We start from the raw sequence: 138,702 nt of genomic DNA, 5'->3' as shown, positions 1-138,702 counted from the left end.
TTTCAGTATAGTTTGATGGATGTTGGAGTGTAGCGCATATATGCAGAAGTATAGAGGAGAGAGAGAAAAAGAAAGCAATCAAATTAAACGGTTTAATCTGACATCTTGTTTATATAAGAATTGATGAGCAGTGATTAGATGTCCAATGTTTGCTTGGAGAATTTCCGTCCAACTCTGATCCAATTGCTGTCCAACTCTGTCTAACTCTATATGTTGTACTTAAACTTTCTGTACTTTAACTTGCTGGACTTTAAGTTGTTACATCTGCCATAGCTCTCCTGCCATGCTCACCCCTGCCATTTTATTTTATTATCACAATAATAAAATACAGAATATGTTTTTGCGTTTTTATGTAACAAAACAATTTCACACACGAAGAAATTAGGTTTATTAAGAGACTGTAAACGAGTAATTAATAAATCATTTTAAAACCATTTAAAGGGGAACTAAAGTCTACCAGTAGCTCGTGAGTGACATGTTGCTCTCCAACCCCTTGGATGTTGCTCCCAGTGGCCTCAATGCATGTGTTTATTTTTGAATTTCTGGGTTGGGAGCAAGTTTTGTTTGCATAAAAACCAGGTGCACTGCCAAATAGAGTCTCAATGTAGGTTGACAATCCACAAAGGGGCTACCAAATGGCCAATCACAGCACTTATTTGACACCCCAAGAAGATTGTTCATGCTAGTGTTGCTCCCCAACTCCTTTTACATCTGTATGTTGCTCACGGTTCAAAAGGTTGGGGATCCCTGCTTTAAAGGGAAACAAAAAAAGCTGCTTCAGGTCAGGGAAGTACGGTGGGGGCTCCCCCCTGCCGTTTGAAAGTATGATAGTTTCCCTGCAGAACTGTTAGGGACCGTCTGAAGTTTCCTATCTGAAGTTTCCTATCAGCAGCTGTCAGAGCAAGTAAAACGAAGGAGGAATTTCACTGCATACAGTCAGGTTCATTATAAAAACGGCACCAAATATCTGGTGCCCAACGTAGGTTCTGTTTGCTTAGTTCCTGGGTGTGATTTCATTCTGATTCTCATGTGTGACCCCTTGCCTGCTTCTGACTCTGATATTTGCTGCCTGTTCTGACCTTTTTGCCTGCCTCTGACTACGACTTGGCTTTCGATTCTGTACTACGCTGCTGTGACGGCATTGACCTCAGTCTGTCCCCGACTAGGCACTGCTTGATCATCCGGTCATCTGTTCTTACACTCTGTTTCCCTTGCCTGCCCAGAACTCCTCCCTTTGGCCCTCTCACAAGCAAGACCTGGCGGCATCCGAGTAGCGGAGGGCTCCTCCCGAAGCAAGAGGCGGTTGTTAGTGGCAGAAGGGTGAGCCGAGACTGGGACATTGGGGGTTGTTCTGGGTTTTGGGAAACCGGGTGTGACAATGATGTTGTTATGGCAGATTTTATTAATGGTTTTAAGAGTAACTTGGATGATTTCTTGGACAAGCATAACATCAAAGGCTATTGCGATACTAATTAGTTTAGATATTGGTGTATATATAGTTGATATATGTGAGTGCATATTCAATTGATTGCAGGCATTCGCATAACTCACAGTTCTTTTTTAGATGCCTGGGTACAATACATGTAAATATTATACAGGAAAAACACTGGACCAAACTCATAGAAATGTTTTATTGTAGGCAAAAACCGAAATTCAGACTCATATAACGGCCTTTCTCTAATGTTACACAGTGAAGTAACAACCATTCTAATAAACAGTGTTTGACAGGAACTCAACTAAGTTACGTCAAAGCCTAAATGATGTAAAAAATCCAACCCCGAACATAAACATAGTATTGAGTGTATCTTCATGTAAGGTAAGATACTGCTCTGAACCTCAACACCTATCCTCGCCTAAACCCCCTTTTGTAAACATAATCTAATACTTCTCGAGTATGGAAACATATTTAGACAAGACCCACACAATGCCTCATGCAAGACCCATCAAAAAAATACAAGACAACAGTCCAATGGTAACTGAACTGAATCACCAATTGCACAGCCAACTATAGCTGCACCACCAGCCCCCATCCTTAAACTCTAGCCCTTTTACTGAACCAAAAAATCAGAAGTCAACCAATCTCAGTGGATATTACCAATGGAGGAAAGTTCACCTTTAGCAGAAAAATTACAATCAAATATTGACATACAACAGAAATAAATTATCATACTTGTAGACAAGGTAGAGGACTTGGAAACCACAATAGAAAGAATAATGTAAAGCTTTTAGGTGTTCCAGAGTCAATAAAATGGAAATATTTGGAACTGCTAAGAGGAACTGTCAAAAAGCTCTGAAGCTCTCAATGCCCACACCACAGCATCAGGGTTTGTGGGGGACATCATTGTACTGCAACTCACCATCCTTTTTAATAACATTATCCTAGGTGACCCCCTTCCAGCTACCTCCAAAATGGCCACTATTGCGTTGATTTTAAAAGAAGGCAACCCCCCCTAAGAATTGTGGGTCTTATAGAACAACCTCTCTCCTCAACTCTGACGTCAAAATATTGTCAAAAGTCCTAGAAAATCTCCTGAAATTAGTAATAGAGCACCTGGTACATCCAGACCAAACAGGCTTCATGCCCAATAAAGGAACAGATATTATGCGCCTATACAGTGATATTATGGCCAGGCATCAGAATTTGGGAGAGAGTAGTGGTATCCTTGCATTCCGAAAAGGCTTTCCGACACCATAGAGTGGCCCTACCTGTTGCAAATTCTATCCTGCTTTGCCATAGGTGACAACTACATAGCATGGTTAGGGCCCTCTACGACTCCCATAGGACCAGTATAAGAGTGAACTTGGGTCTGTCACAAGAGGTACTTCTGGCAAGAGGGACCTGTCAGCGATGCCCACTATCCCCTCTCCTCTTTGCACTTGCAATTGAGCCCCTCGCCATCAAAAGTAGGCGAGGGGCTCAATTGCAAATGCACAGTTGGGAGGAAAAAATCTCACTCTACGCAGACGACATGCTAGCCTACTTGGCAGACTCGAGGGACTCGGAAGGACCCTGGACATGGCCCACTCCTTCAGTGGGTGGACCACTTCAGATATTTTGAAATAGAGATACATAGGGATCTCACAGAATATGTAGATATTAACCTGACCTAAATTATTAGATCCCTGAAACTAAAAACACTTCACTGGGCCACCCTTCCACTACCACTACCTGGGTGTATAAATATACTAAAAATGATCTTTGAGCCCAAATTCTTGTATGCCTTGCATGTAAACGTGTATGGTCTTCCAAAGGGCAGTGGTGTTCCCCTACTGCAAAATAAATCAGTGGTCCAAATGGTCCCCTCTTTGGGGCAATGATGTTCTCCCTCACCTTTGATTGATACCTGATGCAGCCACCAGGGATTAAATTCCTAGGTGATGTAGTCAGACCTGGAGAGCTTAAGCAGGTTGCACAATTGCGGAAGACTTTGGCTTGCTTGCCAAATCGCATGCTCTTTATATTTCTACAATTGTGCCATGCATGAAAAATATCAGAGATGCCCAGAGTTCTTAAAACAATTACGTTTTTTGATTATATAAAAATATAATGTAGTGCTGTCCTGCACTGGTAAACCTGCTGTGTTTGCTTCAGGAACACTATTATGGTTTTTATATTATATATATATATATATATATATATATATATATATATATATATATATATATATATATATATATATATATATATATATCCTGATAGGTAGCAATGGGGGCAGCAATTCAAAGGAGAAAAAGCTCAAATTACACAGCAGATAAGCTCTGTAGAACATAATGGTCTTACCCGTTATCTACTATTTAACCTGTGCCATATAGCCTTTTTTCAATTTCCGCCATTGCTACACAAGCAGCTTGTTTATATGAACTATAGTAGTGTTTCTGAAGCAAACAGATCTTTTTGTACTAGTGCAGGACAACAGTACATGATATTTTCATTACATTAAAACACTTTCTTTTTTTGTTGTTACTGTTGCTTTAAAGCTGCTTAGCTGGTTCAATACCCTTCTCCTGCAGAACGATTTCGACCCACTCAGATATTACATCAAAAATGGCAATCCGAATTTCACCATCTAGACGAAAGGGCTCAGGAAAGAAGTTCTGAGCCAAATCCCGAGATTAATATCTCCAGTAGAGAAAAGGTACATATACACCAAGTTTCTTAACCATGTATACCTTACTCCTCAGACTGGCCCAAATTTATTCCGGCTGTATGCCCCAGATGTAATCTAGACCAAGGCAACTACATGCACATTTTTTGGGACTGCCTAAAAATTCAGCAATTCTGGGTGGGGGTTTTGACTTTAGGTGAAACGACATTGGGCTCCCCAACATATGCTCCCCAGAACTCTGCCTACTGGGAATAACTGAAGGACTACCTCTTAATTCCTATGAATGGACATGTCTGCTTCAACTTCTACACTTTGCTAAAAAAAAGGCATCCTGATGACCTGGAAGGGAACATCACTCCCAACTGTAAGCTTCTGGAAAAAGCTAATCAATGATGTACTCCCCAGTCAAAAGCTGACATACATAGCCAGAGGCGGTCTGGTGAAATTTAGGAAAATATGGAGTAATTGGCTGGGAGAAGACCAGGGCACTTAGACAGCCTCCACTCTCCCTCCACCACAGAAGACCATTGGGCTGCGACTGGGTGCTTCCACCCCTATAATGCCTTACTTACAAACCTCACCCCCATCCGCACCTGCTGCCACAAACCACTCCAATTTGATATGTCTAGTTTCTAGTTCTAGTTTTAAGTGGGACAGTCCCGCTTTTGACAGCTCAACCCGCTGTCACGGATTTGTACTGATAAATACTGAGTTTCTCTTTGATTTGCTGCACTGGACAGTCAGAAACAGATACAAAGTTTCTAATTTAATTGGGTCTTGGCAGACAGCCCAGCATAGATACTTTTGATTAGATTGATAAAATAAAAATGAAGACTCACAGCTTAAAGGGCAATTCACCTTCATTTGCAAAACTGTATTAACATATAAAAACCGCAGAAATGTGTTCAAACTTTCATACCCTGCCAAATTATGTAAAATGAACATGGTAATTAAGGGGTGTGGCCACAAAAATGGGTGTGGCCACAAACAGCACTACAAATCTTTTTGTCCCTCTTTCTGTTTCCAAAATGTTGGAAGGTACGAGGTATGCCAATAACCCCCTAATATTAGGAGCACGCACCCACAGAGACCGGCAAGTGCGTTATAGATCCGTAGTCTACACAGAACAGCAAGTGCCCCCGGTTAATGCACTGAATAAGGCGTCAAATGTCCCTATTGCCATTTAAAGAAGGCGCCGAATGTCACGTGATAGAGACGTTCCCTGAGGCTTAATGTCGCTTGTTGGTGACGTCACCAGCGGCCTCTTCTCACCCTGGAACTAACAGCGACCGACTACTGCAGCGTGTGTTATAATGCCGCCTAAGAAAGCGCCGGCAGCACCGCAAGGTGGTAAGAAAACAGAGCAAAAGAAAAAGGAGAAAATTATCGAGGTAATAATACATGTACAGTATTTGAAAGAAAAGCACAGCTGCTTCTTGGATATAGTTGCGAATTCACATGGCCTTTCACGCCGGATGAGTCTTTCAGTGTAATAATATAATAATTAAAATAAAACATTTTCCCAGACTCTATGACTTACCAAAGGTGGGGTTTTGTTGTCTGTATGTCTTACACTATCCATAGTTTTTTTTTTTTTTTTTTTTTTTTTTAAATGTCAAAACCCAAAAGATTCGTGCTAATAAAAAATTGCAAAGTTTAGCCAGCCCAGGAGGGGAGGGGCTACAGGGGAAGGGGTAGTGTTTGTTGTAGGAGAAAAGTTGATGATTGTTTAAATAGATTCATACAAATCTGCTGAATTAGAATCAGTATTGCTATTGCCTTTTGTAACTTCCATTCATATTATTGGTGACATTCACCAATGTTTACTCAGATACATAGGCTCCCACAGTGATATTTACTTTCCTTGCCCATTAAAGTATGACCCATTTATATAACATACATAGACATGACACCCAGTACAGACCATTACCTGGGGTTTGCACTTGTCTAGCTGCTTGACTTTCTCTCTCGTGCACTGTAAAAGTCAAGACTAGATTGGATTCAGCTAAACATGGGGGGAAATTTACTAAAGGGTGAAGTGGCTGACGATGACGTCATTTCGGCACTTCGCTGATTTACTGACGGTAGCTGGCGTAATTTCGCTGGCGTAAAAAGGCGCAACTTTTGCACTTTGCAACGCTAGGTGAATTTCCAGTCTGGCGTTACTACGCAAATTCACTAAGTTTTTGATTTTACTGACTGTTACCTCTATCGCCAGCCACCTCAGACCAGGCGAAGTGCAATAGAGTAGATAGGAGTTCCTCAAAAAAAAGTTGAACATTTTTCTAAATCCCAAAAAATGCTGGCGTTTTTTCCTATTTAAAGGGTGATAGACTGAAAAGGATTGTAAACCTTTTTTTGGAGTACCCTCCTTCCCCCTACATTTGCTAACATATGGCACCTAAACTATACTGTGGGCACTTGTGTATAACAATTTTATATAATTTTATTAAGGTTCCCTGGCCTTGTGTAGTGTAATGTATTTGCTGCAGTATAAACGCCCATTGTACTTTAACTGTATGCCGTATGCTAATTAGCCAACGCTAGCGTAACTTTGAACTGCTGAGTGTAATTTTGCCTGTGTTCGGTACCCTGTGAGTAACTTCGGATCTTTGTGAATTAGCGTTGTCCAGGCGAATTTACGTCTGGCGAAGTGTTGCGATGTGCTGGAAGCCAGCGCTAGCAAATTTTCACCGGTTAGTGTATTTGCCCCATGGTTGGCCTTAAGTCAGCAGGTATGGGGAGTGGAGCCATATTAAGGGTTCATTATACGGAAGAAATACTTTTGTGGGAGGCCTAAGTTCTATAAATGAGTTTGTTCTCTTTATATGAACCCTGAACAACAATTTCAGTTTTTTTTTAAACAGCAACATTTTTAATTGACTATTATGTCACATTTGGCTTGTTCAAGAACAGTCAAACCAAGTTACCAGTCTACCGCGAAATCTTAGATATAATCATCTCATCCATTGCTCAAAGTTTAACAGAGGCTGGGAAAGGGAAGAGTTGTTTGCACAGAGGACCACACAGTGGGCTACTGATATTTTTACTTCGCTTATAATAATCCAGAAAGTAGAATGTCATTTTACCTAAAGTTTTGATTTTTGCCCTGTTTAGTCTAAAAAGTAATATTTTTACTTTTTGCCTGTTCACAACATGCACTCTTTATTTAACTGATGCAGTTAATGTATTTTAAGCAGCCAGTGCCAGTCATTTTGCCTGGTCATGTGCTTTCAGAAAGAGCCAACACTTTAGGATGGAACTGCTTTCTAGCAGGCTGTTGTTTCTCCTACTCAATGTAATCAATGTGTCACAGTGGGACAGGCGGCGGTTATCCTGTGTTAGGGAGCTGTTATCTGGTTACCTTCCCATTGTTCTTCTGATGGGCTGCACAAGTCACATGACTGGGGGCAACTGGGAAACTGACACTATATCTAGCCCCATGTCAGATTTTAAAATAAAATATAAAAAAATCTGTTCGCTCTTTTGAGAAACGGATTCCAGTGCAGAATTCTGCTGGAGCAACACTATTAACTGATGCGTTTTGAAAAAGAAAAAAAAAATTCCCATGACAGTATCCCTTTAATGCCCTTAGCATATTGTTGGTTGCATAAGACATAATGTCCTGGTGTAAATGTTGTGGTCATAGTCTCATTTCTCACACTCCTAATGGTTTAAAATGTAGTGTTGAGCACAACTTTCCCCCTTCTTTTCGACCTTCATTGGTTGGTACATAAGGTCATGGGACTCTGCTCTTGGCGTGTCTTTCAAAGTTTTGGTTACAAATTGGGTTCTGACCCACAGTTTGGTGCTGACCATTTTTATGGACTTGAAGCCTCTAGATTGGCAGGTAGACAAGGGAGGCTTAGAGGATGTGCAAATAAGCACTGCTTAAAGGTAAGAAAGTAGAAGTTTTTTTTTTTTTATACTTTTAGGTATCTCTTATCATGGAGGGGGTTTGAGAAATTCAAATCTGTTAAATTAAGTATGTTTTTGATTTGGTACGTCAGGTCTTCTTTTCTTTGCAAATATGTTGCAGAGGTAATATATTTTAGCAAACAAGTTATTAAAGGGTCAGCATTACTTTTGTTCAACCTTAGTTTAGTGAATAGGGCTTGTGCTAAATATTTTGCCTATTGTATTTCTGAAAAATCTATGTTTTTTATTTGAACTAAACATGGCAAAGTGTAGATTACAAATAGTGGTTGCAAAGGGAGTATTTCCCAATTGCACTAGTGTTGTTAATGGAATATCCCAGTGGGTCTGTCCTAGGCCTTTTGCTTTTTAACTTGTTTTCAGTGACCTTGAGCTTGGCATTGAAAGTACTGTTTCTGCTATAGATACTGCATTTTGCAAAACTACTACTAAGTCCCATGCAGGATGCTGCCGCTTGGAAAACTGAGCTATTTGTTTGGTGAGGTCACCAAATAAGCCGATCCTTCCTCTGTATACCACCTTGAGATGGCCCAATGATCCAATCATAATTGGGAAGAAGAACACATTAAGACAGTGCAGTCCTTGCCTAACTGGAGTTTTAAACCTGCCCAATAAATATATAGCCAATTTTTGGGCCCCTCAGATGGGTCAATTAAGCTGCTGACTTTGGTCTGAAGGACCATATTGGCAGCTTTTAAAAGCGTATACATGGCCATTATTGAACTTTTATTTTTGAACCAGTTGTTGACGGCTTCCATTATAAAATATAACATTTTCTGTTAATTTACTATTGATGACTGATTTCAAGAGAAGTTGAAAAAAACTTATGAATGTAAACAAAGGACTAGGAAGTGATTGTATTATGGGTTAGTGAATGAGCCAGCCAGCCCTGTGTTGACTAATTATGCATGACCAGGACACCGGTATGCCTCTTGCCATTATTATATCATTTATGTTGCCTTTTCCGGGTTGGTTCCCATTTGCCTATAAATATTCAATTTAGCTTTGCCTCTTTGGCCAAACCTACTTCTGATATTACAGATGCATCTCTATCCTGTAATAGTGTGTTCATGTCTGTTTTTTTTACTAAATGTTTTTTGTTTTTTCTGATCTTTATATCAGTGGCCTACCCAGATTTTTAGCCTGTTTCCAACTCATGTTTTGCTTCACTTATTTAACCTTGTTAACAGTGGTCAAGTTTCCCTTTTAGTCCTGCCACAGGTTTGGGAGTCTCAAAAGGGCATCTCAGGTTCCTAGTTAACAGTCCTTTATACTGCTTCATTAGTTGGTAACAATGCCTGAACATGGAGACTCCCCCCAACCCCCCCCCCCCCCCCCCCCCCAGAACGTACACCTTATTGGACATAGAGGCCCATACTATAAATCATCATGATTGCCCATTTTCTGTCTGGTGAGAAGCACTGTGTTCCATTACACAACTTGGAGAAAAGGCTTTAATGGTAAACTAAATCCATTTTCTCCATCTTTCCCAGGCACCATGAGGAGGTCCTAAAGATGCCCCTCTGCACCATCAGTTGAACAACAGGAGAAATGAAAGAACTTAGCAAATTGAGGCCTGCAGCGCCATTCTGTAAAATCTGGCATTATGTGATATCAAAGCATCCACCTTATAAAAATGGGAAATTATATGGACCAAGACCACTATATAAGAGGCCCAGAGGATGTAAGACCTGTCAGATCTGTGCCTCTGAGCTTGGTTTGCAAATTTTTGCTCAACTGGTTTGCTTATTTTGGTAAATTGTGTGCTTAAAGCAGGAAAGCTACTGAAACAGATTATTGCCAATAGATTAGCCACAATGGTACAAGCTAGAACACTATATTTAGCCTATAGAATGCTTTACCATAGCTCAGTAAACAGCTCTAGAAGCTCTCTCTCTGTTTGTCCAGGATAGCAGCTGACATATTAGCTTGGTGTGACATCACTACCTGCCTGAGTCTATCCCTGCTCTTTCATAGCTCTGGGCTCAGATTACAGCAGGGAGGGGGAGAGAGGAGCAAACTGAGCATGCTCAAGCCCTGCCCTGGAGGTTTAAGCTGAAAGAAGGGAGTCTGATACAAAAGCCCATGTGTGCAAAATAGAGGGAAATAAATGTGGTATTTCTTTTGACTCAATCTACAGTTTTAATTTTTTTTGTGAAAAACACTTTTGTAAATGTGTCCATAAAGGAACAGTAACATCAAAGAAATGAAAGTTTTAGCACAAATAAAATGAATATACTGTTGCCCTGCAGTGATAAAGCTATTGTGTTTATCTCAGGAATTCTAGTAGTTTATACAAATAAGCTGCTGTGTGGGGCTCTGGCTCCTACAAGTAAGCTGAGAACAGCCAATAAATAAATAGAGCTGTGTCTTTTACTCAATGTTTTTTTTTCTTCCTGTTAGAACGCTTGACAAGAAAAACTTAGGCTTTAACTCTGTCAGTAAGCATGCAAACACCACAGAATTGTGACTCAAGGTAAAAACCTGCAAAAGGACAATATTTACTGATATTTGTATGTTTGATAGCTCACTTTTACAGTATAAATGTTTATAAACGGTATGTTTAAGTTTTCATTTATAATACATAGTTAAAAGCCAAATGTTTATGCTTGTGGCAATGTTTTTGCACCCCGCTAAGCTGCATCACCTCTGAGTTGACCAATTAATTGATAAAGATCTTCTTAGGTGGTATCTTAGTGAGACTTCCTGATTTAGTTGCTCTTACTATACTTTTGCCACAAATGCATATGTGACGGGAAACCTAATGAAAAGGCACTGCCTAGCTCCTGTTAAAGAAAAACATAATCAACAAAATTACTTCCATCTGTTTGTTCTTTTGGTACTATAAGTATGAGTGTTTTTGGAATCTGGATGGTAGTCACTAGCAGGCTAGTAGAAAATATATACATTGGTAAAAAGGGCAGACTTATCAAAATGTGAAATTGGAGTTCACCACAGGAAAAAAAAAACATTTTCTGTTCATTCCTATGGGATCTTTAGAATCATATTGATCAAATAACTAATGCCAATTTTAGAATTATACTTCTAAAAATCCCATAGGAATGAATAGAAAATAGTTTTCTATACGTTTTGATAAATCTGCCCCAAGGTGTTTGGTCTTCTTTGTCCTCTGATTAAAATGAACAATTTTGAGGTGAAAGCTTAGAGATTCTGTAGAAGCTGTTGCACAATAACTGGTTCCTGAGCAAAACTAACCCACTGTTATTGCTTGTTCCTGTTAAGGTGATGGTGGTTCCATTTTACTAAATGTCAGATATGTAGCTTGTTCAGGGGTGTTAGTGTCTTTAATTAGCATGTATGATTTTTGGTGTGCAAACCAGGAATATGTGGAGGCAAGTTTGTCTTTTACTTCATTAAAGGGACTTTCCTACCACTTTATGCTTAGAAAAAATACTTAAAAAAACGTAGGAAGGTTAGTCCGTTTAGGTTTTGATTCTTGCCGACCCCCTTACAGTCTCTCCACTGCCCATTGCATTTGGAGACCACTTTGTGCTTAGGTTGCACCACTTTCACTTGGTTCTGCTAATCTGCAGAGAGGATGGACATAAACACCATCATACAGGGTATCCATAGCAGTAAAGAGGTAGTTCACCTTTTAAATTAACTTTTAGTATGATGTAAACTGATATGAGGAAACCATTTTCAATTGATAATGTTTTTTTATTATTGTAGCTTTTTGTTCAGTGGCCTTCTTTTTTTCTTTTGCTTGCAATGGTCAGTGGCCCTCATTTGAATGCTTGAAAGAGGAAGATAAATGATCAAAAAGAAAAATAAATTTTATTGAAAAAATGTATATGGGGGGGAGAAGACCTATGAGCTTCCTCGATTCTATCAATGGAGAGGACACTAAAGCTAATGTTGCACCAGCATTTTTTCCTGTCATCTGAGAAAACACAGTGTGTGATTTAAGCCTTTAATACCGAGGCAAGACACATGCATATATTGGGGTAGGAGACTTTTTTTGTCTTTTGTACATCAGGTAAAAAAAAAAGAAAGAAATAAGATGAATGCCTTGTCACCTAGGAAAGATGGAGAAGGTGGCAATAGTGAATTTACATTTTTAAATTGAAGTATCAGAAATACAGATAAAGCAATTGTATCATACTATAAATGCAACGCTGTATTATGTCCATTTTTACTTGTAGCTGAACCGTCCTTGAAAATTGTAACCATAAACTGCAGGGAAATTTTAACTAATATAAACTATTTAAACAAGTTGCAAAAAGTGCACATGAATTGGTATACTGTAGCAAAATTGCTTCATTCTAAAAACATCTGACTAAAAATGTAAAGGAAAGATTGGGACAGGGGCAACTAAATACTAGAATTGCACAACCAACTAGATTACTTGGCAACAGATCAGTAACATGATTGGGTATAAAAAGAGCATCCTAGAGTGGCTGGGTGTACCGCATTTGAAACACTGCACAAAGTGGATAACTGGCCTGTTGTCTGACAAATCAGTCATCAATCAAAAACAACCTGTTTTTCTAAGCCTGTATATAATAACCAGGTGTACAGGTAATGCCAAGTTTGTAGGAAATCCGTTTTATTGCCAAAGCCCATAAAGTGACTCCCAACTTACATAATTGTGTAACTAGAGGGCTGTTTAAGTAAAGTATAAATCATGAAAATATGCTGGACTATACATAACACAGTAATGGTTAAACATCTAGTTGACTGAAGCACTTTGCCACACTCTTTACCAATAATTTACCATACATGCTTGTAAGATCACTTAAGAAATTTATGAGCACATTAATTATTGGCATGCCAATAAAATAAGGGCAGAAAATGGACAAGATATGCCTTAACCCCAGACATGTGAATACACTGGCTCACAAGGCGGTTACAAGCAGGGACAACCCTTGCATGTTTATTGCAGAAGTGCGAGTATGGATTCACATTAACCCCAGGCATGCCAGTAAGGCCACTGCAGAATTGTAGAGCATACTAACCCCAGACATGCCAATAAGATCAGTGCAGAAATGAATTATGGGCACATTTAGACATGCCAGTAAGATCACTGAACCTAATGGGCAGCAAGTAGGTTAACAATATGGTAAAATATGGGGGTGGAGGGAGGGCGGTCTATGTAGGGTAGGGTTTTTTTTTTTAACGTTACGGTTGAATTCTCCTTTAAAAGACAACTGGATAGGGGATTGTAATGATGCCTCCAACACTAAGATAATGAGGGGGGTAGCAACCCTTTATAATAAAAACTGTACAATATATCCTATAAAGGCAGACATGGTAGATTTCTTTAGCTGAAATGTCGGGTGTTGCTTTTGCAATAGTAAACTCTGTACTTCAGATGATGCCAATATCCTTTTCTTTACAGACCTGCTGCAGAGACTGGACTCATGGGGGGCAGTAAATCTCATCTTGGCAGGAGACATGAATACAACGTGGGATAGATACTTAGATAATTCAGGTACGACTGCTACACTAAGGGCAAGGCTAAACACCTTAACACTCTGCTCTTACTGAGAGATACATCTCACCATCAAAGAGTGTACATTTTTCACTGGAGCCCATAAAACATTTTCACGCATAGACTATAGTTTTAAAAGTATACCAGACAGGGATGCCCTCTAGCAACTTATTTTTTTTTTTAAATACAGCATTTGGTCCTATACCTACACATCTTCTGCAAAACTTAAACCTTAGTATTCAATATCCATCTTAAACAACATTAATTAGTGACATATGCAGATGATGATAATTTGTTTATGGGCAAGCCACATTTCCCACAAGATATTTCCACAATTCTAAAAATTTGCTACATTTTCATAATCTTTAATTAAATTAGTCAGTCACCTTCGCTCCAAAACATGCTTGAATCTGTCTAGGCACCACATTTCCTCTTAAGAGAGCTGCATGCTATGTTTACATAATTGGGTATAACATTTTATAGTCCTCATAAATATATCTGTTATATCTAACATGATTAAAGTAATGGGGAAACGCTAACCTTTCCTTCTTGGGAACTGAATGTCTTATTAAAATTATGTATTTTGCCAAATTATTTTAAAAACTTTAGATGCTGCCTTATTATATGAAATCTGAAGACTTCAGTCTGATAAACAATTTTCTGTTCATTCATGTGGGGAAAGAAAAGGCACTGAGTTCCAATGTTTAAGCTCCAGCAACTTACTATCAAAGCAGGAGTTGATTTTCCAAATATAAAGAGGCAGCACTTTTAATATATGCGACTGGATTTATAATAGGGCTACATACATTTTCCTAGACATGTTACTATTTGACTACAACATCAAACATCAATTTATTTCTCCATGTAACCTACTAATGAATTGATGGACACACCCAAAAAGGCCGTCCATACATTTAGAGCATTAGAGCAACATAGAAAAGAATCTCTCCACAATTTTCTAATATTACACATAATGCCATTATTTTATAAGTACACATTTAGAAATTAAAAAAGTGCCATAGGAAATGGAGCAAACACACTTCAAACATATCCCAACGCCATTCCCATGTCATGAAAATAATACCTGCAAGTCATTAACAGATTATGCAAATGAAATCCAAATCCTGTTAACACCACTGCGGAGCTTCAAAATGGGCCAACTAGAAACGCCTGCTTGTCTTGGATGCCACCCTTGCATAAAACCAATGGAACCTCCATAAACCAAGTTAAAAACAAACTACACTTTTTTCATATGGATTATCAGATAAAGGACTGTCACATTGTTTAGCCTCCCTTCAGAAATTTGGCAATTATCGATAAAAGCTTAACAACATACTGAATGGAATGCCTACAAGGAAACAGCCCCTTGATACTTGCTATGAGGGACCTTGCTTTAGCAGATGGAGTATGCCCCCCAGGATCCATTGCAGCAATAGTGATCAATTCACTACTTCTTATTATTCAGGTAACCTCTAACAGGGCTGGTAAAAGAAGATCTGGATTGTTAATTTTATTACTCTAACACAAATACAATTTATGTTTTAGTGTTATGCATAATGTTAAGTGGATTTTTATCATCTGGATGTATTTTGCTATGGATAAAAAAAATCTGATTTCTATCTATCTATCTATCTATCTTTAAAGCTACAATTTTTTTTTTTTGTTTTGCTACTTTTGATTACTCTATTCAGATTTCTTCTATTCATATTACAGTCTCCTATTCAAATCAATTCATGGTTGCTCAGGTAATTTGGACCCTCACAAACAGATGTAGACTGGAGAGCTGCTAAAGCTAAATAACCCAAAAACCACAAATAGTAAAAAAATGAAAACCAATTACAGATTGTGTCAGAATATCACTCTGCATTATACTAAACGTTAACGGAACAGCTCCTTTAACTTACAATTTTGGATAATGGATATTTAAATTTAGACTAACATTAACATCGAGGTGGTACACAGTGATGAAAAAAATAGATTTGCTACTCATTTTAAGCTAAAATGTGTGTGTATATATAATCTGTTTTTTTAATGCAGAAGTTGTCTTAAATTTATTTCTATTACTCTAAGGACAAGACCTTTGGATTGAAGAATAAGAAAGGTGCCAAACAACAAAAATTCATCAAAAATGTCACTCATCAAGTTAAATTTGGACAGCAAAACCCTAGATTGGTAAGAACCATGCTCAAATGTACTGATATGGACTATTTATGGCAATTCAAACACTGTTCAGCTGTGCAATAAAATGCATTGGTAATAGGGATGCACCGAATCCAGGATTCGGTTCGGGATTCAGACAGGATTTGGCCTTTTTCAGCAGGATTTGGATTCAGCCGAATCCTTCTGCCCGGCCGAACCAAATCCGAATCCTTATTTGCATATGCAAATTAGGGGTGGGGAGGGAAATTGCGTGACTTTTCATATGCAAATTCAGGTTCGGTATTAGCCGATTCTTTCACAAAGGATTCCGAGGTTTGGCCGAATCCAAAATACTGGATTCGGTGCATCCCTAATTGGTAATGGTAGCTCCTAAACTATGTTACCCATCTATCACACACATCTCAGTGACCGAGTGCAATGGAGTAATGAGTGTTCATTTAATTATGTAATACTTTTACTGTGTAAAAGGTTAATAGCATAAACACGTCTATGCTATGCTACATGTATAATACCAAGCCTATAGTAAAGTCTTAAATGGCTAACCTCTCAGTAGAGAGAATTTTTTTTGAACCATGCAGATACTACATATACATCTATTAGCGAATTATCCTTACTACAGCTATTTGGTATAATGCCAAACTTAAAGGGTTATGTAAAGTCATCATATAAAAACACCTGATTTTATTCTTACCATTAAAAAGGTAATGGGTCTGGTTAGTTCTTCTGCCGTTGATGCTTAAGAAATCTGTCTGGCTGCAGGGCAAACGCACACAACTCTGTTGCCTTGTGTTGGTGACACAACCTACCGCATTTAATAGCTGAAGCAGAACAAACACAGCTAAGGAATTTACATCTACTATTCTTGTATTTACCCAAAAATACTGATCTTGTTTTTGTGGTATCTAAGGGCTTGGTATGTCCCTAAGATTCCTTAGTATAAATAGATAGAAGGGGTGATTGCACAATGTATGAAATACAGTAACTATAAATGTAATTCTTACACTTACATTCTTAAACTGTTTCAAATATTTGCTTCTTTCAGATACACTGCTTCTGCAATAGGAAATTTAAACTCCTTTCTATACCATTGTCAATAAATCTGACTTTTTTTTGTACCCTTCTCCAGTGGATGAAATACTCTGTGTGAGCACAAACTGGTATAACAGTGTTATACTGCTGCTCTATCAAAATCTTTTACATTTTAAAAACTTATTTTATACCAGCCAGATACCTTTTGGGCAAGTCAGTTTGCATTACAAGCTACAGAGATTGCTTTTTATTGCTCCTAGAAACTATTCTTTACTTACACCTCCGTGCAGATTCTGTCCAGCGGAGTTCACAGGCTCCATCTTCAGCCTCTTCGGTAATCTTCGGAATGAGACCAGCACTTCAGCAATTTTCGTGAGTTTCGGCGCATGCACAGTTGTCGCGAAACAGAAAATTTCTTCAACTGCGCATGCGCCACTTTGCCAGGTCTCATCCTGAAGATTACTGAAGAGAAGATGGCTGCCATGAATGCCGCTGGACAGAATCTGCACGCTAGGAGTCGGGTCAATGTAGGGTAGGGTTTTTTTTTATTAAGGGGTTGTTTCTCCTTTAAAGGACAAGGAAGGGCAAAAAAGTAAAATCCCATTTTTACTTTCTTTAATTAAAAAATGTGTACCGTTTTTATAAGAAACATGACTGTATGCAGTGAAATTCTCCCTTCATTTACTGGTGTGGATAGGAATTGTCAGATGGTCCCTAACTGCTGAGCAGGGAAACAGTCATACTTATGAACAGCAGGGGGAGCCCCCGCCTTACTTCCCAGCCATGCAGAATCCAAGCAGCTTTGTTTATGACGATCCCTAAGCAGCCCAGACCACACTGAGCATGTGCAGGGTCAGGGTCAGGCAAAGATTTTTAACAAAGTTACAAGATGACAGCCCCCTGTGGCCAACTTTGAAAGCATTAATCATTTGTTTGATTAGGCTTTGTGGTGCAGTAAGTTCATGCTTTTGTTTAGTATACAAAAAAAAAGCAGTTCTAGCCTTATTTTATTTTAGACTTTCCTTGTCCTTTAAGGTATGTTCACCCTTCCCAAGGTCTCCTTTGAGTCTGGAGAAGTACTAGAGCTTCTTTCTTTCATTCTTTTTCTTTTCTTTCTCTCATTTATTTTGCTCTGTTTATTTTGCTCCATAGATTGCACAGGCTGAAGGTGAAAAGAAAAACAAAGATGATAAGAAGAAAGATTTGCTTGAATTGAATGAGCTGTTTAAACCAGTAGTTGCTGCACAAAAAGTCAGCAAAGGTAAAGGCTGCATATTATACTTTTTTATGGAGGGGATTGAAGCGATTAAAGGAATTGTTCAGTGTAAAAAAAAAAAAAAACTGGCAAAATAGGCTAGATAAAAGATGTTTTCAATATAGTTTACCAAAAATGTAATGTATAAAGGCTGTATGGACTAGATGTCTAACATAACAGAAGAAAACACTACTTCCTGCTTTGCAGCTCTTATGCTTTCCACTGATTGGTTACCAGGTAGTAAATAATCAGTGACTTGAGGGGGGGGCACATGGGTCATAATGGTTTGCTTTTGAATCTGACCATGTGGCCCCCTTAAAGGAAAACTATACCCCAAAATGAATACTTGAGCAACAGTTTTAATCAAATTACTGGCATATTAAAGAATCTTTCCAAACTGGAATATCTATTTAAGTAAATATTGCCCTTTTACATCTCTTGCCTTGAACCACCATTTCGTGATGGTCTGTGTGCTGCCGCAGAGATCACCTAACCAGAAATACTTCAACATTAAGGGGCATATCTATCAAGGGTCTAGTTTCAAATTGAAAAAAACTTCGAAATTCGATTTCCAAAAGACCAATCGAAGTGAAGTCAAAGTTTTTTTTGGGTCGAAGAGGTCCGGATTCGGCCGAATTTTAATCGTACGATCGAAGGAATATCGCATTAGATCGAATTCGATTCAAAGTTTTCCCCCCAAAAAACTTCGTCCACCAATTGACTCCATATATATTCTAGGAGGTCCCCCATAGGCTAAAACAGCACTTCTGCAGGTTTTAGATGGCGAATGGTCGAAGTTTTAAAGAGACAGTACATGATGAATTTCAAAGTTTTTTCAAATTCGAATCGAAGTTGGACTATTCCCTAGTCGAAGAACACAAAAATTAGCTCGAAATTCGAAGTTTTTAACTTTGAAAACTCACTTCGACCCTTGATAAATCTGCCCCTAACTGTAACAGGAAGATGTGTGGAAGCAAAATACAGAACTCTGTATTTTAATTGGCTCATGTGACCTAACTTGTATGATTTGTTTGTTTGTGTGCACTGTGAATCATACAATCCCAGGGGGCTGCCCTTATTTATTAAAATGGCTATTAGAAACATGATTTTTTCACATTCGCACATAGTTGTAAAGGTTACCTATAATAGCAATAGAAACACACTAGGGTCCAGTGGGACTGAGGAGCCCATAAAGTCTTGAAATAATTGGGTTATCTGTTATACGGGGAAAATAATTTTGAACATTAATTCATACCAGTATAAATGGAAATCAATTTTTTTTAATAATCTAGAATTTTATGTATTTTTTTTTTCAGGTGCTGATCCAAAATCTGTAGTATGTGCATTCTACAAGCAAGGACAGTGCACCAAAGGTGATAAATGCAAATTTTCCCATGATCTCTCATTGGAAAGAAAATGTGAAAAAAGAAGTGTCTATGTTGATGGAAGAGATGAGGAACTTGAAAAGGGTGAGTTGAATAATAAGCGGAGGGTGATTTTTGCATTTGGGGTGGTTAATTAAAATACAGTGACCATTTCATATTCCCTGAATACATGGTAGGATAAAGTTTCAGTTCCAATTAGTGTCAATTTTATGTTTCAGGATAAATGCATTCCAAACGTCATGTATTATACCTCTATCCTGCTTGCTGCAAGAAATTCACTGGTGTTGCAAGCCTTCATTAAAATTAGGGATGCACCGAATCCACTATTTTGGATTTGGCCGAATCCTTGGCGAACGATTCGGCTGAATACCGAACCAACCCCTAATTTGCATATGTAAATTAGGGGTGGGAAGTGGGAAAAATCGTTTGCTTCCATGTTTTGTAACAAAAAGTCACGCGATTTCCCTCCCCATCCCTAATTTGCATATGTAAATTAGGGTTTGGATTCGGTTCGGCCAGACAGAAGGATTCGGCCAAATCCGTATCCTGCTGAAAAAGGCTGAATCCTGGCCGAATCCCGAACCGAATCCTGGATTCGGTGCATCCCTAATTAAAATGCTTCAATATAACTAATTACCTGAACAAACTGCTGAAATGTAATTGCTTTTATTCAGATACTATGGAAAATTGGGATGAAAAGAAATTAGAAGAGGTGGTGAATAAGAAACATGGCGAGGCAGAAAAGAATAAAAACAAAACCCAGATTGTAAGTCCTTTATATTTTATCAGTTTACAAAAATAGTCTAATAATATTAAACACATCTCATGAACCTTTGTTAACGCTCCCAACTTTTGCATGCTGTCATCTCTGACCCTTTCCCTGCATATTACACTGGTCATTCACTGCCCAATTTATTTCTATTCCCCTTCATATCTCCTTGCAGCACATACATCTAAGATTACTAATGCAAATTGCACACTTGAAGATTACTTGCTTTTGATAAATCTTCAAAAGCATGGGAGACTAATCTCCTCCAAATGCTTTCCCACCAGCGATAATGTGAATAAGCGGCGCTCCGTTTTTTCCCGGTGTCATCCGCAGTTTCCTTGCTGGAATAGATAAAGAATGCTTTTTGATTACTACCTTGTGTAAGAGTTAAAATAGCTTTTTCCCCCTAAATATCCTCTATTATTTGTTTTACAGGTTTGCAAGTTTTTTCTTGAGGCTATAGAAAACAACAAGTATGGGTGGTTTTGGATTTGTCCTGGTGGAGGTGATACGTGCATGTATCGCCATGCCCTGCCTCCTGGATTTGTACTTAAAAAGGACAAAGTAAAAGAAGATAAAGATGAGGAAATTTCTTTGGAAGAATTAATAGAAAAAGAGGTTTGTGATCTCTATTTTGTATTTTAAATGTGATTCGTTCTTTCAACATTACGGTATATTTTAGACCCATGCTGCCTAATAGTGAACACTAAGCTCACTGTAGACTCAGTAAAATAGTATGACATTATAGACATAGTATATAAGCATCGATAGCAACCCGCTCAAAAAATAAATCTGAACCACTGGCAAAGTTCACTAGTGTGCCAGTGGTCCTGATTTAGTAAAACATACGTTTATATATTTATGCTCACCAAACAATGGCATATATGTGTATAACTATCAAGAGAGAAAAGTTGGGGCAATGTGTAAAATGTAAATAAAAAGAGAATGGGATGCTGATTTCAATTTGGGCAGCAACATTTTTGAAAAGTTGGGGCAGGGGCATTTTTCCCACTGTATTGCATCACTTCTCCTGTAACTCTTTGGGAACTGAGAAGACCAATTTCTGTATTTTTGAAAGTGAAATGTCTCATTCTTGGCTTATATATGTCAGCTGCTCAACAGTTCAGGTCTTCTTTATTGCATTTTTCATTTCAAAGTGCACCAAATGTTTTTCAGTGCTCTTTGGCACCCTGTATAGAAAACTATTCTCTATCTAATATTACGGAGCCTGCTGTTGTAATTTGTGTAGAATGAAGTTTGGCATTGTCTTGTGCTCTGATAACAAGCTGGATGGTCCTTCTATTCTTTAGCCAAAAGGATGTGTTGTCCATGATTTCTAATAAGAGTTTAAAATTTTAATTCATCAGACCACAGGACACCATCTTAAAGGGGTTGTTCACCTTTCATCACTGCTGCCCAAAAAACAAAAGATTATAGTCCCCTATTTTTCACAACAACTGTGTACCTATTTTTCCAACTGTACAGTTTAAAACTTACCCAGTTTAAAATTCACATAGGCTTAGGAGAACGTTTTTAAAGGAGAAGGAAATTCCCTGGGCGCAAAAACCTTCCCCCCTCCCCTGTGTTGCCCTCCCTGGCCTACCTGTCCTGCCGGGCAAATGCCCCTAACTTGTTACTCACCTCTCTGCGCAGGTCCAGTCCACGGAGTTCACAGGCGCCATCTTCTCACAAGCGGTCTTCTTCCTGCTTTGAGCGACATATATGGCGCATGTTATCCAGACTGCTCAGGACCTGGGGGTTTACCTATAAGGGTTATTTTTGTAATTTGAATGTCAATATGTTGAGTCTAAATACAAATTATTTAAATATTAAAAAAAATGGCTACCAGTAAGGATTCATTATATCTAAGTTGCAATTAATTAAAAGGTACTCTCTTATTACAGAGAAAAAGGAAATCCTTTATGAAAATGGTAATTTTTTGATCAAAATGGAAGTTATGGGAGATGGCATTTTTGTAATTCTGAGCTTTCTGGATAATGGGATTCCGAATAACTTATCCCATACCTGTATATGGTTTCTTCCTTGCATGGTAGAGTTTTACCTTGCATTTGTGGATGCAGCGACAAACTGCGTCCATAGACAATTGTTTTTGTGATTCTGAGTCCATGCATTGATTTCTACTACAGAGTAGTGTGTTTTTAATACAGTGCGGTCTGAGGGCCAGAATGACCATCAAATATTGGCTTTTACCCTTGCATGCAGATTTCTCCATTTTCTGAGAAATTTGCAATTTTACTTTAAAGAACGTTATTCTTAAATTATTGCAATATTTGCCTCCCATGCAGCGTCACACAGTGGTGTACCCCTCCCCATCTTAAATTCTAAGAGATCCAGATACTCTATTTAGCACTCCACAAATGTTCCCCTCTCCCAACTTTTTTGTTGCTGGCATCAGATTTAAAACAAGTATATATTTTTAAGGAAACAGTAACAATTCTAAGTTTCAACATCTGATAACATTTCTTTTTTTTTTACGATTTGCAATGTGAATATATATGGATTAAACGATTTACAAAGCATCCCATTCTCTCTTTATCTACATGTTACATTACAGTATTTACAAAAATTTGGCAGTATAAATAAAATACACAGGCCAAGGACAACACTCAAAGGATTAAAAGAATTGTCAAAGAAAAATTAAAATGCAGTAAAAGCGGTTTATTACTCAGTTTTTGTCTCACATTTTATGCTTTATTATCTTTATTTTAGGCATTAAAATTATTGTAGAAAATGCAGGCTAAATAAATTTACTTTTGTTTTCTTGCTAGCGTGCTGCACTTGGACCTAATGTTACTAGAATTACATTAGAATCCTTTCTTCAATGGAAAAAAAGAAAAAGACAAGATAGAATTGTGAAATTGGAAGAAGAAATGGAAAAAAGAAAAGCAGATTTCAAAGCAGGAAAATCTTTGGGGGTATTTTTTCATAAAATATTTAGTCCTAAAATCAGAATTTTTTTTCATTCTTATTGCTACCTTTCTTACTGTTATAGTTGCAGCTTCCACATTTATTTGTTGGTACCACAATCTAAAATCATTATAGAAAGTATGTGTATATGTGTATGGATTCAATTAAGTTTATACCCATTAAACAGGTACCTCAAACAGAGCAGCCAATCTGTAAGGAGCATATTTATTAAAGGTCAATTTAAATATTCAACATTTTTTTTTTAATGGTCTAAATTATCAAATTCAACTAGTGAATTGTCCAAACTCGATTTGAATGTTTTTAAAAAATTTGAATTCGATTTTTGAGATTTATTAAACTCTGGCCCTTTAATTCGAATTTGACTATTCGCCACCTAAAACCTGCCAAATTCATGTATAAGTGAATGGGGCTACCGCCAATCTGTCATAAATTGGGGCTCAGTGCTTTTGTTGTCTATATCTGTCTCCTAGCGTGAACTAGTATTGTTCCTACCTTGTAAATGGGGTCCCTCTTCCCTGACTCACTATACGGATGGACTTTTAGGGAACTGTTCTTTACTGGGGATTTCTGCTTTAGTCTTCCCAGTAGCATTAATCCTGTTTAGTAGGTGAAGGCTAAAGAGAGGAAGATGCCCTGTGGATGTGCGGTGTCAAGTTTTATATTCCGAAATTTACGTATACCCAAAAGCATACGAGAGAGAGCACTGTGAGATGCTACACACACAGTTAATCTTCTATTTAGATCAGTTAAATGATGCACTACACACCAACACAGATTTATCCTAAAAACAACAACTACTGAACAAGAAAACTGGAAAATTTTGAAGTAAACTTAACTTGCATTTCTATCCGTTTATTTCAATTCTAAATTAGCCTCTTAAGCTGTTTAACCCTCTCCTGCTTCTGTCTTTTTTTCTGTCGAAAACTTTTTTTGTAGATTAGTGGTCGTGAAGTGTTTGAGTTCCGACCTGAGCTTATCGATGATGATGATGAAGAAGCAGCAGATGACACAGATTATACAATTGACAAAGAAGACTGTGAGGTAATGTATTATTGTTGTTGTTATTTATATTCTAATTATTGTTATTAATAATATCACATTTATAAAGGAGATCATTGCTAGTAATGTTTGTAAACTGCCATTCTAGTTTGTGATGTAAAGCTTTTCTGTCACTGAACCTCGGAGACTGTGAGACAGAGTTGCCATCATTTGGTGATTTTTCTACAAAGATAATTTTCTACAATGGAAATCCTAGAAAACACAATGCAAAACAGGGCAAATAGGAAAGCCTGGTAATAATTCAAATATGTCCTATGCAATCCATTCAGCATCCAGTGCATACTTAAATAATTTTGGTGTATATTAGAATGTCACTACTACTTCGGCACTGTAATCTGATCAACTAGCCCACCGCCTGTGCAATAACAACATAATTTATTCTCTAAGGGTTTACTGGGAAACAACTTAATTTTGCCTTAACTTAAATAATCACATTATTACACCGTGAGATTGATGGTTAAAAGACTGTGAAGAAACTAGCCATTAACAAAAAAGCCGAATGGAATACACAATAGAATTACGCAAGTAAAGAAAGTTAATTACACGGTTGATTTTAGCTCGCACTATTCCCAGTGCTTAACAATTTGTTTTTTTTCCTTTTTCTTCAACATAGGTGGAAAATGTTGATGATGTTCAAGACATTGATCTAAGCCACTATGTTCTTAAAGATGTCGATGAAACTGGTATAACGATGGCAAGTTGTGAAAGATTTAGCTCCTATATTACCTCTACGCAAAAAGATGGTAAGTTTTTGATCAATAACTCATATTTGTAATAATCTATGCTGTGAAATATATAGCGGATATATCTGTAGTTGGCTTTCTAATAATAAACTTGGGTGTTTTCGGTGCCCTAACTGCACATCTTGTAGATATATGAACCCGGGGGTTAGCTTCACACACCCGCATATAGGTGAAAGGTTTTACATAAGACATCCATATCACGTGTTCTACAACACATGTGATCTACTTGGTTACCTGCCCCTGTGATCTCTCTTATGTGGGGAAAACAGATTTAACACTGAGGTTGAGAATGGACGGACATAGATCCGCAATAAGTGTAACTTTCAGAGATGGTAAGACGCAAAAACCTGTGGTCAAACATTTTCTTGAAATGGACCACAGACTTCCCACATTTAAAGGGATACTGTCATGGGAAAAAAAAAAATTTTCAAAATGAATCAGTTAATAGTGCTGCTCCAGCAGAATTCTGCACTGAAATCCATTTCTCAAAAGAGCAAACAGATTTTTTTATATTCAATTTTGAAATCTGACATGTGGCTAGACATTTTGTCAATTTCCCAGCTGCCCCTGGTCATGTGACTTATGCCTGCACTTTAGGAGAGAAATGCTTTCTGGCAGGCTGCTGTTTTTTCTTCTCAATATAACTGAATGTGTCTCAGTGGGACATGGGTTTTTACTATTGAGTGCTGTTCTTAGATCTACCAGGCAGCTGTTATCTTGTGTTAGGGAGCTGTTATCTGGTTACCTTTCCATTGTTCTTTTGTTTGGCTGCTGGGGGGGAAAGGGAGGGGGGTGATATCACTCCAACTTGCAGTACAGCAGTAAAGAGTGATTGAAGTTTATCAGAGCACAAGTCACTTGACTTGGGGCAGCTGGGAAATTGACAATATGTCTAGCCCCGTGTCAGATTTCAAAATTGAATATAAAAAAAATCTGTTTGCTCTTTTGAGAAATGGATTTCAGTGCAGAATTCTGCTGGAGCAGCACTATTAACTGATTCATTTTGAAAAAGATTTTTTTTCCCATGACAGTATCCCTTTAAATATATTGAGATCAACCATGTACCTCCCCTTTGAAGAGGTGGTGACAGATCAAGGGTACTACTACAAAGAGAAGTCTTTTGGATAAAAAAACTAAATACCCTTTCACCGTGTGTGTTAAATGAACATTGTTCTCTTAGTCAGAGATAAGGTACCTGGTTGCAACAAATTGAGTACATTATAAATGATTTGATACAATATGTGTTTCTTACTTTGTTGCATAGCTAGCTGATAACATCAGTTTAAATAACCTATTGAATGGTTGAGTTTTTTTCTGATGTCATGCACCAGAGTGAGGCTGTATACCTATTGGTTAATCAATATGTTTTTAACTATTTAGTGAGATTTTAAAATAGAATCTGGGTCTTGATAAAGGTCCAAGCAGGGGACCGAAACGTTGGCCTGTTTTCTTTTAATGTTTGATTAAATAAAGGTGAAGATTTTTACTACTAAATCCCAGTATGCATTCCTGTTCTCGAGAAGAAAAAAAAAAAAAAATATATATATATATATATATATATATATATATATATATATATATATATATATATAATATATGGAGATCGCACTCGCAGGTCTTAAGTGTAGTAATTAGCTTTTTATTGTGGACAATCGCTGACGTTTCGGCTGATACAACAGCCTTTCTCAAAGTGAAAAATGTGTCAAACAAACGGAAATAAATACAGTGTGGCGGGAACAGAATCACAAAAAAACAAAATGGCAAAACGAAGGCAGAGGAAGTGATGAGTGAATGACATCATAAATTAAAAAAACTAACGTACAAGACAGAAAAAAAGAACTAATGAATAGGAACAAAAATCAGGCAAAACAAATAAAAATATTTTAAAATCGGTTACTCAAACGCAGAGACTAGTATCAATGAGCATAGTTAATAAAACAAAATTCAGAGCCGCTCCATCGCATGGATGCGCTCAGAGTAGTTGGATACCTCTGCGCCAATGTGAAATTGAGCAGTGTCTGTGGAATATGATGTCATTCACTCGTCACTTCCTCTGCCTTCGTTTTGCTATTTGGTTTTTTTGATTCTGTTCCCGCCACACTGTGTATTTATTTCCGTTTGTTTGACACATTTTTCACTACACTTAAGACCTGCGAGTGCAATCTCCATTACTTCTATTGATTTAATATCGTGAGTGCCGGTTCCCTACTCTACATTATATATATATTATATATATATATTATATATATTATATATATATATATATATTACAGAGAGAACTTTTTTTAATAGATAACTTTTTTTTAACATTAATACAAAAAAAAAAATTTGACAAAAAGTAGGATAACCACAAGCTCTATTCTTTGAACTCTGCCCCTTTAAGAGTGACTGGAACAAGTTATGTGTAAATTAAATTTGTATCAATATTGTACATGCTGGATACCAAGTACTAATTGGTTATAAAAATATATAGAAATTCCCCTCGTTAACTAGAAGTCCTACCTGAGGTTTCACTGGATATGGTCACCTGCGATCACCACTGATCATTAACATGGGTTTCAACCACTGAAATTTAAAAGCTTGTATTTGTTGATTGCAGAACTATGGCCACAGATATCCTATTTTATATAATAAAATGTACAATACAATATAATGTTTAACAAATGTATAACTAAGTGAACATCAGTCTGCAAGAACATACTACAGAGTGGTGGTGGCCTGTTAATGGTTAGTAGAAATGTGCTCTAGTAGCCAAGAAACATTGCAGAAATAGACAGTTTCTTTAATTACATTAAAAATAACCCAGAAACACATTGGTCTATAAAATGAATTATAAACAAATCCACACAGTAGAATGACCGAGTGACCAGGTGTATTTAGCACACGTTGCTTAGTAACTCGGTGGTCATATAGAAATTTACTGGTAAACATTTAAAGGGCACCTATCACAGCCAAAATCAAACACATATAAACAATCTGACCAGTACAACCTAAACACATTTAATCAAACTACATATATAGTTTTTTGGAAAAAAAAACTGCAGGTTTAAAAAGTCCCTTACTTTGTCAAATGGGTTCTTTCACTGAGTGAGTCCATACTGTGACTATAACAGAGACTATAACATGCAAATTTCAGGAGCATGTTTAGATTTTAGCACTGTCTTGAGTATTCTACCCAGAATGCCTAGATACTAGACAGGGCCGGAACTAGGGGTAGGCAAAGTAGGCACGTGCCTAGGGCGCAAAGCTTGAATGGCGCCAGGCACTTACCTTTCACTTCTACCTACCCCTCATCCGACTGAGTGAGTGTCAATCGTCTCCAGACCATGCACCTGTTTGTGCGCATGCCTGGGGTGCCTGGCCAGCATGGCCCGGCCCTGATACTAGAAGTATCACTAGATTTCCCTATCTTGTCCCCTGCTGGTGATGTCATTATGCAAATGAAGGGCAAACACTAACTTCCAGAAGGTGGCAGCACTACTGTACAGCAGCTAACACAGGTTTGGCTGATTTGAAAATAGCTTAAAAGGAACCAAGGAATTTCAACTGAGCATGTAACTATTGTATAGTTACAATTGTAACTATTTAAGATTAAAGGAAAACTATACCCCCAAACAATGTAGGTCTCTATAAAAAGATATTGCATAAAACAGCTCATATGTAAAATCCTGCTTCATGTAAATAAAGCATTTTCATAATAATATACTTTTCTAGTAGTATGTGCCATTGGGTAATCATAAATAGAAAATTGCCATTTTAAAAAATAAGTGCCGCCCCCTGGGATCGTAGGATTCACGGTACTCTCAAACATACCAACAAACTATACATGTTAGGTCACATGAGCCAATTAACAGACAGAGTTGTGTCTTTTGCTTCCACACTTCTTCCTGTTACAGTTAGTGTTGTAGTATTTCTGGTCAGGTGATCTCTTGAGACAGCACACAGACCATCACAAATTGGTGGATCAAGAGATGTAAAAGGGCAATATTTACTAAAATATATATTCCAGTTTGGTAAGATCCTTTAATATGCCACTTAATATGATATGAACTATCTGTTGCTTTAGTGTTCATTTTGGGGGTATAGTTTTCCTTTAATTAACAAATCTCTTGGGAGAACTGAGACAGCTTAAAGGGCAATTTCACCTTCATTAGCAAAACTGTTACAACACATAAAACATGGCCAAAAAACTCCCAGAAATGTGATTAACGTTTCATAACCTGACAAATTTTGTAAAATGTGGTAATTAGGGGGCGTGACCATAAAACGATAGCAAATACTTTTATGTCAAAATTATAAATAGCATGCAAAGACAATGTTTTGATTGACCTAAAAAAAAAAAAAAAATTTCAATTCTGGTGTGAGAATCTTTTTAAAGAAATCTCATTCATTTTCAAAGCAATGTTTGGCATTTTTTCCCACAGAAAACAAGTTGTGTGTGGCATCAGGAGGAGTAATTGAAAATGAAAACCGAAGTGAGGAGGAGCAAGAGAATAATCTGGAAAATGGTTTTGTGGATGCCGTTCCTGTCGATGAAAATCTGTTTACAGGAGAGGATATGGATGAACTTGAGGAAGAACTGAGCACACTTGATTTAGAAAAATAATGTTTTTTTCAATTAAAAAAGAAAATCTTCAACAGTTTCCTAAGGATCAAATTTCAGTAATCTGCAAATAAATAAATATATATATATATATAATAAATATATATTTATTTATTTACAGCATCTTTTAAGGGTTACATGGGATTCCAAAATAAGAAATCCAGCGAGACCTGTTCATTCAGTTAAATTTATTGGTGATACATTTCTCAGAATTATGAGCATTTAAATTAAGCATCTATTTCTTTGCATTCTAAATATCACGGATTCCTGTAAGTTCTGCGGTTTTGAAAAGGTTTATTTAGTCTTGACACGATCTGCCTTGTTGCTGCAATTGTATAGAGTTAATAGCAGTTTCCTTTCTGGATCTATTTCAGATTCACTTCAGTTTTTTTTTATCAGTGAAATAAAGGCCATCAATTTAATATGGTTTTTAGAAATCTGTTTTGCCCATCTTGTAATTAATACACCTTATTTATTGCAATTGTTAATGGTGATTAACCTATGCATATTTCTATTCCAAATGTTTGGTAAGTCGTTCACCTATGTACAACATATGTTTGGTCCCTGTTGGGATGATTGGATCAAATGTAGTGTAATTGTTGAGTAGCAATATTCTATAGCAAATTGAGACATGCTTAGAAATCTTCCATAAATCTGACAAATAGAAATTATTACGTGGGATCTATAAAGGGCTGAATTGTGTGTTAACTTTGGAGTCAGAACTTTGAGATTAGCCTCATTATTGTATGCTAAATTGGCAATAAAATGTAGCTAAAGATAGTGCTGGGAGTGCTCAGTGTAGTCCTTGTTGACTATAGTAACTTCTCTCTTAGATACATCAACATTTTTTATTTTAACCCTGTACATTTTTATTTTCCATGTAACAAATCTCTTATACCAAAAAGTTTCCCCTCAAGAAATGTATCCATTTATGCCTTTAAATGTATCAATAACATACCCCTTCATTACTACTTTATTATCACCATGTACATTCTCCATTTGACCTTTCTTTTGAACTTCTCATTGTTTTTAATTATTTCTTCAAAAGGTTGTGTTTGTCAGATTTCCTACAGTGGTGCCTAAATATAATGTGCAAATTATTGTAGAATAATTGTGAGAACTGAACATATCCTTTAAGATCTGAGAAAAAGCGATAAGGACAAGACTGACAACTTTTGACTCCATGTTTGATAGCATGCACTTTAGAAAGAATAACTGAAAATGAGATTTTACATCTTTCTTTCGACTGTTTGGTCCATTTTTTTTTTTTTTTACATACTGCGTCAGGTCTCCCACAATCGAAGGATGCCTTGTTCTTGCAATTCGACAAGCTGCAGTTTTTCACAAGTGTGCATGGGATATAGAGCTGGACTTTTAGCCAGCTACTTCAGTCCAGCTCTTTGCTTTTAATGATTTCTGGGAGCTTTTTGAACTGTGTTTGAATCCTTGTACTGCTGTAAAACCTATGATCTGCAAGAGATACCTAACTCTTTCACACTGTGCCATGAGCTGAGTTAAAGCACCCATTTCTGCAAAACATCAGCAAACCACCTCCATGTTTGACATTAAAAATGGTCCTTTGCTTTGAAAACATCATTTTTTTTCTCCTGTAAACAAATAGATGTTGTGTTTTACTAAAAAGCTATAATTTTGTCATTGACATTGTATCATTTTTGTATCTTTAAATGTTCTCTTCTTTATTTCACCCTACCCATATCTTTGTGCCTTCGGTTATTTTTACTTTTCTCTGCCATTTTAGCACTTGTGCTCTTTCCACTTTCACCCTTTTTCTTTTGTGCCTCTATCTATTTACCTTTTTCTCTTTGTTCAGTTTCTCCTTGTCCAGGAATTCCAGCTATGACCAGTGCAACCTCAAACAACATCAAGCACAGCAATTGGCGAAACTTGAGTGATGATTACTTCTCTTGCCCCCCTTTGGTATTTTTTTGGTATTAATCTGTTGCTTGCTTATCTAAAGCATTATCACAACACATGGTTTAGGAGGGACCGGTGGTCTCAGTCTAGCAGTACACAAGCAACATCTCTGAAGCAGGGCTGTCTCAGGTTTGTGAAATAACCACCAAAGACTACAACTTTTCCACAGTTTCTCTAGTCATGCCATTCAGTGTGAGAATCTTAGAGGTGGTAGATATAAAAGTGATGAAGAAGTGGTAGGACACATGACACATGCACTTACAGCAATATTAGGAGCCCATTTAAATGCCACAGCTACTGTTGAATTGTCATTGGCCACGAGCAATCAATAGGTCACATTAGTCCCAACCCAGAAAACACTTTTTGGTTTGCCAACTGATATATGTGGGACCATATACCAAGGGGCATGCACTAAGATTTTTTCTATATTTTTTTAAATGTGGGAAAGCTAGATACTTGTACCATACAAGAATATTGGTACATTGTTGGCTAGGCATGATTAAAGCTGGCCATAGATGCAAAGATCCGATCGGACTTTCCCATCTCCCGACCCGCCACTAACCATTCAGATCAAAGTCTTACCAGTCAGATTAGTTAAAGAACAGATCAGCAATGTTCTGCCCCTGACAGCAATCGTACGATATCTATGTCCAACCAAAGATAGTGACAGTCTCCCACTGAAAATCGTATGATCGGCAATACACGCAGATATATTATCAGCAGCCGACAGAAATTTTCTAACCTGTCAGATCGACCAAACGACCGATCTCCGCCAGACGAAAAATGTCGGGACTCTCCACACGGTTCGAAAATTGTTTGAATCCTCGATTCGTATGATCAGATCTTTGCGTCTATGGCCAGCTTATGGGACATGCTCCTGTAACATTGCATCTCTCTTGAATAAACACACAGGTGTCTTCCCTCTTGCATAAGTTTGGTTGTGCTAGTATTACTTTGTGTCGTGCTTGCAGCCACTGTAGAAAATAAATAATAATCTGTGTTAACCCCCAGAAAACACTGCAGTAAATGGATAATAGGCATTAACCCCAGGCATACTAGTAAGAATATTGCCAGAACATGGCAGTGAAGACGCAAAAGGGAAAGACCCAAAAAAAAAAAAGATTCAGCACTTAAAGGACCAGTAACATCAAAAATTTATTTTACAGAATTCATTACAATACCACGAAAAAAAACACCAAGACAAAAAAATTTATATAAAATAGCAAAGCCTTTATTAAGAAATAACTTACAGAAACTCCACTTCCTGTCCTCTACAGAAACGGCGACCATGCATACTGCGGCGTTTGATTTCTCCTCCCTGACTATTCTAGTGACACTGTGTTCTCTGCCCCCATCTCCTTCTCCACCTCTGTGCAAATACCTCTTCCTGTGCTGCCAGTGCCTGTGCTATCCGTCCTTCGCTACAGATAGTTGTCGGTGCCTGTTCTACTCCTGTTCTATATCCAGATGGGCACAGTACAGCACGGAGTACTTCGCAATTACCAAATCCCCGAGGTCCCAGAATGTCAGCGCTTCTCATCCCAGGCAGCATTAAACACAATCCCGGCTGAACTGCGAAGTGGCAGTATAGTAGCAGTCAGCGGAAGCGAGTTCCAGTGCTAGGACAGCGCAAAGTAGCGTCGGCTGCGCGTGCCATTGCCCCAGTCCGAATTGCTCGCCCCTCTCTAGCAGTGCCTATGGAAAAGCAGAGGGTACTCTAATATAGTTAGTTAACCAAAAATGTAATGTATAAAAACTGGAGTGAGAAGATGTCTAACAGAACACTGCTTTTCAGCTCTCTAACTCTGGGTGAGTTAGTCAGCAACTTTAAGGGGGGCCACATGGGGCATAACTGTTCAGTAAGTTTACAACTGATCCTTAGTATTCATCTCAGATTCAAAAGCAACAGTTATGACCCATGTGCCCCCCCCCTCAAGTCACTGATTGGTTACTGCCTGGTAATCATTCAATGGAAACCAAGAGAGCTGCAAAGCAGGAAGTAGTATTTTCTTCTGTTATGTTAGACATCCAGTCACTCCAGCCTTTATAGATTACATTTTTGGCTAACTATTTTGAAAAAAGTTTTTATGTTTACACTGAACAATTCCTTTAAGGTGTTAGTTAGTCTCAGTAAGACAAACAGGTTGTTTGTGAAGATTCTTATTCATCCAGGTCATGGTATGTCTGTAAAAATAAGTCAAATCAACTGGACTGTTGTGTTTTCCATGAAGATGTTTCACCAGTCATCCAACTGGCTTTCTCATTTCAGAATGACTTGTAAATAAGGTCTTTTGGAACCTCTCCCTGGAAGGTTTAACAACACATCATAGCTCTAATCATGCTAATACAAGCAACACCTAATTTCATAACATCCTTGCTGATTATGATAAACAGATTATGCTGATTGGAGCAACATTCCAGGGTAATTATGGCCGAAACATCTTATTTACAAGTCATTCAAAATGGTGCCTTCCTGCTTTCTTTGATTTTGGACTCTTGTGGACAAGATTTAAAAAAGTTTTATAGTGTAAGTTAGGGGTTTCCAAAAGGTAGATCAAGATTTACCAGTAGACTTTTAGCTGGTGATCAGTAGATCTCAAGACACTGTCAACAAAAAACTTATCTAAATCACCCTCATTCAGATATTTATTAAGTTAAGGTTATATTAGAAATAGTTGTTTAACTATAATATAAATATTCTCATGAATCAATATTTAAGTAATATTTTCCATGGAACAGAATTCTAACAATGCTTTTATGGATATAGATCATAATGGGACAACATCACTAAGGGGCCAATTCATGAAGCTCGAGTGAAGGATTCGAATGAAAAAAATTCGAATTTCGAAGTATTTTTTTGGTACTTCGACCATCGAATTGGTTAAATTCGTTCGAATTCGAACGAAATCGAACGAATCGAACGAAAAATCGTTCGACTATTCGACCATTCGATAGTCGAAGTACTTCCCCTTTAAAAAAAACTTCGACCCTCTACTTCGGCAGGTAAAACCTACCGAAGTCAATGTTAGCCTATGGGGAAGGTCCCCATAGGCTTGCCTGTGATTTTTTGATCGAAGGATTTTTCCTTCGATCGTTGGATTAAAATCCTTCGAATCGTTCGATTCGAAGGATTTAATCGTTCGATCGAACGAAAAATCCTTCGATCGATCGATCGCAGGATTAGCGCTAAATCCTTCGACTTCGATATTCGAAGTCGAAGGATTTCAATTCGAGGGTCGAATTTCGAAGTATTTTTAACTTCGAAATTCGACCCTTAATGAATCTGCCCCTAAAAGTAGATCTCGCATTAGTTAAGTGTGGGCACTCCTAAATGTAAGCAGGGCCCCATACGAACAGATTTCCTGGGCTGCGCCCACAACAAGCCCCACCTACAGGTCTGCCCTCCCCACTCCACAGGTCCACCACCACACTAAAAAAAAAACCATTGGTGGCTATGGTTCCCACATGTTAATAAAAAAATATTGGTGGTCAGGGGCCCCCCCCATTGAAAAAAAAAAATTTTTGGTCAGGGCCCCCCATTAAAAAATATTGGTGGCTAGGACCCCCCCCCCCGTTATAAGAAAATTGGTGGCCAGGGCCCCCCTTAAACGTCCATGTAAAAAAACTTGGCCCCCCCCAGAACAAAAAAAATTTGGTGCCATGTTGCACTTACTTCATTAGTGTGGCCCACCTGTTGTAAGTGAGCTGCCAACTACAGAAGGGAGGAGGGGAGCACAGGTTGCTGCATCTTCTTCCCATGACAGCATTTTCTTCCCTTATTGGTCACAGAATTTCAAGTCCTGGTAAAGCTGCATGGTGATTGGATGAGCTGGAGGAGAAGTTCAAACCTCAGCTATGCAATGCCTTAGCAGCTCAACTGGGACTTAAACTCAGTGACCAATAAGGGGAAGTAATCGACAGAAGATACCTCCCCTTGTGCTCCCGCCCTGCCTTCCCCAAGTCAGCAGCTCTCAGATAGCTGGGGGGCACAGCTAATCAAGAAAGTGCGGCGTGGCTTGGGCCCCCTTACCCTCAAGGCCCCCCACAACTCTCCCCCCTGTCTCCCCCTGATGGCTGCCCTGACTGTAAGTGAAGATAATTTTGCTTGCCTAACATATTAAAATAGGATTCAGAATTATTTATTAAGGTGGCAGGTCCCCTTTAATGTACAGGGTTAATCACATTCACCTGCTATATGCCATAACGATGGAACACCTGAGTAACGCAAAATGTAACAAGATACAGTAGAAAGATATATTTACCAATTTTGGATTTGCAAAATGTGTTTTTTTCCGAAAAATATATGGTTTCCTGGGGTATAAACATAGCATTTTTTGGCTTTTAAATATAAAGCATGCTGATTAATAGAGACAGACTGGGGGTTCCAAGATCCACAGGGGTCTCTACATCAAGGGCCCACCAGCGCAAAATCTACTGCTGCTACAAACTCACCATGTCGCAAACCTACCCCACCTTGTACCTTTTGTCCTTGTGCTGCTACTCCTATTTATTAGCTGGTTTGGGGCTGCAGGGCCTTGGCAGGAAGCAGGTCTGGGTCAGTGAGTCCCATTGGGTAATCCTGGCACACCACCACCAGTCCAGTCCAACCTTAGAACTACTAATCCATGCAATGAGATAACACAAAACCAGCCTGTGTGCCACTGCCGTCGCCATTATGACTGCCACCTTATGGAACAACTAGTTTTCCTTCTGTTTAAGACTTTTTTTTAACAACATTGTGAAGCAGCTTCCTTTTACTAGTGTTACACAGCTCATCAAATCTCCCTTGTGTACTCTCCTTAAGTAGCGATGGATGAAAGGGATTCTGTCATGATTTTTATGGTGTAGCTTGTATTTCTAAATTACACTGCTTACACAAATATTTCACTCTACCATGTAAAATTTCATTTCTGAGTGTGTATTTTTTTTAGTTGTAATATTGGTGTAGGCAGCCATCTCAGGTCATTTTGCCTGGTAATGTGCTTTCAGAAAGAGCCAGCACTTTAGGATGGAACTGCTTTCTGGCAGGCTGTTGTTTCTCCTACTCAATTTAGGTGGGACCTGGGTTTTACTATTGCGTGCTGTTCTACCAAGGAGCTGTTATCTTGTGTTAGGGAGCTGCTATCTGGTTACCTCCCCATTGTTCTGTTGCTAGGCTGCTGGGGGGGGAGGGGTGAGATCGCTCCAATTTGCAGTACTGCAGTAAAGAGTGACTGAAGTTTAGCAGAGCACAAGTCACATGACTGGGGGCAGCTGGGAAACTGACAATATGTCTAGCCCCATGTCAGATTTCAAAATTAAATATAAAAAAAACGGTTTGCTCTTTTGAGAAATTGATTTCAGTGCAGAATTCTGCTGGAGCAGCACTATTAACTGATACATTTTGGGGAAAAAAGTATGTTTTCGCCTGACAGTATCCCTTTAAGTATTTTTTTCTCTCCTATTTTATCTTAATCTCTGCCTGGGCTGGGAAGCAAAAATGTGACCTTGAATGGCTACTCTGTTCTTGGAAACTTTGCAGCTGGTAATTTTGCTTTGGCATTCCTCTGTCTTTAGAGCTCTGTGAGTATATAAAACCTTCAGCACTGGACCAAAACTGAGTATTGCTGATTACACTTTTATTATGTAGTTTTAGGGTTATAGTTATGGTGAGATGTGTCACTGCATTGTAATTGCACAATAGACTTTTAAATATCCACCTATTATTAGGATTTTAAGTAAGGGTGTGACCTATTGGTGAAATGATAGCTTCAATCATGTACAGTAGTGTTGTGTACCATTGAATTGACATCAAGAGTATATTTCCCGAGCGGCTGAGTAATACTATATATACTTTACAGGCGTATTTACGTGAGACTATTGGCTGTGTCACTATTCATGTACATGTGCCATGTCTTTCAATGCTATTGGGTGAAATAACGCGGAAACGGCAGAGCGAAAGCCCCTTATTGGCTATTTCTAGACGCCTTTCTTGTGACGTTCTCGGCCGTCATTGGCTGTGGCGCTGTAGCGTTACGTTTCCTTCGGCGAGTGTTGCTGGTTATAGTGACTGTTCTTTGCGAAACATTGAGAAATTGATGTGTCCATAGGATCTGAATCATGAAGTTCGGCTCTGAGTCAGCTGCCGGCGTTTGCTTTTTAATATGTTACCTGATGGTCGTTGTGAGTGGAGGGTAAGGAACGTGTTATTTACACTGGCTCCCCATTCATATAACAGGGTTGCATTGGATTCGATGCTGATTCCCTTCAGTGATGATTTGTGCTTTTAAATGACGTGCTTTGGGCTTTTCTTTTTAGTCCAGTTTGCAGTGTGTGTGTGTGTTACCCTGTGTTTCACAGACCCACCTGCTTCTGTGCTTTCACCTTTATTGCCTTGCACACCCACTGCTTGTGCATTTCTAGGGATGCACCGAATCCAGGATTCGGTTCGGGATTCGGCCGAATCCTTCTGCCCGGGCCGAACGAAATCCAAATCCTAATTTGCATATGCAAATTAGGGGACAGGGAGGGAAATCGCCTGACTTTTTGTCACAAAACAAGGAAGTAAAAAATGTTTTCCCCTTCCCACCCCAAATTTGCATATGCAAATTAGGATTCGAATTTCGGTGTTCGGCCGAATATTTCGCAAAGGATTCGGGGGTTCGGCAGACATTTTATTATCCATTGATGTTGTCGCTCTAGTTTTACATGTTATATACTGTGTATTGCATGTTAGCGTGGTGCCCAACAACAACAGGTGTCCTTTTCCCAGAGGCTGCTAAAGGGGTTGTTCACCTTTGAATTAACTTTTAATATGATGTAGTGCAGGCATGTCCAAAGTCAGGCCCGGGGGCCAATTGCGGGCCATTTTCAAATTTACACCGGCCCTCAGCCTCCGTCATGAAATTAATAATAATGAGGCCCGCCAGCACAGTGCGATCAGGAATTGCGTAGCAGTAATATTTGGGAACATTAGTGAAATGATCTGCCACTTGGTCTATACAGCTGCCTGTGTGCTGAAGGTTTTAGCAATAGACACGTACTATAACATAGTGATACACCGCTCGGACTGGCCCCCCGGGATACCAGGAACACTCCCTGTGGGCCCAGGTGTCAATAGGCCCTCATGCTGCTAAATATTTTGCTTATTTCATGGCCATTCCCTTTTTCTATGAAAACAAAGAGGCTAAATAGATGGAATAATTGATTATAGTTTAAAGAAAATACAAAAGGGGGGTTGTGGGAGCACTCACATTGCTAAGTAGAAATATATATATATAAGTATAAGGGAAGTGCTACTGACATAACCAAATGGGTCAGCGCACATTCCCTGGGTCCCTATCTAAGTAATTCAGGGAAAAATGCAAATGCATGTGTTCACAAAGACAGGGGTTTTTAGTTACAAAGTTATGATCATAAAGTCGAAAAGCCACCATACCACGTGAAGGTAAACCCCATATGGCGGGGTCCCTAACTTGTTTACCTCCAGTCATAGTAAAATAAAGAAGTATGCAATAGCGGCGCATCTCTACGTGCCAGTAAGTGTCTATTGATATCACCTTCAGCACACAGGCAGCAGTATAGACCAAGTGGCAGATCATTTCACTAATGTGCCCAAATATTATTGCTACGGCTATGCGATGCTTTGTTTAAATGAGTTAAATGATGTTAACGGTTCAAAGAATGTCAGGCTGAATGGTCGGACCCCCTCACATTTTCACCTCGCTAAATCTGGCCCTTGTTACAAATCGTTTTGACACCCCTGATGTATAGAGGGTGATATTCTGAGACAATTTGCCATTGGTTTTCATTATTTATTATTACTGTTTTTTGGGTTATTTTGCTTTTTATTCAGCAGCTCTTCAGTTTGCAATTTCATCAGTCTGGTTGATTACCCTAGTTACCATGCATTGATTTGAATAAGAGACTGGATGGAATGCGAAAAGGAGAAGGGCCGGATAGAAAGATGAGAAATAAAAAAATAACAATAGCCTTACAGAGCATTTGTTTTTTGAAACGGGGTCAGTGACCCCCATTTAAAAGCTGGAAAGAGTCAGAAGAAGAAAGCTAATAATTCAAAAACTAAAAAAAGAAAATATGAAGACCAAATGAAAAGTTGCTTTGAATTGGCTATTCTATAATATACTAAAAGTTAGCTTTAATATAAGTTACAGAATTTGTTGTCCGTAAGACAAACCCCATCCCAACAAAAATGCTCCTAAACTGAAGGAGCACAACGTTAAAATTATCTGTCAGGAATTGAAAATGATGTTTAGAATGCATCTTACAAGTTAACAAAGCGTTTAGAGCAACCTCCACTTCAAACAATGTAACAATACAAGAATGTAACTCTAAACAACTTTTTTCTGAAATTCCTTGGTTGCTTATCAACCCTTCTAAGCTATTTTCAAATCAGCCAAACCTCAGTGTTAGCTGCTGTACAGTAGTGCTGCCACCTGCTGGAAGTTAGTGTGTGCCCTTCATTTGCATAATAACATCACCAGCAGGGGACAAGATAGGGAAATCTCCTGATACTTCTAGTGGAGGAGTTTACTAAAACAAGGCATTCTGGGTAGAATACTCAGGGCAGTGCTACAATCTGAGCATGCTTGTGAACTCGTCTGCATGTTGGAGTCACACTATGGACTCCCTTAGTGAAAGAACCCATTTGACAAAGTAATGTCACTTCATATACAATTGTTACTTGTATATGAAGTGAATTCCTTAATTTTTTTTACACAATAAGTAAAAAAAATTTCCAATTTGCATTAAATTTATTTTATATGGGTTTAAGTTTTTTTCCTATTATTCTTTTAGGCGTGATTTTTATAAAATCTTGGGTGTGTCACGAGGAGCTACTGTAAAGGAGATAAAGAAGGCTTATCGAAAGCTTGCCCTGCAGCTTCATCCAGACAGAAACCCTGATGATCCTAATGCACAAGACAAATTCCAAGACTTGGGGGCTGCCTATGAGGTTTGTAAAATGTGATTAACCCCCCCACAAATTACAACTATTTTCTAGAAAGAAACGAGAACAAAACGTACGCAATAACAATACAATACTACTAAATTTATCCATAGTTAATTTGTCCTATTTATTAACATTCAAATTCTTTTTTTAAACAATAATAAATTAGATTTTATTCACAATTTCGAATGGTATATTATTTATGAAAAAACTGAATTTTTAAAATTCGATCCCGACCCGCAAATTCAAATCCAATAAAAAAAAAAACCCTCAAATATTGCACGTCCATTTTTTTTTTGACGTTTGACATTTTTTTCTATGGGAGTCATTATAGCGGTGAAACTTGGTGAAAAATCATCAAAAAAAATCTTCAAATGACTGAAGTTTGTAAAAAGTGATTAAGCCCCCCCCACACAAATTACAACTATTTCCTAGAAAGAAACAAGAACAGTACTTATACAATAACAATACAACATTACTAAATTTATCCATAGTTAATATGTCCTATTTATTAACATTCAAATTCTTTTTTTTATTTCTTAAACTGTAATAAATTTGATTTTATAAACATTTTGAATGGTATATTTATGAAGGAAAATTGGTTAAAATTCGATCCTGACCTGAAAATTGAAATCGAATTAGAAAAAAACCCTCAAATATTGCACATCAAACATTTTTGACGAACAGCAAATTCTTTTTATTTTTTTTGACGTTTGACATTTGTTTTCTACCATTGGAGTCTATGGGCATCATTGCCTCAACTTGGCGAAAACTTTTGCTCATTAATACTATTAACATCTTCAAATAGTTCAAGGGACCTCTACCATTGAATTCTACATGAACTCGGCAGGCTTTAGGTGGCAAATAGTTGAATTAGAAATGTTTCCAGGGTCGAGTTGTGATAAATCTCACATTCAAATTCGAGTTGGTGGTTTTTTAAATCCAATTTGTGAGTTTTGACCAAAAAAAAAAATCAAAAATTCAAATTTACCATTCAGACTTTTGTAAATCTGCCGCTAAGTGTAAAAATCATGAAAAACTCTAATACAAAAATTTGCCAGGTAAAAGCTGTCAAGGTCCAATAGAAGTCAATGGGAGCTACCACTTTTAATCAATTTGGAATTTGAGGTTTTCTGATTTTATTTGCAAGTAATTGTCCGAAAAAATAGAATTTTTAGCTATTGGAGTTATTCGTATTTTCTTTTTTTGGATTGTTCAGCATTTTTTCCCCGTATTTTTATATTCAGAACCTTTACTAACTTTCTTGGCATTCGTAATGTTAAAGACTTTCATAAATGGGCCTCCCAAAATACATTGAATAAGACCAACTTTACCCAAAGTCTATTAACCTCAAACATTGATAAATCTCCCCTTAATGTATGGGTGCAATCTGGGCTATTGTCTTTTTGACAAAATACTGGGCGGTGACGCAAGCTGGCACAAGGTATTCTGAAAGTTAATGCATAGGGCTAGTATGCAGGACAACAAGGTGAGGCTGCACCTGGGTCTACATTATAGGGGAACAGATGAATGGCCAGGTCAAGTAGCCAAGAGATATGGAGTCTCAAAATAATGAACAAGACCTGGAAGATCAGGACAAGAGCAGGAATTTATAATTAGAAATATTCAAATAGATCACAGCTCAGCAGGTTCATTATAAAAGGGGAACTATCGCGAAAATGAAAATTTATCATAAGCTTCAGCCTACTGAAATAAGAAGTTTTCTAAATACAAGCAATTAAACATTCAGTACTGTTTCTGAAATAATCAAGTGTATCTTCACTATACCTCTTTCAGCACCTGTTTCTCTTCATTCTCTCTTCATGCAGCAGTTGGGTGTCAGATAATCATTGACAGTTAGATCCAATATATCTTATAGTGGCCTTATTTTGCTTAGACGATGTATTCAGGCTCACTCTATAAGAATCACCAGACATCTTGTCTCTCTACATGCAGGATTTGTGCAAAAGGCAGTTATTTTGTTTCCACTGGAATCCGTTATTTGAGTCAGCTCTAATTCATCTTCTAGGAATATTCCACAGATACTGCTAAGAAATGTATCAAGCAATTGTATGGACTAAATATAGCAAATTGTAACAGTTCAGTAAAAAATAAAAGAAAGCGAATGAAAAGGTCTTTGTTTATAGAGAACAATATGAAAACTATCAGTTGTAATTTTGTATATAATCTGTATGTTTAGTGAATACATCCATTTATTGTTTGAAACTGAAGTTGGTGGATCAAATCTGAACTCCCCTTAAATTACTGTGTATGTTATCATATTTAGAGTTCACGTATTCTGATTTTCATAGGTGCTTTCAGATGAAGAAAAAAGAAAGCAATATGATACATATGGCGAAGAGGGATTAAAAGATGGACATCAAAGCTCTCATGGAGATATATTTTCTCAGTGAGTAAAAATTAGCATTGGTTCTAAATTAATATATCCTGAATAAAAATTGCCTAATTACACTCACTTTTGTATTGTTAATTTTTATATAGTTATTTCTACATAGATATTGCATTCTGCAAAAAAGTTATGATTCTATGAAGATCATTTGTACATGACATACATTTACTTCATGTCTGTAATGTAATGTGATATATAATAACTAATGGTATTCTGGCATGTATTCCTTTACTTCTTTTCTTAGCTTCTTTGGTGATTTTGGGTTCATGTTTGGAGGCAATCCACGTCAACAAGACAGAAATATACCACGGGGTAGTGATATTATTGTTGATTTAGAAGTGACATTGGAAGAGGTGTACTCTGGAAACTTTGTAGAAGTAAGTAAAATGTTTACTTGCATTTTTTTGTGAAAATAACTAAAGAACATATGTTTTATAGTTCTGGACTGGGATATATGTTTGCTTAGTTTAGTAGCAAAATCAACAAATACTATAGTAGAAGGTTGTTAAAGGGAATACCCCGGTCTAGTCTACATTCTAGGGATCCTTGTGATTGATCCCTAGCATGCATATTCCCTTGCACTTAGAATAATTCCATAGAAAATGTATGTTTACTTTCGTCCATAAAACCGTAAGTGATCTTTTGCATTATCGTTAATCATGGAAACTTTATTTTCCTTCTGTATGAATCATTTGCTACCAACTTAAATGTGTTACCCGTATCCAGTATTTTCCTCTTCTTTTGCAGTTTGGCCTTAAGTAGGGTTGCCACCTTTTCTGGAAAAAAATACCGACCTTCCTATATATTTGTTTTGTACCAGCCAGATGGCAACCCTAGCCTTAAGTGATGATGGAGTTGTACAGTTGGAGTTGCAACTGATTTTTAAGTATTAAAATACTGTAAAAATAGTTTTATTTCCAGGGATACCATATCCCAAATGCATGTGTGAAAAAGAGCAATCTGACTATGTCTCATATATTAGACTATACAAGGTTTCTTTACTATGTTGTCCTTTTTTGTCACTTCTCTCCTTGATGATCTCTTACGAGATACAGATTCAACTGTTTTATCGTGTTAAAGTTAACATGACTGAGAATTTTACTGTCAAATTGTAGGTTGTAAGGAACAAACCTGTAGCTCGACAGGCACCAGGCAAACGTAAATGTAATTGTCGCCAAGAGATGAGAACTACACAGCTGGGTCCTGGACGCTTTCAGATGACACAAGAAGTTGTGTGTGATGAGTGCCCCAATGTAAAGTAAGTGAAATATATAAAGATAAATAATCGTGAAATGTATCTTTTGCTTAATATTTCAATATAGTCATTGAAATTACGGTTTTCCCACACATTTGTAGTTGAGAAGTCAATGTATTCTTAAGATGAGCTATCCAATGAGAGTCTCAATTTGTGACATAAACTGTAAAGCTGAACACTTTTTACAAAATTTAAAATTTCTAAAATTGCTTCAAAGCTTGGATATATAACACGTTCTCTCCCACCATCACTTTGATAAAATATCATAGATATAAACCCAAGGAGCCTTCTAAACAGTTTATACCAAATGTGTTTATGATTTCTACTCCAAATTACCAAATTGCAAAGTTTAATAAAGTTACTAGTTTTATTACACTTCTAAAAATCTCCTTTAAAAGTCAAAGTATCTCATCTCTCACATAATAAGATCCTCTAAATTACAAGGTCATCTCTTATGCAGTTCATGATATATAGTATCTGGTAGAATGAAGTCTAAAGCAACTGGACTTTTATTCCCTGGCATTGAAACCCTTAGGAAAATACAGTCACCAATATTTAATCGCAATGGTTCAATTGAACTGTTCTGGTAGGCCATAGCTGAACCTTACAGAGTAAGTGAAAGTGTGAACCAGTCACAATGGTGCCATGATTCTCATTAAAAAAGATATATACATTAATTTATAACATACAGGTATTTTAAAAAAATAACAAAGAGTTTACAGAGTAATCGACGGATTAGAGGTCACTACTTGTAATAGCTTACAAATTAAATCAATAATTGTGAGCTCCGTCTTTCATTCAGTATCCCTACGTCATGGTAATTTTATTAGTAGTTAATTTATAATGCACTAAGGTTTCAAAATGAAATAGGATGAGAGGGTACTGTTCACAAGAGCTTACAGTCGTATAAAGAATTTTGCTGCTGTGGTGTTTTCCCTCTCTTTTATTGTTCAGCAGACATTCACATGCTCCTGGACTTCATGGCACCCTTTTTGAATATCTGGTCATGCCCAGTAAAATGGCTTAAGGCCAGATGGCTAAACAGGCCAATTTTTTTTTTTTTGATTTGTCTCAAATGGAATTATGCAAATTAGGTTTGGTTTCATATCTGGCCAAATCTTTTTATGGAGGCAAACCTAAAACATATGGAACTTGTGTTTATTTCATAGGTAAAACTTTTTTTTACCTTTCATTTTTTATGTAACAAAATAAATCTCAAAAGTTCAACAAAAACTGAAATGCCTGCATCAGCTGTTAATAATTGTGTAATCATGGTTTTTACTATAGACTTGTAAATGAGGAAAGAACATTAGAAGTGGAGATTGAGCCAGGCGTTCGAGACAGTATGGAGTACCCCTTCATTGGAGAAGGTAGGTCTCTCCTATACAGTTGTGTTCAGAATAATAGCTGTCCGACATCGCTAACCTGATCAATCACTGTCTCATGCCTTAGAAGTTAAAAATGACTATAAAGGGTTGCAATAAAGTAAAGTATAAGGCCATTATTGTTGGTAATAGAGAGAAGGAGTAGCACACACAGCTCCACCTTAACGGTTACATATATCAAGTTCGGCACAAAAAAAACAATGTGTATTACAGTTTGAATGCCATTTTCTATTACCAGGGATTAAGGTTGCACTTTTAAGGTGACTTGTCATGGAGGGCGTGGCCTTATTTTGGCGCAAAATCTTCCATTCTTTTTTTGAGTATTAAATGTTTGTGGGGTCTGTAACACTGTAACCCTGACAAGCTCACAAGTGGGGCCAAACATAGGTTTTTATGCTATAATTATGAGTATTTTTTTTCTTTTTTGCAGCAGCAGTAACTATAACTTGTTTTATTAAAGTGATTTATATGTCACAATTGATTTGACATTTTCTTTGTGGTTAGCACCCAGATCACTCCTGTCGGAAATGGAAACCATTTGGGTCATTTACTGCCACATACCTGTTATCAAATGTACCTTGGCAACCACTAGCTGTCAGCCGTGACCGTTTAGAAAGACACTTTAATATAAAGTTGTGAAGTATGTGATTATACACCGTATTGACTGAGTTTATGAGAATCCATGTTTGGTACAGGATGAAGCATCTGTGTATATGGGATACTGGTTAGTAGTTGGGGCAGATGGCTACTGGTCCTATGCAGCAGTGTATTTCTATCTGCGGGTTTCCTGTGTGTTGTAGTTGTACATTTCAATTCAAACTGAGAAAGGCTGGTATTATAGCTGAAATGTATACATTTCGTTGCTTTGTGTTTCTTTCCAATACCATATTTTCATTACCTTATAGGAGAACCCCATATTGATGGAGAACCAGGGGACTTGCGTTTTCGGATTAAAGTTCTCAAGTAAGTACATGAAACTTTGTTGTGCTTGTGGGTCTGCTAGTTAAATTATTGTTCAAGTGGTTATAACCCAGACAAAAAACAGAATGAATTAAATCAGTGAAGTATAGTGCTGAGTTACCACCACATACTATTTCTTTAACAAACCTAGTGTAGGATTTTACTTTAAAAAATTTTTAGGAAGCGTGCAGAGTCTGCTACCAAGAGACCTGGAAAGGACTCCCTTTCCTTACCAATAGCTGGTTCTTAAGTCAGGAAATCCTGGCTGGTCATTATTTTTGTCCCCCTTGATCACCAGGCAGGAGGCAAGAAGAGGATTTGGGTGAATACCCCCTATACAGTTGTACTAGGGGGTGGATTTCCTTCCAGTAGGTTCAGCCATCTGTTCTCCTTCCTTCAAAATAAGGGTTGATCTCCACTGAGCAGCACACTTCTGTTGGGGAAAGTTGCTTTTGATTTAAGTGGAAACTTGTACTCCCTTTAGAGGAGAATGGAGCAGAAAATGCAATATTAGTACCTGCTGTCATGCTTCTCTATATTGTTGTTGCATTCCTCTCCCTTTCCTGTACAGGGTGCACTTTGCCCAATGCATCAAACTTATTGGAACCCCTTCTCCAGCTCTTTGCTTGCTGTTTAGATGCAAGCCAATCTAGTAGAGTGTATCTTACCCTTACTTGTTTCCTGTGCAGGTCATTGTTCACAGCAAGAAAAGCAAGAAATTTAGCTAGACAATTTAGTTTGCAGATTACCTAAACTAACTATATGTTTGTTTTAATAGGCACCCAATATTTGAAAGAAGAGGCGATGATCTTTATACAAATGTTTCCATCTCTTTAGTTGAAGCTCTTATAGGCTTTGAAATGGATATCACCCATTTGGATGGCCATAAGGTAAAATAATCAGTGAACTTCAAAATGAAATTTCTATAGTAAAGTATTTTTTGTCTCATAATTAATTGTTCATTATGAAACCAATCAATACAAAGGTACCTACAATATTTAAGTTAAAGGAGAATGGGCCGTTGCTGCTCTTCATAAAATACACCAGCTTTGAGTTTTTTACTTGCAAGCGACCTGCCATCAGTTTTTTTTTTCCATGCAGCCCATGCAGTGAATGAGCATTTGTACAGTACAAAGCCTTTTTGCATAAATGCTCTGCTTCAGTAGGTGCAGGGGATGCCTGGATGCCCTCAAGCGGTTTCTTGACATTTCTTCATGATACTGACAAGGAAGCTTTATTTTTAAAGGCCTGGGGAGGAACTGTTGGCATCTCTATACACCATGTCCGAATCCCATACTAGAGGAATTCTAATTCAAGCAAGTTTTACAAATGTAAAAATTTGATGCGCTTACACATAGGTGATGCTTTTCTTTTTTTGCCCACGAATCGCAATTTTTTTTTTGCACTAAAAACTGTGCCTTTAAATAATGACAATTCTTTTGGAAATGTATTAAATGGAAAACCTCTTAAATAAAGCTTTGGAATCTAAAAACTTAGAAGATCCCATTGTAGAGGTCAATGGGATCTGTCCATTGCAAATTGTAAATTATTTATCTGATTTGAGTTTTATAGTTGTTCTTATTTGTAGTGTTTTGTAAACTCACAGAAAAAGCTGAATAAACTACAATTTCAAGGTATTCAAGTTTTATTTTTCACAAATATATACAATTGTAATATGTTTAAACATAAATGCATAGAAACTGCTAATTTAGCTAAATCTTGCAGTTCTGAACTTCCATGAAACTATACATGTTTGGCATTGGCTTGCTTGGCACTTTGAAAATGTTTTATATTTGCAATTATATAATAAATATTTCTGATGTATTTACATTTGTTTTATGTATATTTAAATATATAAATTTTTTTTTTTAAATATTTAGGGGCAGATTTCTCAAAAGGAGGGATTAGAGTACACCACAGAACAATTCACTCGCTTTCTATTTATTCCTATGTGATTTTTAGAATCGTATTTATCAAATGGTGAACTCTAACTTTTACCCACTGATAAATTTGATTCTGAAAATCCCATAGGAATGAATAGAAAGCAAGTGAATTTTTCTGTGGTGTGCTCTAATCTCATATTGTGTTATATATCTTGTTGCAGAAGTGTAATTCTACAAAATAGGTGACTTCCTCAGGAAATTCTTCTAAAGTTGTGAGGGCACAAAAGTTTATTTCAAATGACTGAAAATGAGCTGGCTCTTAAAAGGTTAAATGATGCACTCAAGTGTGACTTTTGTTCACTACAGAAAGACTTTGACACTTGCTACCCCAAAAGAGAGTGGCTATTTTTAAGTCTATTTTATGGCAGCAATAATGTATTTGGCTTTTTTGTATTCAGAAACAGCAATGCAAAGCAGAAAACGATTGCGCTAACAAGGTTTTGTGTAATTCAGAAATTATTCCTATCTTTAAAAAATATATATATTTTTTTAATAAATCCTTTTATTTTTTTTTTACAGGTTCACATCATGCGGGATAAAATTACTAAGCCAGGAGCAAAATTGTGGAAAAAAGGGGAAGGTCTTCCAAATTTTGACAACAACAACATAAAAGGTTCTTTAATTATAACTTTTGATGTTGAATTCCCGAAAGAACAGCTGACCGAGGAACAACGACAAGGTATTTCTAAAAAAATGTCTTACTTTGCTAGCGATATAGTGATAACAAACAGGTGTGGGATTTATCATAAATGCACATTGCAATCTGTTTTGTATCTTTTATACCAAAAGTATTGGTTTATTGTACTGGAAATTTAGAATCTAGTACAGGTATGGGATCCATTATCCGGAAACCTGTTCTCCATAAAGCACTGAATTAGGGAAAGTCAATCTTCCATAGACTCAATTATATGCAAATAGTCAAATTTTTTAAACATGATTTGATTTTTCTCTGTAATAATAAAACAGTACCTTGTACTTCTCAACTAAGATATTAATCCTTATTGCAAGCAAAACGAGCCTATTGGGTTTATTTAATGTATAATTTAATGTATACATGGTTTTCTAGTAGACATAAGGTATGAATACCCAAATTACAGAAAGGTCCGTTATCCAGAAAACCCCATGTCCCGAGCATTCTGGATAACAGGTCCCATACCTGTACTAATATTCTCACAGAAAAGTTTTTTTTGGTAACTATTTATTTGCAAGCCAATCATCTACAAGTATTCGAAAAATATTCTGTAGGGAGTAATACATTTAAACTTAAATAAATACAAAGTCCCAAACCAAATGTGATCCCCAGTTCAGCGACATGTAGGTTCTCTCCAAACTCCAAAAGTTCAAAATGTTCCAAAAGATGTTACTGATCGTACCTCAAAAAAAGGAAAATGGGAGGAAAAAAAACAAGAAAAATGATAGCGTTTTTTAAAGATTTACACCTCTGTGCAAAAATGCGCACACACATTATCAGTGCCGCATTTATCCACCTAACTTTAATGTACAAGTGGATGAATTTCAAACATTCTCTCATTCCATCAAATATAGTGAATAAGGGAAAAAAGTTATCTTAGAGTAGAAATATCCTCACGCCAAGTAGTGGTATATCAGGTGGTTTAATATACTCACAAACATTTAAATTTTGTTTCGCTCATCAAAAATATTGTTGCTCCTGGGATTCCTCCTTTGGACAATAAAGAGCAGCATGTGCGGAAACGTATTTTGGTTCTTTGATAATAAAATATATTGCACTTACAATGTTCCACTTTTAATTGAATTCTAAAACCAAAAAAGGCTCTCCCACAGCGTGGCGAAGATGTCCGCGGCGTCCCTCAGTCCTCACTGCGCATGTCCGTAATACTTTTACCAGTATGTCCTTTATAGCGTCTGAATGAACGTGGATAGTTGTAAATAGCTTTTAAGAATTTTATCTGTGCAGATTGCCCTTGGCTTCAAGCTACTATTTACAGAGCTTGAGTGTATGATAAGTACAATACAATTTAAGTATGATTGCATTTAAATATATCTACCATAGCCTTAAAGAAGTGGGTCACCTTTAAGTTACTTTTAGTATATTATAGAATGGCTGATTCTAAGCAACTTTTCATTTGGCCTTAATTATTTTCTTTTTGATTTATTTTTGAATTATTTGCCTTCTTCTTTCAGCTTTTAGGTGGCGGTCACTGACTCCAACATCTAAAAAAACAAATGCTCTGTAAGGCTACAAATGTATTGTTATTTCTAACTTTACTCATCTTTTTAATCAGGCCTCTCCTATTCCAATCTCTCATTCAAATATGTGCATGGTTGCTAGGGTAATTCGGACCCTAGCAACCCGATTGCAATTTGAGCTCCTGAATAAAAAGGCTAAAACAAGTAAAAATAGAACATCTTAAGAGCAAACAGATTTTTTTATATTGGAGCGGGTCAAGGGGGAGCACACATCCCAATTTACATTTTAAGAATTGGAAAGCCTGCTCTTAAAGTTATCAGAGGCAGCTTTTGGCAATCCCTGTTAACTGGCTGCTTACTGCTGTCTGAGGCTAGGTTCTCATGTTACAGTAACAAATTATTATTTTTTTTTCCCAAAAATACCTGTTTTCTATTGTGGACAGCATGGTAGGTGCAGGTTGACTTTTGTTGATCCACACCACTTAATAGGAACCTTAGAATGGAGGGCAAAACTAGGAACAGGCAGGAAAGGCACATTCGAAGGTGAAACCATTTGCAGTTGGCTTTCATTTTTTATTTGTGTTTTTTTGAGATATTTAGTTTTTTATTCAGCAGCTGTCCAGTTTGCAATTTCAGCAATCTAGTTGCTAGGGTCCCAATTACCCTAGCAACCGTGCAGTGATGTGAATAAGAGACTGGAATATGAAAAGGAGAGGGCCTGAATAGAAAGAAAAGTAACAAAAAAAATTGCAATAACAATAAATGTGTAGTCTTACAGAGCATTTGTTATTTCTTAGATGGGGTCAGTGAACCCCATTTGAAAGCTGGAAACAGTCAGAAGAAGGAGGCAAATAATAAAAAAAAAACTATAAAATAAATAAATAATGGAGACCAATTGAAAAGTTACTTTAAACCAGTCATTCAATAACATTCTAAAAGTTAAATTAAAAGTGAACCACCCCTTTAATGGATGCTCCCTGCTAAATTACCACCTGCCTTTTAAATTGGCCTTTTAACTGCAAAAATTACGCTCCAACCAAAAAGGTTGATGTTCTTTCACGATCTAATTTAAAAAAAATTAAACCCTGAAAGAAAAGAACATTTTGGATTTTATTACTATTTGCTGTTTACTATATCATGTTTTGTTCCCTTAACATACACCCTGTTTGTTGTTCGACTTTGTTTACCGCAATCTTTTAATCTGTTTTAGGTGTGAAACAATTGTTGAAGCAAAAACCGATCCTAAGAATTTACAATGGGCTGCAAGGATATTGATGAAAGAGCTATTGGGAGTGTACGGGAATATTTGTTTGTGCTTTTGTTTATTTTATATTAAATGTTACAACTTTCTACTCTTACATGCATTTTTGGGTTTTTTTTTTACATGCACTAAGAAGACTGAGGGGTTGAGTTGAACCCAGTAATCAGGTGGTACATAAGGGCACATTAAGGGGCAGATTTATTAAGGTTAGAATTGTAAATTCGAATTTTCAAAGTTGGATTTTTGGTCAAAACTCACAAATTCGAGTTGAGAATAATCAAAATTCAAGATTTATCATACCATGACCCTGAGAACAACTTGATTTCGACTATTCACCACCTAAAACCTGCCGAGTTCATGTAGAAGTCAATGGCAGAGGTCCAGTGACCCATTTGAAGATAATAGCCTTCCTGACTTTTTATAGTTTTTTTCTGAGAAAAAACTTTATTCGAGTTTAGTCGAATTCGATTCGAGTTCGTGTCGGTAATATTAGTTTTCGAGTTTTTTCTTAAATAACGTCCCAATCAAATTGAGTGTATCGAATTTATTAGAGTAAAAAAGAAAAATATTCACACAAATTCAAAATTTGACCTTTGATAAATCTGCCCCTAAATACATTGCTGCTGTGTGCTTGTAGTATTCGACAGAAAAGTGGGAATACTCTTTATTAATAAACAACGAGCCCTCTAGACTCTTTTTGGGAAAAATATTAGGGTTATACAAGTTTGCTTTATTTACTAATGTTTTCAATATTTAAAACATGTAATCCTGCCTAACGCTTACAGGTATCAGCGATCAGATCTATACATAAATTCTCAAGTACTCAAAACTTTGGCAAACTTTGCTTATTTATTTATTTAAAATAATAGAATTTGAAAAAACCTAATTGAATAAAACTGTGAAAAAACTTGCATCGAATTTGTATTCTACTCAACATTATCAATGAATCTACAAATGCTCAAAAAGATTCTAAAACCTCAAATTGAAAACAATGCTTGGATGTTGTGCAGGGCAACTTTCACTGACTTCTAAATGAACTCGCAGACTTTTAGATGGTGAAGTTTTACATTCAAGATTTTTTGCACTAGTTTTGGAAAAACCCTAAATCAAAACCAGGAGTTTTAAAGCAAAAATTGTGTTAAAAATTCAAGTTTATCAAAAATATTGCACACAAATTGGAATTTGAACACTGATATATCAGCCCTATCAACTATTTAGATCAGTTCCATAATTAGAGTGATATGAGTTGAGAAAGGATGTCCATTTGGATTAAACTTTTATTCAAAAAATTCCTATATAACATCTGGTTGATCCATAGGGGGGACACTATGATAAGTAATAAATCCTTCTTGACCCCAAAATCCAAATGATATTGGTGTCTTCAGTAGCACTGCATGTCCAACTACATTCAACATTGGAGCCTGGAAATCTTAAGGGACATGTAAAGCCTAAATTTTCCTATTATGTATAAATTGGGCATATCTTCCCCACCCAAGCCACATCATTTGTACTGTATATACCCCTCCATTTGCCAGTGCCATCAATTATTCCTAAAATAGCTTTCACCCGGCGGCCATTTTCCCTCTAACTCATCATCCGTAACACTGACATCTGCAAACAGGACATGTATCCTGTAAAGTTCATGCAATGCAGGATGCAGGTTTACACAGGCACAACATACTTTAATAAAAAGTTCTGCTCTGGTTGAGCCATGTAATGGTTGAGATGAGCTCTGGAGAGGTGGTTAGTAGAAAAAAAATAGGATCAGACAGCTAGAGCAGAGTTTCTATGGGAACAAGCAATGCTATCTCTTCATTGGTTGTTAGACTTGAGGGTGTGTTTAGTAATCTGAGTTAAGAAGAACTGAGCATGCTCATAAATCAACAGCCAAAGCATATTCCTGAGGGAGGGGGCAGAGCGGATTAGAGGAGGAGAAGGATTTCTAAGTGATTAGGGGGATGCTGCAGCCTTATTGTTAGCCTTTTAAAAACCAGAGTGGCAGTTATCTAAAGATTTCAAAGAGGCTGTTTACTGATGAAATTTTTGTGGAGGGGGCTTACATGTCCTTTAAGCAGAGTTCGTTCCTCTGGCGGCTATTGTGTGGATTTGCTGGGACACAAGCTTTGCATCTACTAAGAATATTGTCTGATTAAAGGAGAAGGAAACCTAGTCGGTGCAAAAACCCTCCCCCCCCTCCCGTGTGTTGCCCACCCTCCATCCTCCCCCACTGGCCTACCTGTCCCGCTGGGCAAATGCCCCTAACTTGTTACTTACCCTTCTGCGCAGGTCCAGTTTACGGAGTTCACCGACGCCATCTTCTTCCAAGCGATCTTCTTCCTGATTTGACCGGCGCATGCGCCGTAGGAGCATTTCGCCGGTACGATCTACTGCGCATGCACCAAAAGTCACGATGTGAAATCGGAAAACTTTGTGACTTTTGGCGCATGCACAGTAGATCCGTACCGGTGAAATGCTCCTACTGCGCATGCGCTAAAACGCCGGTCAAAGCAGGAAGAAGATCGCGTGGAAGAAGATGGTGCCTGTGAACTCCGTGGACTGGACCTGCGCAGAAGGGTAAGTAAGTTAGGGGCATTTGCCCAGCGGGACAGGTAGGCCAGGGGGGAGGAGGGAGGGGGGGCAACACACGTGAGGGGGGGAGGGTTTTTGCACCGACTGGGTTTCCTTCTCCTTTAACTGTTCCAGACACACTGTTTTAGTGCTAGCATTGTGTTCCAGTGGATGGTGATTCTTTGTAAAATTGCCATATTATCTTTGCTCTGAAGGAAAAATACGAGTACTGGATGTTTCTTGCTGTCATTTTGTCTCCTATCACCACTGGGAGATTGCTTTATATCTTCTCCCCCCCCCTCTATTGTGCCCTAGGTACCTCCTCTTCTGCCTACCCCCAGTTCTGACCCTGCTCTTATTGTATTTCATTTCTGTGCTCTTACTCAGCAGATCATTTGTTGTACATCTACAAACTCATACCTGTGGAGATTTTTCCAGGTTCTACACTATTATGTATTATTTTCCTGTGAAAATAAAATCAGCTCAGATGAGATATTGTTCAATAAGAGGGTCCTGAGATTACTTAGTTTTTTGGAAGATAGATTACATGACAATCTGGGGGGGGGGGGAAGAGGATGGAGAAATGAATGGGGGTAGTCTTGATGGCAGGGAGAACTATAAATCACATATAGATAATAACATGTATTACAATGTAAGAAGCTTGGCCAGTAAGATGCAAAGAGTGATTTTATTTGAATTGCTGAAACATGGCTGAATGAGTCACATGACTGAGCAGTTAATATTGAGGGCTATACTTTGTTTTGAAAAGGAAAAGAGAAAAGGGGTATGTTCGTGCATGAAGTATGATTTTTAAACCCAGCATTAAAGGAACAGTTCAGTGTAAAAATAAAAACTGGGTAAATAGGCTATAAAATGTTTCTAATCTAGTTAGTTAGCCAAAAATTTAATGTATAAAGGCTGGAGTAATTGGATGTCTAACATAACTGTTTGAAGGTTTGTTAAAGGATCACATTCAAATTATGCTCTGGGAAATAGCCTTTAATCAGTATGGCTTCCTGAAGGATAAATCATGTCAGCCAAATGTAATAGATTTTTATGATAAGTTAAGTAGGAAGTTGGACAGTGGGGTTGCAGTGGATGTGGTCTACTTAGGTTTGATATGGTGCCAAATGTATTTGTGATGCTGTTTGCACAAAAAAGTGTGCTATTCCTGTTAGTACTGTATATAAATCTATATATATCCTATATTGTGTGTGTGGGTAACAGGATTTCGACATGGGCCCCAAATAGTATACCTTATATTACTGGCCAGTTGGCCTTAACTCATGGCAGAGCACTTGTTAACTCTACTCTCAGGTGGACCCTCACTTTACTGTTGGAGGAAGGGTTCAGAACTGTATCAAACAAAACCGGATGTTTGAAGTAACTTTAGAGACAGTGGTTCTTTAAAAAGAAATGAAACTATTTATTAGGCAGATGCGGCACAATTTCTCAGTAGGTGCGGATTCAGATCAAAAACACGTAAACGCTTCAAGTATTTTCTGACATCAATTGTTATTCACGTAGATATCAGCAGTCGTGTTCATATACCCCAGTGGTAGTATTCACTGCCTTGGTGAAATAATACCCATTGCTAGCCAAAGCCTATAGTTGTGTATTACTGCAGCAAACTCTCTATTTCTGAGCATAAAAGCTTGAGTCCCTATACTGGCAGCATTGACACCACAGGGCATTAACCTTTACTGGGCTCCTCATTGGAGCCTCTGGCTGCTCAAGTAACCAACCTGATCTTGCCTCTCATATATCTACTGGGACTTTTCATAGGGTTAACAGAGAAGGAACATAGAATGTCTTCAAAATGCTGCTTAGCAAGTTTACATGTATTTATATTCCATTAGTAAGCAAGGAAAGACACAGAAATTTAAGCCATTCAAGTTTGCTGTGACATCTGAGACTTTTATTAGGTAACCAGACAACCTAATAAAGAGAATGAAAAGAGCATTCACTAAGGAATAAAATGATTTCAAAATGTATTTTTAAAATAAGTAAATACTAAAAGAAAGTGTGGGAACCTCAGCATCAGAGGAAAGCAAAATGATTTATGGGAGCAGAGAAAAAGCAGAGATTTTAAACTTTTATTTTTGTCTGTTTACACCATTGAAGAACCAGTTAATTGCACAGGCACCCTTTTCCAATTCCCCTAGAGCACTCCCCTAGAAGCTGTCCTCTTCCACTATACCTGGTTTAGAACACAGCATCAGAGTTGAATTTTACCATAATGTGATTGGGGAGCGGGCCACTTTTTCAAAGATTGTAGGATGCGGTTCCCTGTCCTTTCAAATAAAATTAGCTTAATCGGTACACCAGAAAAAGTCACAATTGTTTATTTCTCATAGATGAGTATTTATTATATATTACAAATACATTAAAATATTATAAATAGTTTATGTACATTACAGAAAAGAACAACACAAATTATACTATTTAATGTATACTCATACATATTAAAGTACAATAATAGCACAGAATTATTGCAGTATTCTACAAAAAATGCAAGGCAAGCAGTTTAAATCTCTTTCTAGTCCAAGGTTACATATGAAAGTTTTGCCATTGTGGAAACATGCTGCTTTATATTAGATGGGTTGATGCTCTTGTTGTGTTGTCTAAACTATAGTGGCCGAGATTTAGTTTTTGTCTATAGATTCTGTTGGTTCTTGGACATTTTCTATAAAGAAAACACACACAGATTAAACATTAAGTAACATTTTTGGTTTTTACATAAAAATGTATTCAATATTCAAATGTTTTCATGGTTAATCTCACATGAAAAAAGTTATGGTAGCTCAGATGCTGGCTGGTAATATTTACAGTTTTGCTAACCCAATCTAAAGAACAAAAAAAATAGACCAAAGCAGTATGAAAGGGATAAACATATGAGTCAAAGCTGTATCTGACACTGAGGCCTACATGTTGAGATACTTTAATGTACTGCTTCCAAATCTGTTAAAACATACCAACATTTTGGAAACAGAAAGAGGGATAAAAAAGATTTGCCCCGTGGACCACGCCCATTTTGTGGCCACACTCCCTAATCACCATGTCCATTTTACAAAATTTGGCAGAACTGTGTCCATTAATTGGCTCATGTAACCTAACATGTATGGGTGCCTTGGTTTGTTTGTGTGCACCGGGAATCTTACAATCCCAAGACGAAGGCCCTTATTTCTTAAGTTTTTCTATTTTGAATTACCCAGTGGAACCCGATGGCTGTTTTATGCAATATATTTTATAGAGAGAGAGACCTGCATTGTTCAGGGGTCTAGTTTTCTTAAATGGTCAGGGTTCTTCATGGTTCTTGAATTCTTAAAGGGATACTGTCATGGGAAAAAATTTTTTTTCAAAATGAATCAGTTAATAGTGCTGCTCCAGCAGAATTCTGCACTGAAATCCATTTCTCAAAAGAAATCTGACATGAGGCTAGACATATTGTCAATTTCCCAGCTGCCCCAAGTCATGTGACTTGTGCTCTGATAAACTTCAATAACTCTTTACTGCTGTATTGCAAATTGGAGTGATATCCCTTTCCCCCCCCAGCAGCCAAACAAAAGAACAATGGGAAGGTAACCAGATAGCAGCTCCTTAACACAAGATAACAGCTGCCTGGTAGATCTAAGAACAACACTGAATAGTAAAAACCCATGTCCCACTGAGACACATTGTTACATTGAGAAGGAAAAACAGCAGCCTGCCAGAAAGCATTTCTCTCCTAAAGTGCAGGCACAAGTCACATGGCCAGGGGCAGCTGGGAAGTTGACAAAATGTCTAGCCCCATGTCAGATTTGAAAATTGAATATAAAAAAATCTGTTTGCTCTTTTGAGAAATGGATTTCAGTGCAGAATTCTGCTGGAGTAACACTATTCACAGATGCATTTTGAAAAAAACATGTTTTCTGATGACAGGATCCATGTAATGTGCTGCCACTATTCAAAAAGGTGATGTGAATAAGAAACAACTTTAAAGCAAAAATATGGACAACAAAGTTCCTAAAAAAATCTTTTAATTTTCTAAAAAAAAAAAAAAACTCAACCATAAATATCTCTTTCAATTTTTGTTGCATGTATGATAGGTTATGTCACAACCAAGATGTAACGTCTGGTATCACAAAACCCAGAGTAAACCCCAAGGTACCAGTCTTGGTTCGCACTTCTGCCGCCTTTAGGTTCGGGAGGAGCCCTCCGCTACTCAGATGCCACCAGGACTTAATGCAAGAGGTCCAAGGGGAAAGCTCTGGGCAGGCAAGGGAACCGTAACGTATCACTGGAACAGGGTACAAGGGGTGAGGTCAGGGGACAGGTCAGGTCAAAACCAAACAGACTGTACGGTACCAATTCAGGAAGCAGAAGCGTAGTCAAGGTCACAGACCAGGGTCATACACAGATCAGAATCGCCGTACCGAATCAGAATCTGAAGAATAGTCAAACACAGGCAGGTTAGTTCAGGCAGCAGATTGGCAAGGTCAAGGTCAGGCAGTGATCAATAACAGGATCAGACAATATATCGCACCCAGGTACTATAGAACATAGGCCTATATTGGGCAATGATTCAGTGCAGAGCAGGGGTCTTTATAGGCAGCCTAATGGCTTACACTGATCACATGGGGCCAGATTGATAACAGCTGAACCAAGCCTATTTGCAATTACTAGAATAGCAATGGGAGTGAACTACGGCCTTAGCTATTTGCTCACATAGAGGAGTGGTAACTCCGGCACCTTATTACTGTATCGACTTGAATCCTACTGGAACCAATTGGTTAGAAAATATCTGCCATTGCAGTGGCATCCAGAGTCAGAGACTGGTAACGGAAAGGGCATCTTTATTTCAAACATTCCAAAACACAGCAGTAATTTACTTTTAAGTAAACAGATGTGATTGTTTGCCTGTACATCATTATTAATTCAGTACTGTATTTGCTATCTATAGGCAGAATGGCACTTATTAAAAATACACAATATCATAAAAATGTAACCTAAAAATCTAGTACATTTATGTCACCCACACTAGCTTTTTGTCACATGAACAGCTGTATAATAGTATTTTTCATATTAAACATGAAACCCAAATTCTTTTATTTAAGAAAAAACATCCATAGCTGTTATAAACTTATTTAAAAATCTAAGCTGTAAGGCTTAGATTTTTTTTTTTCTATGCCACAGGCTTAGCAAACACTTTCAGTCGTGCATGCCCATCAGATCCTACATTCTGGTTCATACACAACATTGTGTGGTTATGTAAACCTTGCCTTGATAATCTGTTTTGTTGTTACATTTAGACAGAAAAAATGTCACCAAAGGCCAGAGACAAACAAGATTTGGGGAGATTTAGTCGCCTGAATAAGAGGTGATTCAGGTGACTAATCTCCACAAACTGCCCTTCCGTCCGGCTAGAATCTAAATCGCCGGTGGGATGGCACTCAGAGCACTTCGTTTTCCAAACTGGCCTGAAGTTTCCTCGTGAGGCAACTGCGGCTACTTCGGAAAATAAAGCGCTCTGAGTGCCATCCCGCCGGCGATTTAGATTTTAGCCGGCAGGAAAGCAGTTCGTGGAGATTAGTCACTTGAAGAAAAGTCGATATGTCGCCAGGCAACTAAACTCCCCGAATCTTCTCATGCGTCTCTGCCCTAAATGTCTGGGAGAAACAAAAGTGTATTTACTCATAAGCTCGATTTAGGCATGAAGCATGTTAGGCTTGTCTCTTTTTGACCAATGTAGCTAAACTTTGGTTCTGTTTTTGAGACTATATTGAAGGCAATAATTTCTCATTTTTACATCTTCCAACTTCTCCCTATAAACTCCAGAAGAGTTGGATCGTGATTGTGGGATCTTAATTAAGGGCAACTCTTAAATGCGGACAATATATTTTCAGCTTAATATGCAGGAACAAAATACAGACAAGCAAACTGTACCTGCACTTGAAGGCTACTACCATAAAAGCAAACAGGGTTGAGCTATTTGTTGCAGAGATATTTATCAAAGCTTTTGCTCTTACACTGTTTACATTTTCCCCTCTGTTATTATAGGTCTATGTATTGCAAACCACAGGGGTATACTTCATCAGGTTATGGTGTGTACATATTTTTCAACACATCAATGTTTATACCTGATTAAATATATTTTAATAAAAAAAAATATTCTCAGTTTAATATCTAGGTGTATGTGTATTTTAATTACATTTAACAGCTAGATTTATCAACATACAGCTTTAAAATTTCCACATTAATAAAATCTAAAATTTAAATCTGCTCTTTTTAAAGAAAAAACTCAAAACTCAAAAAAGCAATCACTTTATAAGATCAAAAAACTGGAATGCAGAAAATCACATTCTACCTTTCATTTTCAACGAGTCTCCTGTATTTCAAATAAATCTTGAAATTGAAAAATGTAAATTTAAATATCTTGTAATTTGAGATTACAAACCCCACTGATTTCTGCAATGGCAAGAAGGTATTTTCAGTTTTTTGCACTTAATAAATCTTGAAAATTTGAGTTTTAGATTTGCTAATTCTGCTACAAAAAAATCTGAATGTTGATATATCTGCCCCCTATGGGGGAGTAACATGAATTTGGTGAATGTTTGTAAACACCAGAATATCATGAAATGATAAATTCACAATTATAGATACTGCTAAAATATCTGAATTTAGTACTCCAAATACAAGTGGAATACCAGAATGACAATTTGACTCCAAAGCGTACAAAACCAGCATAATCAATACGTGGATTAAGGCTATTGTGATTTTTTTTTTTAACTCCAATTAAACTCTGATTTTCCTTACTCCAGTCCATAATGATGGCCATATAGAACCAAACTTTTTATGAAACCAACTTATTGTGATATACACTATACCATACTATAATTGCTTCCACAAAACTGGTTGAAAAGCCAAATCAGAAGAATGGTAAGGAATAGTTTGCAGAAGGAAAATAATGGAAGAATTAACATAAGTACATACAGGTACATTTAAAGTTTGTGGATATAAATGGATATAAATATATCATCCTAGAGAAAAAGACAAAATTCAAACAGAATAAACATTATTTTATTATAATATATTTAAAAGACAGATATAAAAATTAGACATTGGCACATTTTTATTGAGAGATGGGGACATACGAAAATTCTTCCATAAATGATTATTAGCATATAAGAAAACAAATACTGTTATTCATTAATACCTAGTTTTTAGACACTAAGAGATAGAAAAGATGAACAGGTGGTCCTCCTTTTTGCAAATGAAAGGCATTTTCTTTGAAGGAGATCAGTTGTACCACCTGTAAGAACAATCAAAGAATGATTGAGACCTTTTACTTGAACCAAATTAGAGGGAATTTCATCAACATATAACAAATAATTCTCAAAATCAAGTATACTTATCGACATGCCCATGTGGATTAAAATTCATAGGCCAAACCACACAGGAATGAATACAGAAAAATAAAATTATGCATAAGTTACTTAGAGTTGCCCAAAGTCAAGATCCCAGTGTATCATTGCAATGAGTAGCATAAAGGCATGACTTCCCAAAAAGAAACCAGATGGACTTATTAGCAGGCACGTGTTAAAATGTAATGGACTTGTATAGATTGAGCTTGTTTTATTCGACCAAGTGCCATTCTGCCTATTACTAGAAAGACTGTGCTAGCCCTCTATACCCCACAGAAAGTATTTTAACAGCATAATACATGCACAGGTTGGCAAAAACATACACGTTACTACTGTATTTTGGAATGTTGTAAAATAAAGTTTCTCTATAACCATTACTGCACTCTGGCTCTGTTGTGCTTCTTGTCAATTGGGGACATTACTGCAAACACCCAGCGTCTTCCATAGTAGTCGAGATACAAGAGTAAAGGTGAGCCATGTGGTGAAGGCAGACATGCTAATATATAATACTGTAACATTTTTTTGACCCACATGATATTAAGCTGCATCTGGCAAGGGAATTATTCAAGTCAAGATTTTGTTGTCATTTTAAAAATAGTTACACACTGGACTTTCAGGTCCTTACAGGTTTACTTAGTCACACAGACAGTCCATGCATAGCCAAGCCACAGATAAGATGCAATTCTGCAGTGTCAGATTTTATTATCAAGGATACAAAAATGTCACAGAATTTTATATGTTGATGGTTCCATGAGCACCCTTAGGAGAACTGATGGGAGCAATGCTGAACACTTCATGAAGCAACAGAATTCTTAATGAATCAGATAAAATTGAGCATAGGACTGGCCAGATATGGGATGACTTTGACGTAGTTGGCCAGCTTAAATATATTGCAATATATGGACAAACAATCCCTGTTTTGTTTAAAGGGTAAGGCATTTTTTAGTAGCAGTATGCACAAAATGTCGCTGTCTTAAATATATTGATAATGGGTTGAGTACAGAGGACTCTTGTATTTGAACACTTCATGAGCTTGGCTACCCCAAGTTTCAAGACTCGTTTACTATTAGCAGATGTCATTTTAGATGAAACTATATGCCGGGATCCTTATTCTTGTCAATTCAGGAAACCTTTACATACTGTTGGATAGTTCTCAAGTATTCAGATCTTGTAGATAGTGACATAGCAGTGTTAGGGGATTCAAAGGGTGGGGTACTACTGAATTTAGGTCCACAAACCAAATTCCAGGTCATCTGTTTCTTGTTTACACCGAGTTAAAATAACTTGAACTTTAAAACATATTACAAATGCTATGGAACCCCTTGTCCATTATATACCGTAACCAAACTCTGCTATGTCTGGGAACCAGACTTCTTATTAGACAATCATCCTTCGAAAAAAGTCATTGAGTGAGGGTTTTATTAGCACTCTTGCTAAAAACTGCTGGTAATGCAGACTTTTCAAACAAGTAACAGTTGTTTGACATTTATGGAGATTCTGTAGGAGCGTAGACAAAGAGAAGGCTCTGAAAATATATGTGCCTCTCAATTGAATTAAAGGGGCTAAATGTTTAAATTTTAGTGGTCTCCATAAAGTCTCCACTGTAGCTTAGTGTCATTACTGGCCCAGTGTTTTTCAGGCCCCTTCACAAAATCTTGTGTCACGGGTGCCCCCTGTTCCCCCCGCAGTCACCACTGGTTCCATTTCCAACTCCTGTTTTCATCATTTACAATGTTATTTTTCTCATCTGTTCATAAACAACAGACATTTGTTTTAGCAATTCCTTGATTTCTTTTTTCATTAGTAACTGCTTAACATATGTTTGTATATCTTGTTCTCCGAACTCGCTCACAGAATCACACTCTGGCCTAGATAGCTGATCTTCCTCCATTTCAGGTGCCATCATGGTAAATTTGTAGAAAAAAAAATGTTATGGTAAAGATATCACTATTAATTTTAGCTGTTGGGGATCTGAGAGTGATCAGTTTATATTTTTGGTTTATTTAGCCATGGTGAAGTAGTTGAAAGTCATTTCCCATGCTGGCTTACCAAGAAAGATTTTTTCAGCCTTCCTAGCCAGAAGCTATGCTCATAAGCATCCATCCTGGTTGACAACAAGACACACTCCCTCCAAACTTTTAGCTTGGATTTATTTACTTCAGTTCCCTGTTGTTGCGAGTGACCACACCCCAGTGTGGTAGGACCTTTGCAGTGTCAGGTCATTTTGAAAAAAAAGCAGAAAGCACTTTATAGGAATTGCACTGGATACTTTAGCTTCCCCAAGACTTCTCTCCTCACCCCTATCCAGGTACCCATGTATGGAAAAATCCATCACAGTAATTATTTTCCCAGCATGTATCTCCTCTGAATTCATCAGCAAAAAATTGTCCCTTAACCCCTGAGCCACATTTGTCACCCACAATCCCTAACGACATACAATAAAGTTATTTTTCCTGGTATAAGCATACCACAGGAATGACATGTGGAATTGGTCTACCTGTTTTTGTCAGGCAGCCTACACATGGCCCATCTAGTTGCAAGCAACTTCTCCCCAATTCCACATTTGCACCAGACCCCTCAGATCTCTCAGCAGACATTACTTTGTTCTATTCTCCTGTGAACTGTGTATGGAGGTTCCCTTTCATATGTTGGCATCCTGTTAACCACATCTGTGCTGATTGATTAGGCTGTCTTAAGCTCACAATCCAGAAAAAAGTGTTGCATTTCCACCGAACATATATGTAGGAACTGGTCTTTTAGTACCAGATCCACCAGGTGCAATAGAATGGATTATTACAATCATCGGCCTTCCAACCACATCAAAGTAAGATAATTTTATGAGGAATGCCACTGGGATGATATTGGTGCCTGATTAGAGTTGCTTTAATAGCATCATAATCATGTGCTGATATTCTGGAAGAAGATCAGTAAAATGTTCCACGGCTTTGCCTTTTTGCCTTGGATGCAGGTAACTTGCTCACTGCTCACTGGGTAAATGAATCTACCTTAATATTTTGTGAAATCTAAATGGAAAAGTGTCCATATCCCAGGGTAACTGGGCTGGAGGGACACCAGGAAAAACCCGGTGCACCTCAGACTTCATATACCCAATGGCACTGTGGATGCTCTTTTGCCGCAGGTTGAGGTAAAACTTGCAATGAGGTACTTAGTTCAACACAGCAGTGTGGCAAGGGTGGAGATGGTGGTGGGGGGGGTCCTTGTTATATCACAACAAACCCCAGGGGGCCCTGGAACAGTCCACTGCTGCCAACTTCCCATCCTTTTCCATAACAGGGAAATTTTTACATATTAGGTTAGTAAATATTTAACTCCCTGGACTCACTGCTTTGGGGTGAAGCATTATTTCTCTGGAACCATGCCATCTCCAGCTAGAATTATTTTTGTGCCTCCTTCTCTCTTTTTCTGTGCCTGGTGTTCTGCTGCTGTTGTCTTGACCTGTTAATATTGCAAAATAAACTGTAGTTCGAAGTTAGGGGCAGACTACCCAAGGTGGCTCAAGGCCATTAAAAAAGAAGACCCTGCACTACAACTGCAGCTGTTCCTATCCTCAGAATGCTAATGTCTAATAGCAATATCAATTGTTTGCCTCTCTGGAACAATGTTGTACTCCTGGTTACGATTCAGCACCGTCTGGAGAGCTGTTCCTTTGCTTCATGTAGGATACTATCTCAGAGAACAATTGCCAAATATAAGATTTTGAAAAAATGGAAAAAGAAAGAAAAATGTAGCAAGTTTGTCCTTGAAGACAAGGATTTGAAGTTTTCAAATTTTGATGCTGTAGTTAGGGACTAGGCATCAAGGACAAGCCTTAATAAGTTTTACCTTTTATACAAGAAAAACTGTGTATGTACAAAACAATTAAACAAAGACCTGCATTAAATATGCAAACAGTTAAAAGAAGAAAACACAGGAAGCCCAGAAATAACTAATATGTACCGTCTTCTGGTTGAACCATGTAGACATATGGTCTAAGCCAATAATGGACATAGCTCTGTTGGTTATATTAAAGAATAACAGTGACTGCAATATCACACAGTGCCCTCTGTTGGTTATATGAAAGAATAACAGTGACTGCAATATCACACAGCGCCCTCTGTTGGTTATATGAAGGATTAACAGTGATTGCAATATCACATTGCTAAGTATTTGGGATGGAATTGTTTTCCTATAAGAAATTAAGACTTATTGACAATTGTAGTAAATTATGAATATCAATAAAAAGTGATTTTGGAAAGTAGTTCAAGAAAGTTTGATGATTGACATAATGCAGATCCAATATTAATCTAAAAGCATAAAATGTTTCTAACCTTGTTATGCAGATGACAACAATGCAAATGACAGCAATCTGAATAGTTCCAATCACAGCAGCTATCAAGACATACTGAAAACGGACTGGGCCTGGAACCACGTATAACACATTGAAGTCTTTCTTTTCACAATGAGACCCACTGTAGCCTGTATCACATCTGCAATGATAAAGATATTTCTTTGTTAATATTTAGTTTTTTTTAAACTTACCCGTATATACTCGGAGTATAAGCCGAGTTTTTCAGCATCCAAAATGTGCTGAAAAAGTCTACCTCGGCTTATACTCGAGTCAGTGGGCAGTAGCTGAGATTGCAGTCACTTTTAATCATTCCTATACCAACAGTTCGCTTGGGGAGAGACTGCAATATCACACAGCACCCTCTGTTGGTTATATGAAAGAATAACAGTGCGCCCTCTGTTGGTTATATGAAAGAATAACAGTGACTGCAATATCACACAGTGCCCTCTGTTGGTTATATGAAAGAATAACAGTGACTGCAATATCACACAGCACCCTCTGTTGGTTATATGAAAGAATAACAGTGACTGCAATATCACACAGCACCATCTGTTAGTTATATGAAAGAATAACAGTGACTGCAATATCACACAGCGCCCTCTGTTGGTTATATAAAAGAATAACAGTGACTGCAATATCACACAGCACCCTCTGTTGGTTATATGAAAGAATAACAGTGACAGCAATAGCACACAGCGCCCTCTGTTGGTTATATGAAGGATTAACAGTGATTGCAATATCACACAGCTCCCCTTGTTGGTTATACAAAAGATTAACAGTGATGGCAATATCACACAGCACCCTCTGTACATGGTAGTGGGACAGTGGGACAATGCACAAAGTAATCTGTTTGGCAATTCTCTGTCACCATCAACTGTGCAAAGAAGTCCAGTTGATCGCTGGGGGGGGGCGCTTTGGCGGAATGTGCACTGCTGGGAGACAGGGCTGTAGTTGTGTCTAGGCTTATACTCAAGTCAATACATTTTCCCAGTTTTTGTCGGTAAAATTAGGTACCTCGGCTTATACTCGGGTCGGCTTATACGGTAAGTCAGAAGTGTGACTAATTTGAGAAGGTTTTTTTCTAACAGTTAAAAGCTAAAAAAATCGAATGTCTACAGTGAGGGTGCAAAATAAATGTAGTATTTGAGGTAGCACAACAGTGTCAGATACTATTACAAATAAAGTACAAAAAGAAAAGCTCCCTTGTGGTGGAGCTTTAATGCAATATACCAGAAGGGAATGCAGCCCATTCTTTTCATGTTGTATTTATTGTGGCACAGGCAATAATGCATCAACATGTATTCATTCCACCTGAGTTTGATACTTGTCAGCACCACAGAAATACAGGCCTATACATAATACAGGCAATATTCATAGTTGGCTAGAAGATGATTTGAAGTCACAGTATTTGTGCAGAAAGCTGTATTTTCTCAACTGTTAATTAGGACACTGACAAGTGGACCCAGAGCTGGAAGGGCAATGAGAATATTTCCATATACCCTATGATTTTGGGCTCACAACCTTTTAAATCATATATTGGTTATGAGGAGATCACATGATTCCAAATGATACCAAACAGGTCCAACCTATACCCACCAGCTAGGAGGGATGGTTTCTGGAGGACTAGATGTATTATCATTCTAGGGAACACACCACGCCCATGTTTTTATTTTTATATTTGGTAATGGCAAAGAACGTCTACTGCATTTTCCTGAGTACTTCTACCATATACATAAGGTAATAAAGAGGAATGTCCCAGTAGGGTAAAAAAAAGTCAGAGATCCAGTAATGTCATGCAAGTAAGGCTCCAATTGTATGCCCAGTTTCCAAACTTTTGCCCCAGGGGGACACAAGGAAATTCTAACTTGTTACATATATGGTTTCTCTGTGTTTTATTCCATAATAATATTTTATTTACTGTTTTGCAATTATATATACTTTTTAATATTAAAAATAAAATGTAAAATAAGATTTGTCCCTGTTGCTCTAAAAACACGTAGCCTGTTTGAAAATAGCTGTCAGTGTATCTTTGTGTGTGTTGAAAGGGAAAGTTATATTTATATGATAAGTATCATTTGAATGCTGACAGGAAGATTAAATTGACCTGGTGATATAGATTTATCAACTGCTGAGGGAAAGAAGGCTTGAAAAAGCCTGGAATTTTGGACCAAGTTTGGTTGTACCTAAGGCACCATTAAAGGAACAGTTCAGTGTACAAATAAAAATGGGATAAATAGATGTTCCCCCAACAGTTATGGCAAAAGAGGTGGAGCCCATACAAACTGCATGGTTTTCTCAGTTATATCTGAGGAGGAGAAACAGCAAATAAGGAGACTTAATCTCTGCTTATAATGTGGTGATCCAGGCCATTTTCTAGTGCCGACTACTATGAAGGGAGTCTTTTACTGTGCTTTCTTTATTACAGTGGCCAGGAGGAGCCCTCAAGACCCAGGCCTTGCTTATAGCTGCTTCCTTGATCAAATGCTAGTCACTTAATATGATATTCCCCTTTAACCTACGAAGAATCCCACTTGCATTAAGTGCCAGCAAAATTTAAATACTAGACTCCTCCCATTTTCTTATAATAAGAACCACTCCTCAGGATACTATATATATATATATATATATATATATATATATATATATATATATATATATATATATATATATATATATATATATATATATATATATATATATATATATAATGTTCAAAGTGGACCAGCACACCAAATCTTCAATCAAAAAAGGTTTATTTCAACATCACTCAAGTGTCCAACATTTCGGCCCACATTAGGGCCTTTATCAAGGCCCTAATGTGGGCCGAAACGTTGGACACTTGAGTGATGTTGAAAAAAACCTTTTTTGATTGAAGATTTGGTGTGCTGGTCCACTTTGAACATTGTATACTCTGATTGACCAAGCACCCACTCTCGCCAACAAGGAAGGAGTGCAGGTACTTTGTGAATATTTATATATATATATATATATATATGTATATATATATATATATATATATATATATATATATATATATATATATATATAATTAACAAAAGCTATGAATATCTTGTAAATTATATCCTTATAAACGGTGAGTTCTGATGTCATCAGTTATAAACGGTGAGTTCTGATGTAATTTCTGTCACATGACTCACTGAAACGTGTGTATTTTAATAAATAAAGTACCCCAGTTGCAAAATATGAGGATATTAGAAGTTACCTCGGAGTTCCATGACCTGTATAAAAACACTCGTTCTTCGGCCTCGTGTTTTTATATGGTCATGAAACTCCTCGGTATCTTATAATATCCTTATATTTTACAAGTGGGGGTACTTTATTCACTATATATATATATATATATACGTCACAATTCTAATGCATATACACACAACAAAATATGTTTCACGTGGCTGTGGGAATAACTCTTAATAGTAAGAAGTAAGCATAATAGAAAAGGTGGCAATCATAGGAAATCTACTTCTATGTTAACACTGGTGTCTAGACACTCAGAATGTAATATTGATATACAGTACAGTCACCCGTGCCAACTTAGACAATAACATTACATAACATAATCAGTAGGGTAATGCTTGCCTAATGATGACTCATATGCACAACAGCCATCCAATTCAGTTCAAAGGTATTTGCCAAACTTAGGTGTAATGTGGCAGTAGGGTGCATAACAGTCCATCACTGAAGACAGACCTGACACACATTACTCACACACATGGAGCTTCAACCAGGCCAGTACAGTTTAAGACTGAACCCCTGTTCATAAAAATATATGAGCATTCCAAATAATTGTGAAAGTATATTGTGTCTCTTTTTCCCTTCCCAATAGTTCTGTCAACTCCTCTCAGTGATTTCTTAAGAGGATTCATGGCTGTCTTTGATTCTGACACCTTACCATTATTTCATATTGATCTACTTCCTGAAGCAACAATTTCTTTTGCCAGGATTTATCCCCTCTCTGAGCTAACTCACTTGGTCCATGTATCTATCTAGACTATCATTAGCTGAATAGAATAGTAAAAGAAAACTGTACCTGTTGCTTTTAGTACCAGAACTGTTTCAACAATAAGTTCAATGAAGGTATTCTTTAAATAAAATTTAAAAGGAGCATAAAATCATGTACAGTGTGTATCCATGAAGGGGATGAGTGGCAAACTGCTTTTAGGTCTAGATATGGTCACTGGGATACTTGATGATGCCTATTGGTCTCTGTTATGCGTCTGCTACCTTTCAACACTTCAACAGAGACATTCTTAAGCAATTTGTGATTGTTTTCCTGGACAATATTTAATTTTTTTCACCCTCAATCAAAGCATATTGTGAACACGAGAAGAGATTTTCTAGACTTTGTACCTATAGGCTATTTGCAAAACTATAAGAATGCAAATGTCCATGCAATGTCATAGAGTATGCATAGGTTCTTACCTACTTGAGATCCCAATATTATGAATTAACATTACAGACAAAAATAGGAATTTTAAAATATTACAGAGTTATTTGCACCCAGAAATTATGCAGAAAACAGAAGTAGGTAAAATGTCTTTGTTCATTAGTGTAGTTGAGTAAGTAAGTCACATGGCTTTTGAGTATATTATTCTTGGACAGTATTCTTGTGCTACTATAATGTAACAACATTTCTATCTCATAACATTCAAATCTACAGCAGAGCTATAAACATATTGTATCGGCTATCATAAAGTTAAAATGAGGTACATAGATTTGTTTAAGTACAATAAATGTTATGCTGTATATAGTAGCACTGAGACACTCAGATGCCATTGATAATTTTTGCAAATAAACCAACCGAAAAAGTTGTCTTACCTACACCACGGCTTCAGCATGTTAACAGTGTGCTCACACTTCCCATGTACACAATAATCAACATAATGTTCAGGGCAAGGAATATCCAGACCACTTGCAGTCTCTTCTAATTTATTTGCATTCTCTAAAATAGAAAAAAAGATTCTGAGACATATGCCAACAGAGGTGCACATTTTTTAATTTATATAAAATTTATTCTGACATGCATTTAAAATGTCAGGAATGCTAGAGTAAAGTGAGCAGCAAAAGTTCTACAGTTAAAACAACAATTACCAACAGCCTAAATATTAGGCCCTAAAAGTTGTTTACTAACATGGGCGTCTACAGATAGGGGTAAGGGGGTAAGTTATTACTTATCCCTCCCTGGACCTGTACATTTTAATAAAGGATATTCTCTTGCCATATGTATATATATATTGTTCTTTTTTTTTATAAACACATTTCTTAAAACTACCATTATGAACCTGCAATAAGCTTAGAAAAGGCTTACATATCATGGTCAGCACCACTTCAAATAATGGACCATCCCAATGCCTATTCTACTGCTCAGAGCAGCAGTTTTGTTTAGCTCTGCCCCTTCCCTCTGTGCAAAGCTTTCTGCTCCTCAACTGTGTGAAGAATGAGAGAATCAGAGTAGACAACCTTCTCCCGGTGAAGCAGTATCTTTCCCAGGGCAGATGAGTGTTACACTTAGGGGCAGATTTATCAAGGGTCGAATTTCGAGGGTTAATAAACCCTCGAATTCGACCCTCGAAGTAAAATCCTTTGAATTCGAATATCGAATTCGAAAGATTTTAGCGCAAATACTTCGATCTGTCGAATAAAAATCATTTGAAAGATTCGAACGATTTTAATCGATCGATCGAAGGATTTTTATTCGATCATAAAAAACTTAGAAAAGTGCTGGGAAAGGTCCCCATAGGCTAATATTGAACCTCGGTAGGTTTAAACTGGCGAAGTATGTGGTGGAAATATTTTTTAAAGAGACAGTACTTCGATTATCGAATGGTCGAATAGTCTAACGATTTGTAGTTTGAATCGAAGGTCGTAGTAGCCTATTTGATGGTTGAAGTACCCAAAAAATTACTTTGAAATTTGAACTTTTTTTCATTCGAATCCTTCACTCGAGCTTAGTAAATGTGCCCCTTAGAGTGTGAATGCCAGTGTATGTGTGTGTCAGTGCCAGTGTACTGTATGTGTGTGTATGTAAAATGAACTGTTAGTGTTAATGTGTGTAAGGACAACTGTGTTTAACAAGGTCTGACAATCTGTGTGTCTTATAGAGACTATAAATTAACCTGTGTATAGCTGTGTAACTACATTCATTATTGAATCTTATAGGTACAGGTTCGCTGTGGGGTTTTGCCTACAACCATTCTCCCAGTGCATTTGCCACAAAGCACATTAACCCCTACAGATCCTTGCCCTGCTGCTCCATTGAATTCCCCACCTATGCATGTCCTCACTCTATTCACTGTCCTCTTTTACCCTTTCCCTTCTCATTCTGCTAAGTTACCCCCACACTCACATCTCTGTCTCTAATAACTCTCTGCCTCACTCTATATATCTGTATAGATATAATATTATAAATATTTCTAATATATATTTTTGCACCTCACCCCCCTCTCCTGTCCTATATCCACCTCTTTTTTTTTTTTAAGGACTCTTATCTTTTAACCCTTCTGCCTCTTTGGGAACAAAGTAGCTTTCTCGTAGACTGAAATAGAATGTATAAACATAAACCTCTTCCTGCTGTTGTTACTCTACTTTATGTACAGTAGAACCCCCATTTTACATATTTCAGGGGACCAGAAAAAATGGTGTAAAGTCAGGGAAATGTATTATGTATTTTATATTGATGGAACCACAAATAATGGTATAACATATGGAAAAGCTTACAATTAGGGTGTTTAAATTGAAAAATTCACTGTATGTACTGTATCCAGCTGTAACTACAACTCTAGAGGGAATAACATTCTACAAACTGCTAGCTTGTAATTGTGCTAAGAAAGTAGAAAATACTAAGTGCTGCCTGGCAAACAAGGAGTTTGTGTCACTAATAGAATGGCAATGCTATACAGGTACTACTTTATATAAACATAGAAAAGCTGTTGTTAGGTTTGTGTAGAAACCAAAATATGGGTACACATAATTTGTGTAATACGTTTTCTTCCTCCCCCCCCCTGGAAATTTTTCTGTGGATGCCCATGACCATGTATTAAGTGTGAAAAACATAGCCCTTTGAACTTTGAAGTTCCACCTACTCCACCAATTTACATTACACTAGACATAAGAAGTAGCTTCAATGTATTATGTAGTTTACCTGTGTAATCTGTTCTTGCAAAATGACTGTCTTCAGATTTGGTACTTTCTGTAGTATTCTCTGGTGGGGAAAAAAGATTAAGCATAAGATTTACAGAACTGTAATTAAGCCGTGGTTACTACACTCAGGGCAGACGGGGGCCCAAGAAAAGTAAAAATATCATTTATGGGTGGTAAAGGGGGTGAGCATAGTGGGAGGAGTGGGTACGGTTTGGATGGAGAGTAGGTAAGGTTTGGATGAATCAGAAGTGGGGTTTGGGCCTGATCATGGGTTTTTAGTATAATGGGTGTGACTGGGAAGGTCAGGAACATGGTCATGCATCTGCAGCCCCCTCATAGAGGAACATTGGGGATCAAATAGGTAATGTAAAAGCATTGGCAAATACTTTTATGGTAGAATTATAAAAAAGTATGCAAAGACAATGTTATGATAGATGTAAAAAAAAAGTTTAATTTATGGTATCAGCCCTTCTAATTTAAGTGGTATGAGACCAGATAATTCCTGATGGCAGTCCTGAGGCTGGGGGCCATAAAACTTCCTCAGTGGATCAACTCATGGGCCTCTAGCTAGACAATGTTAATAAAAAAGATATCCCCAGAGGTGGAAGAGGCATATGCCCAGGGTACAACAGAGGCAGAGAGGTGCTCTAGACACCTACCTCATCTACCTACCCACATTTTAGTCTTCTATGATTTGGTTTCCTGGCCAGTTGAGAGAGCGGCAATGTTATGTGCAATTGTGACAATACATTGCAAGTTCATTCCTGCTCCTCGTCCAGGGCAATCATTACCATGGGTTTGACTAGGGTACCCCTTAAATTTGGTCTGGCAGTGGTTATACAAAAATACATTTTCTTTGAACCATATACATTTATTTAGAACAGTTCAAACATGTCTAGCCAGCCTACTAAAATCAATTCTATGTTTAAATTGACTCATATCAATGATTATTATTATACATGTATAAATACATAAATAAATGTAGTTTTTTTTTACTCCTACAGTTAAAAATCTGCCACTAATCCCAATCAAGTACTGGTAAATAAAAATAACCTAGGAGTAAATTAGTGAAATGGCTAGAAAATATATAAAAATTATGAAACAAAACCATGAGATGATTATGGTGGTCCCAGAGTCACAGTTGCTAGCTGAATATATGAGCATATCAATGTCCAACATATTATGAAATTATTTTGATGATGACGACACAGATCAGTGTAAACAATATAATGATCTGGGTTAAAACAAGTCACAAATAGCACATTGACCGAGTAGTGCCATGTTGTATGAAGGATATTAATCCTAAAGCAAAGAGGAAATGTATTTTACTTTTGTAATCTCATTTTAAAATATGACTATTGTCGACTATTTGCTAGGGGTGAAGATCAGAAACATAAGAGCCTAGTGTGGAGAAAAGGAAAAAGGGAGGCCAGTCCTATGTTTGTGGGACTGATCCTTTTAACGGGGTGGTTCACCTTTAGAACATAGTCTAAATTTAAATAGCCCCAGTCAGAATAAACATTGTTGTAATTTATCTTTATTGTTATACACAAAAGCCATGAATATCTTTTAAATTATGATAATTTAATATGATCTGGTTACTGCACATGCCTCCCCTCTCCTGTTTCCTATTTTGTGGCTGCCTGCCACGTACCAGTCTAGGAAATCCCCTATAGAGAGCTGAGAGCACAGAAGAGAGAAGTTTAGCAGGGCTGATCTGTGGCTTATCAGGTCTGTGGCTTCAAAACAGAATATTTAAAATAATAAAGATGAATTGCAAAATAGTTTTATCTCATATGGGCTATTCACATGTAGAATATGGTCTAAGGTGAACATTCACTTTAAATAGCTGGGAGAAACTGCCCTAAAGTAGTGACATAGAAGCCAGGGTTAGGACTAGAGAGTTTTTGGTTATGGTGTTCTTATTAGAATCAACTGAACAGGATGTGGTTGATTGAGTGAACAAAGTTTTGGATTGAGCTCAGTATGACCCAGCTGTCTTTCTGTATATTGGTATTAACAAAATTATTGGTTGAAGAAGAAACTTAAGAACAAAAAAAAATCACTATTTGTTCGGCATCCCCTCTAAATTAACCTTTCAATCCTGGATGGCACACCTCTTCTATAAAAAAACACACCAGCTCAGGGTTCATTGCAGCAGAGCTCCTGAAGACTTTGAATGCATGGGCCGTTACTCTTATAGGGCTGCTAAACCTCTGGACTGGTTCAGTAGATTTAGAATATAAAATACAACCTATCTAGCTACAATTGTTATTTGGTTTTAGTTCTACCTTCTAAGAAGCTAAATATAATAGACTACAAAATTCTTATATCCTTTGAAAAACTGTAAAGACTGTCCTTAAAATGAATTTTTACGCTGGTATTACCTTGACATCGACCCAAATACTTGACTTCAATTTTTTCCTGTTTCTGACATGAAGCCTCTTTGATCTGACATGGGTTATCGTATGATTTCCCATCTGAAGCACAGACTGGATTGAAGCTGATATGTGAACAGTCAATGTTGCATACACACCTAAAGAACAGTAAAGAACAAATTATATTTGCAAAATTCTATTTACCAAGGTCAATAAACAGTGTAAAGTTACACAACCTATTATCAGAAATTGACACTTGAAAGAAATGATTTGCAAAATCACTGCTTTTTTTTTTTTACAATTTTAAGTTTGTAACAAAAAGTAAAACAAGCAAGACAAAATTAAGATACAATGTGCACAAAGCATTTTTAGTGTCTGCATTAAAGGATAAGTAAACCTTAAAAATAAGTGAATGTAAAATTGACGAGAGTGCTATTTTTTTTCAATTCCAAGATATTAAAGGATACATGTACTTTTCAATGAATTTTGTTACAACACCACCTGCTGATCATTTTCCAATCATTCTGACCACCAAGTAATCAAGGAAGAAAGAGGCTGCTCTGATGTTTTTCTGGTTAGGAAAAAAAATTTAAACCTTTCTCAAATTTTTCCTTTTTAGAAAAACATCAGACTAGCCCTCTTTCTTTCTCCTGACAACTCCTTGACTACTTGATGGTCAGACTGGTCAGAAAATGACCAGCAGGTGGCGGAGTTGTAACAAAATTCCTTATATTAACAGTATACGTATTAAAAAATAAATAAATACTGAATGCACATTGCAAAAGTACACGTATCCTTTAATATCTTAGAATTAAAAATAAATAAATACTGAATGCACATTGGAAAAGTGCTTAGAATAGCAGCCTCAATTTTACATTCACCTATTTTTAAGGTTTACTTATTCTTTAAACTATAAGCGTAAGGACAAATCTTTTGCAAGATTTAATGTTGCAGTACAAAATCAACTGGTACACACCCTGAACATGTTATGTGGACCTGCTGATGGAATAGTGGACATTATTTAGGAGACAAAGGACAGGTACACCCTCCAGGAGGCATGATTCTAGGCAGAGTCAAAGGCTTAGAAGGCAGGCAATATATGATTGACAGATACGATTTTAAAACTATTTAATAACAGATATAGATAGCTTAATAAAAAAATGTTTGGTTTAATTTGAAAAGGACTTTTATTATAGTTTTTAATGTCTGAGTGACAGGTCAGCTTTAATCACTGGAACGGCTGTGGAAGGGGAGAGTTACCTGCAAAGAAGAGCATGAAGGTTACAGTTTTTGTCTTCATTAACAAAGACTTTTGGTAGAGGATACTTTTGTTTACAACCTTAGTTAAGGCAAGTTGTAAAGTCTTTTGATTGGACAGCCATTCCAGTCTGGAGTCTGTTGAACGATGTTTATGAATATTTTTGCTCCAGGTACAGAATTTTTTGTTGTATATTTACACTGTAGTGTTGGTTATGGTTAAATGCTATAAGAGTGTCCGTTTCAATTTAAGAGACTGAACCTGAATTAACAGTGATACAGCATTCAAATTCAGATCATACTGAAATGGCTATAGAGTCTTGTTTTAACCAAAAGCTTAGGCGCAATTAATAATAGCAAAAAAAGTCTTGACCCAATTTCCACTCTAGGCAAAGTTGTTATTCCTAGACATTAGAAATCCTCACAGACCCTTGGCAGAGGAATAGATGAACGAAAACTGTAATAATAATAAGAATTAAAAAGTTAATGCCTGCCTTTAATGCAGTTTGAAGTTGACAGAACCAAGTTTCCAAAAGTACTTTTTTTAGTAAGTAAGAATAAATATGTGATAAATATGTGATAGTAGAACAGAAGTATGCATAGGTTCTTAACTCTGTGATAGATATGAGCAACATAAAAGCTCCATTTAGAGATGTTGCAAACTGAAACTATAATATCAGGGGAGGAGCCTCTTTCTTCAGCAGGATGTAATTGGGACAGGTAGTACTGGGGAAAAACAGCTGGAGGACAATACGGCAGTCAGTTGGGAAGTGCAGGGAAGAAGAAAAGCGATGCTGATCCTTAGTTGTGAATCCGAACAGATATGCACGACTGTGCAATTTAGATGGGAGTGTGAACTCAGGAACTCAGTTCTAGATGGGGGCTAGTAATCTTGGTGTAATTCTTTTCTCCCTCTTTTAATAAGCAATTTTTTTTTATACTATTTATTTATTATAAAAAAAAATATTTGGGATATGTTTTAAAACAAGTGAGCAATGGTAGTGGCATAACATTGTCTGCCTTTATACTGCCAAAAAGTTGACAGAATACTCACAAACCTTCTGCTTTTTATGTTTTTTATACTGTTTTACCCCAGTCACACATAATAACAACTTATTCATAGGGGAGTTAGAGCTGTAGTTCCTATTATATTTATTTGTATAAGTGGCATCTCCTTCAGCAGGTACTGTATACTCTGTGCCTCCATTCTAATCCCACTGAAGTGCTTCTTACAGTCATGAATGAAGCATCTCTCTACTGATACCACTGAACCACTTCTTTTGTAGACTTCAGTTTTCAGATATATCCGAGATGCATGGCTTTCCACTTGAGTCCATGATTTTGTATTTAACCATTTCTGGTTACTTTATATAAGTCTTCTTCAAGTCTTGCACTATTAAGCATCATCAGAAAAAGAGACAGTACTAACTATGCAAAACTAAGTTAAACAGGTTAAAAATATAATTTTACTAATTAATTGACATATGATTAAAGGGGTGGTTAACCTGTAAGTTAACTTTTAGTAGGTTATAGAATGGCTAATTCTAAGCAAGTTTTCAATTGACTTTCATGTTTTCTTTTTTGTAGTTATTTAATTATTTTCTTTTTCTGACTCTTTCCAGCTTTTAAATGGGAATCACTGACCCCATCTGAAAACAAATGCTCTGTATACAGTAGCAAATGTATTGTTATTGCTATTTTTTTATTACTCTGCTTTCTGTTCAGGCCCACTCCTATTCATATTCCAGTCTCTTATTCAAATGAATGCATGGTTACTATGGTAATTTTGACTTGAAAATGCAAAATGGAGAGCTGTTGAATAAAAAGCTAAATAACTCAAAACCCATAATTAAAGGTGAACAACCCATTTAACAACATTGGTCACACTAGAAATGTTTCCATTCATTACCACTATTTGAAAACATTCGGTTGGTTATCCCAGTGCAAATGTTATGTTTCAGGCCAATAATTCTTAATACAATCAGTACCCTTCTGTGTGTGGTTCTGTATCAAATGCTTTAGAAAAAAAAATAATTCTGCTTTGCTTCCATGATTTTTGCTTAGCAAGAGATGCACAACAATACCTACAGTCCAAAAAATGCATATCATTAAGCACTTGCAATCGAATGCCCGCATCTGAAAATTGGCTTTAAAACAATGAAAGGCATGGATCCTCAAATGAACCCCTACTACAGTGCATGAAGTATTTTTTTAGGAATTAATTCAATTGGGTACTGGTCAATGCTGTCAGTTTCTACAGAACATAATTTTTCTATTCTATTTACAAGGCACAATTTTTCAAAAGCTTGTCCAGTCTGACATAGATCTTCCCCTCCCTCAAAGCTTCTTTTCTACCCATATGAAAGCTATGAAAAGTGCATTGTGCAGAGGGGTGTTACAATGTGTATAATATCAAATATAAGTAAATAATTAATTATAATTTAATGGAAAACTTTACCCCCAAAATGAATATTTAAGCATCATATAGTTTATATCAAATTAAGTGGCATAGTAAAGAATCTTACCAAACTGGAATATATATTTAAGTAAATATTACCCTTTTACATCTCTTGAACCACCATTTCGTGATGGTCTGTGTGCTGCCCCAGAGATCACCTGACCAGAATTACTGCAGCTCTAACTGTAACAGGAAGAAGCGTGGAAGCAAAAACAGAACTCTGTCTGTTAATTGGCTCCTGTGACCTAACATGTATGGTTTGTTTGTGTGCACTGTGAATCGTAGGATCCCAGGGGACGGCCCTTATTTTTAAAATGGCAATTTTCTATTTAGGATTACCCAATGACACATACTACTAAAAAAGTACATTATTATAAAAATGGTTTATTTACATGAAGCAAGGTTTACATATGAGCTGTCTTTTTATAGAGACCTACATTGTTCAGGGGGTATAGTTTTCCTTTAATTATTAATTTTATTGTTATAAGGACAGCCTTGAAAGTAATAATGCTGATGAGATTTATAACAACTATGCAGAACTGGAGAGATAGTAGGGACTATTGTTGGGTCTAGTATGTCTAAGAATTGCTGCAAAACTCCACCACCAGTAGTCCAGCAAGTTTACCCATTTTGGTAAGATGATGGTAACATCTCAGGAGATCCTGTACTGTTATAAGGGGCACAAAGCCAGTGGACTTGGAACCACTTTTAACTATAGGTATGAGATTCATTACCCAGAAACACCATATCCAGAAAGATCTGAATATTGGGAAGGGTATCTCCCATAGACTCCATTTAATCAAATAATCCAAATGATTAAAAACAATTTCACTTTTCTCTGTAAAAATACATTACATTTTATTTGATCCCAGCTAAAATATAATAAAGCCTTATCAAAGGCAAAACAATACTATTTGTTTTAATTTATATTTACATGATTTTTAGTACACTTAGGGACAGAGTTATCAAGGGTCGAATTCGAATTATCAAATTTTTTTATGGCCAAAACTGAGAAATTTAAATAAGGAATTGTTACATAGTTAGTTAGTTACATAGTTAAATTGGTTTGAAAAATTACAAAGTCCATCAAGTTCAACCCCTCCAAATGAAAACCCAGCATCCATACACACACCCCTCCCTTGTTGAAATTTGATTTAAGTTTTTTTAAAAATTGGAATGAAATGTTCTAAATTTATCATACACTTGTCCTTTAAGAACTCAAATTTAACTATTCGCCACCTTAAACCTGCTGAATTGCTGTTTTCGCCTATGGATGACTTCCTGGGATCAATTTGGAGTTGTTTGCAGCCTTCCTGACATTTTTTCAGAGAAAAAACTTGAATCGAATTCGATTAAAATTGATTAGAGTTTGCTGGTCGATCCTATTCAACCGAGTTCCAAAAATTAGATTTTTTTAATAAATTGCAATTGGTCGAATTTTGAGTTCATGGGAGCTCATGGGAGTTTTAAATAACTCCCATGAATTCGAACTTAGAACCTTGATAAATCTGCCCCGTAAGGTATTGAGATCCAAATTATGGAAGGATCAATTATCTTGGAGAACCTAGGACCTGAGCATTCTGGACAACAGGTCCCATACCTGTACATATCTTGCACAAAAAAGGGTGAACTGGGATTTGTTGCCCATTGGAAATTGCACTCCTTACAGATGAAAATACCTTTTCTCTGAGCACTCACCACATGTAAATCAAAGATGCAGGTCAATTTGTGCAATTATAAAATTCAAATGTTTTACCTGCAGCAATTGCCATTTGTCCTATTAAAGGGGTATTTTATAGTGGCTTGACACCTGATGGAATACTATTTATTGCAGGTGACAAAGCACCGTGTGTGCCATCAGCCTAAAAAGAAGGCCGCCATCTATAAAAAGCTACATAACAGATTATATACTGTAATTTAACTTCCCCAATCAGTATATAAACAACAGAAACCAACACACCCCCTACTAAGTGCAGGAGAGCTCAACCATTCATGACATGTGTTAACAATGCTCAAAGTGCCACAATGTCCACATAAGGAACCATCTCTCTGTTATTTATGTATTTATGAGCTGTATTTACTATTTCTTCTATAGTGTGTATTACTTTTTTATTGTTGAGTGCTGTGCGAATATCACATCAAAATAAGTTAGGATCTAGCACATTTCAGAGGAAGTAACAGAAAAAAATATTACCACACATCCTCTGCATCCTCATCACATTCTGCCCCAAACTGGCATATGTCACAAGTGGATGTCTCCTTTTGGCTTGTTTCCCCAGATCCTTCATTCACTAAAAAATAATGAATACGTATGTACACATTAATTGCACAATACATTACAAGTACAAATAATATACTGTGGTTGGTACAAGAGATAATATATGAACCTAAATAAACCAAACAGTCCATTCCACGATTTTGCATTTTACATGCAGTGGCAAGTTATTACCACAAAAAAATACATCCTGAGAATATAAAAATGAATTCTTAAAGCAGACTCACAAATAATTATAATTGCTTAATAGTGAAAAGTAACTCAATTATTCCATAAACAGTAAAGTATATTTAATTTATTTATATTAAGAAAGTTTGTAATTTCAGTGAAATTAAGCTTATATTCAATTTTAATTTTTGCAATGGTCCCCTTTAACTTCTTTTTAAAATGTGCCCAATATCTCTGCAAATAGTATGGGGCTCCACTTTTAACTTTTTTGAAACAAAATACATATTGTATATAATTCATGCATTTTATTTTTGTTGACAGCTATTTTGTTGTTATAAAATGCATTGATCAAGATTCATTTTGTCACAAAAGGACTCACAAAATTCTCTGTTTTTTATTCATGTAATGAATTGTCAGCTTATATAGTATAGCACTTTAATTAAGCTTTTACTGCATACAAAGTATAACATACTAGCTGAATTCACAGTATTTTTACCCACAATAGAATTCCACAATACCCACAATAGTATTCCAGACTAGCTTAAAGGAGAAGGAAAGTAATCTTGCACTTGGGGGAGCCAAATGTTAGGCACCCCAAGTGATTGTATTGACTTACCTGAAACCCCGGGCCGGTGCTCCTATCAGCAGAAAACTGCACCGGCCCAGGGTTATACCAGTGAGCACCACGGAGTGATCCTCTTCTGGCTTCTTCTTTCTTGAAATTTCCCAGGGCAAACGCATGCGCAGACAAGAAATACTAGTCTGGTTTGGTTTACAATGTGCCATCTTGATTTATTTTATTTCTTAACCATTGCTGCTAAAACTGTCAGACAGGTTTATTTATAGCCAGTGGATTCATTTTATTTGCTGTTGTTATAATGTAACAATTGTTATAACCTAACTTCTACTTTGCATTATTTACTCCTTGCCAGTGAAAATGAAACCTCAAATAAGTCTTTCCATGTGGGCACACACAACCAACAGCAGGTCTATTCTCTTTTCACTTTTATTTCAATATGTAATAATGTACATTAACATTTATTTTGTCTATTATCTGCTATCTGCTGCTATCATCTAATTATAATTATCATCACTCCAAAGGATTTATTTAGAATACAAAAAAGCATTTACATCGGTTATACATCGACGTTTCGGTTGTGTTCTGAAACCTTTATCAAGATGTGTTACTTAACCAATGCCTCCCTAATTCTGTTGTAGACCCTTTCTTTTGTTCTACAAACACCAGAACTTGACTTAGTACAGTGCTTTTGGGCAGTTTTAGACTCATATTTGTTAAACTAATGTAATATACAAAAACACAGAATCACATATATTCAATTCCAACATTTTTTCTTCTTACCTCCATCACCAGAGCCTGATCCACCATCTGTAAAGAGTAAAAAACATATCACTTAAATACAGTGATTGTAACAAAATGTACAGTTCAAGGCAATTTCTATGCACCCTCACTTCATCAGGTAAAAACAAAAAATATATATATATTTCAAATGTGCTTTAGCACTCTTGTCCCTATTGATTTAGCACACTAGTCATCTAGGCCAGGAACTTGGGAAGATCCTGCTCACAGGAACTTACAATCTAAATAAATAGGAGGAAACAAATCTGAGTGAGCAAAATTGTAGTCAAGGTGGGAGAAAGAATCACGGGGAACCGAATAACAAGTGGATTCATTAGGTGCCAGGAGTCAGCAAGTGAAACCCAACAAATCATTAACTGTTCACGTGTATAGTAGTCAAAGAGGATCTGTCTAATAAAACTTGCATCAGTACAATGAATCATATTCATGAGTTTAAAAACATAAGGTGCAAGGTAAATAATTCTGCTATGCTACAAATTATTTGAGCATAAACTTTATCAAATAAAACAGGTCCAACCAGCAGCAAAGTGTGTCTCCTACAGAATAACATGGGCTTGTATTTTTTTTTAAGGGATTCTGTCATGATTTTAATGGTATAGTTTTTATTTCTAAATTAATCCATACCATGCCATACCTACCATGTAAAATGTTATTCTTAAACCAACAAATGCATTTTTTAGCTGTAATATTAGTGTGTAGGCAGTCATCTCAGATCATTGTGCCTGATCTTGTGCTTTTAGAATGAGCCAGAACTTCACGTATGAACTGCTTTCACATAAGGTACTGGTTCTACTACACAATGTATCTAGTAGAATTGAATTTGGACTTCAGTGACTATTGCGTGTTTGTTCTCATAATTACCAGGGAGCTGTTATCTGGTTACCTTCCTATTATTCTGTTGATAGGATGCTGCGGGGGAAAGGGAGAGGGGTGATATCAGTCCAACTTGCAGTGCAGCTGTGAGAAGTTACCCTGGTGCTCTAGTAGGGACACCCACAGAAGGCTGAGCCCCGATCGGGACCTTGGGGGATTGTTCTGGGGTTGGAATACCTTTCGTAACAGCAGCAGTGAAGAGTGACTGAAGTTTATCAGAGCAAAAGTCACATGGCTGAGGAAACTAACATGTCTAGCCTCATGTCAGATTTCAAAATTAAATGTAAAAAAATCTGTTTCTTCTCTTGAAAAATGGATTTCAGAGCAGAATGTTGCTGAGGAAGCACTATTAACTGATGCATTTGGAAAGAGACATGTTTTGCCATGAAAAGAAAAAAATACGAGAGCTATGAAATTATGGACTCTCTCTCTGAAGTGGTTGTACTGGCAGATACATTCAGCTTCAAAAATAGGGATGGATGCCTTATTGGCAAATGAGAAAATACGGGGTTACCAATAATAGTTTTTAGCACAAGTTTATTCAGTGACTGGTTCAATCACCATCTTGGGGTCAGAAAAACATTTTTACCCCCTCTGAGGCAAAATACACTTCTTACTTTCTCCACAAACTGTAGCTCAGGCAGTGTGATCTGACGACCAAGGTAATTTATAGCAAAAGCTAATGGTTACCACTCTTGGAAAAACAAATGCTTCGATTGCTAGAGTTAACCAGAAGGAATGAATTTCTAACAACCACAGGGTTATTATTAAATGCATAAATGGGGAGGATTATCCAGAATTGAATAGAAATCTGACCATTGCTTCTGTACATTTGAATGCTTGGTTATTAGATAATTTTAAGCATGTTCCTAACAAAAAGGACTGGCTGCAACTAAAATAAACAGATATGTTGTCAACAAGTAAGCCTCTTAAAAAATGAGGTCACACAATGAGAAGCTAGCTATATTTAGAAGACTTCAAGCAATGCTTGAAGCACATGTAAGGGATACTCAAAAAGACTACTGCTCATTAGTCTTTAAATGTGGCAAAAAAGTTAATTAGTTTACATGGCTTTATAGTTTGCAAAGATGTAACAAGAACATAATGTCCAGTAACAGCGACATCTTATTAATATATTTATTAAATGAAACTGATATTTAAAAAAAAAAAAAGACTTAGCTAGAACAAATTTTGTAATGGACGTGTAATCAATAATTAGCAGATACTTACCTGCTATACAGGATCCTTCAGAAACTACAAGTATTTCACTCTGCTGTTTGCAGGCAGCTCCTCTTAGATAGCATTCATTGCGAAAAGTGACACCATTGGAGCCACAAACTGGGATGTAATCATGGGGACACTAAACAAAAAACAGGAAACAGCTTTCTTCAGATTATTACAAACATTTAAAAAACAACAGCTACTAAAAACTAAAATAAGGCATTCTGACATTACAGAAGATAACGCAGACATCATGTTGTAACACAGTTACAGGCAAAAAATGACTTCTTGTATAGAATATACTTACTATTCAGCAATATCTATAATGTAGATGGTTATAATGGACTCTAAAATAGTTATTAAATGTGATCGCCACCAGGGGTAAGGTCTTCTGGCATTGCAAATCACACTACTGTACAAAACACTGGCACTTGCATGTGACCTGCTACTAACCTCCTACTACTTGCCCTTACAGGATGTCTTGTTCCCAGGGCCCTACAGTTATACCTTTGTGTCTGCCTCTGCTTTCCTGTCCCTAGACAACCAGCAACAAGTTGCGGGCCCCGGTGCGATCGCACCCCCACACCCCTGGTAGTTACGCCACTGGATGACAAGTTGCCCTGTCCTCGGTAGTGAATGCAGCACCATCTAGCCCTGAATCCTGTGGCTCTCCAGTGTGCCCTGTTCCTTTTTTTTACCTGTGTGTTGCATGTAAGTGTAACACAAGCACAGACTTTTTATACCAACACACACTTATTATTTTGAGCAATCAGGGGAGGTTTTGTATACTCCCAACACTGACAAATACACACTTTCTTTGACCTTGCAAATGGTGGGGTCTTCTTGGTGACCTATGGCATACCTCCCAACTGCAATGATTTCACAGGGCAGTCCTGCTTTTTATGCAGTGGCATAGCTACTTGCTGTCAGGCCCTGGTATAGGATGGGCACAGAGCCCTCCAGTTGGGCAATCCCCTCTATGAATCGCACGCTGCTGCTGTGCACTCTGTAAATCTCTCCCTGACCAGCCACCCGTGATAACCATTTACATGGCTCAGGCAGACCCCAAGGAGGTGCGGGCCTGGGTGCGATCGCACCCCCACACCCCTGATAGTTATGCCACTGGATGACAATAAATAGTTTTGTAACTAGGGATGCCATCTTTGCATTTAGTGAAAACAGGCAAAGAAGGCAGGTGGATCATGTCTGGGGCAAAGCTATGACACTGGGGATAGGTGTAGTGATGTTAAGGGTGGGGGTATGATATTGGTAACGTACCTATTGCAGCACTCAGATACCACTGAGTTAGGAGTGGAAAATAAAGGTCCTAATGTGGAACAAAATGTTGGACACAAGAGGTACGTGAAATAATGAGTTTCCAGTATTTTGAACACAAGAGTGCTGGTCCTTACCAACTATATATATAAAAGATCCTTGGTAGTCCGCACTCCACTGGAATCAGCAAGGCACCCAGGTGCCACTCATATATCAAAAAGCATAATTATTCCTGGAAGCATGAGTGCACACTTGGATTTTAATTAAAAATCAAAAATTTATTAAATTACATTAAAACTGGTCAACGTTTCGGTCCACCTCTAGGACCATTATCAAGACCCTTGATACCGAAACGTTGACCAGTTTTAATGTAATTTAATAAATTTTTGATTTTTAATTAAAATCCCAGTGTGCACTCATGCTTCCAGAAATAATTATATATATATATATATATATATATATATATATATATATATATATATATATATATATATATATATAGCACAGAGAACCGCACACATACTTAAAGACTTAATATAAATAACATGTTTTATAATAAAAAAAAAAGTTTTGAGCACAAACTTGCCATGTTATGTCATTTTCATATGTATTTGCATTCATATACAACAAATACAAGCCCAGCATACAGCTGCTAAGTCCCAACCACTTTGACCAAGGGTAATTAGAAATGTTTAAGTGCTTATTTGTGGGTCTATGTGAAATTACAAGTTCAATTTGAAGCAGAAGCACAATACAGGTATAGGATCTTTCATGTGGATTACTTTCATGCTCTCTTTTGATAAAGTTTCTGCACTGGACTTTTTTTTCAGGACAACCTAAAATTTTGAAATCTGGTGGAATATTTGTGTAATTCCAGTTAGTTTACAAAATGTATAGACTTCTAAAACATGGAAATTTTCAAAGTATTGCTCCAAAACTAGGCATGAACAAGGTCATAAACAATAGGGTTACGGCAGAAAACTATACATTTTTGGAAACTACACATTCTGCAATATTTAAATGGGTATATCTGTCTTTCCACTTCACTGTACCACACTACCATGACTTTTTCATACAAATTTCAGAAATTTTTTAAAAAGCTTATCAAAAGGTTGACTTTACATCCTATCTCCCTTGTCATTAAGCATCAAGATAACATGTTGCTCACCAACCCCTTGGATGTTGCTCCCAGTGGCCTCAGAGCAGGTTCTTATTTTGTTAATTTCTGGTTTGGAGGCTTGTTTTGGTTGCATAACAGAGCCTTATGTAGGCTGACAGTCCACACAGGGGCTACCAAGTAGCAATATACCATCATAGCTCTTATATGGCACCCCTGGAACATTTTTCATGCTTGTGTTGCTTCCCAACCGTTTTCCCAAGGTCGTAAATAGGGGTAGGCAGAAGAGGCATGTGCCTAGGGGGCACCAAGCACGTATCTCTTCTTTCACCCAGTGCCGGATTTGCAAATAAAATGCCCCTAGGCCAGTGCCTCCTGACACACACTCACATGCCCCTACCCCTAGCTCACACTAAAACTCACTGCTCCCACTGTAACTCCACTCCGAGTTTCCCGTAGGAACCCTGAAATATAGATGCGACAAGCCTCACCTACAAATGTGCCGCCCTATGCCCGGGCCTTTGTGGCCTTAACACAAATCTGGGCCTGCTTTCACCTACCGCTGATCTGGACCCTTGTTCCTGCACCTCTCTCTGGCGCACCTTTGTAGTACTAAAAAGAAGAGAGAGGGACCAGTGTCCTGGTGGTGCCTAGCCCAGATTAGGAACCCAAAGGAAACAGCACTAGGGTAGATAGGGCCTAGTACAACACGGGCCACCGGCAACACAGACCCTTAATGCTGAAAGTCTGTTAAGGTGTACAGCTTCCCTGACTCAGAGTGAATGAAGGGAAGGTAGACAGCATTTGGGATCAGGTGACATGGGAGCCTTAACTTCTGGTTAGATATATTTGTAAGAAATGTGTGTGGCAACTGTCACTGTGGAAGCGGAACGGGTGACTAACAGGGAAGGAACTAAGAGTAGGTAGAAGAGACACGTGACTAGGGCGCAATGGTGGCGGTAAGGGGGGGTGCACTAGACACATACCTCTTTTGTAGCTTATGTCTGGGACATTGTTTGCCCTTCCTTTCACACAGTCTCCTCTGCAGTGCTGACTAGCTCTGTCTTGAGTGCATTCACACGGAGGAGGGTAGCAACTTAGATGGCCAGGTTGCCTAGGCCGCATGGCTGGCTTGGTCTGGCCGTGGTGACTAATAAAGAGAAGCTCTTGAGTTCAACTAAGAGATATGTGGAACCTTCTGTTTATGTCAGGGTATACAACAACATTACAAGCTACTTTCAACAAAACTACTATTAAGGGTAAGGCCAGATGAGGAGATTTGGGGAGGTTTTGTCGCGCAAAAGACGTGGCGATAAATCGTCAGGCGACAAAACCTCCCCGAATCTCCTCGTCTGGCCTTACCCTAACTGGTGGTGCTGCCTATAGCAATCAATCCAATCTTTGCTTTTGTTTTCTAACTTGTAGGTATCTGTTCAAATCTAATTCCTGATTGGTTGCTATGGTATGCTATCACTAGTGATATATGTATCTAATTTTAATAAATACTCCCCTTAGTGTACAAAATAACATTTCTGAAAAGTCTGCATTTTACAGTATCCTATATACTACATATCCTTATGTACCGACACAAAACATTCTATGTATGAATGCTAGGGCTCATTTGAATAGTTTGATGCCCATTAAGCATAGTATGTGCCGTGCAGAGACCCCAAAATTAATATAGTATATATGAGTTTATTTCCTTACTGACTTTACTTATTGAAACATTGGCTATGGCAAAAAAAAAAACAAATTTTATTTGAAATAATTCCCCCAAATAATAAGAAACTCCTATATTCTGGAGAGTACACATTTTTATGAATGCAAAATGGCTAAACATGTCTTTCAACCCCCAAATTACACTGCAAAGTTATGCCAAAGTTAGCATATTTATAACATTTCTGAAAATTGTCTTAAATCTTGAATTATAAACCCCAGGGGTTTATAGTATTACAAAGTTGCTTTCACTTTCATGCTCATGCTCATCATTTAAAAAATGATAAACCAAGCTTCTTACCTTGAACTGGCAATCACAGGTTACACTGTCTCCAATTCTTAAACACTCTCCATCAAATTTACATGTATTGGTGTCACAAAGAAAGAGATCGTTTTCTTTGTCATCAAAACCTAAACATAAGGATAAATACACTCAACTTAAGTCTAACATTTGGAAATAACAAAACTAAACTAAAATAGTGTTTACTCCAATATATAATTTGGCCACATTAACCTTATGTTGGCTCTGTAAACGATACAGCAGTTGTGATTTAAAATAATTGATATGGTTTTTGCTTGTTTGCTCCCAAAAATTCAGAACAAAAAGTTTGTAATAGTAATCTAGCCAAGATCCATAGAAATATTTTTAGATATAAAATAAAACATTTTTGGAATCTGACAGGAGATAATGCCTGATACCTTATTTAAGAAATGTACTATATGGCCAATAGTATTTAGGCACAACTTCTAATTAGTAGGAATGGCTATTTAAGTCACATCCATTGCTAATCCAGGTATTTATTAATACTCTGGATCTGTTTAAAAGCAAAGAATGTCAGTGACCATGTCTATGCACATCCCACATTCAGTTATACCTAGGGTCGCAGACTAATGGTTAAGCAAACAGCTTAGTATTAGAAATATAAAAAAGTGAATATCTCATAAAAGGCAAAAATAGCAAATTAATGTAAATTGCAAAATTGCTCAGAAAAACACCCGGATTAAGTGGTTGTTGATTCAGTGTTTGGGTTTAGATCTCCTTTAGGCTGGAACTACATGCATCTTCTTGAGATCTGACGTGCTGAGAGGAAGCGCATGCTAGGAGACAGATGCGGCTAATATAAGGTAATGCACTGGTAAAACTGGTGTTTGCTTCAGAAATAATTTACATAATCAAGCTGCTATTTAGCCATGGAGACAGCTATACAAGCACAGGATACCCAGTAAACTCTGAAGTAGTGTATGCTACAGAGCATATCTGTTATCTGCTGTGTATTCTGTGTCTTTTCTCCTTTTTTATCTTATAATGGCTGCCCTCATAGCTACACAGCAGGTTGTTTATATAAACAATAGTAGAATTTCTGAAGCAAACACACCTGTTTTACCAGTGTAGGACAACACTACATTATATTGTCATTCCTTTGCCATAACTGTTCTTTTAATCTCATTGGTGCTAAGGGGGATCTACTTTAGTACTACACTCAAAGAAACCAACATAATGCCTGGTGATTGCCCGGAAATCAGTACAGTCTGCAGTATGCTACCGCTTCTTAATTAAATAATTGTAATTTTTTTGCTTTGAATGACTGCCTCCATGGCTACACAGCAGCTTGTTTAAATAAACTATAGTAGTCTTGTTAACCAAACACACTAGTTCCGCCAGTAAAGCGCAAGAATACATTATATTTTCATTACTTTAAAACACTTTCATTTCTTGGTGTTACTGTTCCTTTAAGCACTAAGCCTTGTAAGTTCCAGAAATACAGAAGTAAAAATGGGTTGTATTAAAGAGCTTGTTACTATCTCACATGCAACCATCATGGGATGCCAACTTTGCAACAAGTTCACTACTACATTATGTAAGCTTATCCACAACAGAAACCTTCTTTATATTTAGGCAGTTTATTTAGACAAAGGGGTAACCATTTCAGCATAAAAAAACATAAATCATAAAAATAAATCCTACCCACTGGACACTAACTTCACACATTTGATGTGTTCCCTCACTAAACTAGGGCCCTTGTGGACTACCAGCAAAACATGTAAGTTGGGCGTCACCGCTGTACTCACAAACTTCTTTGGGGAGATTGCTCAGCTCCCTGGTTCTCCTCAATTTCTCAGACAAACTCTTGGTCACAGGCTCCTTCTGCTCTTTGCAGTTGCAGGCAACACCCCAGCCTCGGGAGTTCCTAACACAGACAGGTGTCCTTCCTGCTCTTTGCCCTGCTCATAGAGACCTTCCTAACAGTCTCACTAGAATAAAATACCTTTCCACAGGACAGCCTTCTTGTGAAACCTGAGCTCCAATATATGAGCTGGACTAATGGATCAAAGTAACTGGCTTGCCTCTTCCTTCTAGAATACTCGCTTCCAAGATCTGCCAGCTAAAGTCTTTGAACATAGAAACCATTCTCTGTTTAGGAAAATCTCCCTTGAAGATTATTCCCCCTATTGTGAAGAAATTAAAGGCAAAACTCACCTTTTTACCCACTTGTTCACTCAACCTAAATTACAAGCAGCAATGTCGGCAACAGAAATATACTTCAGTTAGCAACATGGATGTTCATTGGCAATAAGCCAGTTAAATGGAATGGTGCAAAGCTATTACCATTGCAGCCTGGAGCACTGGAAGTAGTCCTCCAAAAAGCTGAATCCCGATTTACCATGTAGCAGTCTAATGAAACAGTCAGGTATGTTTTATGTCTGAATATACAATGTACATTGCAAAGTTTCATTTTAAATTAAAAATCTGAATTTCGGCTCTATAAGTTACCAGACAAGTATTTTTGCTGCCCCTGGTAACCTGCAGGCTTGTTGCTGCTTGGGCACATTTCTCAACTCATCTCATGGCAGCAGCACCCCTTCTAGAATCTGAAACCACCAGGTTTTGTGTACACAAGAAAGGCCTTTTAAAGGATGATCCTTCCACAAAAGCACAGTGTAGTGGTCGGGAGTACTAAAAGTGTGACATTTGATTGTATGGCAGTGCCTCTTCTGTTGGGATGTTTGGTATTTTTTGTAATCTAAAAAGATGTCCTTATGGGGTAACAACTAGAGCAATGTAAAAGAGCAAAGAACCCAACAGCAGCCAATAAAGCTGCAACTCCCCATTTATGTAATCAGAATGGTTAGATAAAGGGTCCCAATTTAAACAGAACTTTTGATAATTTACAATAAAATTAGAAAATAATCGATTACAAACAATGAGTGCACAACAATAACCTACTTTAACTCATGTTGTGTAATAATCAGCTTTAGATACCTATATGTGCTATTTTGTTGCACAAAGTACCTCCAAATTAACTTCACTTAATACAAAGTATCACCTAAGTTCAGTGCCTAATAAAAACAAAGAAGAGTAATAAGTAACTACAAATTAGAAGTGCCAGCTCACCACGCTTAGGGGGTTATTTATTATAGTCCGAATGTCAAAAACTCTAAAAATTCATGGTTTTTTTATTATAAAAATCCAAATTTTTAGTGGGAAAAAAACTTTTATTATTATTTTTCTTATACCCCGAGGATGGACAAAGTCCAAATTTTGAAAATCCGGCATCTCAGACCTGCCGCATTGTATATAAGTCAATAGGAGAAGTCCCGAAGATATCCTGATCTGCACTGGGTTTCGTGCAATAATCTGAAGATTTCGTGTTTTTTCAAGATTTTTTTTCCCGCACTGGATTTTTTTCAGGAAAATGTATTGATAAATAAGGGTAAATAACCCGTGCAACTTGGCTCCTCTTCACGTATTCTTTGAAATAATCGCCATGTATATGCGCACGCTTACTCGTTCCCGTACGAGCAGACTCATTCACACATGAGAGATGGCGGCAAAGCCAGCCAAGTTGCCTAGGGCGTCTGTCACTGAGCACAATGTTGTTTAATTCCTAAATAACAGTACCTTTTCTCCAGTGGAAGGTGAAATTCAGTTCTAATTTCACCTATATGCCACAGGGTTGTTATTTAGTACTCTCAAAGGCATCTAGAAATGCTCCATCAATATTGTATTAAGGCAAAAGATGAAATAAACATTACAACAGCACTGTGTCAAAAGTATTATGAATATCCAGCATTAGTGTTAATAACTGCGACTTTGCATCTGAAATGATACTGACTACTCTGCAGATACAAACTGTAGTTTGCAGGCCTGGATTAAAGCCACAATGATCAGACTGGATAAGATATGGAAGATGTAGAGATAGTCTGGTAGCTGAAATTTTGAAGAATAATTACAGTTAAGACAATCAAACAATATATTTGTATTTTCAGTTCAGTTGGTTTCAGATCGTTCACCAGAAATAAAGACTTTTGCCAATTACTATCTATCTTCTATTTGTGACCGTTTTTCTAATTTTGAAGTGTAAAGCTTAGTTTTCACCTTCTTATGTTTTTCTAAAGCAGCTCAAGGGGGGGTCGCTGACTCGTTAACTGTTTCAAATTGATACATTTAGTTGATACATTTGTTATCTTTAGCCCTGCTTTGCAGAATCCATGAGTTTCATTAAAGGCAGCTGTTTCATCAAAGCCAGATCTCGATCGGGGAAGGCCGTCGGGGGGCCCCATACACGGGCCAATAAGCTGCCGACTTGGTCTGTCGGCAGCTTTTATCGGCCCGTGTATGGCCACCTTAACCTCTGACATTCACATCCAAATTGCTAATTGCCTCCTAGCAATCTCATCTTTGTCCAGTCCAATAATTCTCAAATAATATTAATGTCACTGCCAAAACCTGCTGCTTTTTCCTTTGCAACATTGCCAAGATATGTTTATTTCTCTTACAAGTAACATCTAAGACACTAATCCATGCTCTTATCCTATCCCCTATAGACTACTACAATCTCCTTCTAATCAGGCTTGCAGACTCCCACCTCTCTCCCCTTCAAACAATTTTAAACCCTGCTGCTACAATTCTCCTGCTCTCTCCTATGCAACCTGTTGCCAAACATGGACACTAAAAGCATTTTTTGGGCAAAATGGTATTGTTTCCCTTAACAGGAGTATGGGCTACATTAGCCTCCACCTCCAGTATGGAAAACAATTTTCTTATGATCTTATGATGATTTTCTTATCTTACACAGACAAATCTAATTCCATAATAAAATAATATATGGACAAAGGAAACCATGTTACTTTGAAATGCAATGCAACCCCAACTTCACCTTGTTCTGTTGTGATGGATTGTGGGAGTTGACGACCCTCTGCTTTTAATAGTTGGTGATGCACTGTTTCTATGGAAAGCAGAGGGACTTCAAGCACTAGCTTATGCTTCCCTTCACTGTATTTGTGCCCCTTAATGGTACATATAACAATCCCAGACAGCTATTTCTTCACAGTACCTTCACACTGAGGTTCACACTCTTCTGCACACATTGAACACATAACGGAGAATGTAATATATTTCACCAGCTCCGAAAACGTTTGCAAAGACACTTGCGAACGTTAGCAACCTTTTTCGCAATTTTTGACTGATCGAAAGACCTCAAAGTTTGCGACCAAATTGCTTTTGCGAATGTCCACAGTGTATGCAATTAAAATTCGCAATCACAAACAATTTTTTGCGACAAAATATTTAAGGAAACTGCAGAGCAGGTGTTAAAGGTCTGCAATGCACAAATAAGATTCACAGTGCAATAAAATAATATTTATAAGAATATTATCTTGCAACAGGCTAATTTTAATTCGCAAAGTTTTACTCTGTACAAATGTTATTACATCTCCCCCATAGAACCTCCTGTCCTGACTTCAAAAGACCCAATCCATTGCTCCATACAGCTCCAGCCACACAAGGAATAACGTCTCTCACGTCCAGGGAAGCAACGTGTCTCTCCATCTCACCCACACAAGTGCCCTTCTCTAAACACAATCTTCCTTTGCAGCTTCAAGAGATCAAAGAGCCTCAAACTCCCCCACAGACAGCAGCAAAACCATCATTTGCAAGTTTAACTCTTTAAATGGTAGCATCCCTTTACATACTGTATCTGTCACTTACAGGGTGGCCACCTTTGGTTTTTCTACCTTCTTATTTTAGAGGTGGTGATGTTGGATAAAAACCCAACTGTCCAGTTCAAAACTGGATAGGGGCAACTTTATCCATTGGAATCAAACATAGGCTAGGACTACACGGTTGACATTGATGCGATCCGACGCTGGGCGACTAAACGCACGCGTCAAGTCGGATGCGACAGGAGCAAGGTAAGTAATGTAACGTCGGATCGTGTCGCACCAGTGATCCGACTAGACACGACTGTCGGATGCAAACGCTGCAAGCTGCATCCGACAGTCGTATCGCATTGGATCACCGTTGCGACACTATCCGACGTTATATTTCCTTACCTTGCTCCTGTCGAATCCGACTTGACACGAGTTTAGCGTCGGATCGCATCAATGTCGGCCGTGTAGTCCTAGCCTTCAAGGGGTTGTTCATCTTCAGATTTTTCAGTTCAGTTGGTTTCAGATTGTTCACCAGAAATAAAGACTTTTTCCAATTACTTTCAATTTTCTATTTGTGTAAAGTTTATTTTTTTCACCTTCTAAAGCAGCTCTGGGGGGTTGCCAACTCTTAACTGTTCTAAATTGATACATTAGTTGATACATTTGCAATCTTTAGCCCTGCTTTGCAGAATCCCTGAGTTTCATAAAATGCAGCTGTTAGAATTGATAGTGTTTGGAAGGTGAACAACCCCTTTAACCTGGCCAACCTTAACCTACCACAAAACACCTTAAAGGCTCTCTCAAACACCAGAATGCCCTATATTCTCGTACACTTACTGCGCAAACAGAAGCTCCTGTAGGCTGCCAGTCCAAATAGGGGCTACCAAGTAGCCAATCATTGCACTTTTTTTGCACCACCCAGGAACATTTTTCATGCTCGCATTGCGGAGGTATGGTTTGTTGGCAAATGGTTAAATAACAGAGTTACTGGCCCTTTAAACCAGTTTGTGCCTGATCTGAGTCTATCTACAATTGGCTTAAAGGGATACTGTCACGGGAAACCGTCTTTTTTTCAAAACGCATCAGTTAATAGTGCTACTCCAGCTGAATTCTGCACTGAAATCCAATTCTCAAAAGAGCAAACAGATTTTTTTATATTCAATTTTGAAATCTGACACGGGGCTAGACCTACTGTCAGTTTCCCAGCTGCCCCAGTCATGTGACTTGTGCCTGCACTTTAGGATGGAACTACTTTCTGGCAGGCTGTTATTTCTCCTACTTGGAACTGAATCAGTCTCAGTGGGACTTGGCTTTTACTATTGAGTATTTTTCTTCGATCTACCAGGGAGCGGTTATCTTGTGTTAGGGAGCTGTTATCTTGTGTTAGGGAGCTGTTATCTGGTTACCTTCCCATTGTTCTTTTGTTAACCTGCTGGGGGAAAGGGAGGGGATGATATCACTCCAACTTGCAGTACAGCAGTAATGAGTGACTGAAGTTTATCTGAGCACAAGTCACATGACTGGGGGCAGCTGGGAAACTGACAATATGTCTAGCCCCATGTCAGATTTCAAAATTGAATATAGAAAAATCTTTTTGTTCTTTTGAAAAATGGATTTCACTGCAGAATTCTGCTGGAGCAGCACTGATGCATTTGAAAAAAATACATGTTTTCCCATGACAGTATCCCTTTAACAGGGGGGGGGACATTTTACCTGACTCTAAAAGGGCCATCAGATCAATTCCTACATTAACGAATTTCAGTAATCTTTTTCTTTTCTAATCCAACCCAGTTCTGCACTAGGCCCTCCAAATGTCTTCACCCGAGGCAATCCTCCAAAATGTCATCCAATGGCAGCTCTTGTCTGTTCCATTGTGAACAAAATGAATTGATTTGCAGGCCCATTTTGCAGGTGGATTATCGTTACAACAATATTCTGTAGGTAAAATCAACACTCATAATACTACTGTAATGACCTACATTTACCATTAATTAATCATGTCTGGATTTACCAGGGAAATATCATAGCTTCTGACAGATACCCAATGTAATCTTCTGTGTTGTAAAGGCATTATTATTATATAATAATAATAATAATAATAATATAATATTAATAAAGAGCTGTTAGGCCAGGGGTTTCAGCAATGGAATATTTATAAAGGTAAGTCCATCCATATAAACGTTAATAGACAATTCACTGGATAACAATACACGTTAGTCTTCCCCAATGATCACGTTGCTCAGGGGATGATTAACGGTTTGTAATGGTGTTAGTATGACGTCACACAATAAGGTCGGAAATCAAAGGAATAAACGTGTGAGCGCATCTTTCAACATCAGGTTCATTATAAATCGGCTAAGGCTTTGGCTGCCGAGTCCCAGTTCTCCTCAGCAGATCTATATGTCGCTCAGCGATCAATACAAGCGATCAGTGTGATGGTGTAGCACAAATGAGCGGTATAAAGCTCGGTATAAAGCTCGGTGTATAGTTCTGTGCCGCCACTTACCGGAGCAGTTCCAGCCTGTAGGCGTCTGGCAGTCGCTGAGGGAGGAAGGGAACGCCGCGAGCTGTACGGGGCAACAGACGAGGAGAAGCAGCAGAGAGGGGACAACGAGCGAGCAGAGGCGGTGGCAGAGGGGACAGTGCAGTGTGGGGGCATCTCCGGCCATCGTGTTTATAGAGAAGATAGGACTTTCCTCTGCCAGTGCGGAATGGACGCGCTGGAACTGAACATGTCTCGGAAGCGAATATCATCCAAATACAAAGAGCGACATCTAAACGGAGGCTGAGCGCAATTGCACAAGATCTATTAAACGAAAGGATGGGAGAATTTCCGGATCTGTTCCCGGATCCAAATCATGTGGGTCCCTTGCCCGTCTCGCTGATTGGCGGCGGCTTGTGCGGAGGGGTACATTAGTTATATATAGCGGAGGGGTACATTAGTTATATATAGCGGAGGGGTACATTAAACACAGGTCGGTGTGAGTACATTGGATCATAGTGGAGGGGTACATTGGATATAAATATATATAGAGTGGAGACTGGAGGAGTACATAGCGGAGGGGTACATTGGGTACATATAGTAGTAGAGGGGTACATTGGGTACATATATAGTGGAGGGGTACATTGGGTACACAGCGGTGGGGTAGAGAGACAGGGATCTACTTGTGTGGAGGGAATGGCAACAATGAATTGGGACGATAGCAACACACTGCAGCAAGTTGTATTACTTGTGAAATTGGGATGTATGTGTTTTTATCCCCCAGATACTTCTACTATGTGACCTGTAAAAGTTATCTATCCATTCATATAATATACCTTGTCATTCAATGATGTGTGACATTTGTATTGTAAGGGCAGTGTCGGACTGGGGCCCACCGGAAAGCCTTAGACCGTGGGCCCACTTTCCAAACTCTTATTCCTCCTCTCCTCACTGAACCTCTTTATTCTCCTAGTCTATTATATCTACTTACTATATTCTTCCATTATTAAGCATTTTCCCATGAATAAATAGGGAATGACCATGAAGTAGGCTAAATGTTAGACGCAAGAGTGCCCACTGACACCTGGGCCAACCGGGAGTTTTCCTGGTATCCCTGTGGGCCAGTCCGACACTGTGTAAGGGCCAAGACACAGTAGCATTGGCTCCAGGTCTGGACTGGGATTCAAAATAGGCCCTGGGGTTCCAAGTACTCAGAAGCCCAAACAGACACCTACCAGCCCACTAAATAGTCACTTTCTATGGCATCTTACAGCAGCCCCTGTGGCATTTGCCAGGACCCACAGATTGCCCACTGTCACTAATCATGGGCCCTTATGACAACATTTTCTGGGTCCCCTTGGCCCTACCCACCACAGGCCCAGCCCAGACCCCATGTACCCTGACACCGCAGTAAATAAAAAAACACAGACATAGGCACTAAAATATGAATGCTTAAAACCCATTGGTGGCCAGGGTTCCTCTTAGAAAATTTTAAAAAAAACATTGGTGGCCATGAGTTGTTCACCTTTAAATTAACTTTTAGTATGTTGTAGAGATTGATATTCTGAGAACATTTTCAGCTGGTTTTCATTTTTTATTATTAGTGTTTTTTTTTTAGTTATTTCACTTTTTATTCAGCAGCTCTCCAGTTAGCAATTTCAGCAATCTGGTTGCTAGGGCCCAAATTACCCAAGCAACCATGCATTGATTTGAATAAGAGACTGGAATATGAATAGGAGAGGGCCTGAATAGAAAAAATAATTATAGTAATAAAAAGTAGCAATAGCAATACATTTGTAGCCTTACAGAGCATTTGATTTTTAGATGGTGTCAGTGACCCCTATTGAAAGCTGGGAAGATTTAGAAGAAAATCATGAAATAATGAAAACAAATTGAAAAGTTGCTTATAATATGCAGTTCTATAACACACTAAAAGTTAACTTAAAGGTGAATCACCCCTTTAATTATTAAAATAAAATAAAAAATTGGTATTCAGTGGAGCTTACCTTAAGCTTGTGTGCAATCTTCTTCCTTCTCTTCAGTGATGACAGCTTCTTCAGCATTCTTCTGCAGCTCTGTCTTTTCAGGAGCTTTAGATCCGCATCTCTTTGGCGCCAATGGATCTTCAGTGACGTCCTACACTCTTTCAAGGGGGCCCAACTAATCCACAAAGTGACGCACACCCGGGCCCCCTTTAAACCTACGTGCCCCCCTATGATGGCAGCCATCGTTCTGGCACATCAAGTGGACTTTGGGTCGAAAGTGCCTGCTTTTGTGTTTCCAGGCAGACCTCCACCCTTTGTGCCTGCACTCAAGCAGAATCTGTACTTTTTTACCACCGTTAAAATAAGATGGGGAATAGAATGGATCCTCTTCTCTCAGTCTGCAAAAAAGTCAACGCTCCTTGTGCCCTCAGCCTGATAGTACCCTGACCAGACATCCACTTAGGGCAAGGGAACAGTGAGCAGATCCTCCTCTTGTGTCTTGTAGTTAGTCAGAGAGAATCAGATCTGTTCTTGTCCACAGCTTCCTGTAGCATCAGCCTGAATGCAGCAACATAGAGTGGAGAACAACCCAAAAGAAGCAAAAGCAGGCCTTCCTCCAAAACACAGGTGGAAGAAAGTGGTGAATCTGTGGTGTGTACCCTTGCCCTTATAGTAAACTACAACTTTAAAGGATTTTTCAAAATGCAGGTGTTCATAGCTCTCCTCCATCAGAATCCTGTACTAAAATCCACTATTGAAAAGAACAAAAAGCTTTTTTTATATCTAATTTTTAAATATAAGGTTAGGCTAGCCATTTTCTTACTTTCCCAGGTGCCCTCAGCCATTTGACTTGTGCTCTGATAAAATTAAGTCACTCTTTACTGCTGCAGTGCAAGATAGAGTGGTCACCCCTCCCTATCTCCCCAGTAGCCCTTCCTAAGGGTAAGGGCACACACCACAGATGCTCTACTTTCTTTTGCCTGTGTCTTATACCGTCCCCCAACTACTTTAGGCCACTGACACAGGATGAAATTAGATGTCCCATGATTAATCTTCTCTAGTGAGGGCAAACTAATTTACTAACCTCTGCCCTAAACAAGCTCTTTAAACAATATACATTTCTGTAAAGAAGCTTTCCCTCATCTAGCATAGCATTCCTTGGCAATACACTGTATGCAAATGCCACCTGCTAAATGCATCTTAAACTTTTCTTCTGAGCCTGTCCAATTCATACTTACTTTTTCTATCAACAACCTCTTTACAACCTGAATCAGTATGTCATTTGTATATTTAATTTATACACACTTTTGTTGGCAATACAAACACATGATAAAAATTATAATGGTAGTCATAATAATAGTCAGAGGTCATCACTCTAGTGGTAGCACTTGAAAACACAATAGTCACAGAAACAGTAAGTTAATTTCTTGATTGATTTTAGGGATCTGGACCTCTTTAACTAAAGGCTTTTCCATTTGCCTTTCTCATACATCACGTTGGCTGTATGTACTTAATCAATACATGCCTCTGACAGCAAGAGCCCTTCCCTCCAAAGTCTACAGTTTACTGACAACGGGGAGGTTGACGGCCAATCTAAGTAAGTGCAGCAAAGCCTGGGACCCCCTTTAGACCCCAAAACCCACTGGGCCAGGGATGACTATCCTCCGTCCCCTCCAGATGGCAGCTCTGGTGAATGACAACCCCCTACATTACAATAATGAACCACAATAAGGTTGAAAATGGTCTGCATTTAGGAATCTGTTCAACATACTGCCTTGGTTGTGCTTTAAAACTCAGTTGACAAGACTCAGTCTCTAGGGAAATCTAAATAAATGGAAATTTTAGGAGTGATCCTGGACTCCCTTCCCAGAATTTCTTCTACCTTGATTGGCACACTGAAATGTAATGTTGATTGCTAAGTGTTATACAGGAGGAAAAAAAAAACCAATGAACTGGATCTTTAAAACTCAATTAGGAAACTACACAACACAACATTTGAACAATTGTATTTAAAAATAGCTTAAAGGATCAGTTCAGGTTAAAAATTAAAACTGGGTAAGTGAGTTTGCAATTCATCCTTAGCATTCAGCTCAGATTCAAAAGCAACAGTTATGACCCATGTGGCCCCCCTCAAGTCACTGATTAGTTAGTAGTTATATTGAACTGCTAAAGGTGAAGACACACATAGCTACTAGTAGCAGCTACTTGTCATGGCTATAAAATAGACAACAGTGATAACTGGCTTTGCTAAGACATGTTTTAGCAGAGACATTTCTCAGTATTGTCTATGGCAGGGTATTTTTTTGGCATTTTGGCACCACAACAAGTACAGTAGCTGCTACTAGTAGCTTTCACCCTAAATAAGTAAACAGTAACCATTTCTAAAAAGAGTAACAATAGATATTTTTTAAAAAAAATAAACAAATAAATAGGGATGCACCAAATCCGGGATTCAGTTCGAGATTCGGCCAGGATTCGGCCTTTTTCAGCAGGATTCAGCTGAATTCTTCTGCCTGTAAATCGCGGAGGAACTAAAAAGTGTTTTCCCCTTCCTACCCCTAATTTGCACATGCAAATTAGGCTTTGGTTCGGTATTCGCCCGAATCTTTTGCGAATCGGCCGAATCCAAAATAGTAGATTCGTTGCATCCCAACAAATAAAGGATATTTGTCTAACACAGGCATGTCCAAAGTCTGGTCTGCGGGCCAATTGCGGCCTGTTTTCAAACTTACACTGGCCTGTCATTCATGGGCAGGCCCGGATTTGGGGAGACCAAAACATACCACTTGCTTAGCTCTGAATGTTTAAAAAAAAGCATTGGCACCCAACTAGCCACCCCGACCCAGGATCCGGTACTTTTTTTCGCTGCCGAAAATGGGAGTAGAGAGCAGTGGCTTCTATCTTCTTCTCACGGCGGCTACATCACTGAATTAAGTGCTATTTTTTGCCGGAGGCTGCCACAGAGCTGTGCACAACAGAGGCATTTATGCAAATTATTTGGTCCTCCGGGGCTGGAGCCTTCAGTCTGTGTGCCCATAGCCTAAGCCCTAAGGTAACCAAGGCCTTAGTGAAGTTTGGAATAGGGACCTTGTGAATAAGGTTTAGATAGTGGCAGATAACTTTTGTTGCAGAAGACTCTAATAGTGTTAGATGGCTATTAGAGCAACTATGTTCTACCAAAAAGATTGGAGCATGGGAAATGCCTTAAAGGAGAATTCAACTCTTTAACAAAAAAACCCGTACCCCAAGTAGACCCCCCTCCCTCCTCCCACCAGCCTAACTGCCTTCCCCCGGGAAATGCCCCATACTTTATACTTACCCCGGCATCGGAGTTCCACGCAGCCATCTTACGGGTCTTCGTGTCTTCTTCCTGCGCTTCGTCAATTTTCGTGCATTTCGGTGGCTGCGTGGAACTCTGATGCCAGAATCTGCGCTGAGGGGTAAGTATAAAGTATGGGGCATTTCCCGGGGGGGGGGGGGGGCAGTTCGGCTGGGGGGAGGTCTACTTGGGGTGGGGGGTATGGGTTTTTTTGTTAAATTGTGGAATTCTCCTAAGTAGGTACCTAGATGACACTCACCACTTTGTAGGGACTCAAGTGAGTAGGACTTGAGAAAATCTTAGGGCAGATTTATATAAATGTGAGATTAGAGCTCACCACAGAAAAATTCACTCACTTCCTACTCATTCCTATAGATGTTCAGAATCATATTTATCAACGGGTGAAAGTTCACTATTTGACACACACAATTCTAAAAATCCCATAGAAATGAATAGAAAGCGAGTGATTTTTTTGTGGTGACCTCTAATCTCACATCTGTCTCTAAATGAAGCACTAAGTGAAGCACACTTGAAGCACCTTCATTCCAATTTAAATGTAGGTAATAACTATTCAAGCAAAAAAACAAAAAAATACTTAATGAGTGCAGGGCTGACAGACGTATTCCAGACTGTTAGACAAGGTATCATAGCTTAGAAGGAAGGCGATGTAAGAAATACTGCCCCCTTCCAGTTATCTATCCCTCCTTGCCTTTATATGATTTTTTCTATCGCGCCCACTTCAGAGCAAGGTCTTTTGGGAAATGTAGTTCACAGAATCTATGCTGCTGCAATCATCATAACCATAATCACTTATTTATACAACACCATGGGGCACATTTACTAAGCTCGAGTGAATGATTCGAATGACCGTCGAATAGGCTACTACGACCAGGGCCGGACTGGGAGTTAAAAGCAGCCCAGGCCAAAACATCTAAGCAGCCCACGTCCGAGCAGAATATAAAGGTTTTAAATGACAACAAATGCTATACACAAAACACCATATTCAATAAAATGCAGGAAAAATAACCCATGGCATCCAAGCTCAAGTTAGAATGCAGTTATTGGACCCTGCAAAGCTTTATGTCAGATACGTTTTTTCTATATGTGAAATTTCTCTAAATATAACAAGGTCAACTTAAAAGGATTCACCAAAAACCTAGAGAGTTTAAAATCACAGACATTATTGTAAACATTCTTTGAAAAGTGGCCTATTGAGTGCAGAAAACAGGTTAGCTATAAAGCATCAGGCGCTCAAATGCCGCTACAAAATGATGACTATTTCATATATACAGTATAAATACCATAGAACTTATAGTAGGATGGCACAGAGATTATTTCAGAACTCATAGTAGGATGGTATACCTTATTTTGTAGCAGGGCCGGAACTAGGGGTAGGCAGAATAAGTGGCTGCGTAAGGCGACATCATCGAGGGGCACACTTTAAAGATGATTTTTTTTTTTATTCTTTGCGCTTATTCAATAATTTATTTCTATAAACATGGTACTCGGGCTGCCGGGCAGAACGGAATTCACCTCCCGCCTCACCTTCCTCATCTTCTCCCTACAGCTTAAGAGCCGCTTCTGTGTGGTGGGCTTGTTTGCCAGGTACAGGGGCAGTATGATGGATGGCTGCATATACATATTTATATAAATGAAAATTTTCATTCATTAATGTATTGTACACTTTCTTGCTTTCTTTATTTAAATATTGTCATGGTAAGGTGGGAAATGGTAATGCCTGAAGGGGGGGGGCTAATTGAAGCTCTTGTATAGGGAGCCAAACTACCTTAGCCCAGTCCTGTTTGGTAGAACTACAACTCTCTCATTATGGCTAGCCAACATTAACTGTTCCTCCAAATAGTTTTACAGATAATTCATTGGGGTTGGAAGCAGAATGATTAAATAATGAATTATAGGTTGGCATACCAGCTAAATCTGAGAGCTGTAGTTCTACCACCCTTAGCAGTATGATAAACATAATCATTGCTAGCATGTGCTGTATTAGGTAACCATTATATTAAAATGAGGGGAAATCAATGAGCTCTTGTACATTTCCTTCTATTTTAATGACAGTTATTGTTAAAAATCAGGCAGACATCTCCTATTTTAAGCATTTCCTCCTTGCTGCCAATTACAGTCAGGTATAAGTTCTTACTGTTTTGTCTTTAGCTTGGGCCTGTTATGCTCAGCTGCTTTACTGATTCCTCTCTGTGCAGATCTGTTCAGGTCCAGGCTGAGAGGGTTAATTGATTCCTGCAGGTCGCACAGCCCCAGTCCCCACGGAGCCAGAGAGATAAGTTGGCTGCACGCTCTCAAAAAGAGGCGCACCTATTTGGATCTTCTCCTATAGGTCAGTGAGTAAGTCACCTGACCTATAGAAAGCATTGGCTGGGCTGACTGCTGAGCCGTTTTGTAAATGTACAGCACTTCAGGACCCAGGAAGAGGTAGGGAATTATTTCAACTCCTTCACACACACTGCAAAGCTCGTCAGTACGGATGTTCCTATTCTTTATTTCTAATTGCTTCTAGCGGCCCATATACAGAAGGAAGAGGGCAGCCCATCGGGCAATTGCCCGATCTCACAGATGGTCAGTCCGGGCCTGACTACGACCTTCGACTTTGACTTGAACTAAAAATCGTTTGACTATTCGACCATTCGATAGTCGAAGTACTGTCTCTTTAAAAAAAACTTTGACTACATACTTTGGCCGTTTAAACCTACCGAGGTACAATGTTAGCCTATGGGGACCTTCCCCATCACTTTTCTAAGCTTTTTTTGATCGAAGAAAAATCCTTTGATCGATCGCTTAAAATCGTTCGATTCGAAGGATTTTATCGTTCAATTGAACGATTTTTACTTTGATCGATCGTAGGATTTGTGCTAAATCCTTCGAAATCGATATTCAAATTTGAAGGATTTAAATTCGAGGGTCGAATTCGAGGTTTTATTAACCCTCAATATTCGACCCTTGATAAATGTGCCCCTAAAAGTCCAATCTTGCAGAAAAACAAAGTGGACACATGAAAACCAGTTTATTAACAAAAACTAGTACGGAGACATTAGATTCTTTTAGGAATAACAGAGAGATGGAAGACTGTTTTTTATTTCACAGCAGTGAAAACAGCTACTATCAGTAAAAAAAAAAGTAGCTTTTATTCCATTTATGCTTGTATACAGGACATAAATTAAAGCAACTGCAGGTAGCACTCATATTTTACAGTCATGTTTGGAATATATTAAATGTACAACAAATAATTGGTCACATTGTAAAAAGTCATAGCATGTCTTATTTCCCACCTTCCCTGTTTTTGTCCATACAACAAAATAGTGGGTGGTAAGAATACAGTATGTGTGCAAATATATGTGCAAGAAAGTTAATAGTTGGAAAAATAAAATAGCACATAAAGCATGAATTGGTAAACTACAACCATAAAGGTTATTTAATCATGATGTATGTTGAAAATAATGATTAACTTTTTTCAGTTGCTTTCCATCTCTTTTTTTTTTTTTACAGCTTTAAGTTTAAATTTTAAGTTTAAAGTTTAATGTTCCTGTATTTAGCGTTTCAGTCTGGCAGCTAAGTGATCCAGGAGCATTCTGAACTGTTACAATTTGCTACATACAATTAGTTGCTACATTTCTCAGCAACATCTGTGGAATATTAGCAACTATAGTATCAGTTCTAAAGGTGGCCATACACAGGCAGATAAAAGCTGCCGATATAGGTCCTTTAGACCAGGGGCCCCCAACTGCCCGTGGACATTCTTGAACTGGGCCGCCGAGTCTGAATTTGACACAGCGCGCCCAAATTTGGCCTGACGCGCACAAAATCTGACGCAGCATGTCCAAATTTGATGCGGCGCATGTATAAAAAAAAAAGTTGGGAATTGCTGCTTTACACCAATTCAGCTGGTGTATGGGGGCTTCTGACGGGTCTGCTCATTTGATATCTGGCCAAGATATTGAACAGGGAGGTTTGATTTTTCGGACGATCGAGGACTCCACTCCCCAGAGCTGCTTTAGAAGGTGAAAAATTTGCACTTAATTATTATAAAAATGGTCACAAATATAAAATAGAAAGTAATTTCAAAAAGTATTTGTTTCTGTTAAACTAGCTTTAAGAAGGTCAGACCAGTCACCCTAGCAGAGAGAAATGTGGCATCTTAGAAATTATTTCAGCGATCAAGTCATCTTTTCTGCTACTGGAACAGTCCCTGAATCAACTCTAAACTAAGAGCTAATTTCTTGAACCCTGTTTATTTTCACTTTTAAAAAAGACATCCAACCTTTTCTTGAAATGTATCTGCTAGTACAGCTGCTTCAGGGAAGTATTTTCACAATGTCACAACTTTTACTGTAAGCTTTTCAAAGCTTTTTGAATCTCAAGATGGAACCTCACCTGAATGGATGTCTTGGTGTCTGCTGGAAAAAATTACTGTTGAATAACGCAAAAAAGAGTTTATTTTATTGTACTTTTGTGTAAAATTTGCCCAAAAGTACCTCTTCTCAAGTGTATACTACAATTCTAAGTAGTAATAACATATCACCCGGTGAGTACGTCATATAGTTATATTATTTTTCCATTTTTTATTGCAGTTACAACATGCACAACATGCTTCGGCACCTTCACCTTCATCAGGTGCATACATCACAACGTCATAGAAAGCACATACTTAAACCCTTCACCATTCCAACAAATCGTACCAGCTTCATAGTTTGGCCAAGTATACAAGAAATCATTAGAACAAAAGAGTACTGCCATCTTGTAGCCTACTCACTAACAGCGCCTATGTATCATATATAGCAGTGATCCCCAACCAGTAGCTCGTGAGCAACATGTTTCTCTCCAACTCCTTGGATGTTGCTCCCAGTGGACTCAAAGCAGGTGCTTATTTTTGAATTCCAGCCTTCGAAGCAAGTTTTAGTTGCATAAAAACCAGATGCACTGCCAAACATAGCCTCAATGTAGGTTGACAATCCACATAGGGGCTACTAAATGGCCAATCACAGCCCTTATTTGGCACCCCAGGAACATTTTTCATGCTAGTATTGCTCCCCAACTCCTTTTATTTCTGAATGTTGCTCACGGGATCAAAAGGTTGGGGATCCCTGATATATAGTGTATCTGGTAGTCCGACTCCTACTACCTATATATCTCATATAAACAGTAAAACCGTGTATTGGAAGTTGTTCCCTATCGCAGTAGTGTTCAAACAATATTCAGTCCATACAGTATCTCAGTATTAAATCATCTTTGATTTTGCCAGAATATAGCTGAAAGAAAGGAGTCATGTTTTATTAAAAAGGATCTAAAAGACTTTGCTGCATTCATACCAATAGGTTCAACTGTGTCCATTTTATGTCTCCACCACTCGAGGATACGAGGTACGATATGAGGATCAAAAAACAGACGGAGAAAGTTTTGTCAGTCAAGTAGGCCCACTAAGCAAAAGGTTAGAAAACATCATCACACACCACTGGTCTATTTTACAAAATTATCCCACAATGGGTAGACATTGTAAATCACTACTACTCTTTTCATACAAAAGAGGAAAAAACTTGGCAGATACACTGGTGAAGACTGACATACATGAGGTTGTCTCCAAGACAGGGTTTCTTGGTGCCCCTAAAGGGCTATAAGATACCAATCAGGGGTTACTACACATGCAATTCAGAATCTGTCGTACATTCATTGAAGTGCCCTTGTGGAATGATATATGTGAGACAGACTTCTAGACTGGTCAGAAACAGAGAACATAAATACTCTATTTCCACTTACGATCCACATAAAAAGAAAATACACAGTCCAGTTGGGAAGCACTTTTATTTAAACAAACATAGTTTAGCAACATTGAGATGGATGTTACTAGAAGAAATAAATATCCCACACAGAGGTGGACACAAAAAATGTCTTCTCTTGCAAAGGGAAGCATGGTAGATACATAAAATGGACACATTTGAACCTTTTGGCATGAATGAAGCGATATCCTACAGATGTTTTTTTTATAACACATGACTCCTTGACTACTGGATACACTATATATGATACATAGGAGCTGTTAGCGAGTAGGCCACAAGATGGCAGTACTCTTTTGTTCTAATGATTTCTTGTATACTTGGCCAAACTATGGAGCTGGTACGGTTTATTGGTATAGTGAAGGGTTTCATGTGCTTGCTATGACGTTGTGATGTATGCAACTGATGAAGGCAAAGGTGCTGAAACATGTTGTGCATGTTGTACCTGCAATAAAAAATGGAAAAATAATATAACTATATGACGTACTCTCCAGGTGATATATTATTACTACTTTGAATGTTGGAAATCCTGACACGGGAGCTGCTACCTGTTGAGGAGTACCGGAACACAGTTTTGGAAATTCTGGGACAATCCATTTCTAATGTAAACAATTCCAACTTTCCAGACTTTCCTCATGCCCAAAGCCTTCCATAAACTTTATCAACTTAGTTTGCTAGTCTTTGGGCATCTCTGTTTCATTAATATCCTTTTAAAACATTGTGTCACACTTGATAAAGGGCAGGCAGGCCAAAACATATTGTGTGTAATAAAGAACACTTAGTAGCAAGTTCTGCTTTGATTGCTTTCTCTCAGCCTCCTACTACTAGATTAACTTCCACACCTGGAGCGGGGGGTGTTATACTGAGATTCAGAGCACAACCACCATTCCCCAGTCATCTCTACATTTTCCAGAATTACATTTGTTTGACATGATCTGTCCTTCACAGTGTCGATAAGCTGTCCCCCCAAAACTTTAACATCGGAGCAGACTGAAGGGGGGCCGAATTGCTAGTGCAAATTTCCAGTGTAAAAAACAGAAATTTGTCTCTTAAAGTTACAGGAGGCGGCTTTTATCTGCCCCTGGCCACTCACTGCTGCTTGAGGCAAGATTCTCATCTTGCCTCATGGCAGGAGCGGCCCAAGTCCTTTATATTGCTTATAATGCAAATTTCCAGAACATAACCTTGTATATGATACTTAAAAAAACTGGAACCAAACACATAACTTACAGACCTATAACTGCCATGTTGACAATGTTATCCTTTCTTCCAGTCCTTGCTTAAACTTCGGGTAACTTCTGAAAACGAATTGTGTTGAGTGCCATCCCGCCGGCAATTTACATTTTAGCCGATGGAAAGGCAGGGGAGGCAGTTTGGGGAAATTAGTCGCCCCAAAAGAAGAGGAGATTTGTTTCCGGGCGACTAATCTCTCTGAATCTGCCTGTGTGCCCTGACCCTTAAACACACAAACCAAAGTGGCTTCATCTGTACATCTTCTCTGTCCATTGTTTCCACCTCTAATCTTATGAAGACTGCGGTCTCTAATCCCGACATCAAGGCCAACGACTCCTGTCTCTTTGCTGGATCATTGTGCTATTTTGTGTTGTAGCCCCCCTTGTTCCTGTCTGTCCTCCATTCTGTGATCTCCTAGTTTGACCCTTGATCTGAACATATGGACTTGTTGCGCTGACATTCAGTCTGTATTCATCTGCCCTGGCCTTTCTGTTATTTAAACTTGATTTTCAGTCTGTCATTAATTTTGTGTTTAAGTTAATCATTAATTAAATTACTGTGCACAGTTACATATTACTCGTTTCTCTCTATACACCAGACTTGGGAACACCATGGTACCAAGCACACAGACCCATCTTACACCTATGGTCATATCTGACAGTTTCAAGAGGTCTTGGGCCTGTGTTCACATTAATATTACTTAAACATTTTATTAACACATCCTTTGTCAACCACTGGCAATTTGTTTGAGCCAAACCATGAATACCTTTACTGGGTAGGTCCTGATGCATGGAGTACTGAATACTCTGTACAGCTGTAAGGATATAATCAAATAAAAACCCGGTTATTTAATAGTAGCATAAAAATTTTATTTCTGAAAGCTTCCAATTTCAAGATCATATATATTATTTCATATATTTTTTACCCAATCACTTTTTGGCTAACAGTGTAGAATATATATTTGCATTTATATAAATATAAAAGTATTGTGGTAGCAATGAAACTGTTAAGATTTTTTCTTTATAATAAAGGTAATAATAAATCTTGGTTTAGCAAAGTCATCTTAAGTTTCTTGACAAAAGTCTAAATGTATAAACAAGTTACTTATTGTTAGTCAAATATATAGAAGTTAGAACTAAATAAGGCAACTACAGTTTTCAGTTTAAAAGGGATACTGTCATTGTTTTTATGGTGTCGTCTATATTACTGTATAATACTGTGTGAAGTATTCATTCTACAATCTACATTTTTTTTTACTTTTAATAATGGGGTGGGTAGCCTTCTTGGAGCTTGCCTTGGCTATTCAGTTCTTATCTCCAGGTCTTATGCCACCCAACTGCCACCTATTTCTGCTTATGGGTGCTACTGTCACATACCACTAGGTGGTACAAGGTAGCATTTTTAGCAGTGCAGACAACTTCTTAGCTAATATTGACTTATAGGTGCTGCAAACTACTCTGTAAGATGGAGTATTTGAGGTATCGGGATCTGTTGCCCTTTACTGTATAATGTAAATATATATATTATATAAGATGTTGTTATATTGTTCTTGAAGTCTTTGTGCCACTTACAAGTGTGTTTATAGATATAGATAGAATATGACCAGAAATGGATTCAGAGAGTTAAAAGCTAATGACTATTGGGGTAATTTTTCCAACAGCAGTAAAATGCCTGAAGCCACACATGCTGCTTCCTGTTGATGTTAATTTGAACTGTAATTTTAATAAGCACCTTTACTAGCAGAGTTAAGCAGTTTCTATTAGGGCTGTGGCACACCAGAGATATTCTCTGCCAGCAGACAATGGCAGCTTAAATGCCTAATTTTCACCCCTGATAATATTATATTATAAGCAACATGGAGCGGTAAAAAAGCCCTCTGCCAGGACAGGACTATTTTCCAGCAACCAAAAATACGTTAATTGCTCCCCATGGCAGAATTCAAAAGTATTTTCTTGAGTTTTGTCACCCGCAGAGATCACAATCACCTTTGGGCAACAGAGCACCCCATCTGCCATTACCCTTAAAATGAATAGGAAGCAGTCAAGACAGTTTTAGTTTTTTCCAGACCCGGATTTGTGTGGAAAGGCCACCAAGGCCCGGGCTTAGGGCGGCAGGATTTTAGGGAGTGAAATGCTGCTCAACCACACCCACATTGTTTCAAAAACACTGGGATGTGCTGGTGATACAATAATTTATACAATTTCCTTTGCTCCAATCCCCATTGCTTCAGTCCCATGAGGAAAATTTGCATGAATAAAGGGAAGTGGACAGGGGCCACAAACAGTAGTGGGCCTAGGGGCCACAAACAGCAATAGGCCTAGGGGCCCCTGCTATGTAAATCCGGCCCTGGCTGTTTCCTCACTTGCTAAAATACAGGACATTTGTCCATTTACATGTGCTTTGAGCTTGAAGCAGAGCAGTGGTAGTAGCTCTGCAATGAGCTCCAAACCTCCAAAAGAGGCGTCAGGGTCAGGGAGAGCTATTATCTAATTACCTGCACAATGTTCTGTTTACAGGCTGACTTGTCTCTGTTTGCATGTTAAAAGCTTCAAGGGAGAAACATGTTTTATATCAATCCAAATTGCATTCAGCAGTAAGCAGAGACTGAAGCTTTTAAAGAAGAAGGAAAGCTACCAAAACAGTTTATTGCCAATAGATTAGCCACAACAGTGCAAGCTATAACACTATATTTATTCTGCCGAATGCTTTACAAAACCTGAATAAACAGCTCTAGAAGCTCTCTCTGTTTGTTTAGGATAGCAGCTGCCATATTAGCTTGATGTGAGATTTCTTCCTGCCTGAGTCTCTCCCTGCTTACTCATAGCTCTGGGCTCAGATTATTAGCAAGCAGGGGAGGAGGGAGGGGGAAAGGGAGGGAGACAGGAGCAAACTGAGCATGCTCAAGCCCTAGCCCTTGAGGTTTATGCTGAAATCAGGAAGTCTGATACAAAAGCCCATGTGTACACAAAAGGAAAGAAATGTGTTTCTTTTGACAGATGACTCAGAAAAGCATTACTTTGAGGGTTTACTAGTGTATTTATATAGACCTTTCTGATAAAGCTTAGTTATTATAGCCTTTCCTTCTACTTTAAGAGCACATTTTACAAGGCTGATGGGTCCTGGGAATGTAAAAAAAAAATGGATTACAAGTTTTTTATGTTTTAAAAGAGAATCGTCTTGCATGTTCCCCTGTGACAGTATCCCTCTTAAGTGAGTAATACAGGTGATCATTTATTAAAAATGACAGCTCTTAAAAATAATACTTATATGTAGTAATACTTCTCCCATCCCCCGTGTAGTAGTCATTACTAACAATCAAACAGATAAAGTAATACTATGCTCCATCATTTTCTTTTTAGACACAAGAGTAAGGTTTTCATGTACTTTGGTCTATTTCAAGAGCAGGTGATCGATTTCTTTCCTCATATTTTTCCTCTGACGTTGGTTTGTAATCAGCACTAAACGGATTTTCATTTTCAAATTGCTCCTTTTCATCCTCATCCTCATCAATAACCAAGGGCTTCATGTTGTGGGCTATCTCAGATGCTTCTGTTCCGGTCTCTCTTTCTGTTAAATCAATCACTGCTTTTGTTTCTTCTAGTGTTTCAGGTACATCTTCAGTAAGCAAATTTGCGTCGTTAACCTCTAAACTTAGATTTTCCACGGCTTGTTTTTCAGTTTGTCCATCATTTTCCTCATGAGTGTTTTCATCCTGTGTTTTCTCTACACCCTTAAGAGATGAGCTTTTCGAAGATTTGCTTTGCAGTGGAGTGAAGGACTTCTTAATTTTTTCCCTCCTTTCTGGTGACACAATTTTAGTGCTGATTTTGTTCATCTTTTTTTCAATGTTTTGGCGGGAAAATGCTTTCTTTAGGCTGTCAACCTTTTTGAGGCTTGATCTTTTAATTTTTTCTGCTCTTGTGTGCTCCAATTTCTCTTCAGTGCTGTCATGTGCATCTTCAAGATTAAAATCATCATCCGAGGACAGGTTAATTGTTTGCATGTTGTCTTCCAGAGACTTGTTAGGGTCAGCAGACTCTTCTAGGCCATCTGTTATGGTAGGCACAGGGTTGGGTTCCTTCATAAATACATCTGCAGGTATTTCATTATCTTCCTGAAACAAATAAGCATAGGAGTAAAATAATTAGTACAGCTAGCACATTTTATTTTAATTATCTTTATCAATCATGGGACCATGTGATACTTATTGCTCATTTGCTTGTGTTTTGCTGCAGCTTTCTACAAATCTGTTTAAAGCCAAAAGCATATGTGAACTGTTTTAGTCATGTTACTTTTAAAGAGATACTGACACCAGAAATGAAAACTTTTTGTACATCTATCATAACATTGTATTTGAATGTTATGTATAATGTTTCCATAAAAGTACTTCCGGATGCATTTACATTACCTATCTGATCTCCCATGTTCCCTCTATGAGGGTGCTTCCATATTTGTGCGGCAATAGTCTGTTAGCATTTGAAACTCTGACAGGATGTGAAGGGACAGTCAGGTTGGCAAAACAGTCAGGTTTATGAACTTCAAGTAAAAATTAGTTACAAAAGCAGATCACTAATGATGGGTGTATTTATTCGCCAGGTGCGAAGTTGCGCTTTTTCGCCGTCGGCAATTAAATCCGCAAGTTTGCCACGAAAATTCACCGGCAACGTAAAAATTTTCACAGGCAATGGTTAACAGACACCCATTGACTTTAATTGTCGCTGCCGTCAAAATGGGCGTTTCGCACATTTTTCACCAGTTTCTGGAAAATCGCAAGGAAGCAAAACGGGACAAATTTGCCCATGACTACAGATCACTATCGGTGAAAAATTATGAACATGACCAATAGTGTATTACTGGGCCCCACAGCAAATTATTTTTAAGGCCCCCAAAATGTCTAGAGGAGACCTGTTTTACCAATATTTATTGAAATTGTATATGAATTAAGGCCTCATTGGGCCCCTCTACCTCCTGGACCCCCCAGCAACCGCAGTCTGCTTCCTCTGTAGTTACATCCCTGAACATGACCTATAGGTAACTTTTAATGTAGATTAATTTTGAAGAGTTGTTTTTTAGTGTCAGTATCACTTTTAGGGGCAGCCCCCTTGTTCAACATGAATTAACTGAATAGGGCTTGTGATTAACATATTTTTTGCCTGTTGATTTAATCACAAAAATTCTGAAACTGAATCTACTTTATATTTGGTCCTTGTGAGGTAGATACTTATGGGCATATTTATCAAAGGTCAAATTTCAAATTTATGTGAATTTTTTTTACTCTAATAAATTCGAATATCATACTCACAACTTGAATGAGAGGTTGTGTAAGAAAAAAATTTGAACGTCTAATATTCAATTGAATAGTCTCAACCCAAAAATTTTAATCAAATTTGAATTAGAATCAAGGTTTCCCTCTTGAATGTCAGGAAGGCAATTAACATATTCAAATAGTTCAAGGGATCTCTGCCATTGACTTGTAAATGAACTCAGCAGGTTTTAGATGGCGAATGTGTCGGACTGGGACACCAGGGGCCCACCCAAAAACCTTTGACTAGGGGCCCACCAATTAATCTTAGACCAGGGGCCCACTCTTAGTACTATTATTCTTCCTTTCCTCACTCATCTATTCTCCTTTTCTTTACATACTATAATCTATTATTCCATCTATTTAGCCACTTTGTTCTCATAGAAATAGGGAATGGCCATGAAATAGGCCAAATGTCTAGCAGCTTGAGGGCCCACCGACACCTGGGCCCACCGGGACTTTTCCTGGTATCCCTGTGGGCCAGTCCGACACTGTCTGAGAAGGAAACACCAGTACAGAATTAACATACACTCTGTACCAAGAATTTTAATCAGGATTACCTCATGGGAATCAAGTTGCAATCACATTGAGAAACCCTTGATTGAGAGACAAACAACCCAGATTAGAACCAGAATGACAGAGGGGGTCATTTATCAACACTGGGCAAATTTGCAATTTAGCAAATCAGATTGCTGCATTCATTGTAAAGCTTGCAGCTGGCTTTAAGGTGCTAATCACGGATTGGTTGCTATAGGTAACTGCCCATGGGCAAATTTGCCCAGTGTTGATAAATGAGCCCCAGAGAGTCCTACAAGCTCATGCTGGATATGAAATTGTGTCTCAAATCCTGCAGGGGGATCAAAATGATTTTTTAACCAATAAATGGTTCAGGAACCGGACAGAGCCGTGATAGTGTACATATTCTGCTAAGTATCCAGAAAGCAAAAATCATCTTAGACAAAACTTTTAGAATGTTATAGAATGACCAGTTATTAGCAAATATCTCATTGCTATTAATTTTAGATTGTTTATAGTTTCTGAATTATTTGCTTTCTTCTTTCGGGTCTTTCCTGCTTTCAAACTGGGGTAACTAACCCTAGCAGCCCATCAATGATTGCTCTATGAGACTAAAATGTTATAGTTATGTTATTTTTTATTATATATCATTCTATCTAGGCCATCTCCTATTTCATTTTTTAAAACACTGCCTGATTGCTAGGGTAATTTGGACCCTAGAAACCATATCACTGCTGAAACTCAAAACTTAAACTGCTGCTGAACAAAAGTAATTCAAAAATCACAAATAAAAAATAAAGACCAGTTGCAGAATATCACCCTCTGCATCATACTAAATTCATATTAAAAGGTGAACAAACCCCATGTTCTACTAGAGCTTCATATTAAAGGAGAAGGAAACCCCCAGGGCGCTAAACCCCTCCCCCCCTCCCCTGTGCTGCCCCCCCTCCCTCCTCCCCCTGGCCTACCTGTCCCCCTGGGCAAATGCCCCTAACTTTTTACTCACCCCTCTGCGCAGGTCCTGTCCACGGAGTTCGCAGTCGCCATCTTCTCCCACGCGCGTCTTCTTCCTGCTCTGACCGGCGTCTTCTGGCGCATGCGCAGTAGGAACAGGTACCTGTACGGCTCTACTGCGCATGCGCCAAATGTCACGAAGTGAAATCGGAAAACTTCGTGACATTCGGCGCATGCGCAGTAGAGCCGTACCGGTACCTGTTCCTACTGCGCATGCGCCAGAAGACGCCGGTCAGAGCAGGAAGAAGACGCGCGTGGGAGAAGATGGCGACTGCGAACTCCGTGGACAGGACCTGCGCAGAGGGGTGAGTAAAAAGTTAGGGGCATTTGCCCAGGGGGACAGGTAGGCCAGGGGGAGGAGGGAGGGGGGGCAGCACAGGGGAGGGGGGGAGGGGTTTAGCGCCCTGGGAGTTTCCTTCTCCTTTAAGCTGCTAAGGAAGGGGCAAACCTACAGTTGAATGCTAAAAACTAGAGGAATCCCCTCAGAGAAAAAGGCAACTGCATAACACCAGGCTTCCACACAATGATTGAACATTACCTATGAGCTAGCAGATTAAATGCAATTTGCTTGTAAATTTTAAATTGTATATTTCCTCAAAATTTGTCTTGTGTACAGTTTATTGTTACTTTTCAGGCGAATAACATAATTAACAATTATATGAACTTATATTAGTCTCTTACTTGTTTCAACAACCATCCATGTTTAATGATTCCTTATAAACAATAGTGGTAAATCAAGGCATATCTGCCTTTGACAAAACCAAAATTACCAGTCAAAATGTCAGGTGCATTATGGGAAATATTTATGTTTTAATTTTAGTTACCGTCTACTTTGGAGACAAGTAACACTTTGTTAATATGAGCATTATTGTGACGGTACCTAGTAGGCTAAGGGTTAATTATAATAGACAATTATGCTTGAAGTCTTAGGGGTGGATGGTACTCAGATATTTGTCTACATAGATAGATAGTACCGGTATGGGATCCATTATCTGGAAACCTGTTATCCAGAAAGCTCCAAATTAAGGAAAAGCTGTCTCCCATTATCCAGATTTTTAAAATGGATTTCCTTTTTCTCTGTAATAATAAAACAGTAGTTTGTACTTGATCCAAACTAAGATAATTATTCCTTATTAGAAGCAAAATCTGTTTATTTAATGTTTATAAGATTTTCTAGTAGACTTATGTATAAAGATCCAAATTACAGAAAGATCCGTTATCCGGTCCCAATCTTTCTCAATAACTGGTCCAATACCTGTATTGCTAAGTTTAAGCAACATTTCTATAATTGAAAATGTTTTGTATAAGCTTTAAGCTTAAATTGTAATGTATTTATTGTAATGCATTTAGGTAATAAAATGCAAGGTGGAAGATGAATAAATCCTTGTTTTTGACACAATTTGTCTGTTTTGCCTTGAGGGTTATAATAGCCATAACCAATACAGTGGTTGAATACATTTAAGAAAAGATATACAGTTACAGTATTTTGCTTTTAGCCAAACACTGTACTTCCATGAAAGGTGATACACAGCTTAGTGAAAGGTTCAGTTTGTGCTTAGGCTTGACCTGTATGCTAAGGAAAGAATGCAAAGCATTTAGAAGTGAAATTCTACACCCTTTAAAGAAATATGGCACTTAAACAAATACTTGGCATTGTAAAAGAATATTCTAAACACTTATTTTAGATTCTATTTTTCTTGAAGGGCAAGAATGCAAACATTTATCACCATGCTCCAACAGTATTGTTAAACTAAATCAAATAATATGCACAGTGCCATTGTATTGTGCAGTGGGGAAAAAAGATAGAACAGGATCATGTTATAATGCATCTAATTACTTCCAGTGATCCTATAGCAAATGTGTAAATACTAGAACCCCTGGGAAAATAGCTATCATACTGTTATCTTATGTAGGGGCCCATTTACTTAGTTCGAGTGAAGGAATAGAGGAGCCATATTCGAATGGTCGAATATGGCTACTTCGACCATCGAATGGGCTACTTCGACCTTTGACTACGACCTTCAACTTCGAATCGAACGATTCGAACTAAAAATCGTTCGACTATTTGACCATTCGATAGTCGAAGTACTGTCTCTTTAAAAAATTCTTCAACCCCCTAGTTCGCCACCTAAAACCTACCGAGGCCAATGTTAGCCTATGGGGAAGGTCCCCATAGGCTTCCTAACAATTTTCTGATCGAAGGAATATCCTTCGATCGATGGATTAAAATCCTTCGAATCGTTCGATTCGAAGGATTTAATCGTTCGACCGAACGATTATTCCTACAATCGTTCGATCATAGGAATATCGGTAAATCCTTCGACTTCGATATTCAAAGTCAAAGGATTTTACTTCGACGGTCGAATATCGAGGGTTAATTAAGCCACGATGTTCAACCCTAGGTAAATGTGCCCCTTAATGTTTGCACAACAAGTAAATATACACTGGGGGAGATCCTGGGATTGCTGCATCCCAAACTTTACTTTTGGAGCACTTTATATGAGGGTATTTAAAACATTGTAATGTAGTGGTAAAAGGTTTGGGGAAAATGCATTATTACAGCCAGACGTATTTCTAGAATATCTATAATTCATTCTACAAACCATTGCCTCATTAAGTTAATCTTCATCATGCACTTTGGCACAGTTATTAACACAATGTGCAATATCTGCAACCATTTGTAACAATGTGTAATTAAGCACTGTGTGTATTTGTAATGACTCACACCAAAAGGCCAACAATGAAAACAGGAACAAAGGTATTGCTGTAATAATGTTACAGATTGATGGTGTACTCATTTCTCATGTGATTTCAGCAACTTTCTTCAACCATATCTCCCAAATGACCCATTTTCTGAGGGACAGTCCTGCTTTTCTCTTTGATCTCCTGCACTGACTTCGGAAAAAGATACAGAGTTTCTGAATAATTAAAATAGACTTTTTAGCAAAGAGCCTAGAACACTTATCAGCTGTACTTAAATACATTTGTAACAATTAGGGGCAGATGTATTAAGGGTTGAATATCGAAGGTTAATTAACCCTCGATATTCGACTGGGGAATTAAAATCCTTCGACTTCGAATATCGAAGTCGAAGGATTTTGCGCAAATAGTTCGTTTGAACGATCGAAGGAATAATCGTTCGATCGAACGATTCAAAGGATTTTAATCCATCGATCGAAGGATTATCCTTCGACCAAAAAAAGATAGCCAAACCTATGGGGACCTTCCCCATAGGCTAACATTGAGTTTGGTAGCTTTTAGGTGGCGAACTAGGGGGTCGAAGTTTTTTCTTAAAGAGACAGTACTTCGAATATCCAATGGTCAAATAGTCGAACGATTTTTAGTTTGAATCATTCGATTCAAAGTCCAAGTCATAGTCGAAGGTCGAAGTAGCCCATTCGATGGTCGAAGTAGCCAGAAAAACACTTTGGAATTCAAAGTATTTTTTCTTCTATTCCTTCACTCGAACTTAATGAATGGGCCCCTTAAAGATAAGCAAAGATACAATTGTAACCATTAAAGGCTAAGGGCAGATGGTCAGATTTGGGGAGATTTAGTTGCCTGGTGACTCACGAGGAATCTTTGGGCGATTTCGGAAATTGTAGCGCCGCGAGTGCATTGCGCTGGCGTTTTCTCATTCAAGCAGGTGGAGGGCAGGAAGAAGGCAGTTCGGAGAGATTGTCGCCCAGCAGAAAAGGCGATTAGTCGCCAGGCGACTAAATCTCCCTGAATCTGGCTGTCTGCCCCTACCCTACAAGGGTTGTTAACCTTTCAAACACTTTTTTTTTCAGTTCAGTTGTTTTCAGATTGTGCCCCATAAACAAAGACTTTTTTTAATCGCTTTGCATCATATTTTTTTTCCCAAAATTGAAATTTAAAGTTGAATGTTTCAGTCTCTAGTGTTTCGGTCTGGCAGCTCAGTGATCCAGGAGTTCTGAACTGTTACAAATTTCTACATTTAGTTGATACAATTAGTTGTTACATTTCTCAGCAGTATCTGTAGAATATTAGCAATTATTGTGTCAATTCTAACGTCTGGCTTTAATGGAACTCAAGGATTCTGCTCAGCAGGGACAAACATAAGAAATGTATCAACTAGGGGGCAGATGTATGAAGGGTCGAATATCGAGGGTTAATTAACCCTCGATATTCGACTAGGAACTAAAATCCTTCGACTTCAAATATCGAAGTCGAAGGATTTAGCGCAAATCCTACGATCGAACGATCAAAGGATTATTCCTTTGATCGAACGATTAAATCCTTCTAATCGAACGATTCGAAGGATTTTAATCCAACGATCGAAGGAATATCCTTCGATCAAAAAAACTTAGGCAAGCCTATGGGGACCTTCCCCATAGGCTAACATTGACTTCGGTAGCTTTTAGCTGCCGAACTAGGGGGATCGAAGTTTTTTTTAAAGAGACAGTACTTCGATTATCGAAATGTATCAATATAAAACAGTTACATAGTCGGCGACCCACCTTCCCAGAGCTGGTTTTGAAGGTAAAAAATTAAATTTTACACTTCAATATTAGAAAAAAGTCACAAATAAAAAAAATAGAAAGAAATTGGAAAAGTCTCTATTTCTGGTGATCTGTCTGAAACCAACTGAACTGAAAAAAGTTTTTAAAGATGAACAACCCCTTTAAGATAAGCAGGTCTCTTGGGGAAACCTAAATTCACAGCATAAAGGGCAATTTTGCCTTCATTATATAAAACATTGCCCTAAAACTACCAGAAATGTGTTCAAACTTTCATAACCAGTCAAATGTTGTAAAATGGACATGGTTATTAGGGGGTGTGACCATAAGATGGGCGTGGTCAAAAATGTTTTAAATTGGGAGATATGAAACACTTATATGCCACATGCCAATCCAGGCATATTCATTTATTTTAATAGATTCTGACTTGATCCTGACATATCAGCACCTGTATGTGAAAGAGCACATTTGAGATTTTCTATAGTAATACTTATATGGTGGCCACTAACACAAATATCACCACATCCTTTCAAAGTCCTAGTGGCTAATGGGTGTCTTATCTACATAATGATGCTAAAGTCACCGAGCTACAACATCATTACTGGCGAACAGATCTTAAAAGGAAAATAGGCATAATTAGACTCCATGCAGCGTCGATTCTATTTAAATTGCTGCCTGAGGCGGCTCCTGCAATGCCGCCCCCCCTCGCCGACTTACTTGTCGGGAGGCAGGAACACTAACACGGAGCGCGCCCCTGACTCCATGCCTTTGAGGAAGCTGATGATATCGGCGAAACGCATTAGGCAAAGGAGATACCGCATTGAGCTGCAAGGAACAACACCATGAGGGGGGCTGTGAATGAGCCGGCAGGGTCACCTCTTGGAATAATGCAGCGCCAAATCTGGACTATATGCGATTGTTTTAAAAAAAAATGAAAATGTGAGTGCAATTGTTTAAAGAAATATATTTTAATAAAATAGTATTATACTATTTTGGTTTTTATTTCTATATTTGGAGTCAGAAGACGTGCACAGCTGGAGGGAGACCTATGTGAGAACCAGTGTTGGACTGGCCCACAGGGATACCTGGAAAACTCTCGGTGGGCCCAGGTGTCAGTGGGCCCTGCTGCTTCAAAATATTTGGCATATTTCATGGCCATTACCTATTTCTATGAGAACAAAGAGACTAAATAGATTGAATAATAGATTATAGTATGTAAAAAAAAGAGACTAGCAGAATAGAGGTTGCTGAGGACTTATAATAGTACTGAGAGACCCCTAAAATATGAACTCATTGTCGAGAATAACTATGGGGTGATCCAGCCAAGGTACCCCTTCTGCTCTGCTGAAATACTAATTTTGTACTATCAATAATCAATATCACTGACACTTTTTATACTTTATCTTGGATTGTTATACTTTCTCTGGGTGATATGAGGGCTTAACTTATGGCACCTGAGTGCAGACATAGTGCATGGAACATGTGCATGGAATCCATGCGTAGCCTTTGCTTAGTACTAAACAAATATTTCTGTGTTCAATTCCTCCCTGTAGAAACCCTATTTAAGGGTTTATAATATATGCAGTCGTCCTACCATGAATTGTCTCTGCACTGAGGTAAATGAAACCATTAAGCTTAAAGGACAGGTGTGACAGGGGAAGTTATACTGGACTTAAGGTCTGCAGTGAGCAAAATTACAGTGGAGGAGGCAGGCATGGGAAAAAACACTGTAATGGGTGTAGCAGGAAAGATTGTGGTACAAGGGCAAGTTGCAGCACAGGAAAATAAGGTGGAAGGGGCGGTGATGCAGGGGAAACACACAATTGGGGTGTGGAGCAGCAGAAGAGAATAAAGTAGACTGGGCATATAAAAGATTGCTGTAGAGGTAGCAGCAAAAGAAAACTGCAGTAGAAAGGGAAATAGTTGGGGAAATATACTAGAGGCGTAATTGTTAAAAAAAGTTCAACAATTTTGAGTGCTGCACACACTCTAAAAAGTTTGAAGTACCTGCCAGTGTACTGCAGTACCGCCTTCTGCATTTCTGCTGAACTAAACGAAGAAGTACAAAACTGGAAAGAAATAGCAGCACACAATGCTAGTTGCACAAGTAGTGCAACAACTGGAGTGAGCTGGTTCAGTTGGTTAGAGTTTAAGTGGAACTGCAACAGTTGTTCTGACAACTTCTGAACCACAGGTCCAACCTCTAACATCTGCCTTATTCACAACTGGTCTCACCTAATGGCCAACCCCAAACCAGAAGTGAAATTGCTGCAAACTAAAAGCTATTATCACAACATGGGGAGGTAAAAAAAAGTTTTTTGCTTATTTGAGACCCAACCCACAAACTCATACACCCATACCCCATATATCTATGATAATGTGTGTGTATGCATAACAGATACAGGAGATTACTGTGCAGTTCCTTTTTTCCATTTTTGTGTCTCTTTGAATTATGGACACGCAAATTAATTGTCAGTAATAGGGAGTGTAGTCAGGGCCGGATTTACATAGCGGGCACCCCTAGGCCCACTGCAATTCATCGCCCCTGTCCCCATCCCTTTATTCGTGACAGTTTTCATCATCGGGACAGGAGCAATGGGGATTGGCGCACAGGAAATTTAAAAATTATTGTATTTCCTGAGCATTCCAGTGTTTTTGAACCAATGTGGGTGTGGTTGGGCAGCATGCTGCTCCCTAAAATCCTGCCGCCCTAGGCCCGGGCCTAGGTGGCCTTTCCACAAATCCAGGCCTGAGTGTAGAGTGCATACTACATGGGTGTGGTATGGTAGGAAAAAAACAACGAAGAGACAATTGCGGAGGTGAAAAAAGTAGGGGAAAGAGGTGCAGTAAATAACAATGGGGTGTGGTATGCTGAAAGGAAAAGCAGAAATACTGTTGATGGTACTACTGTACAGGGTCGGACTGGGGGGACCGGGGCCCACCGGGACTGCTGGTCCAGGGCCCCCCGCCCCCCTACTGCGCCGCTCGAACGCCGCCATGCGCACGCGCGAGCGCACTTCTCGGTGCGCATGCGCAAGCGTTGATGTGATGCGCATCGCAGGAAACTTTTTATACTATTAGAGGGGGTCTGGCCCGGCGGGGGCCAGTCCGACACTGATACTGTAACACTGTGCATGCTAAAGTAGCAAAAGCACAGTAGTGTGGCATTGAGTGGGCAGGCGGGCAATATCCGCACATGGGGCAAATTTAATGGTGGCTTAAAATTCAGAAAATATGGTGCTTTGGGCAGGTGCAGTGGGTAGGGTAGCCACCTGGCCAGTATTTTACCGGCCTGGCAGGTAAAAATGATGGTTGACCCCAATGTTATTAATAGGGAAAAAGATAAATTTATAGGAAGGCTAGTATTTTATTCCAGAAAAGGTGGCACCCCTAGCAGTGGCGTTAACTACAAACTGCCTAGTTATATTTCCTTGATTAGTACAGATAAAAATAAATATAGGCAAAGAAATGGAAGCTTAGATGAAGAAAATAATATTTAATTGAAAGAGCATGTGTGAGAAAGTGCCAAGAATGTTCAGGTAAATGGGAAAATCAATGTTAGACAAGAAGAGTGGGAATATACAGACAATAAAGGCATTTAAGTGGAATATAGGGTAGAGGAGGACAGATGAGGCTACAGGAGTAAAGGAAATGACACAATATAGTTAGCGCTCAGCAGTAAGTGTTTGAGCAGTAATACAATTACTAAAGGTATTTCCAGGACACGATTTCATGTAGGAGACGCAATTCCCCATGTGTCATTGCCTTAAATGGAATAGAACACAAAGAAATAGAATCAGTAATTTCTAGCCTTGAGGTAAGGGCAGAACGCTACAATGTTGCGCGATTCTTGAGCCGCTTAGCGCCAGGCAATGCGTGTGTTCGAGCGATACGTCACTCAGCAGGACAAGTCGCAGTCGTGGCAATTCCCCCTTCAGGCTGGAAACTTTCATTATGCAAACAAACAGGTTTTTTTGGCTAAAGGCCCCCTTTAACCCCTATAACAGCGGCTGAATGAGGCATGATGTGTACCAATGAGGCAGAACTGACCTGAAACAAGAGCACTCTGAAGTTGTTTCTCCTCAGGAGCTGGGTGTGGTTGTCCTCTATCCTCTTCACTTGACCGGTCTGCTTGTCCACGCGATCCTTCACATGCCTCACGTTGGCGCTGACTGTGCGCGACTTTTCCAGCAGTTTGCTGACCGTGTTGCTGGTGTTGGTGTGACCTTTGGACAGTTTCGTGATGTCGTTTTGGATGCCTTTCACGGAGTTCTCCATGTGGATCTGTTTCTTCTCCATCTTGTGCTGGTTCTCCTTCACACAATCCAACATGTGAACCAGTTTATCGAGCAGAGTGAGGACTGTGATCGCGTTGACCTGGCCGCTGCGATCTTTGTCTTCCACGGGCGGATGGGGGGTCGGGCTTGAGCATGGCGACCCTGCAGGGCTGTGGCTGGGTACAACCAGTTCCTGGCTCCTCTTCTGAAATTCGTCGTTATTTTTCATAACTTCTATAGTACCGTCCTCCTCCATGTTAAATATCCCTTTCTGCTTCTCTAATGCGATTCTAAACCGCTACTTTGTCTGTATGTGCAGTCAGTTCTGTTTCAGTTTATTCTTCACATACATCAGCCACAATTCTGCCAGCGCTGGAATTCCTTGGTTTCTTTTAAAGCCCTGCTCCACCCAGCGGGAGGTGGGAGCTGAAATATCCCAAATGCAAGAGTTAATGTTTGCTTCTGACCTCGATTATTCGTGTGGCTTCCAAATTTTTGCCCTGCCTTGCCACTCCTACGTGCACTCTGTGTAATGTTATTGCTGCTACATTCCTTTGCTCCAAAATGGTTTTATCCAAGCTTGGAGGAACAACACCCATTGGCCAAAATCCATATTCTTCTCTGCAGGGGAAAGTTTGAGCTGGCAATTAGAATGCAGTGGAAACATTTACTGTTTCTTTTTTCCTGTATTAAAACTTTTTTTCAGAGGAAAGTATTGTTTGCAGAGCCAGGAGGAATATATCATTCTAGTTTCTGAAGCTGTAGATGTGAATTAGACACTTCTTTTCGCATTCAAATATAATGTTTTTTTTGTGTTCTAAGGGTAAGGGCACACTGGGCGTTTTGGGGAGATTTGGTCGCCTGGCGATTAATCACCTCGTCTTTGAGGTGACCAATCTCCCCAAATGCCTTCCCTCACTCTGCGCTGGCTAAAATGAAAAAAAAAACGCCGGCGCTAATCACAAGCGGCAGTTCGTTTTCCGAAGTTGCCTCACGAGGAAACTTCGGAAAAAGAATCACTGCGTGTGATTAGCGCCAACATTTTTTCATTTTAGCCGGCGCAGAGTGAGGGAAGGCGTTTGGGGAGATTGGTCACCTCAAAGACAAGGCGATTAGTCGCCAGGCGACCAAATCTCCCCAAAACGCCCAGTGTGCCCTTACCCTAAAGCTGGCCTCTGCTTCTGTTGCCACAGTTCTGCAGGAACTGGTGGCTAATAAAAAGGCAACCAAGTTTGGGAGTTTTACTTTGAAAGCTGCGAGTAAGTTGCAGGTAAAACTTAGTCCCTTTGTAAAATGTATAATGAAGCAATAGAATTCTTAAAGGGATACTGTCATGGGAAAAGCGCACCAGTTAATAGTGCTGCTCCAGCCTGCACTGAAATCCAATTCTCAAAAGAGCAAAGACATTTTTTTTATATTCAGTTTTTAAATCTGACATGGGGCTAGACATATTGTCAGTTTCCCAACTGCCCCCAGTCATGTGACTTGTGCCTGCCCTTTAGGATGGAACTACTTTCTGGCAGGCTGTTATTTCTCCTACTTAATGTAACTGAATCAGTCTCAGTGGGACTTGGCTTTTACTATTGAGTGCAGGGGTGATCCTGGCCCCTCCGCCGCCTGAGGCAGCAGCAGTTGCTGCTGCCCCCCTCCCCCGGAAATTCATTCTTAAAGTACCAGAAGCAGCATTTTTGCTGCCCCTGGTACCTAGTGGGGCACAGACTTTCAAATACAATGTAACTTGCCCATCACTGATGGCATCACTTTACATGCCTATAATTTCCAGGCTGAGATCATAATCCCTTTTAAATACTGGAATTACATCAGTTTTCTTCCAGTCAAAAGTTACCATACCTGATGGTAACTGGAAGAAAAAAACTGAACTAAGCTCCATAGTATCCACAAGGGTGTATTCTATTATAGTTTATTAATCTTAAGGAATAATACGACAAATCAGCACTCAATTTCCTCTTTCAATGTCATTGATAGTAAATGAGGGAAACTTTTTTTATGCGTAATTCTTTGGGAATCTTGTTACAACATGTATTTCCCCAGGGCCATAACATCCCATCCTAAAAAGATTTTTGTTTTAAAATTCTTTATTTAGTTTCTTTTAATTATTTAATTATAAAACTGGAAACACAGAAAAGAAAAAGAGGGGGTGGGAAGAAACAAGACAGAAATTCAGCACTTATTGTACATGAAAAAAGTAATTTTTCTGACATTATTGACATTACACATATTGTACTCATTGTGCAATCATAACTATTTATGATAGGAATACAGAGTACATCATGCTTATTATTTAGTATCTTCACAAGGTCTCTGCTAATGTTACTTCTAAGGTTTTACCTTTTGTACTTACTTTCTACCTACTGCTAAGAAACGTATCTAGTGTTAGTCTACTGATCCCATAGAGTATGATAATCATCCCATAAACTATTTTCATAGCTCAGATTTCTTAAACTTTCTTACAATCTCAAATATAATTGGTGGCTTTGTTGACTTCCAATTCCTAGGAAAGAAGTAATTTATTATAAATCACTTGTTTAGTAAAATAATTATACAGGGTCAGACTGGGAAACATTAGTATTAGTGTCTAATAAAAGCCATATTCATTTGCAATTCATTTAGCTACTCTTCTATATAGTAAAGGAGTCATGGTTCATTAGGGAGCATTGTATCCTAAGGGATTGTAATGAAATAATGAGTGATCCAAGTTGCACTGAGATTGCTACAGAGCATGAGGTTCTTATGGATGGTTTTCGATTCTGTTAATCAAAGAAGTGAATACTTATATGAATATTCTTTGTGCTGTTCTGACATGTGGAGATCTGCAACCCTTATAAATGGCAGAGTAGAAAAAAAGGAGGATTCCTTTTTTTATTCTTTTGCATGTTTTGCTCTTCTCTCTGCCTTGCACATAATAAATGAGCCCTCCTGTCATGGTACTGTGATATATCTTGTGTGCTTATCATCTGAGTCCATTTTATGCAGAAATGTGTGGGGTCTAAGACTTGAGCACCTGGGCCTTATTGAACAAAAAGGTGAACAATATTTTGTTTCATTATTGTTCACTGTTATGCTGGAGACATATTATACATTTTTTAGATTGGAAGTTCTTATAGGCAGGACCATTCATCTTCACCTCTTATACATTGGTTGCTTTGTATGTAAATTTGTATGTTACTCATATACACCCATTTATTGTACAGCTTTGCAGAAGTTGGAGCTTTGTAATGACATGATTATTGTTATATTTACTGGGCTATTTAGTTATACTGGTAAGAGCTCATGTATTTCTTTATTTATTCATATGTGGTTTTGCTGATATTTAGTTATTTAGTTTAAGGAATTCACTCCCACTATTAGCAAGACATGTTCTCCAGTAATTACCAAGAAAAACCCCAGTAGTGTAGGAAATGGAAGGAAAGTGCAGAGAGTTTTCTGATAGGTGTCCACATTCTGGTGAAGTTGATGGGTTATTTTGCAGACTTTATATTGGAGTAAGCATGGATAAAGAATGCAGGGCCGCCATCAGGGGGCACAGGGGGTATGAGTGTACCGGGCCCGGGCCTGAAGGGGGGCCTGGCAGTGCTGAACTTTCGAAAGAGCCATACCAACCTTGACAGCACAGAAGCCTGAAGCTGTGACGCCTCCTCCGAAGTCCTGAATGAGGTAGTGCTGAAAAGCCAAAGTCTCGAAAGCAGAAGTGCCGAAAAGCCGGAGTCCCGAAGCGGTGAAAAGACCCAAAGCCACGGAAATAGCTGAAGTCCCAAAGCAGCGAAAAGACCCAAAATCACGAAAACAGCCAAAGCCGAAAGTCCCGAAGCGGCGAAAAGACCCGAAGTCACGAAAACAGCCGAAATTTAAGACCTGAAGCCGCAAAAAGACCCGAAGTCACGAAAGGAGGCGAAGTTGAAGTCCTGAAGCCACGAGTTCAATTCCTCTGAACACCCATTTGTGTTTTTTTTTTAATCCCCTGGCCACCAATGTATTATTTTAAAATTTTTCTATTCTATTCTAGTGGCGGCCCTGAAAGAATGGATAGCATTTTTATAGAGAAACTCACCTTGGGTATTGGGTGTGCCAGTAATAACAAATTTTTATAAATGCTGCCTCCTAAACAAGCTAAGTACACGCCTTTTTATGGCTACATCTAGTCTCTGTTAGTGTTGTGTATCGTTTTGTATTGTTTTTTTTAGTAGCCATGTCAGAAAGCTAATATTCTATCGGGAAAAGTGAGCTGGCAGAGGTTGGAAAAAGGTTGAAAAGTGGAAAAAGTGAGTTGTAAGGGAACATTTGAAAGTATGCAGGGTAGGGGAATATTTGATGATGAATGTGTAATAAATTCCACAGGTGGTAGATAGATATTGGGATGAGGTACACGAACTAATAACTAAAGTCACATGTACTGAACTTGGGAAAGACCCGGTAACCCACCTGTTGGGAAGACCCATGCGAGGGATATCACATACCTCACAAAAGCTGGTAAACCATATATTGACAGTGGCACGTATCATGATAGCAGCAAAATGGAAATCAGCGACAATCCCCACTATGTTAGAACTACATAGAAAACTTATGGTGAACATGAACTTTGAGAGTACTATAGCACACATTCAAAATAAAACGCCCAAATTTTTGGCCATCTGGGCCCCATATGAGCTTTTAGGGAAGCCTGTAGATATGTGAGAAGGGTTACGTGAACTGGATATATACTTTTGATATGTCCCACATAGGGTCTGGGCTCTAAGTAGAAAACCTTAGATCCATCCTGGAGTTTCAAGAGGGAAGGGAACCATTACCTGTTAGGATTTCCTGATCAGGCGAGGGTAATTCGTTTAAAGAAAAGATAACAGCAGCAGGCAGACCAGTTGTTTTTTATGTTATATTCATGTTTATTGAACACAAGCTACATATATTTGAAAATGGATAATACAATGTGATCTTTTTATACATGTCATTATTAAGAATTGTACCAGGGACACTGTGTGTACCCACAATGACTATTGACTTTTACATGCAAATGATGTGTATTTGACTTTATCCAATAAAAACTTCAAGTTACAAAAAAAAAATTCCACAGGTGGGGGCTGCTCTGCTTACGTTTTGTAGATGTGTATGTTCAGAAGATACTAAGGAAATTACAACGTACAAGTAAATGATTTGTAGTGACCTGGAGCTTTGTGATGTAAAGTTGGCCATAGATGGCTGATAAAAGCTGCCAACTCTGCCCCAACAGACCATGTCAACAGCTTATTGCCTGTGTATGGGGCCATCTGACGGGCTGCCTGAGAAATATATCTATTGGCAATTAGACAGATTTCAAAGTACCATTGGGCAAGTAATTTATCTGTGTTGAAATGGTTCTTGTCTGATGGATCCCCATAGGCCTGTGGGTCTGCTTGTTTGGTGACTTTGCCAAATGATAAAATCTGACAATCTTAGGCTATTTTAATGAGACTTTTGACATAACCAGTGTTGGTATTTACAGAGATGTGCAGAACAAATGGGATTATGGGTAAGGTTATGGAAGCAGAATTTTGCATTGATAGAGGGAAATAAGACAGTGAGTGGCAGTCATAAAGGGGAACTTGCAGTAGTCTAAACAAGAGATGATTGTGTAGACTTATATATTGGTAGATCCCTGTGAAATGGGTTAAACCATGATATTCTTAAGATGTAGATGCCAATATTTTGGGACTGGATGTAAGGAATGAAGATGAGTGTAGAATGAAATATGACTCAAAGACAGAAAGCCTGTGTACCGGAATTCATAATAATTTTTTTGCAGTGACCTACAGGATGATATATTTGAGTGTCACCAGCATAAAGATAGTGATGGAAGCCAAAAGAACTGATGAATTTGCTGAGACACAGTGTATAGGGGAAAGAGTGGCAATCTAATCACAGATTCTTCAGGGACCCTGGCAGAGAGTTGAAAGGGGTTGTTCACCTTTGAGTTAACTTTAGTATGCAATTGGTTTTCATTTTTTATTATTTGTGGTTTTTAGGGTCCAAATGACCCTAGCAACCATGCATTGATTTGAATAAGGGACTGGAATATGAATAGTAGAGGCCTGGATAGAAAGATGAATAATAAAAATTAGCAACAATAATAAACAAGTAGCTTTACAGAACATGTGTGTTTAGATGGAGCCAGTGACCCCCCATGCTGGAAAGAATCAGAATAAGAAGGCAAAAAGTAAAAAAAAAAAACAATATAAAATGAAAAACTATATATATAAAAAAAAAAAAATAATGAAGACCAATTTAAAATATGCTTAAAACTGGCCACTCTATAACATACTACAAGTTAACTAAAAGTGAGCCACCCCTTTAAGTGCCAAGAGGTTTTACTTGCCACTTAAAGGGGTTGTTCACCTTTGCGTTAACTTTTAGTATGATGTATGAGTGATATTCGGAGACAATTTGCAATTGGTTTTCATTTTTTATTATTTTTGGTTTTTGAGTTACTTACCGTTTATTCAGCAGCTCTCCAGTTTGCACTTTCTGCAATCTGATTGCTAGGGTCCAAATTTCCCTAGCAACCATGCACTGATTTGAATAAGAGACTGAAATATGAATAGGAAAGACTTGAATAGAAAGACGAATAATAAAAAGTAGCGATAGCAATACATTTTACAGAGCATTTTTTTTTTTTTTAGATGGGGTCAGTTACCCCCATTTGAAAGCTGGAAAGGAGAAGAAGGCAAATCATTCAAAAACTATAAAAGATAAATAATGACAACCAATTAAAAAATTGTTTAGAATTAGCCATTCTATAACATACTAAAAGTTAACGTAAAGGTGAACCAGCCCTTTAAAAGCACAATAGTGGATCTGAAGGCAGAAAATAACTTGAAAGAGTCAGAAGAAAAAGAAGAATTAAAAAAAAAAAACTATAATTGAAAGGCTGCTTAGAAGTGGTCAATCTATAACATACGAAAGGGGAAGTATAATACAGAAAAAAATCGCCCTGTTAGACTTCTTGAACTGAACTTTAATTTGAAGCATTATAGGTGGTTTTTCACAGTGAGGGCAGTGATGTTTTGATGGCAACTTTGGCACTGCAATTATCTTCTTTTGTTTCACAGCTGTCATTATTCAGCTGTCAAGGTCTTGATTCTTATTAAACAATCTTTATTCTTTATAATATAATCTTTTATTTTTAAGATGGTGGTTGTAGATGGGAGGAAGGTAGGGGCCATTTGGGGATTGAAATACAAAAATCTGAGTATAATACAGAGAGCATTGTATATTCACATACAGTTAGAGAGGTAAATACATATAGATATAAATGGTATCACACTTAATTGCTTTTAGGGTTTCCAAGTGGTTCAATTTACATCATGTTCGGTATGTAATATAGATGTGACTTCCTCTTGAACTGGTCTCCTTAACTAAAAGAACCCATTAGGTAAAGGAGAAGGGCTATCAATTCCCTAGGGTTGCCACCCTTTCCTGAAGTTTGATCCAGGCCAATGACATTGCGGGATGGACCAAAGAAGTCACTGGGTGGTCCAGTATCATCATAGGGTAGGCGGGCGGCAATTGGTCGATCCCTAAGTCAATCTAGGAGAATCCTGCCTGGTTTTACTAATTTGGAAAACCAGACAGGCAGTTTTGACCTGGGCAGCCCTTCTGAAACCTGGTTGTACGGATCAAAACTGGACAGGTAGCAACCCTAAGATTTCCAGTTATTAGGAATAAGAGCCTTTGCTGCATGGAGAAACTGAGATGCCAGTTTATCTTTAATGACGAATTGACATCATAAGCCAAAACTAAATATAAAAAAATCATTCTTCATGGATTTGTGTTGTCTTGTTAACAAAAGAACATACATCTGTACAAAATGGTCGTATTACAGAAACCAGATGTGTGATAAAGAGCCCAACTCCATGTGACACCTCCAAACAAAAGTTGGAAGAAGAGGGGAGTATACCCTTAAAAGGTGTGTAAGTACCCCCTTGTGGTCAGTTTATAAGATATTTCTCTCACCTTGATGCTCTTGAAGATTTATGAACATTGATACACAAGTCAATAAGAGCCTAGTTTCTCTGCCTTTGTATTCGCCACAGTAGAGAATGAATTTGGGGCTAAACTTGGAATAAAAGTGCTGCCGTAGTAAATTGAAATGAGTGCTTGCGATTTTCCCATGTGTGTAAAGAAACAGCAATAGTTGAATGAAGCAGTACTGATTTAGGTAAATTGTGTTTTAGTTTCCAAAGGGGGGATAATAGTGGTGTTTTGCTCTATTTCTAACCATGTGTTCCCTTATCTCTTACAGTGAAAGATGCAGACTAAATGCACTGCAGCATAGTAAAGTGTTGGGGAATGAGAGAGTCTTCCTTTAATCTTAGGCTGGGATCATAAATATCATCATCATCATCATTTATTTATATAGCGCTATCAAGATACGCAGTGCTTTGACGATTATTATGATTTTGCAGATAATTCAAAGTCTTTGTCATGAAAGTTATTTTTATTGCCTGAATAATAAAAACGTAGTGGATCTTAAGCGCTTTTGAATTGCCCATATTCACTTTGAAATTTGAGAGTTTGCCAAAATTGGTTAACAATAACAGATAAGAAAATCTTTGGCTGTACACTGTCTGCATCCGACAGTTGTGTCGCGTTGGATCAACACTTCATCCAACATTTCCATTACTTACCTTATTTCTGTCGCATCCGAAGTGACGCCTGCGTTTTTGCACAGCATGCCGATTACACGGAAATCGTCCGTGAAGTCCTACCCTAAAAAGGCCTTCATGTGCAAGACATGCAATGTAAAGGCTTCCAAAAACAGATGGTATTTACATGCCTCTTGCTATACACACTATACAGATTATCCACCCATAAGGCATTATGGGTGGATACATGCAAATCACTCTTTTATGTCCCTGTGGCCAACTATGCATCCAGAACTGCTGGTTTTATAGCACAGAAACAGCCTAATAGTTCAGAGCCATATATCCAAACTTGCAGACAGCCATTTCAATCTTGTTAGATCTCATCAGAGCAAGATATTAGAACATGGCTACTGAGTAGGTAGGACTTGTCTAGCAGTGAAGCAGAGAACCTAACCTGGTTATGGTGAGATGGGCTAAAAGGAGCCAAAAAGCCCTTCATGTGCAAGACATGCAGTGTAATGGTACAACTACATGGTGGAAAACAAGGTAAGGAACAGGAACGTCGGATGGTGTCACCGCGTTCGTCCGACGCGTCACGACTGTTGGATGCAGACGCTGCATGCTGCGCCTGCATCCAACAGCCGTGTTGCGTCTGATGAACTCTGCGACACCATCCGACATTTGTATTTCTTACATTGTTTTCCCTTATTCGACTTGACGCCTGCCTTTTGGCGCAGTGCGTTGGATCCGGCACAAACGCACAGAATTTGTCTGTGTAGTTGTACCCTTAGCCTTCTGAAAACAGTTAACTTATCTTAACTTAAAGGAGAAGGAAACCCTGCAGAAAAAAAACATGAGTATAGGTGTGAGTATAGATGTGAACAAGAAATAAAAGGGAAAGCTAAGGTTCAGGAGACATTTACTCCAAGTAATGCTATTAAGACCTTTTATACTATGACCAGAGGTAAACAATTTAGGGACCACCGTGTGGGGTTTACCTTGACGTGGTATGGTGGCTTATCAACTTTATGATCATAACTAGTGATGGGCGAATTTATTTGCCAGGCGCAAATTTGCGGCGATCCAAAAAACAGACGCCGGCGTCAAAAATGTGATGCCGGCACAGTTTCACGTATTTTTCGCTGTTTAGAATTTTGTCGCGAAACACCCCAAATTCACCCATCACTAATCATAACTTAATCACTTGCATATTTTATGAATTACTCAGACAGGGGACCAGGGAATGTGCATTGATTAACTGGCGAGGTCAGTAGCACTTCCATTGTACTTAAACATATTATAATTTAGCCATAGGAGTGCACCCACAACCCCCCTTTTTTGTATTAAAAAAACTTGAGCATGGAGCCATTTAGCAGGGTGACATTTTAGTCCGTGGGTAGAATACCATAGTGCAAATGAAACAGTAAAAAAACAGTTGTTAGAAAACTGATTACCAGGTTATAATGTGTTGGTTACCTTTTGGTTAGCACTGCAGGTTAATGATGGGCAAATAAATTTGCGAGCGACTTTCGGACGTGCAACCAAAATTGACGCGGGTGTCAATTTTCGAGTATCACTAATTTATCAATGTTTCGTGGGAAATTTTTGGCGAAGCAAAACGAGAGAAATTCATCCGTGACTACTGCAGGTGCAAAAAAAATCCCTGCATGGGTCATTCTATTCTAGTTATATGCTAGGGCAACTACTGCTTTGCAATACTTAATAGGACTAATTTAGTAACATACTGTAGGTGGTAATATCCACAGATGCTGTTGCAAATAGCAACCACATAGCATTTTGATTCTATTTTCTCATTTGCATTAGTCTGTTTAAAACGTATTGGTGATTTGTTGTTACTAGTTACTACAGTGCTACTAAAGGAAAATGTCACCCAAATTAGACCCTTGTCTCTTTTTTGAATACCATTAGAGACTCCTAACCTAAACGGGTAGAATATCCCCTTGTTTAACCCCTTGTTCAACATGAGTTAAATGGATAGGACTTGTGCTTGGCTATTGTTTGGATCACAAAACTTTATGTTTTAGTAATCTATGTTTGGTTCTTGAAAGATAGATAATTTGATGCACAGATAAACAACAAACAGGGAAGGAAAGAGTTTGTATACTGGTAATCTAATAAATTTAGCAAGACTCAATTTGGAGCAGCTACAATGTCCTTTTGCCTAGAAGATGTATCAGAGCTCTCTCTATTAAAATTACAAGACACCTTGGGGGCAAATTCACTAAGATGCGAAGTTGCGCCAGGCGCTACTTCGCCGCACTTCGCCGCACTTCGCCAGGCGTAGTTTCGACAGGGCTCCGCAAATTCACTTAAATCCGAAGTTGCGCACAGGGGTAGCGTAAGGTTGCGAAGTTGCGCTAGCGTTGATTCTCTATATAAAGCGAAGTTACGCTAGCGAAGGCTAATTTGCATACGGCGCGAAATTCAAATTTCAATGGAGGAAGACGTATCTGCACTACAAATGCCTAGAAAACCTTCAAATCAGCAAATAAAATTTTTATTTTGCCCTACACATGTGCCCACTGTCTAGGTAAGTTGCCATGAGTCAGGAAATGTAGGGGGGATGAAGGGGAGCCCCAAAAATTTTTTGATCTTTTTCAGCCTATGAGCCATCATGTAGAAAACACGCCAGCGTTTTTTTGGGACTTAGAAAAAAAATTGACTTTTTTTTAAACAATCCTTATCTACTTTGTTGCGCTTCGCCAGGTCTGAGGTGGCGAAGGAAGTCTAGCGTAAAAGGTAGCGTTCAGTACACTGCGCAAGTTAGTGAATTTGCGTAGTTTCGTCGCTAGCGAAACTTCGCCTGGCGTAAGGTTGCGAAGTAACACTAGCGAAACTACGCCAGCGTTCGTTATTGAATTTGCGCAGTAGCGAAAATGCCAAACGCTAGCGAATTAACGCTAGCGTTCGGCGCTTCGCGGCTTAGTGAATTTGCCCCCATGTCTCTCTACAGGCAGGATTTGTGCAAAAGGCAGTTATTTTGTTAGATTTTGTCTAATTTATCTGCTAGGAAAGGAAGCCCCCCCTATAAGATATATTAGATCTAACTGTCAATGAATATGTGACACCCAACTGCTGCATGAAGACAGAATGAAGAGAATCAGATGCTGAGAGAGGGATAGTAAAGATAAACTTTATTTCAAGCAAGCCGGCGTACGCTGCATTGGCGTAGCCCGAGTGCGCATGTGCAAGCAAGATGTGGTTTTTCGTCTTCTTGCACTCCTGCGCATGCGTGAATTGCCGCAAACGTGCGCATGCGCAAATTGGTGCGAGCGTGCATTCGCAGGAGCACAAGAAGATGGAAAAAACACAGAGAGTCAGGCACCGGTCTGGGGGTAGGCAACAGAGGAGGTACGTGCCTGGTGCCCCCCCAGCTTTGCGCCCTAGGCACGTGCCTACTCTGCCTACCCCTAGTTCTGGCCCTGGTAGGAAGCTTATATTAAATTTCCATTTTCACACTAGTTTCCCTTTAAATCGCGTTCTAGGATTCCTAGAAGCAATTGAGATTAATATAAAGTGAAAGCGATCCTACACAGGGCTACTTTTTAAAATGTGATGAACACCCATATTATGGAAAGATCCATTAGCCGGAAAACCCCAAGACCCGAGCATTCTGGGTAACAGGTCCATTTCTTGTACTGAAATCACAGGGAAAAAAATCTGTTGCAAAGTTTCAGAAAATCTCAGTTCACTTATAATAAAAATATTTCTCTTTCCTTCAGATTATAACATTTTTAGTTAAAACATATCATTATTGTTCTTTGATCCAGAGTGTACAGTCTAAATGTTAAGAAATATTTCATTGTCTTGCATTCTGTTTTATCGTATGAGTTTATAAGTCATACAAATCGTCAGTGCTGAGTGTGTTAATAGAGCTGCATATTTAGGGGAGGGAGGCCGGTTGAGAGAATAGCTTTGAAGCACGTGATTTCTGTGAAAATTGCAGCATGCTTTAGCACAGCATTTGGAGGAAATCGAAAAGTGAAAGTGGATTGTGTAAAGTTACAAAATTGAAACTGACAGCACAACAAAATAAAAAAGTTGTACACACACACACAAGTAAAAAGTAGCAGATAAGTATAGATAAGAGTATAGATAAGAGCAAGTAATAAAGTATTAAATAAATGTGAGATATAACAAAGGCAAAACTCAGTGGCATAATATTAAAGCAAGCAGACCCTGCAGCTGTTACAGGGGGATCAACCCTACCCAGTCGATCTCCTAAATGAGAACCAGCGGGCAAGGTGTGTTGAGTCGGAGGTGCAGTTAGGGTTTATTATGAGATTATTTTATGTGGGGAGGGAACATCGTAGATTTTATATGCCACACATAAAGGGGGTTATTTATTAAGGTCTGAATGCTAAAGACTCGAAAAATATTAGTTTTTTTTACTATAAAATCTG

General features: G+C 38.2%; 4 protein-coding genes across 17 annotated transcripts; 2 read left to right on the top strand and 2 right to left on the bottom strand.

Moving 5' to 3' along the window:
• The first annotated feature begins 5,323 nt into the window (after positions 1-5,323).
• On the top strand, positions 5,324-31,109 carry zc3h15.S (zinc finger CCCH-type containing 15 S homeolog). Of its 4 annotated transcripts, XM_041578062.1 has the most exons (14): positions 5,340-5,497; positions 9,536-9,726; positions 10,446-10,518; positions 13,405-13,497; positions 14,599-14,962; positions 15,568-15,669; positions 17,839-17,947; positions 19,258-19,410; positions 20,001-20,092; positions 20,531-20,713; positions 22,885-23,031; positions 23,981-24,085; positions 24,717-24,846; positions 29,271-31,109. In XM_041578062.1, exons 5-14 carry the CDS (start codon positions 14,837-14,839, stop codon positions 29,450-29,452), a joined length of 1,329 nt encoding a protein of 442 aa, XP_041433996.1. In that variant the 5' UTR covers positions 5,340-5,497; positions 9,536-9,726; positions 10,446-10,518; positions 13,405-13,497; positions 14,599-14,836; the 3' UTR covers positions 29,453-31,109. The 4 variants fall into 4 exon arrangements, with proteins under 4 accessions (XP_018094534.1, XP_041433996.1, XP_041433998.1 ...); XM_041578063.1 differs by lacking the exon at positions 9,536-9,726 and having other exon boundaries at positions 5,353-5,497; XM_041578064.1 differs by lacking the exons at positions 9,536-9,726; positions 10,446-10,518 and having other exon boundaries at positions 5,345-5,497.
• Positions 31,110-37,429: 6,320 nt separating this feature from the next.
• On the top strand, positions 37,430-51,811 carry dnajb11.S (DnaJ heat shock protein family (Hsp40) member B11 S homeolog). Its single transcript, NM_001092874.1, is given in 10 exon segments — positions 37,430-37,557; positions 40,181-40,337; positions 42,644-42,741; positions 42,986-43,118; positions 43,857-43,999; positions 45,284-45,366; positions 46,287-46,344; positions 47,120-47,231; positions 48,804-48,963; positions 51,664-51,811. Coding segments are annotated over 10 exon segments (1,083 nt in total). The 5' UTR covers positions 37,430-37,483; the 3' UTR covers positions 51,729-51,811.
• A 4,868-nt stretch (positions 51,812-56,679) lies between these two features.
• On the bottom strand, positions 56,680-98,069 carry tmeff2.S (transmembrane protein with EGF like and two follistatin like domains 2 S homeolog). Of its 11 annotated transcripts, none has more exons than XR_005964646.1 (13): positions 97,745-98,069; positions 89,609-89,718; positions 85,209-85,338; positions 83,088-83,114; positions 81,479-81,575; positions 75,579-75,727; positions 73,193-73,252; positions 70,870-70,993; positions 66,014-66,172; positions 65,029-65,141; positions 61,478-61,573; positions 58,433-58,708; positions 56,942-56,968 (listed from the first exon to the last, which is right to left on the bottom strand). XR_005964646.1 is itself a non-coding variant. In XM_041578615.1 (10 exons), exons 1-10 carry the CDS (start codon positions 97,905-97,907, stop codon positions 56,872-56,874), a joined length of 1,116 nt encoding a protein of 371 aa, XP_041434549.1. In that variant the 5' UTR covers positions 97,908-98,069; the 3' UTR covers positions 56,680-56,871. The 11 variants fall into 11 exon arrangements, 5 of the variants coding, with proteins under 5 accessions (XP_041434549.1, XP_041434551.1, XP_041434550.1 ...); XR_005964647.1 differs by having other exon boundaries at positions 58,630-58,708; XR_005964648.1 differs by lacking the exon at positions 61,478-61,573.
• Positions 98,070-110,902: 12,833 nt separating this feature from the next.
• On the bottom strand, positions 110,903-126,000 carry cavin2.S (caveolae associated protein 2 S homeolog). Its single transcript, NM_001092721.1, is given in 2 exon segments — positions 110,903-114,169; positions 125,419-126,000. Coding segments are annotated over 2 exon segments (1,221 nt in total). The 5' UTR covers positions 125,902-126,000; the 3' UTR covers positions 110,903-113,431.
• Positions 126,001-138,702: the final 12,702 nt, after the last annotated feature.

This window comes from Xenopus laevis, chromosome 9_10S (assembly GCF_017654675.1).
Source record: "Xenopus laevis strain J_2021 chromosome 9_10S, Xenopus_laevis_v10.1, whole genome shotgun sequence".
NCBI lineage: Eukaryota > Metazoa > Chordata > Amphibia > Anura > Pipidae > Xenopus > Xenopus laevis.
This window is presented reverse-complemented; position numbering and strand designations above follow the sequence as displayed.

Bases quoted from the DNA above. Each gene is read 5' to 3' on its own strand.
- zc3h15.S (XM_041578062.1), top strand. From the start codon at position 14,837: ATGGAATGCCTACAAGGAAACAGCCCCTTGATACTTGCTATGAGGGAC. The intron at 20,714-22,884 runs GTTTGTGATCTC...TTTTCTTGCTAG, and splicing joins AAGAATTAATAGAAAAAGAG to CGTGCTGCACTTGGACCTAA. The intron at 23,032-23,980 runs GTATTTTTTCAT...CTTTTTTTGTAG, and splicing joins AAGCAGGAAAATCTTTGGGG to ATTAGTGGTCGTGAAGTGTT.
- tmeff2.S (XM_041578615.1), bottom strand. From the start codon at position 97,907: ATGGCCGGAGATGCCCCCACACTGCACTGTCCCCTCTGCCACCGCCTC. The intron at 83,115-85,208 runs GTAAGTATCTGC...TACTCTTTACAG, and splicing joins TGAAGGATCCTGTATAGCAG to ATGGTGGATCAGGCTCTGGT. The intron at 75,728-81,478 runs GTAATATTTTTT...ACTGTTCTTTAG, and splicing joins GAGGATGCAGAGGATGTGTG to GTGTGTATGCAACATTGACT.